Source organism: Gasterosteus aculeatus, chromosome 4 (assembly GCF_964276395.1).
Source record: "Gasterosteus aculeatus chromosome 4, fGasAcu3.hap1.1, whole genome shotgun sequence".
Lineage (NCBI taxonomy): Eukaryota > Metazoa > Chordata > Actinopteri > Perciformes > Gasterosteidae > Gasterosteus > Gasterosteus aculeatus.
Genome location: NC_135691.1, coordinates 34,742,610 through 34,847,065, shown reverse-complemented (window position 1 = coordinate 34,847,065; position 104,456 = coordinate 34,742,610). Strand labels below are relative to the sequence as shown.

Genomic DNA, 104,456 nt, shown 5'->3' with positions numbered 1-104,456 from the left:
CACAAAACTGTGTTTTTTATTTACTCCTCCGCTGACCCGTCTGCCCGATCGTCACCGCGGGCCGTCCTGTGACGCCGGGTCACCGGCGCCACTTCCTCCTGCGGCGGCGTGGAGGTCAAAGGGGAAAGTGAACAGCTGTCTGATGTTGTGTGTGTGTGTGTGTGTACATGCAGAGGCTGAGGACGAGGGGGTGAGTGGGAGTGTTTGTTAGGCCTTGAGGGACATCACTGGTTACGGGGGTGTCGGGGCCGAAGGTCGACTTCTTCCCTCAACAGTTCCTTGGGATCACTGGTGGATGAGAATCCTCACACGGTCCCCTACACACACACGTGTTTCCATTCACATACTATTATTATTACAGTATGTCGCCGTGGGAAACCTGTGTAGAAACGGACATGACCGACTATATATTGAGGAAAGTATAATATTTCCCTCTCAACGGAAATACACTATGGAATAAAAGTTTGCTTAATCAGTAAAAAAACAAAAAGGAGAAATTAAACCCTTTTCACTTTTCCTGTTCTGTGCTCCAAAGAAATCCATCACATTTCAAAATAAAATGCAGCGTTGGTGGAACGTCCGAACGTCTCCGGAGATTCGATTGGTTTGAGGTTAGTTACAGTCTTGTTATATGATTTTATATAAAATAAGAGCTTCTTTCATCTTGTAGATGTATTTTCCTCCACATTGAGTGACCTGTGCAGGTGTGTGAACCCCCCCCCCCTCTAATAATACCCCCGTGTCTCCAGCACCTTTGACTAACCTCCCCAGTGAAGTGGCTCCTCTCAGCCATCCCGCTCATTCGGCTTTAATGTGACCTACATTTGTCCGCTCGGCGCCATAATGAGACGTTTCGGCGCAGAAAGGACGGCGGTCGCGACACCGCGGTGAATGTCGCGTGCGTGCATTTCCTGTCCCGTCGCGCCTTCAGCGTAAAGCGCACCGCAATAAGACGTCGCACTCGGGAATTAAGCTCCGGGAACCGGACGCTTTGACCCACGGCGCGCGGCCCCCCCCCCCCCCCAAACATCTGCGTCGGAGGCCGGGTAAGTGTCGGCGAAGGCTCTGCTGTTTCATCCCGTTGTCCTCCCACGATGTCCCCTGTCCTCGGCCCGCTGCACGCGCGAGGCGGGTGCTCGCGCGTCCCCTCGGCGCAAGACGCGCAGCGCGCACCGGGCTCCGTTGGAACAGGCTGGCGGTTTAAAGCCGCCGTGCATTTTTCATGAAATACATCCGTTACAAATGCAAATTCGCAGAATATCTGATTTGATAGAAGGCACGTCTTTCGGCACGCATATAATCCACTATCAATAAAAGCACGAGGTTTGCTCTTTATCGAGGTGGCTACTTTTGGTGGAAGGGGGCTGAGGGGATTACAGGCGGGACAGTTGAAAAAGTTAAAGGTTTTATATAGATTCATCTTCCTAAACTGGTTTTATTTGTGCCGAATGTAAGTACACACGTCACTGCTCTGATCGAACACGTTACACTCCCCGTGTGCCTCATCAATATGCATCTATGCGTTCAAGCAATTCAAATTATTGAATTTCTGAATTAGATCTGGTTACCCTCTGCGCGGGCATGAGTGAAGTGGGTTATTTCGCACAATACTTGAAAGACACCAGATGTGGCGCGTGGTGGTGCACGCACGCACGCACGCACGAGGCGCATCGCGCTGCTTTTGCGTGGATTCCGCACATCACATGGATACGCGTCGTTACGTACGCTTTGTTCTGGCCGAGCGGCCTCATCTCTCTCCTGGAAATCATGACCACAGACCGTAAAGAATTCACATTCATTTCATTTATTTTCTGTAAAGTCACAAATCAGCCTCAGAAGGCCTTTACATTAGTAAAAATATCTCCCTCACATACTTAGTATCCCATATTTATGAATGACCATCCTACGACTTATCTCATAATTATGACTTGCGATGTCAGTGTTTAAGGTCTGTCGGAGTCCTTCGCTTCTCTGCTTACCTGGTGCTGTCTGGGGGGGCGTATAGTTGGGGGATGGGGGCTTTGTGTGCTGAAGGGCCTTGGACAATAACTGCAGTGTGCATGGAGGGTGGAGCGGAGCTGGATGTTGCGAGGAAGGTGGATGGAGGCGGGGCAATAAGGGGTGCAAGATGGGGGGGGTTGCAGCAGAAGGGAGGACCGAATAGGGGGGAGGGGAGGATGAAGAATAGACATTCACCCACTTCTTGGTGCCTTGGGATTTGGGTTTCCTCGTGGCTCCCGCGCATGTTCTTTGTTGTGTTCAAAAATGAAGAAACGCCGGACGGACATCGAGGTCATCGCTGATCTAAAGGTTAAAATCAAATGTGTTTAATAAAGGAGATGGCGTTGTGGTAAAAAGAACATCTCAGCTGAGGAGCCGCTGGTCTCAGCCACCAACAGGCCCCAGGTCAGTCCTTTGACCCCCCATAGTGCCCGTCTGTCGCCTCCACCAGCGAACTCCAGAACAATGGTTCCTACAGGTATTTATACCAATGCTTTAAGGCACATATGTCAGAGTCAAGGCCCGCGGGCCACATCCGGCCCGCGAGAAGGTTTTTTACGGCCCCTGGGATGATCTTGATTTATTATTAGAACCGGCCCGCAGACCGCAGCAAGCCGGCAGCCCGCAGATCTTTTACACGCACCAATACTACATTTCCCACAATGCAACGGTGACGCACCGAGCAGTAGGCTGCTTCATTTCAATATTTATTGGCACAGCAGTTGTCAGCATCACAGTAAAATTAACTTTCAGATACCCATCAAAAATGGCAAAACGGAAGGTGGACACTGAGAACCGGGGGTTTCAAACAAGGTGGGAGTCGGAGTATTTGTTCACGGAGGTAGCTGGAAAACCTGTGTGTCTTCTGTGTGGAGAAAGTGTGGCGGTACTGAAAGAGTATAATCTGAGACGACATTATGAAACGAAACACGCGGACAAAAACAAGAATATGGACATGGAACAAAGGCTACAAAAGGCAGAGGAATTAAAACGAGGCCTCAAATCTCGACAGGCTCTGTTCAAAAAAGCCAAATCACAAGGCCAGGCTGCTGTCAAGGCCAGTTTTATTTTGGCAGAAGAGATCGCTAAATCAGCCCGGCCATTTACGGAGGGGGATTTCATCAAAAACTGCATGATTAAAGTTTGTGACGAAGTTTGCCCAGAAAAAAGGCAACTCTTTTTAAATGTGAGTCTGAGCAGAAACACTATTGCCGAGAGAGTAGACCAGTTGTCCATCAATCTAAAAGAGCAGCTTGTGAAAAAGGGAAAAGATTTCATTGCATATTCCTTGGCTGTGGATGAGAGCACCGACATTTCTGACATTGCCCAGTTGTCAATTTTCATCCGCGGAGTGGACTCCAGCCTAAGCGTGACAGAGGAGTTTTTGGCTTTACGTCCTATGCATGGCACAACTACGGGGCATGATTTGTATGAAGAGGTGTCAAGATGTGTAAATGAGATGGAGCTGCCTTGGGAAAAACTCGTGGGTTTGACAACCGACGGAGCACCTGCGATGTGTGGACACAGGAGCGGACTGGTGGCGAAGATACGGGAAAAGATGCAAGAGGAAAACGCGACAGGTGAGCTGACAGCTTATCATTGTATCATACACCAGGAAGCGTTGTGCGGTAAAGCCTTGAAAATGGAGCATGTAATGAGCATCATCACGCGCACAGTTAACTTTATCAGAGCCAAAGGTTTGAATCACCGCCAGTTCAAGGCATTTCTGACGGAGTTAGAAACGGAGCATGGTGATTTGCCTTATCACACAGAGGTGCGATGGCTAAGCCAGGGAAAGGTGCTTCAAAGATGTTTCGAGCTTCGTGAGGAGATTTGTCTGTTCTTGGACAGCAAAGGGAAAGACACAACACAACTCCGAGACGAAATGTTTCTGTGTGAAATGGCTTTTCTGTGTGACATTACGAGTCATCTGAATGCAATGAACTTGCAGCTGCAGGGTCGGGATCGTGTCATCTCTGATATGTACAGTACAGTGAAGGCATTTAAAACCAAACTGACTCTGTGGGAGACGCAGATGCGGAAAAAAAATTTGAGCCACTTTCCCAGCTGCCAGACCATGAAAGAGAAGCTCTCTACCAGTGCGTTCCCGAGCGCACAGTTGGCTGATAAAATAGGTATGCTTGCCGCTGACTTTCGACGCCGATTTGCTGACTTTGAAGCACAAAAAAGCAGGTTGGAACTGCTCGGTAACCCATTTGCTGTTGACGTGGAAAGCTCACCACCAAACCTCCAAATGGAGTTGATTGACCTCCAATGCAATGATGCACTGAGGGCAAAATATGCGGCAGTGGGTGCTGCGGAGTTCGCCCGTTTCCTCCCCGACACAATGCCCCAGCTGCGCATCCAGGCTGCTCAAACGTTGTCTATGTTTGGCAGCACATACCTGTGTGAACAACTGTTTTCTTTGATGAACTTGAACAAAACATCACACAGAAGTCGACTTACTGCTGAACACCTCCACTCAATTCTGAGGATTTCCTCAGCTCAGGGCCTTACCCCGAACATTGATGAACTTGTGGAAAAGATGGGACACCACCAAGTATCACCCTCAACCTCAAACAAGTGAACATTACTGTGCAATCACATATTTAGAGTTTTTACTCAGTTCAAGTTTAAAAGTTAAAGTTTAATATTTGTTTTCACTGCATGTTACTTCTCCTTAAACAAAGTGTTGTTTTTGATTAATAGATTTTTGCACTTTATTTTATTGTATTTCAATCCAATTATATTTTAAAAATATTTCAGTTGAGTGGATGATAGAAAATTGCTATTATTGTTTTTTTCTTTGAAGTAAATTTAGCCCACTTTTGCTAAAATAGAAAATATAGGCTACTGATGGTGCCTTGAATACCGGTTTCTTTCATTTAATGTTCATGTTATGGGGATTTTTATATAAAGGAAATTTGTCTTTTGTGTCTGTTGAAAATTAAAGATTACTGACAGAGCCATAAGAAAATATTGCTTTATTTATCTGATCATATTGGAATATATTTGTTAGGTTTTCAGTAGGTTCAATTAGGTTCACTAGACTATATGCGTCATTTAAAATTTTTTCAATGAACATTCGAACAGTCCGGCCCTCGGCTTGTAGCTAAATTTTTTATTTGGCCCTCCGTCCATTTGACTTTGACACCCCTGCTTTAAGGTGTGAAAGTTAGTGTCCACACCTCTGGGAGTCTTCTGGTGAGTTCAATGTAACTCGGATTTCGAATGATCCTCAGTCAATATCAGTTGTTGTTCAAGTATTACATGCATGCATTCCAGTTGATTACATTACATCAAATACAATCATAACTGCATTGGTATTATTCTATTACAGTTGCAGAATTACAGTGGTTTTACAATATTGTCATTACTTTATGGATTACACAGTTTCAGAATCATGGCTGTATTCTGGTGTACACTATATGCATTTTTATTAATTTGATGAACCGGGTCGTCAATTTGTTTCTAACATCCTACATCTTCCACTGCAACTGTTCCTCTGTTTTCATTCCACATCTGGTTTAGGAAGTGTCCTAATTGGCCGCTACTCCACCTCCTCTCATTAACGGCTCCACCGTGAAAACAGCAGGGATTGTCGTTAATTTAAACCTCCGTGTTCCCCAAAAACATATAACGACGTTCTCTGTGACGACTGAGAGCAGAGGAGACGCGTTTGCTTGTGCAAGTGTTTTCACCCGGCAGAGAGAAACGGTTGTTCACACGTTGCCACGCGACGGTGACGCGTTCCGCCGGAGACACCTGCTCCACGGAGGGACGGCGGCTAGCCGGCTAACAGCAGAGGCGCTGCCGAGCCTCGGACCCCGCAGATCCCCGCGAAGCGAACGCACACGCGCTCCCCGCGTCAGCCGCGACCCCTCGAGCGAACTCCTGCGGAGGAGCGACTAAGACACGTGACACGCCGGGGAGGGAGGGAGAGAGAGAGAGAGAGAGAGAGAGGCGCGTGGATGGAGAGGCTAGCTGCTGAGCTAATGCGCGGCGGCTAAGGTTAGCACGGCGCAGAAACACGCGTCTCTGGAGGAGGGGAAAGAGACTCGTAGGTGTTTCCGTGCGTAGCTGCTGCAGATGGAGGAGGATACGCGGGAAAGTAACCCGGCCCGTCAAACGTTAGAGCTGAAGAAATGAACGTCACGGTATCAAGAAAACCGACGCGCTGCCAACCGGAAGTGCGAAAAGACGCTCAGCGTAGTGCGTCACCACGTAAAGCGTCGTCCGACGTACGTCATTTTGATACGAAATGGAAATATGTGCAAACATATTTTGTTGCTGAGATGCTGCGTTTTCTCTTGGGAATAATTACATTTTAAAAACAAGAGAAAATAAAACTAATTTCACACAACTTAGTAATGTTTTTGGATTTGGATTTTGTCATATGATATCTTAATGATTATACTACTAAAATAGTTTTCTGTTCGTGTAACCCAAAACTGAGACCAATTCTCCCTTCAGTATTGTCAAAATATCAGTTTTATTAAGATTCCAGATATGCAAATGATAAAAGACTCGCTTGACTCTTGTATGTAGTTTATAAACAGTGTGTAACTGACATGTCAGTTGGCTGTTCACGATGCCCATAATGAACCAGCTTCTCACCACTAAACTGGTTCAACTTAGGAAATCTGATCGGAGGTGAACGTTTTATTAAGTTCGCTGGATTTAGGAAAACTTGTACCGGATCCCTTAAAATCCATTCCTTCAAAATAAAAAATGGCTATTTTTTTATTGCGATGAGATATTAACCAATTTATCATCATAAAAGCGAAAAAGAGCTCAATCTAATGAATTATAAATCCAATGATAAAAAGCACCCGAGGTCCCTATAAACAGCTCAGGTACCTGGACCCTCGGCTCACTAACATGGTAATCAGTTAATGATTGTGTTGTTAACTTATAAACAAAATGGCTTAAAAGGGACTCTGAATCACTGCCTTGTAGAAGGGTTTCTGAGCAAAAGACTTTTAATGCCTCATTTTATTATATATTTTATTCGATACAATGCTTAAAGGGCTCATACAGTTTTTAAAAAACAACTTGTGTGTCTGCAACTCACTTCTTGTTTGCGATTGGGTTTATTTTGTTTGGGCATAATTTCTTCATCTTTTTAAAGTATTTCAAAAATCCCTAATATGTATTGTAAATTGTGTCTAATTTGTGAGGAAAAGTACATTTGTAGAAACCATTATACGTTGATATTTGATATATTTTATTTTGAAGGGAATCCCCGGAAGCCCCGTGTCTTACTCAGGGTAACTTGACTCCGCTGGCAGAGCCGGGCAGCAGTAACAAGCGGAGCAGCTGATGCTGCGCGCGGGCTAAAAATAATCAACGTTTTACACTTCGACTCTCACTGTATTCTCGGTCTTTTCTCTTTTTGTCTTCTTTCTTTCTTTTATATTTTTGAATCCAGACATCCGGAATGAAACGTTGTCATTAAGGATTATCACTTTTCTTTGAGGTAAGAGACATTTGACTTTCAATTACACTTAACGTTGGAATTTAACACTGCTTGATTTTTTTAAATGTTAGCTGGAGCTGTATTCAGTATTTTATTGTGGTGGAGTTTGTTAAACAGCATTGTAGTCTGACACAGGCTGGTTTTTGGTGGAAGCTGTAGATTTATATGAAGCAAAGCACAGAAATTGATATTTTTGAAACGTTGTGTTTACTCATTTTGGAGAACAGCATATTTATATAATCTAAATCATTTATAAACGGATTCCTATCGTACCATATTTTAAACTTTGACAAAAAGTATCACAGCTTTAATAGAAATATCTCTGCAGCATTTATCTATTTCCCCATTAAAAGTCTGTGTGTCCGAAACCGTGAAACAATTCTTCACAATTAACATCAAGATGTCTTAAACTCAGATGGCAACAAGGTGCAGCCATCTTTGTTTTGTTTTTGGAATTGAGACAAACTGTTAGTGGATAAATCCAAGGTGTTGTTTGACTGTGACAACAAATAAAGCCCATTGAAAAATAACGTTCCTAGATGTCTTAATTTTAGAATTAATTCTCTACATGCACCACGTAACCGTTATGCTACATGCACCAATTAGCCGTGCACGGCCACTGAAATAGCTCTCGCGCCGGACTTTGGGCCTGCAATTGTGTTTTGGTGTGTGTGGGTCTGAGTTTGCCTGTGTGTGCGCGCTCGAAGATGTCTGACCTCGTCCGCAAAGCTCAAGCCGACGGGCGACTGCCTGAAGACGATTGCAAGGCATGAGATTACGTAACACGCCATGCTGTGTTCACTCATTGTGTCGTTGTGTTGGTGTTCCCCCCCCAGGTCGACCCGAGGCTCGGGTGCAGCGGCCGGTCGGGGGCATGGCCTTGTCGTTTTGCGGCAACGACCGAAGCATCAACGACCGAAGCATCAACTCCTACAGCGTGGAGGAGGGCGTGCTCAACAATGGCTGCTTCGTGGACGCCCTCAACCTGGTCCCCCACGTCTTCCTGCTCTTCATCACCTTCCCCATCCTCTTCATTGGTAGGTTGTGGAGACAGACGCGCATACCGTTTGTATGTGCAAACACAAAACATACCCTGAAGCCCCAAATGTTGAACCATGCAAATCAAACAATAACCAGCGAGGTCGCAGACGTGAACGTTCTTCTCGGTTGGGAAGGTTCCAGGAGTCTTTGACTCCTGGAACCTGGAGTGTTTGACTCTCAGTGCGTTAATGAGAACTCGTCACGGTGGAACAATCTTCTTAATGCACGTTAGCGCTCTGATGGAGTACTCCCCCCCCCATGCGTAGCAAGCAGCTTTATGGATGGAGAAGGGGTGGAATTATCAGTAAAGTGGTCTTAAACGCGCCTCACCTTGCATCGCTCTGAGTCGAAAGCCCTTTGGCTCGTTCGCTTAAGTGCACGTGTGGGCGTCGACTTACTGACTGGATCCGCCCACTTAGACCAGAGGCCACCGCCTTGTCTCCGCAGAGACGTGTTGGGGTCGGTCAGTTTGGTGATCCAGGGGTTCAGAACCGCTGCTGCAGAAAGTCCTGAAACAGTCCGTAAACAAAAAAGGGCAACGACAGACCAGCTGGATGCAAACAGAAGATCCGTGTTGGACGTCTTCAGCTTCGTTGTGCAATAATCCAGAATATGACTCGGAAATAAGAACGTTCCCTGCTAATCGAATGGTTGGGACGCTCAATATGAAATAAGTGGACGCCACGCCTGTTCTACAGTTTCTAGTGAAACGATTAGCAGGAAACAGATTGTGTTCAGAAGAAAACTAATGCAAAGGAGGAAGAGGTGGCAAGGAAGGAGGGATGTGAGAGTAAGGAGAGGAGTGAAGGAAAGAAGAGAGGATACATCCTCCACTGTGCAACCCAGTGTAGTAAAGCGGCAAACAAGCCGCTCCTCCGGAGGGAGAGTATAGCATCTATGTTCTGTGTGAACACTCCTAGAAGCCTTCAGTCTGCTCCCGGAGGACTAATCATGCTTCCTGCTTCTGGTTTTTTATGGTCTCTGTCCCATGAGCAGAAACAGACCTCCAATACAATCCTGCGGTACCGAGGTCCCATAGTTAAACTAACCAGAACCTTCAGGGACTCGATCAGTGTTTGACCTCCAGATCCCTGAAGCATCCGGGCTTTGGCTTTAGATTCTACAGCTTCTGACAACATCTCATCCTTTAAGTCGGGTATCAGCTGCCTACCGCTTGTCTCCTTTTCCGTCTTGTCTCTTCCCCCGTCTGTCTCTCTCGCCCGTCCCGTCAGGTTGGGGCAGTCAGAGCTCCAAGGTCCAGATCCACCACAACACGTGGCTCCACTTCCCCGGACACAACATGCGATGGATTCTCACCTTCTCGCTGCTGTTCGTCCACGTCTGCGAGTTCGCGGAGGGCATCGTCTCCAACAAGTGGGACCCAGTTCTTTCATCTAAATGTCCGTTGTCGCGCGCAAAACAGTTGTCGCATTTTGGACACGGCGATCTTATCGTGTGTTTGGTTCACGCCGCAGGGAGATGTTGACCAACCACCTCCACCTCTTCATGCCGGCATTCATGGGCTTCGTAGCAGCCACGACGTCGGTGGTTTACTACCACAACATAGAGACGTCCAACTTCCCCAAACTGCTGCTGGGTGAGACTTACTCGCTCCGATTATCCTGTTTTTATCAGAGTCCAACCTGCGCACGATGTTGGATTCCATGCAGCTTCCTCCGGAGCTTCGATTGGACTCGTGAAATATTTATTCTTTAATGCAAATCATCTCCCACCACGATAAGTGAAGCCCTGCATCAATGTACGACGCTGTGCCACGTTTCTGTGTCCGCACAGTCCTGTTCATCTACTGGGTGTTGGCCTTCATCACCAAGTCCATTAAGCTGTGGAAGTTTGCAGAGCACCAAGTCGGCCCGCAGCACCTGAGGTTCTGCATCACGGCCCTGCTGGTGGTGCTGTACGGACTTCTGATGGCCGTGGAGGTCAACGTCATAAGAGTCAGGGTGAGTCCCTGCAACTCCTCCAACTGAACAAACGGAACAAAACACGTTTGGATTGAACTTTTTTGTCATTTGTTTGACCTCTCCTAAAATATTCATTCTGCTATTTTCATTCTATTTTCATCCCTTTCTCTCTCCGTAGAAATACGTGTTCTTTGCCAAGCCCCAAAAGGTGAAGCCTCCAGAAGACTTGCAGGATCTGGGGGTTCGTTTCCTGCAGCCGTTTGTCAACCTGCTGTCCAAGGTGGGCTGGATTGGATCCCTGCGATTATCCAAAATATGATATAAATAAGAGTTATTGATACAGAAGATCAGGAATGTCAGACAACGAGGCCACAAGTATCCAGTTAGAAAGTCTTTGTTCTTGTTTAGGTCTCATAATGAATATCAGAGGTCACTTGAGAATCAGTAAATGATGGATTGCATCTTTCTAGTCCACGTATTGGTGGATGAATCCTCTCATCATCGGAGCCCACAAGAGGCCCATCGAGCTGAAGAAGATCGGCAAGCTGCCCATCGCCATGCGAGCCCTCACCAACTACCTTCGGCTCAAAGACGCCTACGAGGACCAGAGGGTGAGTGGATGGACCCCCCCCCCCCCCCGCCTGCACCGCCAACGCCAGTGTGTTGGAAACCCCCCCCCTCCACCCCACTAATGTGATTTCTGGCTCCTCACAGACAGCCGAGGATCCCAACCGCGCGCCGTCCATCTGGCGCTCCATGCACCGGGCCTTCGGCCGCCCCATCCTGCTCAGCAGCACCTTCCGCTACCTGGCCGACCTGCTGGGCTTCGCCGGGCCGCTCTGCATCTCCGGCATCGTGAAGTACATGAACACCACGGACAGCTCCCCGCGGCCGGAGCACATCAAGAGCAACGTGAGTGCGAGGCTTTCATACTGTGTTTACCTCAGAGCGGCTACTCAATCAAGGTCCTCACATAAAACGTTTTCTGTGATATCCAAAGTAATGCTGCTAAAACACAGAAAATAAATATGTTTTGTCAAAAAATGTTTCATAAAAAAAAAAATTGTAAAAAAATGTTTCAAAATTAAAATTTAAACAGGCTAGGTCAGAAATTATAATTGAAAGAAATATGAGGTTGAAAAATAAATTGGAAAAAAAGTCCAAATATGTTAAGTCAAAAAATCTACATTTGAAAAAAATATTAAGACATTAGATATCATTTTTTTTCAAAGTCAAAATATGTTAAAAAATGTAATGAAAACATTTTTTTAAAAAAAAAAGTAAAAAATATTAGATCAGTGAATGTTTAAAAAAAAAGTCTTGAAAAAAAAGTAAAAAAATATTGGGTCATAAAATGTTTTAAAAAAATATTTTACGGAAATAAAAATCAAAATATGGTGGGGAAAAAAAAGTCATGAATAAAAAGTCCAAAAATATCAATACATTTTTGGATAAAAAATAAATAAATTATTAAACAAAAAATATTTAGAAAAAAGATAGGTGGAGAGGTAACACGCACGCGTGAACGCTCAACAGATGCACGCGCTGCTCATTAGATGTTCGGTGGTCCAGCCAGCCAATGAATGACTCACTCCTGGTGTGATGTCACCGAGGGCGCGGGCTGCAGCCATCATGTCACCACCAGGACGTGATGATATGTCTGTAATGCCATGATACGCCGATGCCAAAACATCATTGTGCGCATGATGCGTGCACACAATACTTTAAGGCGAGAGGAACAGCGTAACACACCCCGTCCCCATGGCGACTGCACATCCTAATCGAGTTTTAACCTCCTCAAAGCACGGAAGAAGGATGAGCCAGTAAATACTCAGTAAATAATCAAACATCGAAATCTTATACTTGCACTTTCACACAGTAGCTTTTAAATAACCAAATAATCTGGAAATAAAAGATTGTTGTTCTAATGATTAAACAAATCTTGTCATTATCAGAGCGAGTGGAAACCGCTCATAATTCTTCTGTATTTGTGTAGTTGTGTAAACAACTCCCTCAAACAACTGCATGTAATCAAACTGAAGCTCGGTCGAGTTCAAAGACTTTTGAACCTGACCAGCGGCGCTAACTGATGCGTGTTTTTATAGTGCGTCTCACGGGCAGCGCAGATAAAGAGCAGAACAGCGCTGCATGTCTGAGCGACGTGGAAAATTCCTCACTCCCTTCACACTTTAATGAGGGGGGGCCGTCAACAGTGTGTCTGTGTGTGTGTGATTTAAAATGATGGGGCCTTTTTAATCACAATAAATTAGGTCTATTGCCAAATAGCTTCTCACAAGCAAGATGTAGCTTTGGTTAAATGGTGCATAACACTAATATTAATAAATTATAAAAAACAAGTTGTTATTGCAATAAATAAAACAGGAAACATCCATACAGAGTATTGATTTTTATAAAAATTAAACAAAAATATGCAGAACATAATAAAAAATAATAATTGCAAGAGACATGAATACAAATACATTTATTTTTCCTCAGGCTGTAAATGTTTTTTTTTCTTCTATTGTTAAGTTTCCCTTTTCAACATAGAGGTTTATGGGGATTAAGCTTCCAGCTGACTGGTGACGTCCGATCACATTGGCACAGGTGGCTCGTGCACTTCATGTACCCCGTGTACTTTGTCGCAGGCGACGTCTTCAAGCGTGTACTTCCTGTGTACTCTGTGGTAGGCGACGCATTTAGGCGTGTACTTCATGTCCTCCACGGAGCTGCTGGAGAACACCTCGGTCCTGGCCGTGCTCCTCTTCCTGGCGTTGGTCCTACAGAGGACCTTCCTGCAGGCCTCCTACTACGTCGCCATAGAAACCGGCATCAACCTGCGGGGAGCCCTGCTGGTGAGCGCTTTGGGTCCACGGATGGAGGGAGAAGTGCAAAACATAAATGATGAAATAATGAAAAATATAAGAATAGCAACTAAGTGGGCGTACCGGCGGTTTGTGCTCGTATGAACTGCCTCTCCTCACTGCTTTTACTTTTTCCAACCAGGCAATGATCTACAACAAAATGCTGCGTCTGTCCACCTCCAACATGTCCATGGGGGAGATGACGCTGGGGCAGATCAACAACCTGGTTGCCATAGAGACCAACCAGCTGATGTGGTTCCTCTTCCTCTGCCCCAACCTGTGGGCCATGCCCGTACAGGTGGGCGGACCTCCTTTCTTTATCTCTTTCTTCTCACACCTCCGTATCCAACGTCCCGCCGGTGGTGACGGGCGAAGGTGATGCGGTTTCCCTCTTTTCCCCCCTGTCCCCGCAGATCGTGATGGGAGTGATCCTGCTCTACTACCTGTTGAACGTCAGCGCCTTGGTGGGGGCGGCGGTCATCGTCCTGCTGGCGCCGGTCCAGTACCTCATCGCCACCAAGCTGGCCGACACGCAGAAGAGCTCCCTGGTGAGCACCTGCCTCGGGAAACGCATGCGGAGGTCCGAGCTGTCGGGTGACGTTTCTCCTGTTCTTTCGGCCTCCCGCTCAGGAACACTCGACGGATCGTCTGAAGAAGACCACGGAGATCTTGAAGGGCATAAAGCTGCTGAAGCTGTACGCCTGGGAGAACATATTCTGCGACAGCGTGGAGGAGACCAGAGGCAAAGAGCTCACCAGCCTCAAGACCTTTGCTCTCTACACCTCCATGTCCAGTAAGGTCCAAAATAAATCTCTCAGGAAGCAGGTTGGTTGCTTAGTAACAGAAGACACGAGGTAGCGCTCGGATAACATCAAACACAGGTTTAATGGAACAAACGCACGAATGAAACTGTTCACTGATGAGCTCTGATGAGCACTTGGCAGGTGGTCTAGATTCTACCCCCTGGTGTGATGACCCCCCCCCATTTAAACCCGTCTTCTCTCCCTCTGCAGTTTTCATGAACGCCGCTATCCCCATCGCCGCCGTCCTCGCGGTAAGACAACGCCAACCTCCCCCGGACCAGGCGTCCTCCAAACGCTCTACGATGCACCGCTAACACCCGGGTTTACTGCCCCCCCCCCCCCCCCCCCTGTTCTCGTAGACGTTCGTGATGCACCACTTCCTGAACGGGAAGGGCCCCGCTCCGTCGGAGGCCTTCGCCGCCCTGGCGTTGTTCCACATCCTGGTCACGCCCCTCTTCCTGCTGTCCACCGTGGTGCGATTCGCCGTGAAGGCGCTGGTCAGGTGGGTGGCGGTGGGGTGGGGGGGGGTCTAATTAAAGGAACACGGAGGTAATCTGACAGCAGTGAAGAGAAACTAAACCCCTGAGAGATTACCGGTGTGTCGTTATCCTCACAATCACGCCCGTGTGCGTCTGCGTGTGTGTGTTTGTGTGTCTCCACAGCGTCCAGAAGCTCGGCGAGTTTCTCCAGAGTGACGAAATTGGAGACGACAGCTGGAGGAATGGAGACATGTCCGTTTTCATGGAAGCAGGGAAAAAGACCCCGGGGGGGGTGAGTGTCGCCGAAAACGGAAATCAACCGACGGGTTTTTCAACGTTAGGCCGGATTTGTCGTGTTTCACGATGACACGTGACCCTCGAGTTGTTAGGATTCTCTTTGGCTCCTCCTCGCGAACCCAAACGAACCTGTGAGGTCTAAAAAGTGTAAAAACGTGACACCGAATTGGAAGAAGGCGTCTTTTATGGCGGCTACTGGCAGACAGACAAAAGAGCACAGAACCACAGAGGGGCGCGTTTAGTCACATGAAAGGACTCGTGATTGATGAGGACCTCCAAACAGCCAAAAAGGATCCAAACATCTGTCCCGTGTTTCAAACAAAGCCCACTGAAGAGGTGCCAAGGCGTCGCTCAACATTCCTTCCGTCTTAGTCCAGGTAACGAGCGTCGTATGACATCATCACGCCGGTCCTCACCGGCAGGAGACATTAAGGAAGCATCACTCCCGATTATTAAGTTACTCTGCCGAGACTCCCTCCCTGTATCTCCTCTATCCTTCCCACCCCCCCGTCCCAAAAAGACAAGAGAAGGTCTTGAGTTTGTTTCGCTAACTTCAAATCCCATCTTTTTCACCCCCAAGACCAAAGCCATCAACAGGAAGCAGCCCATGCGCTACCAGATGGACAACTACGAGCAGCCGACCCGGCGTCAGATGAGACCCTCGGAGACGGAGGATGTGGCCGTGAAGGTCGGGGGTCGAAGTTCACGTGTTGGGGGAAATGGTTGATGGGGGAGGGAGGGCTATGGTGGCGGAACTTCCTGAGACACAGAGGACACAGCTCCCAGTGTCCAAGGCTCAGAAGACTTTGGGCCTTTTGGTCCCAGATGTTTTGTTAGGGACTAAGAGAAGAACTTCCTCATTAGCAGGAGGCGCCGCGATGCTACGGGGGGGAAATAGGAGAGCAAAATACTTTCATTTTAAAATTAATTTTTCCCAGATGGAAGATAAACAAACCTCCTGCTTCCTCTTCTTAAATGATTTTTTTAGTGACAGTAAAAAACTATAATAAGGAGTCAAGACGGAACTCTTTATAATAAAGATTGAGCTTCAGCTTGTGCAGGAAGCGTCGCTCTCACAGGATGACGTGTGTCACGCACACACACACACACAGACACACACACACACACACACACACACACATTTAGGAGCTGTTTCACATCTGCACTGTTGGTACATTCGAGGTTCATTTGTGCGTGGAATCATACATGTGACTAGCGTGTGTGCGTTTGTGTCCTCTCAGGAAGTGTGCGGTTCACACGAGAATCCGTTGCCCCTAAAGGGCCTCGTGACGCCGCCCCCCCGCCCCCCCCCCCCCCGTGGAGGCTGCTCCTCCAGTCTCGTCCCCGTGGTGACCAGACGGCCGTCCGATGTGCGACAGAGAGCTTTAGATAAAGTTTAGGACGCGCACGCTGACGGAGGTTAACGTTGATCCTGCAGGTGTCGGGCAGGTTTGGGGGCGGGGCTTATATATGATGATGCTTTTCTTCCCATGTGGTCCTTTTAGCGCACGGGACTATTTCCTGCAGATTCTTAATTGATTAATACAGCGGTGACCCGTCATGTGACCTGGCGTCTATGATGAATTACCCCCCCGCCGCCTGTCTGATAGCATCTGGCTCGCTTTCCCGTCCTCACAAACCTCAAGTAGGACTCAGAGAGCTTCTACATCTTCACGCAGTGTTTTGCTTGCACAGGAAAAAAGAGGTTTTTAAGCCCTTTGGATGCCACAGGGGGAAATGAGTTGTGGGGGCGGCTCGGAGGGGTTGTCCGTTAAAATAAACATGAAATAAACAAACAAATGCAACAGATGGGAGGAATGTAAACCAAAGTCGAGGCAGGAAGCAGGGTGATGGATCGCCGAGGTGGGGGCTTCCATACGATGGGGCATCGTGCTGGAGCCGGAATATTGAAACCATCCAATGAGTGGACTCTGACATTGACATGAGAGTATCTTATAATATATAAATATATGGGAAGACAAACAAAGCTTATTGCATTTTGAATTAAACGAGATATTTGACAAAAAGACATTTTAGTCCAACGCGAATGTCCATTCGAACATTTAACTCCTCCTGAATAAATATTCATTCGTACGATTTCCTTCTCTGCAGGTGAGCAACGGATCCTTCACCTGGGGAAGCAACCTGTCCACGCTGTCCGACATCAACATCCGCGTCCCCACCGGTGAGTCCGACCTGCGACCCGACGCCTCGCTGCGAGCGCGTTGTGGACGAGTCGCCCCCCCCCCCATTGGCCGATGGGGAGAACGCAGGATCGAGCATTAACGCCATTCGGCTGCGTTACGTTTTGGTCGTTACTCGACGGGGATGGAAGCTGATCTAAACAAACTGTATTTGTGGTTCGTTACACGTAGAGGTGACGGGGAAATGTTGACCTCCAGCGGGAGTGACGTTTTAAAACTGGCTCTATGGCTGTTAGAATGTGAATGGAACGTGCTTAGAGAGCCACTCCTCGAATAGCCGGCCCAACAGATGGTCCGTGAGGTGCGTCGCGCCTCCACCGTCCCCCGGGGAGTCGGCGGTAGCTCGCTCCCCCGTCGTGCACAGGATTGGTTGTTATGCAGAGCTCTGGTGTCACTTAAAGTGTGCGCGTGTTCTTCCTGAGATTTCAAAAGGAATGTCTCAGGGGGGCGGGGCTTGTGGGTTAAAGCTGCAGGGCTAACGCTTAGATTCATTGAAGGACAACGCCGACGACCTCGCTCTCGACCTCCCCTCTGTCTCCAGGTCAGCTGACCATGATCGTGGGCCAGGTGGGTTGTGGAAAGTCCTCCCTGCTGCTGGCGATGCTCGGCGAGATGCAGAGCATCGACGGAAGAGTCCACTGGAGCAAGTAAGACTTGATGGAAGAGCCAGATGTTGAGATGTGTGGACACTGTGGCTTCACGCAACACATTGTGTACTTGTTGACTCCTATTGTGTGTCTGTGGACACGGTGGAGGCGTCCAGGGCCAACCTTTCAACTGATCTTCCTTTTCATATTCCATCTTGCTCATTGTGTCTTTCTGTCTTCTTGCCTTCCTGTTTCTCACACAACAGAACAAACATGTTTTAAAGTCATGAGTAATTTAACCATCGTTATATAACTCAAGAATTCCTACGCTAATGATTACAGTTTAGTTTTCCCAGACCCGATGAGGCAGCGGTTCAAGCTGTTTTACGTTTTTTTGTGGTGTTTAAAACGTGCACCTCTGCTCCCTGTGGCCACAGCGGGTATTACAACAACAAACTGCGTGAGACGTTCATGGCCCCAGTTTCTCTTTGTACACTTTCAGGACTTCTTTCCTAGAGGACGTCTGAGTGTCAATCAGATGTCTCTGCTGCACACTAACATTTCCTGTGTGTGTGTGTGTGTGTGTGTGTGTGTTTGCACATCTGTGCCTCTAATTATGGGACTGTGTGTGTGTGTGTGTGTGTGTGTGTCTCTTTGCCTCCTGCCTTCTTGCCGTATCAGGCTGCCTGATAATGAGACGCTCCACGAGGAGAACATCAGGTACTTTCTCTCTGGTCCCTTTCTTCATAAAATATAATAATGTACACATTCTGTAAACTTCCATTTGTACTCTTCATCCATTTGTCTCATTAACTGGGCGTTTTTAACAACTTTTAAGTAGCTTCAAAGACACCACCCGTACAGTGTGATCAGCAGCCAGAGCGCGTTTGGTCCACAAAGCACCGTCTCCATGGCAACAGTATCTTGACAACATCATCGCCACTCCGACAGACGAGCGAGCTCCATTGTTTTTTATTACCTACTGGGGCTCCTTTCAGTTTGCTTTACAAAGTGTCGGAGGACCACTGCTTCGTACTGGGAACAGCTGAAGGGAGATTTATGGAGCACAAATATTATTTTAAGAGTTGTTCATTGATACACACAGGAGTTCACCTCCAGAGCTGCACAGCATGTCTGTCTTTTAACTCCAGGCTCAGATCTCCCGGTGGGATGTTACATAAATATCTGTGGAGGCCGTTTGGACAAATTCAACCCTTCAATCGTCTCACGCGTCTCGTGCTCGTGAAACACAAGACGTGGTGGAAGAAGCCACAGAACCTTATTTAGGGTCCATTGCCCTTACAGACAGTGACCTCATCACTTCCATGGCTGGTCTTCCTGCTGGGGGGGGCGTTATTCTATTATCGGTTATCGGGGAGACGCACTCATTATCTGCTGTTTTTGGCATTAAAGCAATTCTTGTTACGTTGTGTCTCCCTCTGTTCTCTCTGCCCACGTCTCCATTTCACCAGAAAACAAGTCCTCCGCCTTGTGCGTCCCTCTGTCTCTCTCTGTCCCTCTGTCTCTGTCTCTGTCTCTTTTATTGCATATGTCCACTCATAATCTCGAGCATGCACGCGGTTGATTGCCGCAGACTCGCTCTAACGCGGTGACGTGACTTTGACAGTTGGTCAGGGGCAGAGGAGTCTGACGAAGACATCAGGAGGTAGACGCCCCCCCCCCCCCCCCCCCCCTCCCCGTCTCCCGCTTCCTGTTTCAGACCTGGAGTGACCCTTGACCCTTGACCCCTCCCCCCCTCTTTGCTGTCATCTGATTTAACTCCATTTCCCGTCTCCACCCCTTCAGATGAAGTACTGTAGTATTTCATGCTCTGTTGTTCATGGACACACACAGGCTACATTTCATTATTAGGTGCTTTTTATTTTTTATATTATTAAGTGAATTTGGGTTCAAAATTATTTTGAGGAAAAGTTTAAGTCCTCTTTGAGTAATAAAAGATGACGGCTTGCTCTGAAAACTCAAGAGGAAAAACAATAAAATAAACAGGAAGTAAATCCAGGCCCTTCAGAATATAAGACCAAGTCACAAGTATTAATATTACGGTGGCTGATTCATTAAGACAAATGTTTTTAATATTTTAAGATTGTGTTGTAAAGAGGATTAAGTAGTCTGAAATATCTCTTATTCAAAGCCTTCTACAGCAGCGTTGTGTTAAAGTGTGTGTGTGTGTGTTCAGGAACAACCTTCTGCTCATCGCTCCTCTTCTTCTCCCCTTAAGATGGTTTGTGGTTTTTGGGTCGTGACCCCGGTGTGGTTCATGCTGTCAATGCTGGGAGTCACTTTGCTAACTCAAACAAACACTTATTGTCTGTAATATATTAACATTATGATCTGTTGACTGTAGTCGGCTCAAATGAAACATAGTTATTCAATAAAAAGGTTAATTAGTTGGAATTATAATTACGTTATAAAGGTTCTGTTAGAATTCCAGTCTTATTTTTCCCATTAGAACAATTTTAAGACCTAAAAACTGCATCTAAGGTCTCAACAGGTTCCCAGCAAAGTGCTGCAGTGGTTGTTGTTGTTGTTGTTCTATTGTTCGTTGTTGTTTGTGTTGTTGTTGACATTTCGGCTCATTAACCCCATCCATCATCCATTTTTCTCCTTCATCTGTGACAAAGTGTTGCTGGTGTTGTTTGATATCCTCTCTGTGATGAAGCAGCTGCTTAGAACAGGAGCGCTGATCTGAAGGCAGATTTGAGGGACTATTTAAACCTTCTTAAAGACTAAATAGTGTGTTTTAATTTATCCATGATAAAGGGTGCAGGAGGAATACTAATTATGTGATTATGGAGAGAAATAAATAAATACAAAAAATAAATACAAATACTTTCCATTTATCATTCAAATCTGCTGCTTAATGTATTATTGAAATGACATATATAACATATGTTTAATCCTAGAGAAAATAATTATTCTCAGTCTAATCTTGTTATTTTGTTTGACATTTATTTCATAAACTCATCTGGCAGACCAAAAATACATCCTTCTTATATAATGTAATATAATTACACCATGTGTACAGTAATATTCTGACAAAAAACAAATGTGATTTACTGAAATATTGATATAGAGAATATAAAAAGAGGGAATGCTCTTTCTCTTAAAAAGTTAAACCATCTTTGTGTAGAAATTATGAAATAAATGCTTCTATTACCTAAGACAAAAAATAAATAATTAAATAGTGGTTTGAAATGTGAATTCACCAAAGAAACGTGCAGTGAATGTCGATCAGTCCTCCTGCTCTCTCAGGATGTATGAAGACAGGACTTGTAGTTCTGATGCCTCTGTTTGCCTCCGTTTCCCATGATGCACTGCAGCAAGAACAGATACTCCGTGGCCTACGCTACCCAGAAGTCCTGGCTGCTCAATGCCACTGTGGAGGAGAACATCACCTTTGGAGGCCCTTTCAATAAACAGAGGTAAAACATCGCAACCCGATATATCGTGACGTATTGCGATTAATCGCAATGTATCGTTCGTCGTGATAAATGTCCGTGGGTACGGGTGACACTCGTAGAACAGGCGGAGATGCCTTCTCACAATGTCGTGCGTTTCAGGTACAAGACGGTGATCGACGCCTGCTCTCTGCAGCCCGACATCGACCTGCTGCCCTTCGGGGACCAGACGGAGATCGGAGAGAGGGTACGCCGTCCGATTACCTGATTCTGCGTTCCTCAGTGATGTGTTACTAACTAGGAATAGGACTTTGAATATAGTGGTCATGTTAACTTAGTAATATTTTTATTAAGTTAGCCTATAACTTGATCTCCAGCCTCTTTATATCTCAGTCTAACATCTAACACAGTAATTTTATGTCTAATTGATTTGATGTATTACTTATCTAGTAAGGAATACTAAAAGTACATCCAACCTATACATTTTAAATGCTAAAAATATGGATTCAAGCAGAATAGAGCTCATTTTTTATTGTGTGTCTATTGTGCGCCGCTTCAGGCTTTCACACATCAAGGCTGTTTCTCGTGTGATTATTTCACACCTCAATTCAGCTTTTTGCTATAAATGTTTTCACACCGAACATTGGTGTTGTCAGCAAATAAACGGCAAAGGGAACATTTTTCTGAGCTTTAGCTCTGCGGATAAAATAACTTTTATTCCACTTTGAGCAGCGCTTCTGTTGTCCCCTTCCACAATAAAAGCCCTGGACATAACATACTTGCATATTTAACATTTTTGTGTTAATCGCTGCGTCCCGGATGGCACTTTACTGGAATCTAACCCTACTCATGAAGCATGAACTACACGTGGTAACATATTTCTTTGTGATCCAGGGCATCAACCTGAGTGGAGGCCAGAGACAGAGAATCTGTGTGGCCCGAGCGCTCTACCAGAACACCAACATCGTCTTCCTGGTGAGCGTTGTCATCATCGTGTGTCGTGCACAGCTGGATGAGATTAATGGCCCCGCGTGGCCTCTGGGACGAGGAGGCGTCCGTCTCTCTCTCTCCGCTCTGCCGTCATGTGTTTGTCTCTCCGGCTCGTAATGGGCGAGCGAGCGGTGCGCTCCTCGCTAAAAGCCGCCGCTCGTTGATCCCTGTGATGTCCTCCGTGGTCATTTCTGTGCTAGCGAGGAGGGGATGTTTTCTTTAATAGAAGTAAAAGGGGGCGGCTGCTTGGGCTTCTCGTATCTGATCTGGGGATTGAATTATGCATCATGATGAATCACATCAAATTATCCCAACGCTCTATAGCGCAAACCCGCCCGGCGAGTGACCGCTCAACGTCCCATAATCCACCGAATGTAAACAGGACGCGGGACACTGTGCATTTGAGGCCGAGGGAATCGGGGGTCACGCCCGTTCTTGTTTGCCCCGCAGGACGATCCCTTCTCCGCGCTGGACATCCACCTCAGCGATCACCTGATGCAGGAGGGCATCCTCAAGTTCCTGCAGGACGACAAACGCACTGTCGTCCTGGTGACCCACAAACTGCAGTACCTCATTCACGCTGACTGGGTCAGAACCAATCGAATCCCTCTGATCTGCTCCCTGGAACACATGCAGAAGGTCTCACGCCTCAGGTTCTTTTTTGTGTGTGTGGCACCAGATCATAGCGATGAAGGACGGCTCGGTGCTGAGAGAGGGAACGCTGAAGGACATCCAGACGCACGACATCGAGCTTTACGACCACTGGAAGACGCTGATGAACCGGCAGGACCACGGCCTGGAGAAGGTAGCGGACACGAGCAACATCTGGGGACATCATGAGTAGCTTCAACAGTTGTGGTTCTGTTGTGTCTCCGCAGGACGTTCAGCAGGACAGTCAGACCACGCTGGAGAGGAAAACGCTGAGGAGAGCGTTCTACTCCAGAGAGGCCAAGAACCAGATGGACGACGAGGACGAAGGTGACGCATCCACCGCTAAAAAGGATTCATCGGCCCTCTTCCTCTTCAGAGAGGGATTTACGTTCTTGAGTACTTGATGTGTTGATTTCCTGTCCTATCAGAGGAAGAGGAGGAGGAGGAAGACGACGACAACATGTCAACGACCACTAACAGAAGGTCAAAGATCCCGTGGAGGGTAATCCGAGCCCGGCGCCGCTGATGAAGACGGATCAATGGTTTGCAGCGTCGGTGCGGCGGTGTCCTATGTTGAGATCCCTTCTGCTCCCCAGGTGTGCTGGTGCTACATGTCCTCTGGGGGCTTCTTCATGGTCTTCTTGATGGTGTCCTCCAAGCTCCTCAAGCACTCCGTCATTGTTGCCATTGACTACTGGCTGGCAATCTGGACTTCCGTTAAAACCACCGGGACTGTGGACAGCAGAACGGCCAACGCCACGGGTCCTCCCCCAGCGGCCGAGGTATGATGTCACCGACGAGGGATTTTTAGAGTTTAGAAAGATAGTTTTGTCTATATTTGCTTGAATGTTTTTATGATTTGGAATTTTAATCTCATAAAATCTTTAGTGTCAATACGATTATATCATTGCCCTTGTTGTTGAGTATCGTGTGTGTGTGTGTGTGTGTGTGTGTGTGTGTGCGACCCACAGGACGACTCCCACTACCTGCCGGTGTTCATCATCCTGTGTGCGGCGGGGATCACGCTGTGCCTCATCACCTCTCTCACCGTGGAGTTTCTGGGTCTTTCTGCAGCCACAAACCTGCACCACAACCTGCTCAACAAGATCATCCACGCTCCCATCAGGTGCGCACACACACACACACACACACACACACACACACACACACCTGTCCACACACACACCACGCCTGCAATGCAGCTTCCCACATGTGCATTTTGGTAAAATAAGTGTTTGTGGGGTGAAGTTGTTGACACAGGGAGCTTTAATGCCCCCGTCGCCATGGAAACGCTGTAAGCACCTGACCTGGTTCTCTGTGCTCGTCCAGACCAGCGTGTTTCCTTAGTGACCTCAGTGCAGAAGCTAATAAACGCTTGAAAAAAGAAGAAGAAAAGTATAGAAAGGCTTCTTCAATACAGCATGACGTTCATTTAGTGAATTTAGAAGCGTGTAAAATGCCATTCAGATGTTATTCCGCGCGTTTTACCGCCTCTCTCCTCAGGTTCTTTGACATCACTCCTCTGGGGCAGATCCTCAACAGGTTCTCCGCAGACACCAACATCATAGACCAGGTAAGCCGACGTCTTCAAGGTCAAGACGAGTCGCGCTGACGGTCACATTAAAGTAAGCAGAGGGAGAAGAAGCCGGCGTACGTGAATCGAATTGTCCTCCCTCAGCACATTCCTCCCACGCTGGAGTCCCTGACGAGGTCCACGCTGCTCTGCTTGTCGGCCATCGGGGTCATTTCCTCCATCACTCCGTTCTTCCTCTTCACCTTGGTTCCCCTGGCCGTGGCCTTCTACTTCATCCAGAAGTACTTCCGGGTGGCCTCCAAGTGCGTCCACGCTGTATTTGATGTGTTTATTTAACTGTTTAGGTTTCATGGTCACTTTGGTGTGAACCACAAATGAAGAGCCTCATCTGTGGGTTGTTCGTACTTGTACTATTACGTATTGAGAACCCTCTCCTTCTCTCTCAGGGACCTCCAGGATCTGGACGACTCCACCCAGCTTCCTCTGCTCTGCCACTTCTCTGAGACCGCTGAAGGTCTCACCACCATCCGAGCGTTCAGGTGCCACACACACACACATCCTGTCTTCACTGGACGTACCTCAGCTGCACTTCTTATTCCTCCCACCTTGTACCTGTAACTACGCGAGAGGTGGCATGACAAGAAGCTCGTGATCCATGACGCATCATGAAGCTGCAGCTCCGTGATGCAGATGTTGGCAGTACGTCTCCAGCTGTTGGAGCCTGCGTTGCACTCGGCCCTCACAATTTCTTTGTATTTCCGTCTTCAATCTCGTTCCCATCGTTGCTGTAATCCAACATTAAACAGCTCTCACGCTGTTCTCCCCCTCTCCTCCCCGAGGACTTCCTCTCTCACACAAACAGAAACACACACACACCGAGAGACTCACACACACACACACTGAGAGACTCGCACACACAGAAGCAGTGAATCTGGTGTTCAGGACAGATTCTTGGCGTCATCACAGGATCCTTCTGAAGGAGGTCTTGAACGTTCTCTTCTCAGACACGAGGCCCGGTTCAAACAGCGGATGCTGGAGCTGACGGACACCAACAACACCGCCTACCTGTTCCTGTCTGCCGCCAACCGCTGGCTGGAGGTCCGGACGGTGAGCGCCGCTTTCCCTTACGCGTCCTCTCACAGACATTATGAAGCGGTCTAGCATGCGCGTGAACGCCACGTTCCCCTGCAGGACTACCTGGGGGCGGTGATAGTGCTGTCGGCAGCGGGAACCTCCATATGGGCGAGCGGCTACGGCTTTTACTCTGGAGGCCTCGTGGGCCTCGGGCTCACGTACGCCCTCACGGTGAGCATCTCTCTCTCCAGCCGCGCTGGCGGCGACTACGTGTACCAGGGTGCATTCGCGCGCAGGCTTCTGAACGCCTTCAGGGTCCTCGTGCCGCTGACACCTCTTCTCCGACTAGGTCACCAACTACCTGAACTGGGTTGTGAGGAACCTGGCAGACCTGGAGGTCCAGATGGCCGCCGTGAAGAAGGTCAACAGCTTCCTGGGCACCGAGTCGGAGAACTACGAGGGAACTATGGGTAACTGAGTTCCTGTTCGTATCCCTCGCTTTAGCCCAGAAGCTGTATTTGGGGTTTATTTATGGGATTAGTTTACTGACAACTAACCGAGCCCAATCGAATCCAACCAAAGGGAAACTTTGTGGCGAATGGAGGGTCTTTTAATCGGGACAAAGCAGCTTCTGGAAACAACCAACGCAATTATTAAGTTTGAGGAAAATAACATTAGCAAAAGTCAAAGACAGACGTTATTTGGAGGAATGTGGATCTCTGCGTCCCACATGAGCCTCGTTGTGTCTCAATGACACAGACGGTTTCTTTCTCTCTGACGTCACGGAAGCTTCCGGCGAATTGATGGGAAAAAAAAAGGGAGGAATCCCCCGATCCCCTCAGCACTACTAAGAAGTCCTCCCCAGCATGGAGAGGTGAATAATGTGGCCCTCATGGAGAGACCCCCTGTGGAGTTTCGTACGTCGTACTTTAGTACTCTAAATAATCCACTTTAAACTTTCATGTTCACCGGATGGAATGTTTATATCAAATCATCAGTCAAATCAATCGAGCTGGATTCTTTAACCGGAGGAGAAATAGATGCTCTGATGAACAAATACAAACTGTAAACGTGTAAATGTAAATCAATGCTCACGCCGTTTGAACCGTGCAGCTCTGTGCTCGCTGTCAGGTGTCGATGCTTTGACTAAATGACAGTTAGCAGACAAAGCTATAAATGCACATAACTGTACGGCGTTAAGACTTCTTCCATAATGTCCATACGCCTCCCCCCCTCCCCCCCTTCCTCCCCTCCCCCCCTCAGACGCCTCTCAGGTGCCTGAGAACTGGCCTCAGGACGGCGAGATAAAGATCCAGGACCTGAGCGTGCGCTACGACCCCGTCCTCAAACCCGTCCTCAAGCACGTCAACATGTTCATCGAGCCGGGCCAGAAGGTAACGCCACGCGGCCGGGAGGCAGAGCTACGCCATTGAGCTACGCCATTGAGCTACGTCATTGAGCTGCGTCATTGAGCTGCGTCATTGAGCTACGTCTTTAATCCCGTCTACGAGTCACGAGTCTCCGTTTAACTGGGATCTGCCACTCGGCCGTGGGCCGTTACCACGCAGGTGTCTCGTGTCTCAGGGCGGTGTCACCCTGCAGCTTATTGCTTGTGCCCCCCCCCCCCCCTCCCTCCCCCACCCTAAGGTGGGGATCTGCGGTCGCACTGGCAGCGGGAAGTCCTCTCTGTCCTTGGCCTTCTTCAACATGGTGGACATTTATGAAGGTGGGTCTGTCCGCTTCTTCCATCTGTCTCATTAAAGAGGCAATTTTAGGATATTTCCCCTGAAGATCTACTTTACACCCCTAAAACAACCTCTGTGGTCTCAAAGCATCTTAGAGAAGATCGATTGATGGTTAAAAAAACCTTCAGACTTGTTTTTTAAAAGTTTCTAAAGTAGATAAATTCTCCAGCGTTTGGCCGGTGTTTTCCTCCATTGGTGAAATGACCTAATCTGTGATTAAAACAAGAGTGATATCCTCTTGTCTTCTTGTTTGGGTGATGTTGTTACTCTACAGACATCATGTAGGTGAATCTTTATAGTTTAAGGCGCAGACCTTCAGTCGGAGTCAATGGGAACACAGAAAGCGTTCACAACGTTGTTCAAAATGAAAGATTGACTCAGCGTACTCTTTAAAACGCTGCAGCAGATCGTCCTAAATGTGGATCATCAGACGTGAGATTCAAACAAAGCGGTTGAGGGGATTTGACAGCAGAAATGTTAATGGGAGTTTTGTTCTAGATGCACTTCAGAAGATGCGTGGGTGAATGCTTATGTTGGAACATGCTTCCCTTCCACCTCATTTTAAACACTCCTGCAGGTCCCTTTCCTTAGTTCTGTGTGTGTGTGTGTGTGTGTGGCTTCACTCTGGGATACCTGACGTGAAGGGGACTCTTGCGTCTGAGGAGTGAAATAAGGACAAAACAAATGACGTGCTCCTTCACGTGTCGCTCTAATTCCTTCAAGATGCCCGTCGCCGTCTCTTTAAACCCTCCCTCTCTTTTATTTATTGCATTTAAGAGCGGTGTCATCGGCTCATGAAGATGACTTCGCCCCGACAGATTATTCCACCACAGATTAGATTACAGTCACTTTTTCCATACGCACACTCAGCCGTGAATCCAGACGTCTCATCCAACAGTAAATCGTCAAGTGTGTAAAGTGTGTGTGTGTGTGTGTGTGTGCGTGCGCAGTGTTTCCTTATAAAGCAGTGAAGTAAAAGCAGAGCGGTGATCGCTCTGCTTTTCAACTGGACATTCTGGATTCAACCGACAGGACATAAATATTTAGTTTATCAGCGTGAGAGCGAGTAAAGGAGTTAAAAGGGGATTATTTCAGTCAGAAATAGAAATAAAGGAGCGGTGATACCGTGTAGGTTTGTCTTTTGGGGGTTTGGTTGTCAGGCAACACACACACACATACATCTATAAATCTATATATATATAGATGTATATATATGCAGCAATGGCAGTGAACGGTAAATCTAGAGGCCAGAAGTACTGAAGCCAAAGCAGTGTTACTGAAGTATTTAGCCTGGTGATGTATCGCGTTTGGTTTGGCTGCTTCCTCTATCAGCCCTCTGGAATCAGAGGCTTTGCTTTTATGTTTTCTGTTTAAATTACAACTAATGTCGGCACATTACGCACAGTGCAGAATAATAAGGAGATGGAGACACGGCCGTGCTTTAGGGTGTTTGTGTGGACGAGGGTCACCACAGGCGCTTTGAGGCGCTGTTGATGCGAGCGCACGTTTCCTGTCCGCAGGGAAGATCGTCATCGACGGGATCGACATCTGTAAGCTCCCCCTGCAGACGCTCCGGTCCCGCCTCTCCATCATCCTGCAGGATCCAGTGTTGTTCAGTGGATCCATCAGGTACACCAACCTGTGTGTGTGTGTGTGTGTGTGTGTGTGTGTGTGTGTGTGTGTGTGAGAGCTCTCTGCTAAAGAAATAAAACATCCCATTAGTCGTATTTAGAAAAGGCAAACTGCAGCCTGCGAGCTGAACTACTGAGCGACAGGAAAGTGAAGCGGCTTTTGGTCACATGACGACACCGAGTCCCAGCTGGGGGGTCAGCAGTTGAAACCACGGTGGGAACTCTGGTTGGGACTTCAGTCTCAGACGTCACCGACTGAGGAGGTCCTCCACCTCCCCTCTTTCTCCTCCACCTCCCCTCTGTCTCCTCCACCTCCCCTCTGTCTCCTCCACCTCCCCTCTTTCTCCTCCACCTCCCCTCTGTCTCCTCCACCTCCCCTCTTTCTCCTCCACCTCCTCCTCTTTCTCCTCCACCTCCCCTCTTTCTCCTCCACCTCCCCTCTTTCTCCTCCACCTCCCCTCTGTCTCCTCCACCTCCCCTCTGTCTCCTCCACCTCCCCTCTTTCTCCTCCACCTCCCCTCTGTCTCCTCCACCTCCCCTCTTTCTCCTCCACCTCCTCCTCTTTCTCCTCCACCTCCCCTCTTTCTCTTTCTCCTCCACCTCCCCTCTTTCTCTTTCTCCTCCACCTCCTCTCTTTCTCCTCCACCTCCCCTCTTTCTCCTCCTCCTCCCCTCTGTCTCCTCCACCTCCCCCTCTTTCTCCTCCACCTCCTCCTCTTTCTCCTCCTCCTCCCCTCTTTCTCCTCCACCTCCCCTCTTTCTCCTCCTCCTCCCCTCTGTCTCCTCCACCTCCCCCTCTTTCTCCTCCACCTCCTCCTCTTTCTCCTCCACCTCCCCTCTTTCTCTTTCTCCTCCACCTCCCCTCTTTCTCCTCCACCTCCCCTCTTTCTTCTCCACCTACCCCTCTTTCTCCTCCTCCTCCTCCCCTCTTTCTCCTCCACCTCCTCCTCTTTCTCTTTCTCCTCCACCACCTCCTCTTTCTCCTCCTCCTCCTGACACACTTGCAACCGCCGAGTGTTTGTGTTACCAGACGATTCAGAGACTCTGTGTTTGTTATAAAAGACAAAGAGCAAGTTGCTATTTGTTTGGACAGATAGTTCTGTGTGTGTGTGTGTGTGTGTGTGTGTGTGTGTGTGTGTGTGTGTGTGTGTGTGTGCCTTTGCTCTTGTTTATGTGAACTGAAGGCCGGGGTGAATGGTCGACAGTGACTTCACGCTTTTATCTCGGTGTGTCGCTCACTCTGACAGAATTAAGAGTTTAATGTGGAAAATAAACGACAGTAACCTTAATTTCCTCTTCGCATGAGGACCGAACTTTCTCTTTTCTTTCTTTATTATAGATATTTCATCCAGTTCTTTTTGGTCTATTTTAACGTAATTTGCAGCATTAATCAGGGTGTTTAATGTCTTTAAAGGGTCACAGGCGAATAAACAGCTTTATCTAGTCGGCGCCCTTTTTGTCTGTTTTACCAATAAATCCGCTCTGAATAAACATTTCCTGGCTCTCAAAGACCAAATCACGATCTTTCTCTTTGAGTTTCTCCAGGTTTGCAGATTGACAGTAGAAGCTATTTCTGTAACTCAAACCCGTTTCACACGTAACTCAAACATCGTTATCGGCTCCCGGAGGAAGCCTCCGCTCAGCCCGAACCTACGTCAGTTCAAGCTGCACCTCGTTGCAGGTTCAACCTCGACCCCGAGAGGACCTGCACCGACGACCGCCTGTGGGAGGCGCTGGAGATCGCTCAGCTGAAGAACATGGTGAAGGCGCTGCCCGGAGGACTAGGTACCCGAACGCCGCCTCAGGACGCCACGCGGTTCCCCCCCCGCCCGCGGCGAAAGCTCTCGTAGGGTGCGCTTGTTCTCGTGCACTGAACGTGTGTCCGGTTGGTGTCCAGATGCCGTGGTGACGGAGGGCGGGGAGAACTTCAGCGTGGGCCAGAGGCAGCTCTTCTGCCTGGCTCGAGCCTTCGTCAGGAAGAGCAGCATCCTCATCATGGACGAGGCCACGGCGTCCATAGACATGGCCACGGTGCGCGGTGGCGGGTCACGGCGGAAGCGTGACAACTGCATCTAAATGAAATATACTTCTGCGAGCGAATCGTTCTTTCTTTTCATGGCATTGGTTCCTTGCAGGAGAACATCCTCCAGAAGGTGGTGATGACAGCCTTCGCGGACAGAACGGTGGTGACCATCGCAGTAAGTCGCTCTGTCTGGGTTTTATTGTTTATCGAGGTTTATTTCCTCCACCTTCTCGCACTCAGCTGTTTGTTTGATGGACGTGTGGCTCGTTTTCCGTCCGAGCTTCTCGTGCATCCGTTGCTTTGTGTCTTTTCTTTTCCTTTCCTGCACCCTTTGGCCCCTTTTTCCACACAGTCTGTAATATAGTTCATATTACAAATGTCCTGGATGTGAAGTCGGCCCTTTTCTTCCACTTATCTTGCTTCCCCTCTCTGACTGTTTCTCTCTCTCTTTTGTCCTCCGGATACTCTTTTCTTCTGCCCTTTTCTACATCCCCCCCCCCCCCCCCCCTCCGCTGATGTTTCCCCGTCCTCCTCTTTGACCCTCCTCCCCCGCCGCCAGCACCGCGTGGCCTCCATCGTGGACGCCGAGCAGGTGCTGGTCTTCTCCTCGGGGATCCTGGTGGAGAGCGACTCAGGTCCCAACCTGCTAGCACAGGAGGAGAGCATCTTCAGTGTGCTAGTGAGGACTCACAAGTAGACCCGGATCGGCACAGACCGCTTTGGCTTGGCCCGGGAACCCCCCCCCCCTCCCCCTTCCTTCAGTTTTTTTCCACCTGTTTTTCCTGCTCCTTTCTTCCCGGCTGAGTCCGAGCCGGAATCCGGGTCTGCTGAATCCTGGTTGGTATCACGTTAAAATCCTCTGCATGATCTTCGTCAAACCCTGCGGGGGTGTGACGTCATTTACAGTGTTTAAATTCCACATTGTTTCAGTCTTATTTGGAGGAACACTGGGAGGTTCAGACCTGCAGGGTAACAAAGGTACTAGAGGGTACTACACAATCTGCTTGAGACATAATGTCCAATAATGGGACACTACGAATCGACCATAAAAACCTATTGTACATATTTATTGATGTTGTTTATGTTTGGAATTCTATGAACCAGCTTCCCTCTGGATGAGTAAAGTTAGATCGTTCAGTATTTAACTGCAATCAACTGTCAATAGTTCTAGTCCAGTCTATTTAAAACTATGATGGATTTTAAATGGGTGGGTCAGGCTTTAACCCCGTTTTGATATGTTAATACCCATGAAAACCTCTGTTAATTTAGTCAGTCATGTTTATATTTAGACAAACTAACTTCAACATAAGTAAGATACTCTAGTAAAGAAAGTTTAGCCCGAAATAGGACAACATCATCTGCAAAGAATCGAAGCCTCCATCCTCTTTTATCTTCTGTTTGGAACACGGATTAAACTATCTAAGCACTTATTCTTATTTTGTAGCTTTAATACACGTGGCCACACACATGAATCCATTTCCTGACTCCCGCTCTCGGTCCCCAGCACCGCGTCCACACCATCCTCACGGCCGACACCGTCATCGTGATGAAGCGAGGGAACATTCTGGAATACGACAAACCGGAGACTCTGCTGGAGCAGGAGGACGGGGTGTTCGCCTCCTTCGTCCGGGCCGACATGTAGACGCACGCGTCCGTCGGTCCTTTCTGTTTTCTTCTTTCACGTTGAGTTTGTTTTTTCTTAAGCGAGGCGGACGGACCTCTGTGACGAGAACGGACGAACCGATCCAGAAACATTATGAATCACCACTTTATATATTTGAACAGTACTTGAATCATTCAGTCAGCCGATTAAATTATGCCTTTTTGTTTTTTAGAAACAACACGTGTAGCCAAATATCACCTAAGGGGTAAACAGGTTAATGAGTTCCCCAATATAGTTTATCCAAAATACGCATATCAAGACAATAAAGAAATCATTGGATCACTGACTTTTAACAACCAGTATTAAAGAGTTAGTTACAAACATAGATCCCGCTTCACTAAAGAGAAGGTTGTGTTCTTTCAATGGGATTTGTTGAGAATAAGAAAGTGTGGAATTATATTCAGAATGTATTCGGGCATGAAGTGTGTTCAGGAAGCCATTTAGCTTTTATTTCAGGTGTTATACGCGGTATATAAACCTTTTCAACTTAAAGTGTTGAGACTGCACAGCGTTAGATTGAGATTTTGTCCTTTAAGGATAATTTATCAACCAACACTTCAAGCGTCGTTAAACATATCTTTTAATCCTTGGTACGTGTGTTATGATAAAAAATGTGAGAAACTACTTCAAGGCATCAAGCACAATCTCACTGCAAAGGATTTTGCATTTTTTTAGACTGACACTCAATACACAGCTTTTAAAAACCTTTTTGAAAAGATCAGCGAGACGGATCTCAACGAAGCGCGACGATGGAAACCAACATCCAAGGATTTACTGAGTCTGTTTTTAATAGAATTCTTGTGGGGCCTGAAAGGGAGACGCCAGAACTCAAAGTCCACTCACACTACTTGCAATGACCACCAGGAGGTCGACCGGTGCGTTTTCCAGCCCAGCTTTTCAGCTTTTATCTTTATTCCCCGACAGGTACAACTAGCTAGGTAGCTGACAAAGTGCCGCAAGGAGCAGCTTAAGAGCCAGAAATCTTCCTCTGGAGTTAGAGAACAATAACCGATCTAAAAGAAGAGATTTCAGAGCCCACAACAAAGTTTATGAGCGATAAAATGTCAGATGTTCTGCTGCCACCAAGTAGCCAAAATCCTCATTCTTATTCCAACGTAATGAACGATTTGTACAATCAACTTATCCAATAAGGGTTGTAAAGTCCAGAAGTCAACATTTAGAAAAAACAATTCTGCTTTTAAACCATATTTCTTAGTGCTTAGCCTTTAAAAATCCAAAGCTTCATTTCGAAAACCCTCAATTCGATACCGCGCTGTAGTCGACACAGGAGACTCTTAAAAACCTTTGACTTCTTCAGTTAACTGGACATTTGGCTGTACTTTTGTGCTACGAATCGTCTATGCAATCAGTCAACAGCGCGTTGACTTCATAACCCGTGAAGAAATAGCAGCTCGTTAGCTTAGCACAAAGACTCCATGCGGGTAGAAACCGTTAGCATGGCTCTAAAGCACCTCTGGAGCTGCTTCAACTTAATTTCTACAAAAGATGTGAAAATGACAATGCTGGTAATGTACCAGACTTTTATGCCTTTATGTTCCCAGTTAATGTTTATTTTGAGATATTAGTTTACGATCCTTTTTATTTAACATCATCAGCCAGTGGGCAGTTTTTAAAAAGAAACCTGAAATGAAAATAGCTCTAAACATTTTATGCCTGTTGATTCGCGCTGTCCCGCCTCTATTGCCCTTTGTTGTGTTATTCTCACTTTTCAAATGACTGAACTACAGACTAAAAGCCAAATAGATTCTTTGATATTTTTTAAAGATAAAATAAGATGTTTCATCTCAAGAAGTCATTATTTTTTCTCCACTTGTAAACGTCTGCCGCCACTTTGACTTTGAGCTTCATTTTTTACTGCGCGTGTGTTTCTGCTTCGTACATCTAAACACAATTAATCTATTCAATAATTTACAATTATGCCGTGTTTGCACTCGGTTCAATGAAAGGCAACACTTAGGTATCAATCTTCTCCCTTTTATAGATTTGTAACATATATATTAGTCTTTTACCCCATGTTTTGGATATTAAATACAAAACGCGTGGGTTACTTAAGGGTTGACATTGACTGTTAAATGCATGAAACATAGAGTGAACATCGCACGCACACACACACACACACACACACACACACACACACACACACACACACACACACACACACACACACACACATGATTAGACTGCTCACATGAATGCACATTTAAATGCAACTTAAATACCAGAAATAATTCTTCCACGTAAAGGGTGATTTGTTTTTTACTCTTAATGTATGTAAGTGTACATTCTGTATATCCAAGAATTTTTGAAAATATATAAACAATTGTTATGTGTGCCTAATTTTTTTACTCTTGAAATGACAATAAAATGTTTTATGAGTGAAATGAGTCGTTTTTTCTGCAGCACTTATACAGTTTGTTGCTAAAGAGCGCCACCTAGTGGCCAAGTGCAGTGGAGAAATCAAATAACCCCCAGGTTATTTCAATAAATGTCATAGAAAGAAACATAATTTTTTTTATTTTTAGTATATTCATGTGTATTTTTAAATCACAATGGAAATGGACTCAAACTACATGTTTTTATTTAATTATAAAACAAAGTAACATTAAGTGTGATGTTATTTAAACTACTTTGGGATTAACTGGAGTCTGCGTGTATTAATTATACAGAAAGCTCATAATTAGTTAACTGGTGTCACATTTGGTTGTGGGGTCTATAACAGAGACCAGAACTTCAAAAGTCCACCTGTAGTACATTCAGGGAATATAATCATTTTATTTTACACATTAAAACCCACTTAACGTGTTTAGCAGATTAATGTGATGTGTATAAAACGAGTCTCTAAATAGCAGGCATTTTATCATTCAACCTCATTGATGAAGGGGAGAGATCAATATTTGAGCTCAGGACACTTTATTTAAGACGATAGTAAAGAGCCACGGGAATTATTTTGGTCTGTGAATAAAGTTCGGTTCGGTTCGTCTGCGCAAAGCGCCGTGTTTTCCGACGGTCCCGAGCGGTCCTTGAAGGCAGCAGCCCCCTGGTCTGAGCGGGTCTGGACTCTGGAAGTCGTGGACTACGTCAACAGAGGGAGAGGAGACCTCCCCAGCCCCCCAGAGCTCCGAAACATCCTCCAAATGTCCACAGAAGGAAACGGGCCGGTGGACACGTCTCGTCCGTGCGCAAAGACTGCGCACTGAACTCGGGACTAAAATAAGTAGCTCTGAGCTTTTAAAAAAAACCCCAAACCACACAGATCTTTTTTTTTTATTCAAGCAGCAGGAAGATGTTGGCGAGGAAGAGCATCATCCCGGAGGAGTTCGGGCTGCCGGGCCTCGCCTCCCGGATGCCCCGCAAGCCGGTGTTCAGGGACCGCGTGAACAAGGCGCGCTTCATCGCCAAGAACGGCTCCTGCAACCTGGCGCACAAGAACATCCGCGAGCAGGGCCGCTTCCTGCAGGACGTCTTCACCACGCTGGTGGACCTCAAGTGGCGCTTCACGCTGGTCATCTTCACCACCACCTTCGTCAGCAGCTGGCTGCTGTTCGCCATGAGCTGGTGGCTGGTGGCCTTCGCGCACGGAGACCTGGACTCCGGGGACCCGGACTCGGCCTTCGCGCACGGAGACCTGGACTCCGGGGACCCGGACTCCGGAAACGTGACCCGCGGGGGGGACGCGGACCCGAGGTGGCAGAACAAGACCTACTGCGTCACGGATGTCAAGTGAGGAGAACAGGGGGGGTTAGAAGAGAAAAGTGTGTTTCATGAGACTTTTTCTTTCTTTCTTTCTTTCTCCATCCATGCTTAGTTGGTCAGAACCTCCCCTGCTCCTCCTCCTCCTCCTCCTCCTCCTCTCCTCCTCTCCTCCTCTCGTTTTCTAATTTAAGTAGAGGACGAGGATGAAAAGGAGAGAAGCAACAGTTACGACCGTATGTCAGGGAACCTTTGTCTCTGTCAGGGAAATAAAGCACAGATTGGAGGAGGGGGAGTTTGGCACCTCCCTCTCACTCACAGTCTCTCCTCCTTCCTTCCTTCCTTTCCTTTCCACTTGTTGTCAACCACCTCTCCTTCAGGTGGGGGCTACGTCCACTCGACTACTCCCTCAGTCTTCCCACATAATGCCATTTTGTACCTTTACCTTTAAGTGCCGCAGCAAAAGAATATAACGACAATAAATAAAACCATTTAAAGCCGAACTAGTTGTTTTTGTTCTTTTCTAGTAGTAATAAAACAGGTCGCCGAGGATCGACTGGTTAAAGGAAACTAAAAATGAAAAGTCTTAAATCATTTCTCTCCCTCCCTTCAGGTCGTTCACCTCGGCCTTCCTGTTCTCCATCGAGGTTCAGGTGACCATCGGCTTCGGGGGACGGATGATAACGGAGCACTGTCCGACCGCCATCACCGTCCTCATCATGCAGAACATCATCGGGCTCATCATCAACGCCGTCATGCTGGGTGAGACCAGCGGCAGAAAAAAGTCGTGCCCATTTAACTCTTCCACGGTGTCGCTGATCTGCCCCCGAGTTCTGGATCAATACAGTTTTATTTTATTTTATTTGACCCACGATGATCATTTGAATCATGCAAAGGGACGAAGTGGGTCAAAAATGCAGCTACTCAGTTCTGATACTTTGGAACTTGACAAATGTTGGAAATACAGCCTGTTAAAATAACTGAATAAAACTCCCACAATGCCTTGCTCTGTTTTTATTTAGTCCAATAACTCAGGCGTGGATTATTATCAACATCTGGTTCAATTAATCCAGGTTATTCCAGGATAAAGAACGACTCTGATTGGCCCGTAGTATAACGAGGTTTGTCCTTTGCCGCTGTGAGACGCGTCCTCGCTCCGTCCTCAGGGTGCATCTTCATGAAGACGGCTCAGTCCAACCGGCGGGCCGAGACGCTGATCTTCAGCCGCTACGCCGTGATCGCCGTGAGGAACAACTGCCTCTGCTTCATGATCCGCATCGGGGACCTGAGGAAGAGCATGATCATCGGAGCCACCGTCCGCCTGCAGGTGTCTGCCGCCCGCTTCCTCCTCCTGGCTCATGACTAATCTGTACTGCCGGGTTCCATTTCCCCTTATTGCAGATTATTGTTATAGATATTGGACTGAAGTCTGGTTTTGTCTGTTAATTAAGCCCTTAAATTCCCGTCCCGCAAAGTCGAAGTAATGTCCTCTGGAAGGAGCCGAGGTGAGATGGAAATGAACCTGCTGACGAGTCAGGCCGTCTGCAGGTGGTGAGGAAGACGACCACGCCGGAGGGGGAGGTGATCCCCATCCATCAGATCGACGTCGCCACGGAGACCGCCGTGGCCAGCAACAGCCTGTTCCTCCTCGCCCCGCTCATCATCTGCCACGTCATCGACAAGAACAGGTGCCGCCACCATTTCCTCCGCGTTATCACAATATTAACACAGAATTTGTCCCCCTCTCAACCTGGCGGCCATTGTTCTAATTATTAATCAGGGCTGTCAACAGATTCATCATCTATTAAATATCAACTATTATTATCATTTAATGTCTGTGCCATCAAACTCCCCACGTTTAGCAGCACGTTTTCTAACCACGTCTTTCAGGGACACGGTGGTCGTCCTCTGCAGACTGTGTGCCGCGCAGGGTAACGCTCCGTGTTGCGATGGAAGTAGCCTAGCAGCTAGCTTAGCCTAGCAGCTAGCTTAGCGGTGCTCTTTCTGTTTGCCACCCCCTTCTGTTTGACAGGTGGAGTAATTCCTCTCCACAGTTCTTCTGTTTGTTTTACTTCCAATGCAAAAAAGCTCTCTCCATCTCCAGCCAGCGTCTTGCTCTCTTGCGTCTGACTGACCGCCGTTTAACGCCGGTTAGCGACGGTTAGCGGCGGTTAGCGGCGGTCAGCGGAAGTAAACAAACTATGTTAAAATATTTTATTGCATTAATCTCGGCCACGTTAATTGCATAGATTGACGCATTAATGTTGATTGTTAATACATCTTCTGTCTCCTTCTCAGCCCGCTGTACGACCTGTCGGCCATGGAGCTCCAGTGCAGCGACCTGGAGGTCATCGTCATCCTGGAGGGCGTCGTGGAGACGACGGGGATCACCACGCAGGCCCGCACCTCCTACATCTCGGAGGAGATCCAGTGGGGTCACCGCTTCGTCCCCATAGTGACGGAGGAGGAGGGCGTGTACTCTGTGGACTACTCCAAGTTCGGTAACACAATCAAGGTGAAGGGACATAAGTATCACAACAAAGTCTGCGGCTTTTGTATTAAACATCACTAATAAGAGCATGTTCATTTACCCCTTTGTCGCCAATCCGCCGTGCAGGTGACGACGCCGCGCTGCAGCGCCCGGGAACTGGACGAGAAGCCCTCCATCCTGATCCAGACCCTCCAGAAGAGCGAGCTGTCGCACCAGAACTCGCTGAGGAAGCGCAACTCCATGCGGCGCAACAACTCCATGCGCAAGAGCGCGGGGGGCGGCGCGGGCCCGCGGCGGAACAACTCGGGGCTTGCCTTGCCTAAAGTGCAGTTCTTCACCCCGGCCGAGGGGGGCCAGAACATGAACGCGGTCACCTGACATGAGGCCTGCCCCCTGCTGGCCGCACTGCTCCTCCTGGCGGCGAAGAGGACGGCGGGCGCGGCGGTTTCTCCGGCTCTGATGGGACTCGCTCTTTTCCTGCCTCGTTTGGCACGTTTGTGCGCGCGGGGCGATCTAGTCGCCGCTTGTTATTGATACGCGCTTGTCTCTTCGTCGCCGTAAATACAAACATTCCTTCAAGTCACAGATTTACTTCTACTGGTGGCAACTAGTGGCAATCAATCAATCACGGAACTGTACGCGTGTGTTTATCACTTCATACCGAATAAATGCACTCACTTCATCACAATGTGGTTTCAATGTCTCAATTAGAAGAGTTAAGACAAGAGACAGGAAAAAACATGCGCCGACCAATTTCAAGATTTTGAAGAAAACATCAAAATACACATTCCGGGGTTACTTTTACTACTTTGTCTATTTGCGTCTGTAGATGTCTCCAAAATCAAACTGAAGCTTTATGTTTATATCCATTAGCACATTTTGTTCCCCTTTTCAACATGTTTGCAATATTACCAAACATCTCTTTAAAGGCCGTTTTCTCTAAATGAATGAATGAGAACAAAAAGAAATATTGAAATGTCCCCGACCATTTCTGTTCTGCTGAAAATCAGCATATTTAGTATGTAAGTAGTAAGTATGTGATATATTTAGTAACGTAATGCCTCATAACCGTTCAGAAGACACAAAAAAGTGTCTAAATGTCAAATCAACAGATATAAAACAATGCTACAGCAAAATAGGCCCATTTACCTCTAAACTAATAAAGAGGAGGTTTCCTGTGTGACTTAATGAATAATTATTTCCACCTGTTAATAACATCTGATAAACATTCTGATGTGGAATATTATTCAAGTAAATTAATTCCTAATATGAGGATCGTTATCTCTTCACATTTTGGAACAATGAAAAGCTAATTTGCTCATATGAAAGCACAAAAACTTTATAATGTCAACGTGAATGGGATAAATATTGAAATAATATCTTTAAAAAATAATAATAATTTAAATATACAATGACTCATTTTCAAAAATATTTTGTGAACAATTAAATCGCACATCTTTCTTTTTCCTTTCAACAACAAACACTTACATGATGAATGTCTGACCTGCTCGGACTGCGCTTGGTCTTACGCAGCGCTCACGTGTCTGTGACGTCGCCGCAACCCGGAAGTGAGAGCGGGAAGGTGAAGCCAGTGGGACAACAAACATGGCTCGTAGTTTACTTTGCAAAGCGGTCGGTGTGTTTCGGCTCAGCGGGACTCGTTTCTGCTCTCGGGCTGAACCGGAGCCGCTGACGGTGAGACAGCAGAACGACGGAATAAGGTGCAGTAAGGACGACGTGCCCGTCATACTCCGTACGAGATTTACTATATTCACGGCGGAAATACAGATTTATACTACAATAACGTGGAACGTTGGTACTCACTGTACTTTGTTGCACATGTTTAGGCCTTAAGAATAATTCGGCGTACATGTCATTCCTGTGAGAATAGTATTTCTGTAATAAAAAGTCATTATCAGTGTACTGTTAGCTCAACATTTTCCTTTTTCAAGGTCTTTTGGTTGTCTTATCAATTATTTAACACAAATTACTACAAAGAAACACATACCACATATAATATATTGTATGTAATGTCCACGATAGAAGTATATTAAGATTAATGCAATGCTGGAAAGAAATTAAGTATAATTACTCGAGTAACGTTAATACATTAAAATACAACTTCTAGCTACTTTAAGTTTCTTTACATATATTTTCCATTTTGTCATATGAAACATATATGTGTGATATATATATATATATATATGTGTATGTGTATGTGTATATATGTACTTTTCACTTTTTTTCCTTCCCTTTTTCCAGGAAAATAATATTGAACAACCCCAAGAAGAGGAACGCTCTGTCTCTGTCCATGCTGGAATCCCTCCGAGAAAACCTCCTCACCGATGTGGACAGCGATGATCTCAGAGTTGTGATCATTTCAGGTAGGTTGTTGTTGTGTGCGACAGAGGGACAAAGATGGGGTTCCAACCTTGTAATGTGTGTGTGTGTGTGTGTGTGTGTGTGTTGTTAGCCAGAGGTCCCGTGTTTTCCTCCGGACACGACCTGAAGGAGCTGACATCCGCTCAGGGCAGAGAATATCACACAAAGGTGTTTCACACCTGTGCAGAGGTGAGTCCCTCTTTTATTTTGTTTCTTCTCTCTGTGTCCCATCATCATCATCATCATCACAATATCAGCCTCTAATGTACGATTTATAAGAAACCAATATTTGTCATTACATTAATCTGCACCAGTTATTTTTAGTAAGGTCTCAGGAATCGAATGTCGGGATTTCAAAACATTTTTTTCTTTCTTCTGATCGTTTGTTTTGAAGTGATTACATAATCTCTATGAGCTTTGTCACTACATTTGTGTTTTCTTTTTATTGGTTATATTATATCGCTGTGTAACTCTTGTTCATCAGGTAATGACTCTGATACAAGACATACCGGTTCCGGTAATCGCCATGGTGGATGGCGTTGCCACGGCAGCCGGTTGCCAGCTTGTCGCCAGCTGTGACGTCGCCGTGGCGACGGAGAAGTCCACCTTTGCCACTCCGGGTGTCAACGTGGGCCTTTTCTGTTCGACGCCGGCGGTGGCCATCGGCAGAGCTGTGCCACGGAAGGTTAATTGAATTCATGTAATATACATATATATTAGGTTTGAATGGGTCTGAATAATGGGGCGGACACACACCTTATTTGACCTCATGGAAACAACCGTGGCGAAGGTCTTCTCTCTCTCTGAGTGCCTTTCTATTTAATAGCAACAGTCTACAAAACTCTAGTATCAAGCTGCTATTAAAAACACTTTTGGTCCCTTCTTTTTGACCAGGTTGCCATGGAGATGCTGCTGACAGGAACTCCCATCTCAGCCCGCGACGCCTTGCTGCACGGTTTGATCAGCAGAGTCGTGGCAGAGGAGCGACTCGAGGAGGAGACGTTGGCCATCGCCCGGCGGGTGTGTCAGGCCAGCCGGCCCGTCGTCGCCCTCGGCAAGGCCACTTTCCAGAGGTGGCCGTTTTTTTTTAACTTTCACTATTTTCATTTAAAGTTCCGGGATGCTTGAGATGGCTCAAGAGCGTTAGCGCAAAACAAGGAAAGACCATCACTGTAAATATTTTGTATTAACCATATTTGAATCAGTGAATTATTATCCTCATGAAATGCACATTTTTTCCAACATTTGAATCTCTAATTGGAGCCACTTATGTTCATAATTCTTCTGATGTTAAGACCCATCAGATAGTTCCTAAACGGTGGTGTTACGAAGGCAGTGGTTTAGTGTATTTCTTCTGCGTTCCTGCTTGTTTGCGTATCATCATATGTGGAACCTCCTCATAACAAATCTCTGCCTGCCGTTTGGTGGGTGGATTTTATTCAGCACTAATCAATTCACTCCTCCAGGAAAGTTGACCGTAAATGTTTTCATTTTGATTTTAGGTGTCACATTACTTTGTATCTGTGACATCATCACAGTTTGCCAAAGTGACCTTTCCCTTGTGCCCCTTTACGCTAAGAAACCATGACCAAATACTCAGTGACACTGAAAGTCCTAAAAAGAATTAGACGCCACGGGCGTGGTGTGTGGTTATCGTACCACGGCCATGATCCAATCAGCAGCTTGATATGAGCAACGTGTCCCGTGCATTTCCCCATTCACATGTTCCGTTCTCCTCCCATGTTTCCTCCAAAGACAAATGGCTCAAGGCCGAGACGCAGCGTACGCCACCGCCTCCAAGGTGATGGTGGACAACCTGGCCCTAAGAGACGGGCAAGAGGGGATCCGGGCCTTCATCGAGAAACGCAAGCCGGTGTGGAGCAATAAAGCAGAAAAGGCCCACGACTGACGGACTGTTGAGATCACCACGGTAGGTCGTGATTATCGTGACGGGCCAACGTGTTCGGCCGTCGCTGGTCCGAATTTATTTGCATCAGTCCCGAGTCATTTAATGGGCTATGCTACTTTTTAAATGTGGCTGTGTAATTCGCAAGATTACAATGATTGAGTTTTGAACTGTTGACTTCCTGCACATTGAGACTAAAGGCGATTAGCGGAACCAGATTGTGCCTTAAAGCTGCTGATGAGAAAAGACTCTCGCCGTTACCACTCAGAGGAATCGAGCTGTTTGATGACTTTACTGAGTCTTAAAGCTAAAGAATGCTGCTTCTTGTGTTTGTATAATTGTACGTGCAATACATATGGTTACTAATTGGTATTGGTGATTTTGTATGAGCGTGTTTCTGGAGGTTGAAGTTTACTTCATAGACTAAACTAATGTTTTCACACTGATCATTCAGCGGTATAACTCATGATGCTGTCACAGAAAGCCATAGCATCCTGGTATCGACCTCTAGAATCAATCATCATTAATTACAATTCAGTTATTAAAATATGACTTTGCCTCAATGTTTCTTAAGCACATACATTTCACTGTACACAAACAGAAGAACTGTATTCATGTTTCAAAACAAAGTTTGTACACTTTTGTATGTGTATAAGGATCACAACCAAAATAATAGTTTTCTTATGTCTCCTATCATACGTTTTAATTGTACTAGTTTTATTTGCTTTCGGTTTAAAAGTGCGTGTTTTTAACGCATTTTATTTGTCGATGAGGTCACTTCCGGCCGCCATCTTTGTTCGGTGATAGTCGAAAACGCGATCCAAACTATTCTTTCCTACGTGTATTTTTTTTAACATCCCATCCAAAAGAGCACGTGACTTCCCAGAAACAACGGTAAGTGTTGATTATTTACGTAACATATGCTTAAAGTTATGTTTCAGAAATAAGATGTGCGGTTTGTTACAACAGTGTTAGCTAACCTAGCTAGCTTTAGCTGTTGGCCTGAACGTTTTTAACTTAAACGTTCATTAAATCTGTCCCCGACGTGGTTGTCTTGCTAGCTGGTATATTTATGCCTTTTATTTCTGAGTTAGCTTCATAATGCTGCTTCTAATGGTTTAATGTAACGCCGTGCAAGTTTGTGGTGTTTCTACTATGACAACGTCATGTCAGCAGGAAAGCACGTGGTATCACAAGCCTTTTTAAAATTTAAATTCATTCATTGACCAAAAACAAAAATGACCTCAATAGATTGAACAATAACTCTAAAAAAATCATCTTGGCAGATTAATTGTTGAACGTGTGGAAATACTAAGGGACCTTCTTCATTTTCTGTACTACAACTCAAATCTTGCTTCTCTTGTATTGAAGGGAAATGTAATTATTTATTGCATAGTGATGTATTACATATTCATTTATTACCGATAGAGTGGCAACAGTTCATTGCTTTGGAAGCAACTTTTCTCTCGGGCGAAACTCTTTTATTTTGTTTAAACTCAACCTGTATAATTAGCTGAACATGAAACATGTTACTTTTGAAATACATAATAACACTCGTTACTTGATTGTTTCATCTGTGAAGTTATGGAAACCTGCAGTTGTGTATCAGCTTGTACTTCACGGATTGGCCATATGGTGGCGTGATTGAGTTTATCTGGTGACACCAGGAGGCAGAAAACTCTTTTAATTTCCAATTAGTTTTATTTCATTAAGTTTTTTTTAGATTATCCACATTTTCTTATTTTTGTCATTTAGTTTAAATTGTTGATTTGAAAAAGTAAAATATAATGCCCCAATTGATCAACTTACTATTTCATAAGACGGTTGTTTAGCTTGAACCAGGAAATATTTGGTAATAATATAATTAGCTTAGTAAATAAAGAATTACACGCGCTGAATACTAACTAGAAACATTAAATGGATATCCACGTTTGGATCCTCATGTCTCCACTTGGGGGTGGAGTTTCATTATTGGGCTCAAGATGAGGAGGAAGAAAAAGACGCAGATTCACTTCACCCACCTCGTTTTATTAAGCAAAGTATCAGGTCTGGAATTAGTTGTTCAACCAAAAACAAAGATAACTTGAATGGAATGGCCGATGCGGTTTGAGAACAATAAAACGGGAAAGTGACCGCGGTTAAATGTCGGGTGTGCGAAAGACTCAGTGGCCCAGTGGAAGTGCCAGCAGTCGATAGGAGAGAACGTTGAGAATAATCAGACATAAGGAAAGCAAACTAGTCCACATCAGTGTCTGGCTGCATGTGCTCGTAAAAAGACAAACATGTTACCTATGGTTACAAATCAGCTGGCTTATATACCAAATATATATTTATATATATATTATTTGCCCTCACAAATTAGCTCTCTATGCTTTTAGTCTCTAATCAGGTTTGAAATTTACCTCAATTGTGTTTAAATATCCAATGTATTCAGAGACACAAATTGCACATCAGGGAGGAATGAAATCACTGAAACTGGAAATGAAAGGTTCCAAAAATAAACCCGGCTTTCAACTGTGAAGAATGGAAATCTAAATGTACTGTTCTTCAATGCTCTCTACTTCTATCATTAGACATAGTATTAATTCTTCTCTTTAAAAAATAACATTCACAAGTATATAAAGTAAACCGATCTCTTAAACGTAAATATCTCCAAGTAACATAAAAAAATAAAGAACGAAGAAAAGAATCCACTGTACATGTCAAACTCTAAAAAGATATATACCGTCACTTCCTGTTAATGATTTACATCCAAAAATAAAATAAAATCTTCAGTCAGTTTTCAAAGTGATCGGTCAAAACTCCGGAGGCTGGTGCGTCCCGCGGCGGGACAGTCAGAAGGTCAGTACTTCACACACACATAGAACAACAGAGCTAAGACTACTGCTCGTCTCCACCACAGTGTCAGGGACTACGCCAGCTTACTTACATTTTTATTTTTATAAAGTGTCTTACAATTTCCTATCGTCCGGTCACAGCAGCATGGACTCCTGCATGGCGAACGCCTGCTGCGCGTGCCTGTAGTGTGGTCCTCCGAACAGCGGGGGGAGCTGTTGCTTCTGGAACTGAGTCCTGTAGCCGAGCAGGTCGTCCGGGTTCGGGGGGAAGGAGAACTCTGGGACCGGAGACATCTGGGCTTGCTGGAAGCTGGGCGAACGCGGCACCCCGCCCGGGGAGAGAAGGGGCGGCGCCGCCGCCTCCTCCGGCGCCCACGCGGACCGCCGGGACCCGCCGTCTGGCAGGTAGTGCGGGAGGGGCTCGCCCCTCTGATGCGCCTCGAACGCGTAGTCCGCCGGAGCGTAGGCCGGCTGCTGCAGGTAGATGGGGGCGGGCCTCCCCCGGGGGTCCGCCATCAGCGGGTGCTCCGGGGGGGGCCTGGCGTTTCGGTCGGAGCTCGGCAACGGCGGCTGCCTGCGGTAGGTGGCGTAGGAGTTGTTTGCGAGCGCCTTCTGCGGGGAGTGGCTCCGGCGCTGTGTGGTGGCGTACGCCCGCTCCCCGTACACCGCGCTGGAGGGGGGGGTGAAACGAGGGGGCGGGGCATAGAGTCTTTCCTCTCCTCTGTGGTCCAGGCTGACGCTGTAAGCGGGATGCAAGATGGGGACTTCGGTGGTGGCCCGGCCCGGGGAGTGCTGCTGGGGAGGGGTGTTGTACCGGCTCTGGCTGCCCTGGAAGCTGGCGTGGACCCCCCCTGGACTGTTGTGGGAAAACGCAGGAGGAAGCGGCTGTTGGTTTGCCACCCTGGGCCCCGACGCCGCATAGGCGACGCTCCCGTCCAGGGCGGGGCTTCCCTGATGGAGGGACGACGCGCCGAAGGGCGGCTCGCCGCGAGGGGGCCTCATTCTGGCCGGAGGTCCGTCGAGCTCCAGGATCTCAAACTCGGGCTCCGGCACGCCGGGGACGTTGTCGTACTGGGAGGCGTTGGAGCCGCGGTTGGAGTCGGCAACAAAGCCCTTGGAGGGGGGCCGGCTGTTGGGCAGCGCGGCGTCCTCTGGGCTGGAGGGGGCCGGTGACGCCGCTCTGCTCAGCTGGACATCCCGGCCCGCCGCCTTGACCGCTTCCAGCCTGGTCTCGGAGGGCTTGAACCACCGGGGGGTGATTTCTCTGCGGGAGCTGGAGGCCGCGGCGGCGTGGCTCTGAGGCTTCGGCCTATCGCCCACGATGAGCTGTGGGGTAGGGGTGGGGGCCAAGGGTGACGTTGCCGCCCTCTCAGGCGTGGCGGCGGCGGACTGCTTCCTCTGCTCGTCGGGGATCTCCCCGGACCCTCGGGAGCGCACGTCCCTCTTGTCGACCTTGTGGTGACGGATCGATTTATCCAGCGAGTCCCGGCGTGACCGGCTGGGGGGGCGACTCCCCCGCTGGCGCTCCGGTCTGGGACTCGGGTCCCTGGGAGGCTCGGCCTGGCTCTGACCGTTGGCCACGTGGTTCGCTGCCACCCGCTCGGGAGGAAGCTGCCCGAGGGGCTTCTTGGGAAGCTCGTCGTCTTTACCTGCGAGACGAGAGAGGGGAAACGCGTGAGAGCGCCATCGGGAGGCGGGACGAGCGGCGATGGTTCTGACACACTGTGGGGACATGGATTCATGCAACACCACTGCCACAGAGAGGTGACATAAATAAAGGAGCAAAGGACAGAAAAAAAACACCACAAGTGATGTTCGATAGTAACTCTGCGCCTGCTGGAGGGGCTCAATGAGGAAGTGACATTCAACGGACGGGTCTGAAGCTAAGAGAGTGTCTCCATGTCATTAAACGGTTCTTAGCTGCAGCAGCGGCCCCGGACCCCCGAAAGGTCACACACAAACAGTTCCTGATCAATGAACCGAGAGCGATGAGAACGAGCACCAAAGCCACATTAAGGTTTCTTTGCTCCTCGGCTGGGACCAAGCACACGTTACGAGAAGACGTCGGTGCTAATGCGTCGCGCCAAAAAGAAATAAAGAAAAGTACAGTTGACAGGAACGTATACAGGGTGCAGACACGGCGTTGTTGGGGACTGGAAAGGGGGGGGTCAGGAGAGGAAGTGCTGAGTGAGCGATGCAGGGAGGAACCTCGCGGGAACCAAACACCCCGACTGAAGGAAACCGACCTAAAGCGCGTTAATATACAGCTCCAGTCTGCTAAAAGGACTCATTTGGAACGTGTTCTTTCTCGCACCAAAATGAATACGGTTTTGTTTCGTCTTTCATCTCATCGCCCTCCTCTGTTTGTTGCTTTTCCTCCTGCAGGAGATTCAGAAGACGTTTATGGGGAAATCTCCCATGAGAGCTCATTAAGATTTTACATTTAAAGGCGGATAAACAACAGGTTTTGGCCAAAATTGAATGTTTAGAACCTGAATATATGCAGCATATTGTGACTTAAGAAATATGATCACTGATGCAATTAGTCTATTATATCATACGTCACATTTTAATGTCAAAAGGAGAAATGCAAATAACCTTTATTTTTTATTTTTTACAGGAAATCATTTCCAAACTCAAAGTTTGGAAATGATTTCCATGTTTATGAAACTAAATGAACTATGTATATTTAATATTTATTTAAAAAGCTAGCTATATAAATGCAGCGTCAATATAGCCTATATAGTGTATCTCAGTTAACTATTTTAAAAAATAGGAAGATAATTGGTTTAGATGAACTTCCTCGGAAGTACATTACAACATTATTTGATTAGTTTGTCACTTTATGAGCGAGCTGAGCTACCAGGTATCACTATTGTCCTCATTCTGCTCCGCTGCAAACAGGAAGTTGTTTCCGTGGAGTGAAACAATGGAGACCTCAACCGAGTCCTCCCGCGAGTACAGAGGAGGCTCCAACAGAAGGTTGGAGGGAAATCAAATCGCAGCAGATAAAAGATGCAGTTAATCCTTGTGTGAGAGTATTTTTTCCTATTTTTTTTTTATCTTGAACACATTTAATATGTTTACTGACACTGTAAGGACACACATGAGCTTTTGCTGACAGAAAAGAACAAAATCCAGCCAGCGAAAATCAGGAAGCCATCTCAAACATTCGCCTGGAGAAGTTCAAAACCAGAAAACCGCCGTTGTTTGTTCCACTTCAGCCGATTCAGATAAAGAGAAGCTGGTTTTAAAGTGTCTGTGGAACAGAAGCCTCCAGTGTTTGAGGAGAGGCTCATTGTGCCGTCAGCGCAACGAACAGACAGCTACTGTAAGAGACGCGTGGGCGCCGCAAGAAAGGAACATTCCGCTTCCTTTCTTCACAGGACGGGAGAACATCTCACAGACAGCGACATCTGTATCGGCCGCCTCAAACGGGGAGGATCTATATTTAGTTTGCTGAAGCGCTCTTCAACTGCAACTCCTGCCTGTACCTCATGCACAAACAACAATACACCGTGATGAGCTGTCACACACACACACACACACACACACACACACACACACACACACACACACACACACACACACTTGACTATTAATACGATGACGTCCCGGTGTCGCGCGGTACCTTTAGTTGGCCACCAGGGGGCACACGGTCATATGCACTTGAATTGAAGGGTTCAAAACAAAACCAGAACTTAGTCAAAAATATTAAGTGGGGGGGGGGGGATAAAAACAGCTGGAAGTTTGTGAAGGACCCCCCTCCCTTCCTCCCCTGTTGGACAGACAGGCGACAGACAGGACTGACTGAGGGACAGATGGGACAGAGACATGGAGAGGGGAAGACCCGTCAGCATAGCCCACCGGTTACTGTCGTAGGAGCGAATGTGGCCCGCACTCACGGCCACACTCTTGCTGTGGTTGGCTAACATGGTTTGTGAGAAGAGGGGAGAGAAGGAAGATTAATGAGGAGACAGAGCAAGAATTAGGAAACACACTGTTATTAGAGAGGACACAGCCGGAGGACAGCAGGGAGCCACAAGCAGAGAGACGGGCCTCTTCAGGTGGGAACGTTTCTCACTAGAAACGTGTCGACAAATGGCCGGCACGCGCTAAAGGCCTTAAACAATACGCACTTATATACCAAAACGTATTTTAATCTTGCTTTTATGAATAATGGAGGTCAAAGGCTTGGGGAAGGGAGTCACTTCTGCATTGAATAGATCTCCGGCTCTACCTGCTACGGGCAGCTCCAGCTTCGCCCTCCTCAGCTCCGCCATGGACGCCTGCAGCTGCTCCACCACAAAGTCGTCCTCGAAGAAGAAGTTTTTGGACAACGTCACCTGCAGAAACTCCACCAGCTCCTCCATGGAGAGCTTCATCAGGTGCTCTGTGGACGAAAAAAGGCACCCGTCAAGACGTCCGGACCGTTGACGCGGCACGGAAGCAGCGGCGCTCCTCTTACTCTTGTGCAGCTTGAGGATGGTGTAGGACATGGTGGGCAGCACTCGCTCCCCCTCCAGGATGTAGATGTCCCAGATCCTGAGGGTGAGAGTGAAGGGAGTCTGGGGAGGTGGACGCAACAAGATGTTAGGAGGAAAGCACACCACACTTCTTGCTTAACATCAGCATTTGGTGCAGTTTTGATGCAGAAATGCCTGAATCACGTTGCATTAAAAAAACTCAAGGGACTTAAATGAGGAGCGAGAATGCACTCACTCTGTCCAGGAAGCACTGGAAGAACCACTTCATGGTGTAGAGGCTGGTTAACACCTCCTGGTTGTCCTGCAGCAGCACAGAGACACTTACTGCGACACGCTGTACATCGTAGCGATGTGGTGCAACGAGAGACAACGCGGACGCCGTGCGCGTTACTGGTGTAACGGGCTGCTGCTCACCAGGTGCTGCTTCAGTTTGGGCATCATCTTCCTGAGGAGGCGGTCGTGGTGCTCCTGGAAGCGCATCAGCTTTGGGAAGCCGGGGATGAAGAAGCCTAGGGGACCCCGTGAGGGACGCTTGAGTTTAGTCGGTGGTCCGCCCTCATGGCGTAAGCGGCGTTTTGCTCACGCGCAGGTCCGTTCTTACCGTGCATGGCGTGCTTCGGCCCAGACAGCAGCTTGACCAGAGCCCAGAAGGCGTCCTCCTCGTTCATGTAGATGAGCAGCAGAGCCGTGATCTGACTCATGCCCTGGCAGTAGCCCACCTCCTGCCAACGCACACACACGCGCCGCGGTTACAACTTGCAACCGGCCCGTGGTTTAGGGCAAAGGGCAGAAGGCCAAACGGGGCGAGAAGGAGCCTCACCGTGTTGTACATGGAGTAGGCTGTGAGGACGTGGAACAGCGCCTGCTGCCTGAGACACACACACACACACACACGTATATCATACGCACATCTGGCATTCACTCCACCTCGGATATTCATCTTTACCTTCCAGTCCATTATTTTTGCGTCATGCTAAACCACCGCCTGGTTTTCAACAACTATTTTACGTCTACTCGGGTCTGCGGAGGGGGGCCGCGTACTTGACGTCGTAGCGGTGCATGAACATCACGTGGTCTCTGTAGGTGCGGTTCACATCCAAGTCGATCTGACGGATGTCGGGGGAGACGCCCCTGGCCCGGGCCTTCAGTTTCTGCGAACAGGGACATTAGCGCACCGGTCAGCTGCGTGGAACACGTTTAAACCCCCTGCTTCAAAGCATCGGCGTGAGCGCGCTTCGTTCGATGGCGGCTCTCCCCACCTCGTAGAAGTCTTTCTTTTCCTCCTTTATTTTGGGAACGTCGAGCAGCAGACACCACACCTCCCCGCGGAGCTGCAGCGGAATTCCCTTGTAGACGCGCCGGACCAGCTGGAGGAAACAAACGCGTTCAGCTTTTATTTCAGGTCCTACGACATGACGTCGTCCACGGCAACGCTTCCCTCAGCTCGTAGAGCTTCACCCGGGCCGACATTTCATTTGATTATATTTCGCAGTAGATCAGCAGATCACCTTTTCGCTGTTCTTGTACTTGTCCCAGCTCTTCAGCATCTTCAGCCACTTGGAGGTCCTCTCCACCTCCACGTGCTTTTGCTGCGTGGAAGGAAAAAGCGACACATGAACAACTTCCTCCGTTCTGCATCACCACGTATCATCATCATCATCACAGGTGCATGTTGGGTTGAAATGCGTAATGGAGCAACTCACCTTCTCCTCCACCGAGTCGTAGGACGGGAGGTCGTTCTTCCTGAGGGGAGAAGAACAGAACAGATCTCATCTCTGGAGCATCGGGCAGGAAATAACAAATGAAGTTCCCGAAGCTCAGAGCTTCTCTGTACCTCCACATGGCGCCGTATGAAAGCCCGGAGGGGACTTTATTACCATAATAGAAGCTCAATGACATCTAATTAGGTCCCTAATTAGGACATTATTCAGAAAACCTTAAAAATAAAGTGTCACTTAATGTTCGTGTCCTACATTTGATGAATTAAGCCGTTACACAAAGGAGGCTCGTCACCCAGTGACCTTTCACCTCACGCTAAAACCCAGATGTGCTTTTCTTTCTCTCTCCATCGTCCAGCGCTGTGAGCAGATGATGGAGATGATGACACACTGTGTCTGAGCAGGCGGCTTCCTGCTGCTCGTATAAATGGATATAAATATATACATTTATATAAAAGCCTTCACAGCCTCTCTTTCGCTCCGCGTTCCCTTTGAAGTTGCTCAGTGGGCTCGGGGGGGGGTTTCATTCATTCATTCAGCGATCGGGATGATTGACAGCTGGTGACGGGGCGGGTTCTTACTGGACGAAGCCGAAGCGGTCCACGACCTTGTACAGGTGATAGTTGGTGTCCTCCCAGGGCTCCACGGTGGCCTCTTTGCCCTGAACGGGGGACAAATGAAAGCAGACGATTGATTAAACATCAGTCAAACTGGAGCGCTTATATAAATAGTTTTGTCTCAAACTTTTCTGACATCCTCCTAAACGTTCCTCCACAGACGTTTGCGTTCTTCATAACTATAAATCAGCGTTTCTTTTGTGCTTCTGAGCCCTGAAACCAACTTTCCCTCAGAGGCTGAATGTGTCTCACGTTGTTTTATTAAATCATTTTCAGAAGCCTCTGTGTGAAACACAACAATTCAGTTCAGGGTCTGAAACCACTGCAGTAAATCAAGACGTTTCTTCAGCTTTTATCAGTTTGAAGGCTCAGCCGGGTTCATCCTCTGAGGATCATGAATATCGTATAAATATGTTTCATGACACTTCATCTGGTTAAGGAAAACATTTCAAGACTAAACAAATCATTTTTAATATCCACAGACGAGCAGCGTGAGGTCGCCGTGAGAACACACACACGCACACACACACACACACACAGACGCACACGCGCGCACCTCCTCCCTCGTAATGAGGCCGCGCGCCGGGCCGGTTCCACCGGTAGCGCCGGCCTGTGAAGTGGAGGTGTCACTCACACGCTCCTTCGTGAAGTCACGTTTCCACCACTAGGGGAGCCGTTTGGGGGATAAAACACACCTTGTCATATTTGGCGACGATCTCCGCCCGTTCCTGGTCGAGCTTCACCGCCGCCTCCTGATCAGACGCTGCAGAGCAAAGAAATGAGAGGAGGAAGATTAAACCGGTGTCGAGTTTTCGCTTTAAGTTTTTAAAGGGACGACGGTACGACCGACATCTGCTAACGTCAGCATGGCTAAAAACAACTGAACAAACTACTTTGTAGTTTGTAGTAGGTCGACAAACTAGACGACCACCTCGACCTAAAAGCAACACATCAAGTATCAAGATGTACAGAATAAAACCAATAAGCTCCTTCAAAGGACTGTTTGTAGGCTTTACATTATTCTCTCATCACGCCTCCAACTCTCCCTCACACACACACACACACACACACACACACACACACACACACACACACACACACGCACACACAGGAGGCCTGAATAAAGTGTGTTTGCATGAAGCTTTTTCTTGTGCGATGAGTATTTGCCACACTAGTGGGGCATGTTGTGTTTGCGTATCAGAGGCACGTTATGAATCACACACCCGAAGAGGACGACGCATTTAAAACGCACTGAAGCCGCGACGCTTCCTGTGCGGCTCGCTGATAACCTTTAAAGGTGGACGCGTGCGATTTTAAAACGTTTTCATTTTAGCCATCAAGTTTGGGAAATGTTTAAATGCGAAAATGAAAATTGAACGTGTGAAACTGGAACGTTGGACTGATGTTTCCTCTCAATCGTCCAACTGTCATCCCCGTTTTTTATACTTTTCTTCGTCCACTCACAGGACGCACTTGACTCCGCTCGTCCTCCGGCTTCCTGTCGGGGCCCCCGGGGGCCGACAAACACGCCCCTTATTGAGCCGGCCGGACGTTTTATGACAGGATGGTGTGTGTGTGTCTGTGTGTGTGTGTGTTGGTCAGTGTGTGTCGCTGCAGTCTGCCAAGAGCCCACAGCGGGACTCAGCGCTATTGGTGGGGGTCCCATAGACAACAGTTGGGGGCAAATAAACAAATACAGTAAAGCCCCTTCTTTTGGCTGAGAACCCCCCCCCCCCCGGGGGCCAAGTGGTTCCCATAGTGAGAGCGAGGGGCATTGAGGGATATTAGTATCCCCAGTGGACTCAGGCTGATGCCATCCGGCCCCTTTCATGCCAGGAGGGTCTGCTGGGGGCCGTGACGAGGGGGGGGGGGGTACTGGTCCACCCCTTTGTGAAGGAAACTTTATCCGGTGTTTATTTAAGTGGCTCTGAAGTGTTTATCTGTTTAAGAAAACTGGCCAAGAACAAAACAAACAGAAGTGTTTTTATTGGCTGGTTTAAAATATGTAAACAGATTTATTTCATATTTCTATGTGACACTGATTTCAATGGAGATTTGGCGGATTTAAAGCCTCTGCAGATGCCTAAATCTCTAATATCTTCTGTTCAAATAAATTAAAAGGAGGTTTTTATAGAAGAGTTGAAACAAGCTGGAACCCGACAGAACAAATGAAGCCCGACAAACACCTGATGACGCAACACGGCGTGTGTGTGTCATCACGCCGCTTCCAAGACAACCATCTGCCCCCCGCCTGCGTGTCCAACCCCACCTCCACCGCACGTAGCACCCTCGACTCAGAAAGGCTCGAACCCCCCCCCCGAAGGCATTTCACATGAGCATACGTTAGCACGCCACATTAGCATTCCAAGGGGAAGGCCTCATGTTGTGTTAGCATCGCGTGCTACACACATGAACTGAGGTTAGCATCAATCTGCAGGGGGGGGCGACGACATTTGACAGGAATACAAACCAGTTAAAACAAAAAGTCACGTGGACCTCGAGTGTGAAATCACAAGCCAACAAACGCTCATTAAAAACGTCCTCAAGCAAAAGGACGACGCGTCGTTTCCTCTTTTACCTTTTTTCAAGCCGAGCAGCGGATCCTCACGGCGAGCCACAGCTTTAGTCCGCATCGCTCAGCCGGGCCCGGACAAACCCCACGGACGGCCTGAACTACCAACCGCGTCTCCGTCCCTCCCCACTGCCCATGAGGGGGGGGGGACGGGTGGGGGACGGGTGGGGGACGAGGTGAGGTCAGCGAGCTCACAATGCGTCCGTTTGTCGCCTGCAGCCGCAGAGACATGAGCCGACTTCAGGAGCGCGCCGGTCCCACTCGCTGCATTCCCACCCGGACACACCGCGGGACAACAAGCGCCATTCAGCACATGGGGGGGGGGGGGGGGGGGGCTTCTCCAAATGTCACAAACGTCCAAACACGACTGTTGCTTTTTATGTAACGATTTCCAAACTGCACAGAAGAGATCAAACAAACTTAGTCGATGAACAGTTCCTATTAAAACATGACGAGATGGACGTGATGTACCATGAAGGGGGGGGGGGGGGGGCTCTCTCTTCTATCTCTGAGCTCCATCGCTACAGGAAATATCTGTTTGTAGGAGGAGGAGGGGGGGGGGGGGGGGGACTCAAGTACTGTTATCACTTCTGAGGCTCCAGGGTCAAAGATAAGGGGGGGTTGGGGGGGTCAGACGTCAGACGTCACTCTAAATAACTGTAGTAATATTGTAAATAAGCAGCTACAATCAGAATACCAACAAAGACACACCTCTTCAGACTCTACCTCCAATAAGACTAACAAATTGTAGCCCTTAAATTGTACTTGTAACGTCACTCATCTACAGCAAATTGTAAATTGGCTTATTTGAGGAAATTGCACTTTCTTGTTTCTTGTTCTCCTGAGTTTGTACCCTATGGTTGAATGCACTTATTGTACGTCGCTTTGGATAAATGACATGTAATGTAATGTAACATCTACCGTACGAGCTTCCGTTTGAATGTGGTGTCTCGATCGGATGGTGGACCGCTCGTTGGCTTCTTGTTCCCATCCTGGGGGGCTTACAACATGCACACACGCCGTCCCGTGGCGTCCTCGCCGCCGAATCAAACCAGCGACGGACTAAAGAGCGGAACCCGTCTGAGATGCAGACGCGTTTGTGGCGAGAGCTGACTGCAGCTACGTCAACTCCTTCCTCCGCCGCTCGGAAGCGGAGCTGCGTTCCTTTTATCTGGGGACAGAACAAGTCACGGCACGCCGCCGAGGGGAAAAGATACCGGTTCCTCATTGGTTCCTGGTTCCTCGCTGGTTAAGGTCAAAGCCTGGGAGGTTGTTTCCTCATTTTCTACGGATTGCAAACAACACTTACTGCCATAACAATGTGAAGTTCTCTTAAGCTGCATCCTCTGCTCCCATAGACGTCTATGAGAAAATCAGTCTACTTACAGTCTCTAGTTTAAAGTCTTCTTCAACACAGCGTGATGTTCATTTAGTGGATTAGGGTCCATTTAGAGTCAAACAGACCATAAAGCAGGGGACGCTTTAGGGCGGGGCTACACGCGGATTGACAGGCCTCTCATGGATCATAAAGCAGGTGATGCTTTAGGTAAACAGGAAGTGAGAGCTAATCACGAGTTGTTAGCGTTTCATTGACATCCTCTAACACAAACTCAGCTGATACTAATGTTGTTCTTGACTTTAGAAGTCGATTTTCACCATTAAAAGCTGCATTTAAAGCACCCGTTTCATTTCCTCCTGTCAGATGCTTTTCCCCGAGGACCCTGGAACATAAGAACAGGCGCCTTTTGTGTCCTGGAGAAAGAAAGATAAGAGGTTTAAGGGGCGAGACTCCGGCGAGCGGAAATGACTCACCGCGTGCAAGAACAACATGTAACGTATTTGTGTTTGGAGCAACCAAGTGGAAACACGCACGCACACGCACACACAGAAACTGGTGCCAACAACATCACGGCCGACGCGGTTTGTCATTAACAAGACGGAGCGAGTCGTCGGCCCCCTCGGGCGCACAGGGATCCGACCTGGGGGGGGGTTTCCTCGCTCCAGTTGACATTTCATTAAAGAGTAACAACTCAAATTGGTGCATCCTGTCTTTTTTACATAGAAAATGTCCACATTGTTCTTATTTTGGTGAACGTTGTCATGATTGTAGAGGCGGGACGGTTTGTGGATCGGTTGAACGTCCTGCTTTTGGCAGCTCGCTCTTCTTCTTTGTTGGTGCCAAACTATTGAGTACGTGAAAGATATAAAAAGGTACAGAACAGCTGGCCGTCAAGCTGAAGGTCGGCGTGAGCCTTCATGAAAAACGTTCTCACTTTCACTGACTGCTGAAGGCCAAACGTGTCCGAGCGCTCGCTTTGCTGGAGGCCGAACCGACACGAGGATCTGAAACCAGACGAGCGTCTGCGTTGGTTTACACAGGAGGAGATGTAGGGAGCCCAGGTGGGTGGAGCGCCTCCATCAGGTCGCCTCCAGCACGCGAGTTTCATCTCTGTAATTCAATGACGTGAGAAGCAGCAGGTGGGGGCAGAGGGGAGGGGGGGCGACCCCTCCTCAGCATGACGAGCAGAGAGACGCCAGATGATGGCATCAGATTAGGGCGGGGCTACACACTGATTGACAGCGTGGAGCTCAGCTTCTGCCCCCCCGACACCCGCTGGGCCCCCTCCTCAACTCATCAGCATGGACGCACACACACATTCACACACACACACACACACACACACACACACACACACACACACACACACACACACACACACACACACACACACACACACCCTGCAGATGGTTCACACGTCTGAATTCATGACACTAGAAAATAAAAGTGTCGTCGTTTGAAGCTTCTGGCAGCATTTGAATATCTGAGAGAAACTTTTTCTGGTTTTACTCCATCGAGTGTTGAGATGCCACAGGGGGGGAGGTGGGGGGGAGAGGAGGGGAGGGGGGGGGGGGGGTGTTTATAATCCAGTGAGTGAAAGGATGACTTCTTTCATTTTTAAGTGTATTTTAATTCAACTCATTGGGCAGTGATGGGGTTCCAGTCACTAACAACATGATGTAAATAACCCCACGGGGGGGTTAATGGTTTAAATGAGGGTCCACGCCTCGGGGCTCCTGCTGGCTACGAGCTGAAACGTTATTTTATTATTTCTTCAAAAATATGAGTCATGTCAACTCCTCCATCAACTCCTCACACCATCATCAACAACGACACCTGGCCTCCACCCGCCGGTCATCACACCGCAGCACCTTCAAGCCTGCACAGCACTGCGGTCAGAGTGACCATCTGTGTGTGTGTGTGTGTGTGTGTGTGTGTGTGTGTGTGTGTGTGTGGAGCCCTGCATCGATCCGAGGCGCTAGAAGAGCCAAGATGAATTCCTGCGAGATAAAGACGGCCGCCAAATGAAAAAAATCATTTTCCCGGCCGGTCGATAAAGCCGCAGAAATCTCCCCAAGCCCTTTACACACACACACGCACACACACACACACTCCATCTACCTGCCCCACAACGACTGCGGTCATCACCGGCCCTTTAAGACACAGGTGACCTCGTTCGCCGCCTCAAAATGAAACATCTGCATGCCCGTAACATCTGCCTCCATGCATCATTTAAAGGCATCGACTCCGTGTGGTTTAATTGCTCCTCCACGAGTCCACCGGGTGGGGGGGGGGGGGTTATCGAAGCCAGCTGGCAGGAGACAAACGCGCGCTTTCTACCTCTGAAGGTGAAGACCTGCTTTAGTGTCTCCATCACCTTCAGAGAGCTGGAAGCAGATGTCATTATTTCCATAATCAACCCTTTATGGCGCAACCAGCTAAAGCCGAGAAACAATGTATCAATCGATCAAGTCATAGAAATCATCATGTGAGATTTACAATATCTTACAATACTAATATGCATAAGTATCGTCTATTACTGGTTTTAAAAGGCTGCATTTCAGTCAAATTATGGAATTATTCATTATTAATAAACAAGGAAAAAAAATCAATCAATAGCTAAGTACACATCGACGCCCGCACAGATCAGAGTGGCTCCAGTAAAATGATCAGAAAATGTAAAAGAATATCCAGATTACAACCCATTTAGTCTGCAAGAAGCACATCGGCCCCTCGTCGAATCGGAGCCCCCTTTTCTACCCGAGGAGCTCGAAAGTCAACAAGTTGCGGCTTTCTAGTACGCACACATCATGTGAGCAACGCACAACACAGCCCATCCAGACAGGGCGACGGGTCGGGGGGGTCACACAGTGTTCCATTACCCCGAGCAGCACGCTTCATTATTCATCGCACACCAGAGAAGCTGCAGGACACACACACACACACACACACACACACATTTTATATATATATATATATATTATATATATCACAAAAGGGAAGATCAGTCTTCTCACTATAATTATGTGCTACATGTCAAAAATAAGGACTTAAAGGATTTAAAGAATTAATTGGACACCGCTAACGTTAGCCGTAGCCAAGAAACTGGCTACATGTATTGTGTGTTCTGACCCACTTCAGTGCGTTCAGAGCGGTTATTAGAAAACGTGACACATCTTTGTGAACGTGCCCCCGGGTTGGGTGGTATCAGCCCGGGACGCAGCATCTTCTGAGTTCTCCACCCGGCTTGTGAAGACGCCACGAGGCGCTTAAGTGCCCCAGACAGCGAGTGGGGGGGGAGTGGACACCGGGTTCACCTGGGGGGCACCAATAGCGGCTCTGGAGGCCGTCACATGCACAAACGCGGTACGTGCGCACGCACACAGACACACAGACACACACACACACACACACACACACCTCCGAACCTGGTGGCTGCCCTGCGTCTGGAAGGCGACACCAGCTCCTTGACGATCTGTAGGACCTGCATGCTCACGGAGAGGCAGCCGGACCTGGCGCCTCCACACCCTCATGCCTCCCCGGCTCCCCCACCAGGACTCACCCCCTGATCCACACCGCGACTCTCAGGGCGATCTCAGATTGTCTCGTCTTGCTTCTCCGGGAGTTTTTCTTGAAATCTCCTTGATTCCTTTTTCTCCTCCACCTTCCAGATTTCATTAAAGTCTGCGGCATTCAAATATCCTGAGATCCTCTTTGCTGTGCGTTTCTCTATTCCACAAACTGCCGGTCTCCAGCGCAGATGTGCAGCGAGCAAACACCTGAAAGTGCCTCAGCCGCTGCCTCGGGTCTGCATCCAGCATCGGGCATCCAGCATCCGGCATCCAGCATCCGGCATCCAGCATCCGGCATCCAGGATCCAGCTTCCAGCATCCGGCATCCGGCGGATCGCAACTCAACAACTGGCAGCCGCTAAGTGGCAGGAGGAGGATTCGCTGGCCAGCTGAAGGTGTTCATCTTGTGTGTGTGCGTGTTGTGTAGCTCAGCTGGAGTGCTCTCACACACAGACCCCCCCCACCCACACACACAGACACACACGCTTTCGTTTGGCAGAAGCAGAACACAGCAATCCGCTTTGATCTTCTGTCTTTCTTCTTCCTTATTTGTCCTTGCGCGGCTGCCAGCGGACCCCCCCCCCCCACCCTCCTCCATCAATGCATCAAAGTTGACCGCCGTCGATGCTCCTCCACCAGCTCCCTCCCTCCCTCCGCCTTGCAGAGAGCGCTGCCTCGCTCGCGGTCCTCTCATCACATCCTTTAAACCCTTATTAATGAGCGCTTCCACTCTCCTCCTCTCTGCTTTCCGGACCTCCTCCTCCTCCTCCTCGTTATCGTGTCACTGGCTGTCTCAGCCCTCAAGCCCCTTTGTTCCCTCTGGTGTACATTTACAGTGAAGCGGAGAACGCGAGCTGAATACAAAGCGCTTGAAAGCGATGCATGACACGTGTGTCATCATCGCATCAGGTGATTTATATCCAGCAGCAACGCTGTGGACATCAGGTCATAGCGAGACATCGGGTCATAGCGAGACCTCGGGGTCATAGCGAGACCTCGGGGTCATAGCGAGACCTCGGGGTCATAGCGAGACCTCGGGGTCATAGCGAGACATCAGGTCACGCCTGCTCACATCTTTGTTAGTTGAAAAATTCAAGGTTGTTGTTTTGTTTATTTATGTAGGTTTGTTGGGAGACACGGAAATGATTTACTCGTGACGGTGGAGGAAGGCGCCATCTTACTTCTTCTGGACGTCTTAACACTTAAATGGCCTCCAAGTCGTGGTCAGTTATTATTTCCTCCATCATTGATGATTGTTGCGTCATGTGGGGTTCCTCAGGGATCCATCCTGGGCCCTGCTAGCTTCCTCCTATACACAACGCTAGATAGCAGCTTTTATTTATATATATTATTATATATTCTTGTCCTGCTATCACTTTCAAGTTATTTTTTTTATAGCTGGTGATGGTTCATTCAGATCGTGGAGTCAGAAGTTGAAATGCTGGCTGCTATTTCTTTGGCGCACGTGGCCGGTTATGACATTTCATCCCTGCCGAGACTCTTTTTAAGAAACAAATAATGAAACAACTTCATCCACTTAATGTTCCTCTTTGCAGATTTCCATTCTCTTGTTTTTATAAATGAAGACTTTCAGGCCTCAATTAGGGATGGAAATGATTGTTTGCAGTGCACTTAAGACTCGCGTCCTCTCATCACAGCAGATTACAGTGTGTCTCATTGGTCATCACCCTAATGCCTCCATTGGTGATCCATCACGCCAATGTGAGTCCGTCCAAACTCATCATGCCGGCGTCGACTTTGTTTTAAAATGACCTTCAGCTGGTCGTCAATGAATTCTGACCAGATGGTGCTTGATGGTTACGGTTCTGAGGACGAAGATGAAGACGAAGTGACCTTCAGCAGCCACTCGTCTCACACACACACTATATCACCATCACACACACACACACACATGAGGGCTGAGCTCGAGCGTTACACAAAATGACTTCCCCCTTCCTCTAACGACACACGTGTTCTCTCGCTCTGGAAACACTGCTGTGCACCACACGCACACGCACCCCTGTGCTGATGTGCGTTGGCCCTCCGGCGCCGAGTCAAGAAGGTCCAATTACCGCATTGCTGGGCCGGCTCTGCTGTTGCTATGCTGAGACACACTGTTGCTATGCAGTGACCCCCCCCCGCTGGATGAGGCGAAAGTGAGGCCTTTCACACAAAGCCTTTCTGGCGTCCACCTTTCAGCGAGAACACGGCCCCCTGACTCACATCGGCACGTTACATCACAACCCCCCCGCTGGTCCTCCATGAACACCGAACGCCGTTCAGCCTCTGGTTGTTTGGTCATTTTATCATTTACAGTACATTGTTTTATTGTCGTATTTGCTTCGCAATTTGGGCAGCAGCGAAAATAATCATGGCGGCCCGGCGGTGTGTCATAAACGAGCGTCTTAATCAGAAGAGAACTTATGACCATTTCTTCTAATCGGACGATCCTGCCTTAGTTGGTTTTCTTGATGGACTGTATATAAGAAGTGGGCGTAGTCATCATGACACCAGGATGTGACCATATTTGGAGTGAGGAAGGGTGACGTAGAGACCTGTCAATCACAGTCAGCATCCCCTGGCTTTATGGAGGGTTTGACTAAGTGGACAAGGAGACGCCTAGGAGACGCCTAGGAGACACCTAGGAGACACCCAGAGGGAACGGAAGCCTTTAAAGGACCTCGGTTAGTCTCCAGTCATCACAACGTGAATAAATGAACGAGTCCGCCGCCTGCGGGGAAAACGCACCGCGCGAGTCTCAAGTCCTTCGTTTTCCACTTCAACTCCGCGCCACAGGAAACACAAGCCTGCACCTCCTCCACCACCACCTCCTCCACCACAACCTCCTCCACCACCTCCACGCTCTGGATCCCCTCCGTCGTCCCACCATCAGCCAGTGAGTATCAGTACAGAGTTGTGTGTGTACGACCAAAACAACGGGACAAAAGACAGTGAAACGCTCCATGGAGTAGTGGGCGGGGGGGAGGGGGGGGCGCAATCCCCAGAATGCCCTCCTCTCCCTGACTCGCTCATCCTGGCGCCGGGCCGAGGCGAGCGAGGGAAAGAAAAACACGCCAGAGCACCAAGTCGCCGCTCTGCCTCACACTTCCTGCTGCCCCCCCCTCCCCACACATGTTGTTGGTGTGCAGCTTTTTGACCAATCAGACTTCAGCCAGCGATCACATGTCCTTCAGGGCCGGAAACGAAAAGGTTGTGAACCTTTCCGAACGCCGCCCGTCATCTTTCAACAAAAGAAGAACTGGTGTTTAAATCGGCTGCGTTTGTGCGTGTGGTTGGTTTGCGATGCAAACCCACATCTGTACACATCACTCGTCGGCGGTTTCCTCACGCGGTTACAGATGTGCGATTTCCTTCCCACAGCCAAATTGACTCGTTTCACAACACTTGTCCTCTGTTGAACGAACTGTGCGTTACCTTCGTGCAGCACGGACATTGTGTGTTCAGATGAGGGGACTTAATTTAAGGCCCGGTGCAACGCAGCTGCTCCCGCCTCCCGCTGGTGATTGATGTGCCCGGTGACCAGGTTGTGTCTTTGTGCGTCTGTGTGTGTGTCACGACCATTGGACTCCTCATTAAATCTCTGCAGGAGGCTGAAGAGGACGAGGACGAGGGACCCGCTTCCTGCCGCAGCCCCGTTTACTGGGGGGTGTAATCATACTCCAGCAGGTCTTCCTTCCTGTATCCCCCCCCCCCCCGTGACACGACCACACACCTTCGTCACCAGGAACATGACAGCAGCACATCAATCACCACCGGGAGGCGGGAGCAGCACACTCATAAAACACACCTCACGCTCATGGTAATAAAAACACAGTGGAGGAAAACGAAAGTGAAAGAGACGACATACAGATATTAGAGAGCATGACGTAAACGTAGTTAAAAAAACGTGGCGAGCAAAGTTGCACGAGGGCGAGTTGTCAAGAGAGCAACAGGAAACTACCTCCGACGCTGTGGATGGGACACATTAACGGAACGGCATGACATTAAAACAATGAGACTAATCCGAATCCTTAACCTCTAAAGTCTAAATGTCCTTTTCAACGTAACGTCCGCGCCGCCACCAAAAGACGCATCGGCAGATTTATTCAAACGTTCACATGTATGTCAGGTACCAAGAGGCTAAGAGAGCGTTCGTTTCTCATCATTGAATCTGATGTTAATGTGATGAAAGCGGGACAGCGGCGTGCGTCTGTGGCTGCCATTAAGCTCGACCGTCTCCGGGAGGCGAGAGAGTCCATCAAAGGTTGGGATGAATAATCAAACGCGTGAAAAGCCTTTTTCTCCCCGAGCTGCTTACGAAGCACATTCAGGTCCCAGTAAGACCACGACCCCCCACCCCCTCCACCCCCCACAGGCCTCCATCTTGTTGTGTGCTCGTTCCTCCACCAGAGCGCTTCACGGGGACGAATAGACGGAGACGTTATCAAAAGCGCCACAGTGAGACGAGCTGGTTCGCTGTGATTTATTCCACATTTGATGTGTGACGCACTTCTCTATAAAAAAAGCCCTTTTTATTTCATTCCTGCATTTTTTTTTTACTCCGGCGTATCGATTGCACGCAGAAAGAGAGCAGCGGCCCACAGCCGCCACGTTACATAAGCTCATCAATCAAACTTTCCTCGGTTTCATGGCTCCCAATCAATCAGATCACCACCCCCCCCCCCCCTCAGGTGTGTGTGTGTGTGTGTGTGTGTGTGCGCGCACTCGGCAGTAATCAGGTTGAACCTCTGAGCTCTCCCCTTCAGCAGCGTCTGCTTAATCCGATCGCCTTCCACTCAGCGCCTCACATGCGGCGGCTGGGTTGCCGCGGTAACCCCAGTCGCAATAAAGCCAGAAACCGCACGAATGAGCCAGAATGAAGTCGTTCTTAAGTCAGATCACCTGGTCGATTCAGTTCTTTTTGTGATGATTTTACGTGGATTTCTTCACCTCGCAAAGCGGGCGGTCCGGACTCCGTCCCCCCCCCCCCCCCCCCTCACACCCTGAAGCATTGTGCTGACCAGCTGTCTCCGGTGTTCACTGACATCTTCAATACCTCTTTGGAGACCACGTACCAGCCTGATTCAAGGCCTCCACCATCATCCCTGTCCCCAAGAAGCCCAGGATCACAGGACTCAATGACTACAGGCCCGTCGCCCTGACCTCTGCAGTCATGAAGTCTATTGAACGGCTCGTCCTGTCCCACCTGAAGTCCCTCACCGACCCCCTCCTGGACCCCCTGCTGTCAACATGGCCCTCCACTACATCCAGCATCTGGACTCCCCAGGAACCTACGCCAGGATCCTGTTTGTGGACATGAACTCTGCCTTCAACACCATCATCCCGTCTCTGCTGCAGGACAAACTCCACCTGTCTGACAGGAAGCAGCACGTGAAGCTGGGAAACATGTCTCAGCCTCTCGGACCATCAGCACCGCTGTGGATTCCTTCCGTTTCCTGGGCTCCATCATCACCCAGGACCTCAAGTGGGAGCAGAACATCAGCTCCATCACCAAGAAGGCTCAGCAGAGGTTGTTCTTCCTGAGGCAGCTGAAGAACTTCAACCTGCCAAAGACGATGATGGTCCACTTCTACACGGCCATCATGGAGTCCGTCCTCTGCTCCTCCATCAGCGTCTGGTACGCTGCAGCCACAGCCAAGGACAAGGGCAGGCTGCAGCGTGTCCTCCGCTCTGCAGAGAGGGTGATCGGCTGCAATCTGCCGTCCCTGCAGGGCTTGTTCGCTTGTAGGTCTCTGAAGCAGCTAAAAAGATGGTAGCCGACCCTTCTCACCCCGGACAAAACCTGTTTGTGCCCCTTCCATCTGGCAGGAGGCTGAGGTCCATCAGGACTAAGACCTCCTGCCACACCAACAGCTTCTTCCCGTCGGCAGTCGGACTCATCAACAGAGGTGTCTGTTTGCTGGTGCACTTTATCTTTCCTTTTGATTTAAATTGCTTCTTATCCTTTACCTTTAGATTGTCTATTCTACCTCCCGCCCATAGTCTCATATATTATACCGTGAAGTCACATTGTAAATTGAACATGCCGTGCACTATGTTGTCTTATCCGTCTTGTTGTCCATTGACTTACTGTGATGTCACGCACCAACCGTCAAGTCACATTCCTTGTATGTTGGACATATTTAGCTAATAACGGCTCCTGATTATTATTAATGAGGCCTGTTAGGAAAATACTCAATAGACACGTCACCCTGGTCTCATATTCAGCACAGGAATCACCCGTCATGGGGGGAATGATGTCGTGGTGCAGAGTGTGTGTGTGTGTGAGAGAGAGACGTCACACACACACACACACGGCGCTGGTATCCGTCCCATGATGCTCTGCGGTGTGATTGATGAGTAACGAGGCAGGTGGGAGTTGCGGGACTCTGCTCCTCTGTGCTATTTGTTGAGGGGGGGTGGGTGGTGCAAATGGCGGCAGATCAAGTGTATCGTTATGAGAATGCACCAGTGTTAATGTGTGGACGTGTCCGTCCCCCCGGCTGCCGCCCACTGCGTGTCTTCAGCGAAAGGTTAAAGGTCGACTGCCACTGAAAGCGCCTGAAGCTGCAGCTCCTCCGAGAAGGAATCAAGACAAAGCAGCCAAAGTGGAAAAGTAGTAGAAACTTACTCATGGTGGGAGTCCACTGGTGGGGGGCAGGTAGAGGCCCGGGCGGGGCGGGGCTTTGGACAGGTGAGGTTATTGTCCACTGGGTCTTTCCTAGAGGCACTCATGACCTGCCAGAAATAAAACAAAGATTCAATATTAAAACCTCATCTCAAATGGAAACATTTACATCTTCTAAAACGTTTTTTTCAGACATTTCACAGACAAAATAAAATAATAGTAAAAAAAAATCCTCATTGCTTCTAAATTACACAAATGCATCCGCATGTCACTGACAATGACGTCTGAATGCATCACACACGTGTGTGTGTGTGTGTGTGTGTATCCACCCTTCCAAATCCCCGGTCTTTGGACTAAATAACAGTAATCTGATGATACTCTGCAGTAATTGTGGGTAATTTGATCACTCTGCAGATGCTTGCTGGACCAGAATGAGCAGGGAGGGGCGGGCAGGAAGGGAGGATGGGGGGGTGGGGGTGTTTATGCCGCCATGAACACGACTAGTGCAGATGTTGGTGGAGCCAACATCCTCCAGGGCTGCGTGTGATGAAGCCACAGGTCAGCAGAAAGCTTCAGCGGGACAGGAAGTGACAAACAATCCGCCGATTCGTTCATCTGACAGGTGGAGTGGGGGGGACGTTTGAAGCAGAAGGTCCAGAGGAGATGTTTGAAGCAGAAGGTCCAGAGGAGACGTTTGAAGCAGAAGGTCCAGAGGAGACGTTTGAAGCAGAAGGTCCAGAGGAGACGTTTGAAGCAGAAGGTCCAGAGGAGACGTTTGAAGCAGAAGGTCCAGACGAGACGTTTAAAGCAGAAGGTCCAGTGGAGACGTTTAAAGCAGAAGGTCCAGTGGAGACGTTTAAAGCAGAAGGTCCAGTGGAGACGTTTAAAGCAGAAGGTCCAGTGGAGACGTTTAAAGCAGAAGGTCCAGAGGAGAGGTTTAAAGCAGAAGGTCCAGAGGAGAGGTTTAAAGCAGAAGGTCCAGTGGAGACGTTTGAAGCAGAAGGTCCAGTGGAGACGTTTAAAGCAGAAGGTCCAGTGGAGACGTTTAAAGCAGAAGGTCCAGTGGAGACGTTTAAAGCAGAAGGTCCAGTGGAGACGTTTAAAGCAGAAGGTCCAGTGGAGACGTTTAAAGCAGAAGGTCCAGTGGAGACGTTTGAAGCAGAAGGTCCAGAGGAGACGTTTAAAGCAGAATGTCCAGAGGAGACGTTTAAAGCAGAAGGTCCAGAGGAGACGTTTAAAGCAGAAAGTCCAGTGGAGACGTTTAAAGCAGAAGGTCCAGAAGAGACGTTTAAAGCAGAAGGTCCAGTGGAGACGTTTAAAGCAGAAGGTCCAGAGGAGACGTTTAAAGCAGAAGGTCCAGAAGAGACGTTTAAAGCAGAAGGTCCAGAGGAGACGTTTAAAGCAGAAGGTCCAGGCAATGAGCGTCGAGCCGATGTTACATCACCAGTCGGCAATCCGGAACAACGTGAAATCAATAAAATGAAAAAAAGGGAGCAAATGTCATTTAACATTAAGAAACAAGCCTTCTTTTGTTGCCATGTGAACTCAGCGGGCCGGTGGCTCCGTCGCCACGGTAACGGCGTGTTAAAGAGTAACCGTGTGGACCTCACACCATAAGCGTCCTCTGTAAACTGGGTTGGTGACACACACACACACACACACACACACACACACACACACACAGCGCTGATGCTATAAAAGAGAGAGTGGTGGACTGAGCCAATAAAGACTCTGTGCCAAGGCCTCAGTGATGGAATGCAGTGTGTGTGTGTGTGTGTGTGTGTGTGTGTGTGGGTGTGTGTGTGTGTGTGTGTGTGTGTGTGTGCGCACTACATCTGGTGCATGGGTGGGCTGCCTGCCTTCTGTAGGGAGTCGAATGCCTGAGAGACGTCATCCGACCTGCTGCAGGAAACATGCAGGTTTCACACATCCGCATTCATAACTTCTGCTTTTCCCAAACCAAAAGGTAATAAAATACAAATAAAAAAACACTAGCATCACCTTCAAAGAGACAGAAACTAGAAGAAAAAGTCAAGAGGAAGAAGTCCTGTTCGCTTAAAACAGTTTCTGTCTTATTTAAGGAAAGCGGGAACCGTCGAGGACTCACATTTACGGTACGAAATGACAAATACCAGCTGAAAGCGCGGCGCACAAAGCTGCGGGATGCAGATGAAACCCAGTCAGGACTCTGTTGCTACGTTACAGACAAAACACACACACACCAGCTGACGGAGGGAGCAGGTGAAGGAGTAAACTCATTCGTGGTTGTAGATCAAAGTCATTGTTCTACTTTAACTCAGAGGAGATGTATTGCAGGAGCAGCTCAGCTGGAATTAATTGTAATGAACCTTTGTGAACAAATCTGTCACAAATATCTCTGCAACAGTTTGTGGATTCATTGATCAAATCGGAGGGCTGATCAGTTTGTTCTTGCTGTTTGGCGAAGTACTAAAAGGAATAATATATATATATATATATAACATCATGAGTTAGGACTACATACATAGTACACGGTGCCTCATATATAGTACACAGTACTACAAGGGCCATGTGTTTACAGACTGTAAAGCCCCTGATGCGTTAAGCCGCATTATCCTGAAGCGGGACAGGAAGGATTGGAAGACGCACCATTGTCAAGTCAACACTAATAGAATAGATCACTTCCTGGTGCAGCTTTCAAAACAACATGACAATTTTCCTGGGTGAGCCCTGTACCTCTGCTACGAGGGGACTCAAATCAACAACAGTCGGTAGGAGTGATGGCGTTTAGCAATGGTGAGTTGTTAAATTTTAAGACGCTAATAATAGCATTTCGACTTTATTGTGTAAATGGGCACGGCATGCTTGATCATCTATATTTGAAGATATAGAAGATAAATGTTTGTGTTCGTATTTAAATATTTTTCACTTTTTATAATGCTGAAAGCTTTTTGGTGATAACATTAATTATTTGCTGTATATTGATCCCTTTTATCCCTACAGCGATGGGTTTCAACGCTTTTATTTTGAAACGAGTACACCGCATATCCGCTTCTCTCTTAGTTCTGCGCAAATTAACTCGCGCGAGGGAGAAAATAACACAAAGTGCTCAACTTTCTCCAACACGAACGCTGAAACGAGCCTCGATCCACGCGACAACATTTACATCCGCTTAGTTCCGTATTTTATGAACAAACGCGAGCTCCTGAATACCTTTTAACGCCACAAAATGAAGCCGCAGCGGCTCCGGGGCTCATCAGGGTGAGTGACAGGTGGCCACAGCCAATCGGTAGCCTCGGGGCTCACGGCTACAGCCAATGGGAGGCCGTGAAGGGTGCTCGGCCGCATAGACGCCGCTGCGGGAGGCCCCCTCGGGGGTTTTGGGCTTGTGAAGATGTAAACATTAAGCAAAAACACAACCGGAAGTAAAGAGACCAGGTAGTCAAAATAAAACACCCGACAGGTACTTTAAGTTTATACAAGCGAAACATTTGTTTTAATTTAAAATGCGAGCTCATTTGCATACAACAAGGCATGAGAGTTAATATTTTTGTTAAAATATAAATGAAAATTACATTATTAAAAAAAATCGTGAATTATTCTTTTTTTCAAACTACGTTTTAACTAAATGTCTTGATGTTCTTTCCTTTGCTTGGAGCTGAACACTTTTATGTGAAACCTAATTCAATTCAAATGTCGATAATGCATTTGTGTAGTTTTGGGGCAAATAACAGTGGTGCAGCTATATATATATATATATATATATATATATATATATATATATATATATATTAATACAGAGGGGGCATACATAATATTTAAGCCACTTTTTTGAAGGTGAATTGATTTGAAATGCCCCTGTACGCTATTTTCACCCGAAAAACCTCTTTCACAACTGGCTTGTAACCGGGAGCTTTATTTTGCAGGACGATACCGGAAGCCTGCCTGCTGCCCTCATCGCCGGGTCGGTGAAGGCCTCGGTGAATGCAGATCAGCACAAAGTTTGCAATAATAAAAACACCGTGTATCCTGCTCCGTGAACGCGAAACAACGCCAATAATCCAAAACAAAAGACGCGCGATATAGTCCCCGATTATCCCTCCGCACGCCGCGCTCCCCTGTGAGGAGCTCCCGTTAACCGGCGGCCGTCATTCGGCTCCCCCCGCAGCGAACGACCCCACTGACCAGATGCATTTCAGGGGCTCGACAAGTTCCCCGATCCGCAGCCCCCCCTCCGGCCCCCCGCTCCCCTCCTCCCTCCTCTCTGCCCCCCCCCGCAGTGGAGCACCGGAGGCTCACCTTCGCTGTGGACTCGTGCGGCTCCTCTTCGCTCGCTCACATCCCTGCAGGTAGTTCCGCGTGCAGAGCGCAGCACGGAGCGCCCGTGGTCCCGAACCAGGAAGTCCGGAGCACTTCTCAAACTACCCACCCCCCCCACCACACACACACGTCTCCCCCTCCCTCTCTCTCCCAGAGTGAGCGTGCGCGTCAGGCACAGGCCAGGTAGCGAGGAGGAGGAGGAGGAGGCGGCTCAGTCCGGCCTGCGACATTCCTCACGCACCCGAGACGCTTGTGCGTGTTCTCTCTTTTATTTTTGCAAATAATAAATAAAAACGAAGGTGCCTGACCGCCCCAAAGGCGTGTGTGATCCACACAGTACCAGTTTGTATGATGGGATTGTCTCAGAATTATATAATATATCCCTGGATTATAATCACACATCAAACGTTACCTTTCTTTTATGCTTTTAAGAAATTCACAACCTAAACAAACTATAACACTTTCATTTTAATTATTTTTTTATATACTTCATTCAACCGTGAGGTGTCTTCATATTCGCTACAGAGTGAAAAGTAAATAACAATAGCACTTTATCCCTCTAGTGATCAATAAAGTTGTTATTATGACATCATGATGTGTTTGTTGATTACATACTCATAGACTACACCCTTCACAGTGAGGCCTAAACGTTATGAGCGTGTTCTCCAATGAATGAGGTGAATTGATAATAGATGGAATTAGTGGGGCTTGGTTGCACTAATCCTCAAAAATCACTAGAATTTATTTTACTGCAATAGTGACAAAACTAAACGTCCAATGGTGGACAACAAATTCAAATTATTTTTTTAAAGACTTTTCATGACTTTGATCCCCCCCTCATTGCACGTCCTATCCTTCAGGCTCACACTGACCTCTGCAGGCCGGAGATGTGCGTGAACATCCATCTGCTGCTCTATATTGTAAATAATTAAGAATAATGATAAAGATGTTTTTTTATTCTTATTGTCCTTCAAGGTGGACACAAACAGGAAATAAAGAACCAGGGAAAGTGGGAGAGAGACTTTTAACGTGTCTTTTGATCACAAGCTATTGAAGGTATTAAAAAAGGTTTCAAAAGTCTTAAAAACGTGATGAAAAGGAAAGAGGAGAAAGGAAATAAGGAAAAGAGAACTGAACTGCGATCAATAGAAACTCCACCAGGGTCACTGTTGGATTCTTTGGAAAAGACATTGTCTCACCTTACATATATATATATATATATATATATATATCCGTGAACGGATAATATATTTAATAGATTTTATATGAATATATTTATATTGTAATATATTTATTATAATATATTTATATTTGATATTTATAATAGTTACGATATGGTAGTTATATCATATTCTGAATATTGTTTTATATATATATTTATATATGTGTTCATTAATATACTGAATTGTTCGAATAAGATGTCCCTATCAATGTTAAATATTTAACTGCAATGTAATATTGTGTGTTTGATACCCTTTTTTTGCATTGAATCATACTGGGATGTTTACTAAAACTGTCCACTGTCACCTGACCATGTTATAAGGGGGTGGGTGGGGCTACAACCAGAAGGGACGTGGCAAGTGCTGACTTCACAGCCTACTAGGCCCCTGATTGTGGCGCCGCCGTCCGCTGCAAATTCTGCACTGGTTCCACCTCGACGCCGCGTGACATTTAGAGAGACAACACAGCCAGGAGATCAGGGTGCTACCAGGGACACGGAGCCATGATGCCGTGCACGATGGGGACTGGGAACCCCACTGAGAAGTTCCATGAAGTGCTTAAAGGACCTTTGTGCAGAGAGTCTGGAGGAGATCAGCAGGGGTCAGACTGCTGGTGGTGCTAGGCTAATATACAGCTAACATACAACTAATGTACAGCTAACGTGCAGATAGAGTACAGCTAACGTACAGCTAACGTACAGATAACGTACAGCTAACGTACAAATAGCGTACAACTAATGTACAGCTAAAGTACAGATAACGTACAGCTAACGTACAGATAACGTACAGATAATGTACAGCTAACGTACAGCTAACGTACAGCTAATGTACAAATAACGTACAGATAACGTACAGCTTACGTACAGATAACGTACAGATAATGTACAGATAACGTACAGCTAACGTACAGCTAATGTACAGATAATGTACAGCTAACGTACAGCTAATGTACAAATAACGTACAGCTAACGTACAACTAATGTACAAATAACGTACAGATAACGTACAGCTTACGTACAGATAACGTACAGATAATGTACAGCTAATGTACAACTAATGTACAGCTAATGTACAAATAACGTAGAGCTTACGTACAGATATCGTACAGATAACGTACAGCTAACGTACAGCTAATGTACACATAATGTACAGCTAACGTACAGCTAATGTACAAATAACGTACAGCTAACGTACAACTAATGTACAGATAAAGTACAGATAATGTACAGCTAACATACAGCTAACATACAGCTAACGTACAACTAATGTACAGATAATGTACAGATAATGTACAGCTAACGTACAGATAACGTACAGCTAACGTACAGATAATGTACAGCTAACGTACAGCTAACGTACAGCTAACGTACAACTAATGTACAGCTAACGTACAGATAACGTACAGCTAACGTACAGATAATGTACAGCTAACGTACAGATAATGTACAGCTAACGTACAGATAACGTACAGCTAACGTACAGATAATGTACAGCTAACGTACAGATAACGTACAGCTAACGTACAGATAATGTACAGCTAACGTACAGCTAACGTACAACTAATGTACAGATAATGTACAGATAATGTACAGCTAACGTACAGATAATGTACAGCTAACGTACAGCTAACGTACAGCTAACGTACAAATAACGTACAACTAACGTACAGATAACGTACAGATAACGTACAGTTTCGATTCGTTTGCTTCTAAATGTTTACTTTTTAAAAAAAACAGAAGTTTTTAAATCGCTTCACAAGAGGGAGAAACAAGACGAACCGCAGGGGGTTGAGCACGCACACACACACACACACACACACACACACACACACACGTTACTTAGCACAGATCAAAGGTCAAAGAGACTGATCTCAGATCAGACGGCTCCTCAGTGTGAGGTTCTTGCTGGTTACGGCACGAGGTGGCGCCATTGCATCACGTTGCCGTGGCAACGTCGAGCCACGCACGGACACACAAGGGCGCCTTGGTCACTCCGCTTCACAACAACTGAGTGCAACAAAAGGGAATAAGTTCCTGTAGTTCTTCAAAGGAATGCATAAGAAGGACAACCCCCCCCCGAAGGCCTTTCTTTGATCAACACTATCATTTCTTTACCTGCAGAGAGCCTTCATTTAGAATCCTGGCCTTGTTTGCTCCCCGGCTCAGTGAATTCTGACAGGAGAAAAGGGAAAAGTACCGTTGTTGTTGTTGTTGTTGTTGTTGTTGCTGAGCTTCTTTTACGGTGGAAATGGGTGTTAATGACAGCATGTGTGTGTGTGTGTGGGGGGGGGTAATGATAGTGCAGGTCGATGCCAAAAGTAAAAGAAACTGATGCGATCGCAGTACTCTAATATTGTGGCTCTTCAATTCTCAGACTGTTGATTTAAAATGCTGCAGATTATATGTCATCTTAACGTTTGCTTTCATAACATGAATCAGTGAAACGCGAGTGGCGCCTTTCGTTAAAGTTACGTAATAAATATCAATTTCACAGACATTTTGACTTTGTTGATGTAAAACGGAGCAAATTAAATGAAAATCTTTTGTACTGTATAAACTTTTGCTCTTCTTCCTGTTCAAAATTCTGAATGAATTCTTATTTATCACATTTTTGTAATATTTAGAGTGTGTGTTTGTGTAAAATGCTGCCTTCAAGTGACACAACAACATGCTACAAGTCTTCTCCAATGGAGCCAAACCCGGTACCACAGTTTTTGTCTCACTCACCTTCCTTTGTTGTCTAGAAACCATGTCTATATCCTATATTCCTCCAAAATAAGAGCATACTTAGTCATTTCTTCCTCGGCCCTGAATGAACCGCCCGGCTCCTCGGTTGTGGTTGCAGTCCTGACGATGTTGTGACCAGGAAATATTTTAAATAAAACACACATATGCAGCAGAAACCTCCCCTGACCTTTGACCCCTCGCTGAGGCGATTCCATCAAGGGGATCTGCCTTCAGCCTCCAAGTCACCAACGGATTGAAGACCTGTGTGTGTGTGTGTGTGTGTGTGCGCCCCTGCGGTTCGTCTTGTTTCTCCCTCTTGTGAAGCGATTTAAAACCTTCTGGTTTCTTTAAAAAAGGAAACATTTAGAAGGGAACGAATCAAGTGCAACATGCGTTCACCTGCTTTGTTTTACACGCGTGACCTGAAGAAACATCAGCATTCCTGTGATGTGTCATTGAGCGTGCCTCCTCTGTGTGCGGCCTATTGATCCGGTAGCCCAGCTGTCAATACTCAGTATAAACAGACTGATTGTGGGACTCATTCACGGGTTATTCATCCGGCTTCATGGCGGCAGCGTGGACGCTTCTTAGACCTCGACGGCATCCGCGTGGACTTACCTAGGATCTCTGCAGGCTGATGAGGCGGTGGTCTTCAGAGGCGTATAAGCCATCCGCGCGTACAGCCCCCCCGTCCACAAACCAGCGCGTCGGCAATAACAGGCAAGAACCTCACGATCAATATTTAATAACGGACCGGTGGAAGGAAGAGATGCCCCAATGTGCCCCAGCGCTCATAATGTAGAGGAACGAGGGTATTTGTGGTGTGATGTCGTGAAGATAAAATATTGCAGGGAGAGGGCGGGATGGGGGGGGGGGGGGGTTATTGGACCCACACTGAGCAAGAGAACCGACACCCTCCTCTATCTCCCTGACCTTTGACCTCTCTTTCCTCTCTCTCTACAGGGAGGATGCAGTTGTGACGGGGACACAGGACGGGAGTGGTTCGGACACAAAGTGGACAAACAGTGGAGAGGCGTCGCCCAGGACAGCGGACAGACCGGGGGGGGGGGATACAAGATGAAAATACAAAACCAGTCAAAAGAATGGACACATTTTCTCATTTAATTCAATGAGAATGTGTGTCCAAACTTCTGACTGATGCTGTAGATTTAAGGATAAATTTGACATTTTGGAATGTCGAAGGGCTTGTTTTTGATAAATGTTATGCAACGGTTAGCATAGCTTAGCATAAAGACTAACAGTATCTAAATGGAACCTGGGTCACGCTGCCATTCACAATTGTCCATATTTGAAGGCAAAACAAATGTCGTCCAATGGTTACTGCTACGATTTTAACCCATAAACAACAACCTACTTTATCACCTACGTTAGATCGTTTTTAAATAACCTCCTCTGCTAAGGTAACAACTGCTCCTCCGGAGGTTAGCAGGTACACAGATAGATGTGACCAACCACATCATCCACCTTCCAGGTCATTTTATACGTCCAAGACAGGACGGGAGAGAAAAAAGCAATTACACGTCTGTGTGCCACTTCAGCACCACGGAGAGCGCCGTGGATTCATCGATACCCAGCAAGCCTCTGCACACACGTGAGAAGTAAAGCTAACGAAAGCTATTTCCTATGGATACGTATACAATACGTGTACCGCCCCACTTATAGTGCGTTTTCAAACTGAATAGTATTTTCAAAATAAACGTCTTCACAGGAATCCACTTATTTAGTTTCGGGCAATGAAACAAATGAGGTCCATGAAGATATTGCATATATAAGTTGATAACTGGTCCTTCGTGCTAAGAGCTAAGCTAATGTCTAAGCTAATGTGCGTCTCTTTCTGGGTCAAACTTTGGCCCGACTGTCCGCGGCGACTTGGGCTCCACAGTAATATACATACAAACACTTGATGTATATTTACTATGACACTATGTCACTCGGGGGGGGGGGGGCAACTTTACTATGTTGTAAAAAATAAACAAAAACAAACGTGAAAACGAGGAGGGGAAGATAGAAATGAGAGAGAGACTCCGGGGGGGAGAATGGAGAGGTGGAGAAACAGAACAACGTCAGACAGCCACTGGAACATAACAACACAGAGAGAGACAAGTATTAGGAAAAATGGTTTAATATAGGAGACAGAAGCAAAAAACTGCATCACACAAGAACATACATTTACAAAAATAATTCTGACTGCTTCAGCTACACAGTTAGTTTACAGAGAAGGACAGAGAAACCGGAAAAATCTAAACAGCTAAAAGCAAAAAGTTTCTAATTAGTTGATCTCTTTATTAAACTAACACATTAATCCACTGAAGGTGACTAAATATTTCTATTCCTTCTTTTGCTATAATTGTCTTATCGTGTAGACGGCACAATACAGAAGTCAAATGAAACTTACCGCTTATGTAAAGACAAACTCGCTAGAACTATTTTAAAAGCAAAATTGAAAAGATCTGACACTCACCTACCCTCTGTGTTATTGTGGGGGGGGGGGAGAAAGAAAGGAAGGAAGAAACAAAGAACGACGCTCACAGGGGAAAAAAGAAGTGAATGAAATAAAGATCTTCTAGAAATCTTCTAGGAGGGGGGGGCCACACCACAAGGCCAGACAGCTATTTGCTAAGATTCTTTTTTGTTGTTGTTGTATCCTTTAATCTCCAGTATAAAAAGTTGCACTGGTACAAAATGCATAAGTACAATCAGTCGTAGAAATAGGAAAGCCTGCATTTGTTGTACTTTTGAAATCCCACCTGGTGACAAACAAACACACATCACGCTCACAGGATCCACTGAAATGCATCGACAAGAACCCGCTTTCTGTTTGGAGAATTAAAAGAAACAGAAAACAAACAATTTGGATCATTTCTACAGACAACAAGCTATTTTGCGTATTTTCTTTTTTTTACGGCACGGAAAAAACACACACAACATTTTTTCCCCAAAAAACTCGACAGAAGCCAAAATGCAAAGAAACAACACGTTTTTTTTTCCTTTCAGATTTCATCGTTTGATAAATAGTGCTTAAGATAATTAAGAAAGAAAAGAGAACAGAGAAGTGAACACGTGACAAGTTAAAAGAGATTACGACGATTGAGGCTTTGACCCCCCCACAGACCTCAACCCCCCCCCCCACCCCGCCCCCCCCACGCCCCTCTCTTGTGCTTCCGAAACCAAGGCAGGCTGCTTCACGTCAGGCCGGGTGTCACTTGGGAATGTAGTTCTTTTGGGGCGGGGGGGGGGGGGGCAGACTACGAAACCTCTGCGCGCTACACAGATGGGGAGTCGAGGTGTGAAGATTCGCACAGGTAGTTGTGGCTGTTTTTGTGTGTGTGGCACTGCACATGTTGTGTAAAGTTACTGCATTTAGACCAACAAAAAGTCTGCCCCCCCGTGGGAACACATGGAGACGCATCGTTTAGTTTTTTTTCAAGGTGAAGCCAGTAAAAGCTGTTTTTTTCCCCAATGTGGTGGACCTGCAGACGTGCACCACCTCAACACGCGCTTTCTATCTTATTTCCCCCAGCGCCATTGCAATAAGACGCCTCTCCCCGTTTCTAATGACCACGACCAGACCGTCACAATAAGACGCCTCTCCCCAAATCCAAAGACCACGACCAGACCTTCACAATAAGACGCCTCTCCCCGTTTCTAATGACCACGACCAGACCGTCACAATAAGACGCCTCTCCCCAAATCCAAAGACCACGACCAGACCTTCACAATAAGACGCCTCTCCCCGTTTCTAATGACCACGACCAAACCGTCACAATAAGACGCCTCTCCCCGTTTCTAATGACCACGACCAAACTTTCACAATAAGACGCCTCTCCCCGTTTCTAATGACCACGACCAAACTTTCACAATAAGACGCCTCTCCCCAATTCCAAAGACCACGACCAGACCTTCACAATAAGACGCCTCTCCCCGTTTCTAATGACCACGACCAAACCTTCACAATAAGACGCCTCTCCCCGTTTCCAAAGACCACGACCAAACCGTCACAATAAAACACCCTTCTCCGCTTTGTGCAAATCGGAACAGGAGAATGAATACAAATCGAAGCCCGACTGTGGGAAACTGACCACGGACGTGAAGCTCGGCTGACACGTCACTAAGCGACTGACGACATCTTGGACTCTTTGTAATACTGGTACAACGCTCCCTGGTTAAGGCCACTGGTGAGCTTCTGTAGAAAATAATGCTGCTTTTTTTCCCACAGACCGTAAACTGGGCTTTTGAGGGGGGGGGGGGGGCAGTTGAACAAACTCAACAACACTTTGCCTTGTAAACGGCTCGACTACGAGAATGTCAATGACACACTTTGGCATCTCTACGTGATTGTTTTGCCCGTTAAAAACAGAAAAAAGAGCGTGTTGTGAAATAATAAAAAGGAGTAAATAGAGTGTGCTTTTCTTCCTCCTCCTCCTCCTCCTCCTCCTCCTCAGGAGGCGGGGCCGTCTGTGAGCCCTGACCTGTGCTTACGTCATCAAAAGCCACGCGCTCCTCTGGGTGGAGGACACAAAATTACTGATCCTCAGGTTTTGGACACACGTGGAGCCGAGAGAGAAAGCGCGGGAGTGCAAAGGTCGGCGGTGAGGCTTCACGAGGAGAAGCGGCGCACAAATGGCTGAAAAGTTTCCGTGCGCGAGTCCCGTTTCTGTGTGCGCGCGTGTTGTAAGTGTGTGTGTGTGTGTGTGTGTGTGTGTGTGTGTGTGTGTGTGCGGGCGCTGTGGAGGCGTTCACACTCGGGGGGGCTCTCATGCACAAGAAAGTAAAACTGTGAGTTCTGCACGAGAACGTGTATGCGCGCGCGTGTGCGCGTGTATAGATATAGATATATACATATATGACACATGGGCACTTTTTTTCCTTGTTTTTCTTCTTTTTTTTTTTTACATCTTTACAAAGAAAAAAAAAAGCAAACATGACAATTTTCAGGCAACAAGACCACAGAATAGCAAGTTAACAAACTCTTTTTTAAATCTATATTTTTAAATATGAGGGATCCATACAAAACACTTATAATAAAATACCCATGTTATCAAATCATTTCACAAGAAGTACACTGACGCGCTAGGCAGGAAGTACCTTCAGAATTTGGCACTGAACTCCACTGATGTTGTCTTTTTTCTTTATAAGACATTTTGCCGAACAACAAAACACATCTAAATATTTGTTTCCCACGAGAGAAATAAAATAATAATGACATTGATGCTTCACAAGCTGACATTATATATATATATATATATTTATATTTATATTTATATATATTTTTAGGAATTTTATATAGCTAATAAACCAACAAGAAATTTAGCAAATAGGGACTCCTTAAAAAACAAGAAACAAAAAGTAAAGACACAACAAAGTAACTGTTATAGTAATATGAAAGGCTTTGTCTATTGTTCAAGTAAACTGATTTTTTAGTCTTGAAAAACATGAGACATTTAAGACCGTTAGACTTGTGATGAAACCACAACTAAACTCACGAGAAGCACCGACGTTAACGCAGGTTACAGGTATCTTAGTATTTTTTTTTCCTCTATACATTTAAACAGTAGAAAATATAGGTCATTTCATCATGTGCATTTAAACCACGGATTGTCTATCTGTGAGTCAGTTCAGCAAAAGGTGACACAAGTAGGTAGCATTTCTCCCACCCAAACAGGGCAAATGTCTTTTTTTATTTTTTACCTTTAAACTACTCTAGAAAAAGTGGTTCTATATATAGACTTTGAATGAGAAACAGAGCCACTTAAAATGGCCTTATCAAAAAACTTTACACTGCCTGAAAAATGTAAAAACCATTGGAGAGCTCGGAGAGAGTCTAATATTGATCAGACAGTTTTTATTCAAAACTGTTTGGAAGTAGTCTTATTTTTCAGAGGAACTGGCGTGGACTGCTTCTGGGCCGGAACGCGCGGGTTTTCTTTTTTATAGTCGTCGGCGCCAGAAGCAAGATGGCGCGCCAATTCCCGTAGTGAACTTTCAAGTTTACTTTAAATGAAGAAGAAAAGAAAAAAAGGAGACATAAAGAAGAAGGAGAAGAAACCAAAAAAAAGAAAACTGCAGGAAAACATACAGTATGGAAATAATTTTTTTCTCCAAAAAGAACATTAGTTTTTCCATAAAAATCTCAGTCTTTTTTTAGTTTTTCATACGAATGCAGCTTTAGATCTTTTTCACATTGATTCATTTTCTTCTCACCCGCCCCTCCCCTGATGTCGCCTCCCTCCCCTCCCTGAAACCCTCCCGGAAAACAAGTCTAAATGAGGTCACATGCAAGGAAAAAATACAACGACGAAAAAACCCAACATCAAAAAAAAAAAATCCAAAAAAGTTCAAAGTTCAAAAGGTCAGTAGGCGGCGAAGAAGAACCCGGTTATGATCAGGTGAGCTCGGGAAAGACATCAGAAAAAACAACGACGGGGGGAGGACGCTGACGCTTTTTTGTTTTGGTGGGGGGCATTTTGTTTGTTTTCGTTTAGGAGTTTTTGTTTTTTTTGGACGCCACGGAGACATGCTAGGCAAACGATGAGCTAACAGGCATGGAGATGGGTTGTTCTAAAAGGGGGAAAGAAAAAACAGGGGAGAGGAGAGAGTTACACACAGAGAGCCAGAGCACCACACCACCACAGCATTTTGTTTCTGTAAAAAATCAGGAGAAACAACAACAAACAACAACAACAACAACAAACAAACAACAACAATGCAAACCGGCAGAACAGCAACGCCACTCACTGGTTTCATCGGAACATTTTTTAGGCTTAGATTTTTAATTTTTTTTTAAATGATATCATGTTATAGGTCTATACTAACAGGCAACGACAAAAACAACAAACGCACACACATTCTCACACACACACACACACACACACACACACACACACACACACACACACACACACACACACACACACACACACACACACACACAACAAAGAGCACCCAAAGCTTTATCCATCAGGTCCAAGATGGATGCTGTCATTTGGGAGAAAATAGTCATATTTCTTTGGGAGACGGGGAGGTGGGTCTTATCTTTCTTTCTCTATCTCTTTTAAAAAAAATTCAATATCTTTGGAGGGGGGGCGGGGGGGGCAGGGGGGGGGTACGAACAAACAAAAAACGCTCAACACTCAGAAAAATAAACAAATCAAATTGGAAAGGAAGAATTGACGAGTGAAGAAGTCTCACTACGGATGGAGCGAGCGAGGAGGGAGGGAGGAGCGGGTGGAGGAGAGGTGGGGGATGGATGGATGAACAGCACAGAATGGATGAATGAATGATCCAGGGAGGGGGGGGGGGGGGGGGGGGGGGGGTTGAATGCCGGCGTGTTGTGATTGTGGTTTTTCTGCACTGAAGAAAAGATGGAAAACACCGGAGAACCCGAATCCACCAGACTTCTCCACGAGGGTCTACTTTAACGACGCTGAATATTTTATAGGAGTCCAATAACTTAACGATAGGCAATAAATAAAACCTTTTTTTTCATCTGAGGCAGTAAAAATGTTGTATAAAAATAGAACAGTTTCTTTTACAAATAAAATTTACAGGCCTGTGGCTTTCTGTACTTTGACTTATTCACTTTTTTAAATCTTTCAACAAACATCAAGTATTTTCAGTTACCACCTCGAACCCATAAACTCTTTTATTATTAGAATTATCTTTATAGCCTTCATCAAATTCTGGATGTTATTTTTGACAATGTTCTACATGCGGTAAATATCCTTTTCACAACAAAGACCAATGTGATCTGACCCGGAAATATAGTTACTAATCTTATTTTTTTCACCATCTGAGAAATAAAAACACTGTTTTTTATCTTCACATAAATAATAAGACGTAGCTGGAGTGTGTGTTGTGTTTCTTCTTCTGGTGGTGGTGGAGTGTAACGGACTAGAATGTAAAGAGGCCACTATCGTTTCTGCAGCCTTTGCTCCCGGGTGGCCAGCAGGCATAGAAGGGTTTTTTTTTTCGTTGAAGCAGCGGCGGCCTGCAACCAACACCGCGGAGGTCAAAGGTCGGATGTGCATATCGGCATGCGCGTCAAAAAAATTATATTAAACCCTTCGCCAGGTCTCAGGGTTCACAACGAGAGAGAGAAGAAAAAAAAACGTTTAAAATCATCATGGCTCCTTGGTCTTTACCTCGTGGCTGTAACTAGTCCTCAGAAATGTGAGAATAATCTCTGAGAAATAAAAAAAACAACAACAACTTCTAAACAAACGTTTTTAAAAAGCTACCCAAGATAGCTCCTTCCTTCCATTGTTTAAAAAAAGAAAGAAAAAAAGAAAATTGCACAAAGAAATGGCGGTAATGGAAGCGTTCATGTGTGTAAAAAAGAAAAAAATCATAACTGTAATAAATAATAATAAGCTAACGTAAAAATCTTCAAAAAAGCAAGAAAAAGAAAGAAAAGAACAAGGCGTGTGCGTCTCCCTCAGGGTGGTTGTAGGTCGTCTCCCCCCCCCTCCCCCCCTCCCCAGTCACTGCGTAACGAGGTCTTGGCTCGGTTTGTTTTTTTCGTTTTCACCTGGCGGTGGGGGGACTTACCCTAGCAGTGCTAACGGGGGGGGCAGACAGACCCTAGTGCTAAGCTCAGTACGGTTTGCTGTCGTTCTTGGAGCGCTTCAGCTGCACCTTCAGCCGCTTCATGCCGATCTGGAAGCCGTTCATGGCCTGGATGGCTGCCTGCGCCGACACCGGATTGTCGTAGCTGACGAAGCCTGCGGGGTGGGGGAGGAGGGTGGAGGGGTGGAGAACAAGGATGTGATGATGTGGCATAACGGTCATTTTCCCACTTTGCATTAAACTTGCAGCTAGCTTAAAGTAATGAAGATTGGTGTATTTGTTGAGTGTCGTTCAATCTGACTCAAACGATCCCCCAAAGCTGCATTCTGTGTCGTGACCAGCAGGGGGCGACTCCTCTGCTCCCATAGACGTCTATGAGGAAATGACTCTACTTCTCTGTAGTGACCAGCAGGGGGCGACTCCTCTGCTCCCATAGACGTCTATGAGGAAATGACTCTACTTCTCTGTAGTGACCAGCAGGGGGCGACTCCTCTGCTCCCATAGACGTCTATGAGGAAATGACTCTACTTCTCTGTAGTGACCAGCAGGGGGCGACTCCTCTGCTCCCATAGACGTCTATGAGGAAATGACTCTACTTCTCTGTAGTGACCAGCAGGGGGCGACTCCTCTGCTCCCATAGACGTCTATGAGGAAATGACTCTACTTCTCTGTCGTGACCAGCAGGGGGCGACTCCTCTGCTCCCATAGACGTCTATGAGGAAACGAGTCTACTTCTCTGTAGTGACCAGCAGGGGGCGACTCCTCTGCTCCCATAGACGTCTATGAGGAAATGACTCTACTTCTCTGTAGTGACCAGCAGGGGGCGACTCCTCTGCTCCCATAGACGTCTATGAGGAAATGACTCTACTTCTCTGTAGTGACCAGCAGGGGGCGACTCCTCTGCTCCCATAGACGTCTATGAGGAAATGACTCTACTTCTCTGTAGTGACCAGCAGGGGGCGACTCCTCTGCTCCCATAGACGTCTATGAGGAAATGACTCTACTTCTCTGTCGTGACCAGCAGGGGGCGACTCCTCTGCTCCCATAGACGTCTATGAGGAAATGACTCTACTTCTCTGTAGTGACCAGCAGGGGGCGACTCCTCTGCTCCCATAGACGTCTATGAGGAAATGACTCTACTTCTCTGTAGTGACCAGCAGGGGGCGACTCCTCTGCTCCCATAGACGTCTATGAGGAAATGACTCTACTTCTCTGTAGTGACCAGCAGGGGGCGACTCCTCTGCTCCCATAGACGTCTATGAGGAAATGACTCTACTTCTCTGTCGTGACCAGCAGGGGGCGACTCCTCTGCTCCCATAGACGTCTATGAGGAAATGACTCTACTTCTCTGTAGTGACCAGCAGGGGGCGACTCCTCTGCTCCCATAGACGTCTATGAGGAAATGACTCTACTTCTCTGTAGTGACCAGCAGGGGGCGACTCCTCTGCTCCCATAGACGTCTATGAGGAAATGACTCTACTTCTCTCTGGATTTATTCCCTCAGTAAACATTGTAAACATGAGTTCATGGTCTCGGTCTCTAGTTTCAAGTCTTCTTCAACACAGCATGATGTTCATTTAGCGACTTATGGTCCATTTAGTGTCTCTACGTCACTCCTCCTCATTACAAATATGGTCACTTCTCTTCATTGATTTTCAAAATATCAACTAGTTACATTTGTGGACATTTCTGTAGAGTTCTGTGAATTAAATTCAGAGATATCCCTCAGACTAAAGGAGTTACTTAAGCCAAATGCTACCAAGCAATCATCTCCTGCGCATCAATATTAAAATGATTTAACTTGATGAAAAGGAGCCTTATGCTCTTTACTGAACTGCTACGACTTTACACAACGTACATTTAATTCTGGCTACGTTTTCACTTAGCTGTTGTCCAAAAGACTTTGAGATTATTATGCAAGTTGCTAGCATGTTGGCTAACATAGCTGATGATAAGGTGAATAAGAACATATTTTACCTGGAAACAGCGCAGTGAGCTACAATGTTGTAATAAAACATAATGAGGCCACGATTGAGATGATTGCTCGCCTCCTTATCGCCACTTTTATTGACTTTACAATAATCTTCAATGTTTCCTGTCTAACTTTAGAATGTTAAGTGCTGTAATCTGTTTTATCTCTTTCTTCTCGGCAAGCTTCTCCTTTATTGCTCTCGTTTATTTACAGGAACTGCACCATTTCAAAATCAATGTGTAATAATAAACTGCTTAAATTAGGAGGCTCTCCGCCGCGTTTCTGTTTCTTTGGATATCTGATTGGTCTGGTTTACGTCTACATTGAAAACACACCCCAGGTACACCGGGGGGGGGGAAATATTAAAATGTAACGACTCCCAAAGGGCTTGTTGAATCAACAAAATAATGAAAGAAGGAAGCCGAGTAAAGCGGAATAGACACATAACAGTAAAGCAAACAGAGGAGTGGAGTGGCACTTCCATCTGGAGCATCGTGAGCACAGCAACACTCTAGAGACAAGTACCAACAAAAACACAGCAAAATATGTACCACCAATACCGAATATGATTCTCAGAGGAAACAGAGATAAACGTTTGCGGACAAAGACGCAAAAAAAAAGGCCAAAAGCGGCGGAGTCGGCTGCTGCCGTACCGAAGCACTTGCTCAGGTTCGTCTGTTTGTCGATGAAGACTTTGGCAGAGACCACGTTTCCGAAAGGCATGAACATCTGCAGGATGTCCTGGTCCCCGAACTCCTGGGGCAGGTGGTAGATGAACAGGTTGGCGCCCTCGGGACCTGGCGGGGGAGACGAGAGGGTCACGCAAGAAGTGCAACGAAGGAAGGAATGATCTAAAGGGCCGCCGCGCGCGCCGTCGCCATGGGAACGGAGCGGGAGCGCACGGGCCGCGTGACCTCGGCCTCCGATGAGCGCTTTTAAAGCAAGTCCTCCGATGGTGTTGAACATCAAAACCAACGGGAATGCGCTTCCCTCTCCGGCTGATGACAAAGCCTCCGCGCTACGCTTTTCTTCCTCTCGACTTCGCGTGGGCTCTCTTGAGAGGGGTCAAAGGTCGGCCACCCACTCGTCACATTCTAATCTCAGAAGGTCAGATCTCTCAGCGTCATCGAGCGTGCTCTTCACTGCTAGACAAAGGCCGATACGTCACGTCTTTGTCCCCCCCCCCCCCCCCGAAGCAAAGCGTCTTCATACAAAAGGCGGCAGAGACGAGATGTGAAAAAACGCTCAGACCGACTGAACATTTATCACATCCGCTTTGCATCCAACGCTCTGGTTGAAAGCTTCAACCGACCATTAAATCGTTTGAGAAATATTGCGAGAAACAGGAATCTATAAGAAAGATTCCTCAGTAATTACTGATTCCTTCACAATAAGACACATTATTAAAAATGGAGTCCGTAAGTTCAGTTCAGCAAAAATGTTGAGCACGATTACCAAACAAAAAGTGATAAAAAAAAAGATTTTATAGCTGAAAATTGGCTTTGTTAGGAATTCTGTGATAATAAATGATTACAGAAGTGTTTTAAACACTAATTCAAAAAAAAAGATGGTTAAAGGGTTCTGTGCATTCTAAGAGCCTCTCGTTTAGCAGCTCTCTCCTGCTACTGACCCTCTTTCTGGCTGCCGGCGGCCCCCTGCTGCTGCAGCAGGGACTGGCTGTAGAGGGTGGGCAGCGCGGCGGCGGCGTACTGCTGGATCCCTGAGTAGGCCTGCGTCAGCGCGTCCATGGTGCCCGCCGTCCCGTTGGTGAGCCCCGCGCCCCCCAGGCCTCCGTTCAGAGCCGCCATACCTGAGAGCATTTGAGCAACTTTACACAAAACCCACCAATGAAGAAGAAAAAGAGTTGCACTTACTCGTTAGCGCTCCCAGTGAAGGTCGTGTGTTAACACACGCACCACAGACACGCACCACAGACACGCACCACAGACACGGGACACGCGGTGACACGTCACGGGATGGGAGCAGCTGATGGGAGCCGGAAGACGCACACGTTTACGACACGCACACAGACACACACACACACAGACGCGACGTTAACGAGCTAACAGCTAGCGCTGCTGAAGGCACAGCGGGATGGACTCCCCAGGCGGGGGGGAGCCGGTTCAGTCTGCGACGTCTCCCTTTAGAGGTGAAGACAGGCCGGTAGGGGCGGGGGAGGGACGGGGGGAGGGATGGGGGGAGGGTGTGTGTGTGTGTCTGGTTTGATAAGTGTAGGAACACAGCAGTAACACTCATTAGTCGCTTGTAACGGCTTAATATCGCGGCGGCGGGCGGCTTGTCCGGGGAGTGGGGGGGGTCGGACATCGACGCGGCGTCCTGTCTCCTCGCCCTCAGACACGGCGAAATAAATTATCACCGGATTATAGGTCACTCATTTATTCAGGAATAATTGCACCGGTGACCTTTGCAATTCAATTAAGGCATAGATGTGTTTAAATGAGGGCGGTTGGCGGTGGGGTGGGGGGGGGGAGGGGGGGGGGGGCTGGATGGATGGAGGGGCGGGGGGGCATTGACCAGGATGCAAACACGTGTGTGTGTGTGTGTGTGTGTGTGTGTGCGTCCCGCGTCGGGGATGATTCACACAGCGGATACAGCAGCAGTAAAGGTCAGAGGAGAATAATGTGGGAGACGGGATCTCTGCTGTAATAACATCTCTGATCAAGATCCCGGCTCGCGCCCCCCCGGGGGGTCAAAGGCAGGACACGGAGGAGGGAGGGGGGGGGCGATACGAGGAAGCGTGCGTCGGCTCCGACTGGAACTTATTCTCCACTTATTCAGACGCTGAAGCTCTTTTGTTTTGACATCATGAATCGAAGTATATTTAGATCTTTGCGCGTTTCTTTGGTGGACATTCACATGTTCAGCCCCCAACACACACACACACACACACACACACACACACACACACGCGCGCACAACCAGGAAGCGGATGGAGGGATGGGATGGATGGAAAATCTTCTGCCAGATGAACCAGTGAAACTCGGACGCAGGGAGACGACAGGAAACACGAATCTCTATCTTTTTATTTCTAGCACCAAATACTGAACACGACTCGATGGCGCTCGACAAACGCACACTGATGCGTTCAGTGCAGCTCCTGCACGTCAGAGCTGCACCACCGCGTGTGCCTTTAAATAAACAGCCTTAGTTTAGCGATATCACATATTGCATCTTTTAATCTTTTGAAAGTTTGAACTGGTCTTAAAGTTAAATATCAAACCGAAATTAAAGCTTTAATGACTAATAATAAAACTCTCCGTTTTAACCGAACAAATCAAACACAACGGCCTCCAATAAGCCGCTGCAGTGAAGCGTCTCTCTGCGTGGCGGTGGGCGGAGGTAAAGCGTGGGGAGGGTGGGGTGGGGGTGGGGGTGGGCTGGCTGATGGCAGAATGAATACTCACTATTGACGCTACCTGCTAGTGCATTAATGTTGTTGAGGCCCACGGTGGCGCCCGCCAGGCCCTGCAGGGTGCCCAGAGAGGTCAGAGAGTTCATGGCGCCGGCGTTGGAGCTGGCTGTGGAGGGAACAGTGGAGTAGAGGCGGGGATGGGGATGGGGGAGGGGGAGGGGGAGGAGGGGGTGGACAAAAGAAACAAACTTGTTCAGGAAGGTTCCTTAAAGGAGCTCTTTACACATCTGCATTATGAAATGAAACATCTGCAAACAGCTGGCACCACTGCTGAGAAGACTGGCGGCCTCCGTTTCACCTCCACGAGGGCGTCGATGAAGATGAAGCGAACACCGTCGTTAGCGGACGTAGTTGGAAAGTTTGTTGCAGGTTCAAAAGCCGCAAAGTTTTGCTCGTGCAAACGTTGCTGTGCAGCCGCTGAGCTCCGGCTCCGCCGCTTTATGAGGGTTGAATGGAGATTAAAGACTTCGGTCGCCGTGGCAACACGTCGCCGCGCGTTTCGTTTGCCGTCCTGCCATTCCATCTCGCCCCCCCCCCCCCGGCTCAGAATTATTTATTTTCTCTACATTGAAGACGGATTTCTTAATTACAGTCGGGAATATTTTCCCTCGTTTGTTTTGGAAAACTTTCTTCTTCGCATCCAACTTCAAATATTGCAAAAAGATTCATTTGGGATTTTATCTTCTAATTAGTTTCTAAATCTCACAAACTGTCGTACTAGACAAACAGTAGACGTCGCATCAGTAAACCACAGCCTCAGCAGAGTTTGTGTCTCCCGGTTTCCACCAAAGAGGAAGAGCGCGAGGAGAAGCTGGAGGGAAACGTGGAGGCGACCAACGGTCTCCGCAGTGATTCGTTTAAAATAATGTGAATTAAACGTGATACTTTTCAAACGTCAATGTACCAGTAAAAAGCAGCAGCACTTTGATGGAACACACAAAACCCCTCATGTACAAAAGCATATGGAGATGAAAAGAGGAGAGACACTACAGGACAAACGAGGTTCAGTAGACGTAATTATCTCCTTATTTTACAACTTTGGATCTAAAGTTACCATTACATAAGGCCTCATTTGCATATTTCAACACAACATTTCAGAAAACTTGAATAAAAACAATTGTCTCATTTTAAGGAATAAAGTGGTGAAACTTCTCGGTGATGTTTGTAAGTTTCTGCACCAAAGTTTCAATCCTCGTTATCTTCTTATAACTTCTTCTACGGTCGGGTTTGTTCACACATCACTCAGAGATTCATTTAAACCACATTATGTTAGTAAAACCAATTTTTTCTCAGACCGTTGAAATTGTTTTCTGATTTATGGAGCAATAAAAAGTAACCCATTATCCAACGTTTATTACTATCTTATTTTGAAAACCTGTAGTGTCTCTCGGTGCACCGAAGCTCTCAAACCCCCGTCCTCCTCTTCTTCTGCTCGTTTGTACCCTTGATCTCATCAAAGCGACGCCAGCGAAGCAGCGGGAGGAAGATGATGCCGTGACAACGGCAGCGTTTGTGCGGAGACACGAAAACAAAATGCCGACCCGTCTCCATGCAGAAGGTCCCCATCAAACCGCCGGGACGTTCTCCACGTTCATCGACACATGCAGCTCAGCACCACTCGTCCACGAGCCGAGTGAGAATCACTCGAGGTTGGACTGACATTCAGTCACAGAGCGAGAGGCGAGGGGGGGGAGGAGGCAGGGGGGAGGCAGGGGGGAGCAGAAACAGGGAGCTTGTCAGAAGGAGGACGAGGCCACCGTGGAGGGGGAGGGGGGAGGGATTGAGGGGGGGGCTGAAGGTGCCGATGTTCAACCTGAGTCGAGTTCAGACAACAACCTGCTACTAGACAAAACGCACACACACACACACACACACACACACACATGGTGCAAACAACACATCTCTCTGTAAATGCAAAGCCGGCGAGGTTTTCCACACAAATCGCCCCCCCCCCCCCCCCCTCCTCCTCCACCCTCCTCCACCCCCGACCCCCTCGCAAAAAAGAACACTTAAGCACAGAACGCACAGACATGCACAGACGCACACACGGACGCGCACACGTACACAGTGCGTGTATCACGGGATGGGCGTGGTGTGTTGTGGTGGGCGGCGCCAACACGACAGCATGGTTTCTCTCCTGTGATGGAGGAGGGTGGAGCGCACACACACAATCACACACACACACACACACGCACACACACACACTGGCCAGACGGAGGTCTGAACGGATGAATCGGCAGCGATGGTTTGGTTGGATGTTTCATGGGGGGGGGGTGTTGGTGTGTGGGCGACAACACTGGTGATGGTGGCGAGCGGAGGACGTAGGCAGGCGATTGAAGGGAGGGGTGTGTGTGGGGGGGGTAGGGGCGGTGCGGCCCACACCCTGACCCCCGACCCCCCCCCCCCCCCCCCCCGGCGTCCCGAGGGGGCTGCGGTGTTACCTGGGCTGGCCAGCGCTCCCAGGGAGGCGGCGCTGGTGGACAGGGGGTTTGCGGAGGAGGGACTGGCTGAGTTTTGGGCCGCCGCCGCCGCCGCTGCTAAAGTGGCCAGGTTCTGCAACTGCAGAGCACTCATACCTGGAGAGAGGAGCCAGAGGGGGGAGGGAGGGGGGGGGGGGTCAAACCTTGAGGGAGGCTGGCTGGACCGGGACGGTTTCACCAGAAAGGACAGAAGAAGCGAACACGGGGACGCTGTGCTGGACCTCCGAAGCCCAGCAGGAATAACAGAGGGTGTGTGTGTGTCTGTGTGCGTCTGTGTGCGTCTGTGTGCGTCTGTGTGTATAGTCTGCAGTGTGTGAAGATGATTTTCACTAATAAATCCCAGATGTTTGTGAATCAGCTGCTGTCGGAGGCAGAAATCTTTGGTTAAATCTACGTGCAGGAGGCTCCTCGTCAAGTTACCCAGGGGCTCTTTAACCGTGATTATTGTATCTTCTGGGATTCGACTAGAGACTAAACAAAAGCATGAAATAGGGCCTCTTCAGTCAGCGGATGCAAGCGTTTTTTCTTTCAGCTAACCGGTTAATTACGCTTCATTCCTTCTGGCAATGAACACAATCCCTGTCAAATAAATACAGCAATACGATAATTCCTCTTCCTTTCTTTATTTCCTGCGCTCTAATTCTGCATTCACTTCTGACAATATTTTACTCTTAAGCGCTGACCTTTGCCCTTGAAATACAAAGGAGACAGTACATTCCGTACAGCAAATATTACCCTCAAACATTACCAGCTTTAATAGAACAAAGCGTTCTCTCAGCCGCTGACGCCGTCGTGGGGAGGGGGTGTGGCTTAAAACCTGCTTTGTTTGATCTTAAATGACTTCACCACTGTCGCCGTGGTAACGTAGCCTATTTATATTTGCACTAGATTTCCCCTTAACCGCGCTAACACTGCTAACATGCACTAAATGTCCAGAAAAGAAGGAGGCTACACGACACCTTCTGTTCAGTACAACTACACCGTCACCTCGTCTCCGTGACAACGTGTGTGTGTGTGTGTGTGTGTGTGTGCGTGGACTCGTTCTTACCACCGGAGAAGCGTCTTCCTCGCACTCATGGGCTCGTGAGAGGTTAACAGGGTCAATGTCAGGTGTATGTGTCGTATATACAGCCTGGGTGTATATACAGAACCATGGGAGTACGCACACACTCTCACACACACACACACACACAGATAGACACACACAAACAAGACACCACGAAGAAGATCCGTCTCGCGTGACGCCGTGTCGAGAAACAGAGATATCGTGAACTCGGACAAGCAATCGGATCGCAGCAGACGCTGGATTCACTCCTCTGATTGGTTAATTGAGGAGAGAAAAAATGGCCGCCCTCCAGCAGGAAGTGCGCGGGCGAACGCGCGCGTGGTAACGAGCCCGCCGACACCTTTCCCTCTTCTACTCACGAGCGCATCGGAGACCAAAACAAAATCTCGTCCTCAGAGATTTTCCCCCAAATGCTGAAATGTGTTTTTTCCTGTTTTCCAGCCCAGCGCGGTGAATAAACACTGCGTCTGATCCGAGGTCGCACTAATGCCGCGGTTCTCCCTTAAAGAAGAGTTTGTCTCACCGACCTTTTCCCGCCTTTCTGTCGTCTTCCCATCGTCCATTTCTTCTGCTCTTCTTCACTTTGCTTTGCATTGTTCTTTTCTGTTTCCTCTCCTATTGCTCTTCCATCCTTCCTGCCTCCCACTTCCCCTTGTTTACCTCTTTTGCCGTTTTCCTTCTCTACTTTTGATGCCTCTGCTGTCGTTTTCTTCCTTTCCTTTCCTTCCTTCCTTCATAAACATCCTGCACTAATTATCCTCATTTCCTTTTCCATTTCCTCCTCGTTGCTTCCTGGCGTTTAGGACCCGTTCTCCTCCTCTCCAATTTACCGCTCGTCTTTCCCCTCCCCTATTTCCTCGTTTCCTTTACTTTACACTCTTTGTTGTGTCCACCGCACCCGCTTGTCTTGTCTGTCTTTTCTCATCTCCCGTCCGTCTCCGTCTTCACGCTACCCCCCTTTGTCAAAGTTCCCTCGCTGAGCGCGGCCATAAGGAGGACGATCTGCGTCGGAAGCCGCGAAGAAGAGAGTACAATGTGCCCCTCGCGCCGCACTCAGAGAATCTGCGCCGTGCAGATGGTACGCGAGTGTGTGAATGCATGCGTGTGTGTGTGCGTGTGCGTGTGTGTGTGTGTGTGTGCGTGCGGCCTGCACCAGGCCGGCGCTGCCTGTGTCTAATTGAATGCTCATTGGTGTAATTGAAGCCTCTCAGCGCTGCAGCTCCTCGTGTTAAAGACTGGGACCAGATGTCATTCAGCTGTGTCACATCTCCTGCCAATCACTAAAGCCCCCCCTCCTCCTCCCCCCCTCCCTCTCTCCCCCCCTCGCAGATGGAGGACCAACAGATCTCCAGATTCAGACGCCGTTACTCACTTCCAGAAATCACAGAGCCTGTTTATCTGCGTGAAAGTGTGTGTTTGTGAGCAAATGTGCGTTTTGAGCCTACAAAAAAAAAAAAATAGAATAATACAATGAAATCATCCGCAGGGAAGAAGTTGCAAAGGAGCTTTAACTCCTCAGAAATGCTGGAGGATACCAGAAAAGAAACTCCCATCGTGCTCAGAGAGCCCCATTGTTTCTCTCCTTCGCCGCCCGACTAAACGGCGTGCAATTACGAGCTCGCTGAGGAGAATAAAACGGGAGAGAGAGAGAGAGAGAGAGGAGGAAGGTCGGCGTGAAGTTGAGATGAAGAAGCTGTGATTAGGGAGGGCGGGAGGTGCGAGAGCTTCTGCAGAAAGAGGCTTAAAATAAACGGGTTTAATGGAAAGAGAGAAGGAGTCAGAGATGATGATGATGATGATGATGATGATGATGATGATGATGATGATGATGAGAGCGAGTATCCACGGCTCCCGCAAAGTCTTAAAGAAATCCAAATTTGAAGCTTATTTCTTAAGGACAGACACATTATCTCGTTCAACATTTAATGGGAGGCTTCTTGGCTCACGTTACTACAGAACTGGGTTAATACAATATGCATTTTTTATTGCTGCAGCTTCCCTTCACTGTCCCTTCTCCCTTTACATTTCCTATTTCCTCGCTAGTGTGGTTTTAACGGGCCGTGTCCTCAGATTCCACCGGCTTTATTTCCCGACGCCTCCGATTTGACAGCAGATGCTCCGGAGAGAGCGGCGGGGAGGACGGAGGGCGGAGGGCCGGGTGGAGGCACTAGATGGCGCCAGCCGGCAGAGCAAAAGATCCGCCGGCTGCCTCCTCCCGCTTTCAGCCCGCTTTTCCTCCGCTCCCTTCGTCCCCTTTTCTCTTTCTCCCGACTCGTCCAATCGGCTCCTCCGCTCCGGCCTCATTAAAAGATCAAGACGATTCTCTGCAACGGGTTAATAAACCTTTCAGGGCGAAGATCTCTCTTAACTCCCGACACGCGAGCTCATCCGCCGTGCTCCCCCGGTTCCTTCTTTCAGAAGTCCGACCCAACAAAGAGAAGAAAAACAACAAGAGAGGCGCAACAAAGAGCGCCGTCTCCGCCGGGTGAAAGGGAAGGAAGAGAGAGGAGGAAGCCTCTCCGGGGATTCGTGCGGACTCACCGGCCATCTGCTGGATCCCGCTGAAGGCTCCCAAGTTACTGGAGGAGGTGGCCTGCTGCAGCAGCTGATGGAGAAAAGAGGAGAGAGGAGAGGAGATTAGAGGAGGAGAGAGGGAGAAACAGGGCGGGAGCAGTGAGCTCAACGCGGAGGCCAAACTGGTCATTCAGGGTTTCACTCGATGGGCAAACGAGCGGCTAATGCGGCTTGATCTCCCTTCTGAGGAGACGCTGCTCTCCCCGTTCTCCCCGACACGTTGGAGCACGAAGGCTCCAATCTAGCCGACATATTCGATTCCCAAAAAAACAAAAGTGGGAATACTGATGCCGTCGGAAAATCATTTAAAACCGTCCTTCAAAGAGTTGAATTAACAGCAAATTAACATCTTGTTTCTATTGTTGGTTCAGAACGTGGAGCTTAATCTTCTCAGAGGAGCGAAAAACAGGAATGAAAGAGCAGGAAAAAAAAGGAAGCTGGGAGCCAAATTTGCAAAAAAACTTTTAGAAATAAATCAGCCCCGTTTGAGGTGTTGATTCAAACACACCGAGGATCAGAAGGCTGTCGGCATTGTGGGTCTTAAGGAGGATTTGGGATGTTTCATTTAGACATCAGGAGCAAAGAGAGCGAGGCGACTGGCTGAGGAGACGCACACAAATCCCCGATGGAACCAACCAACCAACCGCTGGCGGACTCGAGTGTCGCCGCCGCACCTCAAGTTACCGCGATTAGTCTGGAATATCTCGAGATTAGATAATTGTTCCACAAACGATCGTCTTACCAATGAGGTTTGTGAAACTGCAAAATAAAGTCGGTCTGATATAAATGATCATATAGAGAGATGATTCTCCTCAGTTGTGCAGTCTACATGCCTTGGGCTTTTATTGTGAAAGGTGTGAGCTTCCTGCCTGCGTCATTTAAAGCGCTTTGATTTAACGCCCTGTCCCGCGTTGCCGTTGACTCGTCCAGCGTTGTAATAACAACATAGTAATAATATAATAACCTTTAGATACTGCGGGGAAATGACTGAAGACGCGCTCTGCATTCGGCAACTTTGACGGTTTTTGGGGAGTAAAAAACATTTTCAAATCTGCGTCCTTGGATTGAGAATCTCACAAAAAACTAATTCCAAAGAAATCTCCTCCCATTGAAAATCCTTCTTTCTCTCTTTGCGATACAGAACAAATGTTGCGGCTCCCAGCAGCTCAGAGAGCTCGCGCCCTCGCCGAGGAGCGACAGGATGAAAGGGAGGAGGAGAAGGGGGAGTGTTTGTGGGGGGAGGGGAGGGAAGGGGGTGTTGAGACTGCGGGGGGCACTGACTGCGGCGGCGTTGGCCACGGGGCTGTAGTAAGGGGCGGAGGAGGTGGTGATGGTGGTGGGCGACGCGGCGGCTCTCCTTACAGCCAGGTACTGCGGGGTGAGGCCCCCCAGGCCCGTCAGGCTCCCCCAGGTGGTCGCACTGTTGAGCTGCTGCATCTGCTGCGCCAGCTGCTGCTGCAGACGCCGCTGCTCCTTGTCCTTCTGCGTGTCGGCGAACTTCACCACGATGGGGGACGAGCAGCCCTGCGGGGGGGGGGGGGGGGGGGGAGGACGGAGAGGCGAGGGAAGAGGGAGAGGAGAGGAGAGTGAAACGGGTAAAAGAGGAGGCGAGGAGGCAAGAGGAGAAGGGGGAGATATGGACGGGAGGGGAGAAAAGATGGAGGACGGGGGGGGGGGGGGGGGGGGGGGGGGCGTGGGAAGCAGGGAGGAGCAGGAAGGAGGAGACCAGAGACACGAACGGAGACGCAGAAGTAAAACAGGAGAGGAAAATAGTAAAAAGAAAAGGGGAAGAGGAAAGGAGACAAGAGGAGGAAACAAGAGAGGAGGAAAGGAGAAAGTAAAAAGGAGTGAGATTTGAAAAGGAAGGAGGGTGCAAGAGAGGACATGTAGGACAGAGGAGACGAGAGAAGATGAAGGAATCAGGTCAGATCATAGCAGAATACGGATGATCACAGATGCTAATCGCCATGGTTACATCAAGGGCTTCGTGATGGCGGGGAGGAGGACACACACAGAGGGACTCCAAAAAGAACCAACTACACAAGACCAGTGACCACACACACGCACACACACACGCACACACACACACGCACACACACACACACACACACAGCAATTAGAAACACTACTGCTCGTCCAAATCTCCACCTGGTCCTCAACGTGTCCTTCTGGTCATTCATCTTGGCTTTTCTACACAAACACTCTGCTCCTCACACAACCCCCCCCCCCACACCCACACACACACACACGCAAGCACAGTAACACAAACGCACACAGGAGTCTCTCTTCACATGAGATGATGAAATAGTTGTAGAACTCTGGAAATCTGTCTCTGGTGGAAGCGTTCTGGACCCACAGATAACCAAGCCCCTTGTGGGGGGGGGGGCGGCGGCGGGGGGGCGGCGGCTTTAGACTCAAGGTTCCTGTGTGACTCGTGTGCGCGTGTGCACGTGTGCACGTCACTGCACTGTCACACCCGGAGAAGAACAAAAAAAACAAAAAACAAAAAAAACCACGTCGCAATCCATCACGCCGCGCCGATACTCGCACGCCCGCAATCAAAGCCCAACTAGGGGGCAAATCCGTCAGAAACAAAGGCAATCTGCCCCGGGGGGGGCAGAAGCCTTTTGATTGAAACATTTAGTTGGAGGCAGTAGGGGTGTGGGGGTGTGGGGGTGTGTTGGGGGGGCAAAGTGTGGAAGCAGCGTCTTCTTCTCACGCGGGCAAATCTACACGGATGAGCCAACTTCCCACAATGCACTGCAATTGTCCAGAAGGGACTTGGTCTCGTAGTCGGAAGATGTCGGCTGATGTGTCTTTATTTTCACTTTAACGCTCTTTCAGGTGCTTGATGCTGGTCGCTGTCTGTATATATATATAATTACACATCTATATTTATCCAAAGACCACAGCCTGTTCTGCACTTAGAGCCTCCAACTGCTGAAGGAGGTTGTTCAAGAGTCCAACTCCAGAAATGTGACTGTTACGCAATGGATGCGTTTGGATCCACTGGTTCTTTTCAGGTTCAGGACCCTAAAAGCTCCGAGCCCACCCAGCATCCCGCCAGCAGCTCGTTTCATCCTTTTAAAAGTTATTTTTCCTCCTGGTGCTTAACCAGAAGACAGGAGGAGGACGACAGTAAGACATGCAGAGACAAACACACGGACGTCCATTGTGTTGCTCAACCGTCATCGACTTTTTTTAACTGTCGGGCCTTTTTAAATAATTCGTCTTGAACTTTCGTACATCAACCGCTGTGTGACTGTTGAGCCAATCAGAGATTAGCGGGATGGAACTCGTTATCTTATCGAAGCCCAACTTCTTAAAACCACAGCGGTTAACATTTTAATTTTAACCCGTGCGTATTGAGGCCGTCCTCATTAGTATTCTCACAGCGCGCCGCCGGTATTTCTTCCGCTGCTGATTAAAGCAGCGGTTTGTTTGGCTCGCCAGAGAGTTTGTGTAGTATTTAAATTAGTTTGAAGTGTCGCCAAATGAAGCCGGACTGAAACCTTTAGGATTATGACTTTATTAAGCAAAGGGGAAGAGATAATAAATAAATCCCCCAAAACCTAAAAAGCCATTTAAAATAAGCTTGAATTAAGACGGACTTTATGAAACTTGCATAACTCTAAATGAGCGGAATATTGAGACTATTAAAGCAGCTCCACAGCATTCGGGGGGGCAGCTAATATTTTATGGGTATTTGTTGCTTTGAAAAAGAAAACATGCTGCTGATTGAAACTAAACGCTGCAAAGCGTCCGATGTGTCACGAGTTCGCTTCCCGTCCTCCGTCCCCCGTTACCACAAAGTCCCACAGGGGACGTTATTTTTCTCTCGTTTCTCAAACACGGTCACGCCGCGGCGTCCGAACCGAACCTCGCGGGGGGGGGGGGCGGATGCATCCGTACTGTCAGGGGCGGCCGCGGGTGAGCTCACCTGAGACACGACATCGCCCGTCTGGGCGTGTGCCTCAGCGGCGTGCGTGTGCGGATGACGTGCGGATTGGGCCCTCGCGGGTCGTGAGGGTGAAAAACGGGCCGGCGTTCGGGGAGCGCGCACCTGAATGTCACGGCGTAATGAGGCGGACACGGCGGCGACAATGCCAAGTCAAGTCCTTTTAACCCCTTTTACCCCCCACTTCTCGCCATCTTCCATCTTTTGGCAAAATGAAGGTGTTTCGGCTGCGTCGTGTTGTGCTTTCTCTCTGCATGCAGCCCCCCCCCCCCCCCCCCCACACCACCATGTCAGGGTTGCGGCACATCAATGGCGGCTGTGATTACCGTGATCAGCTCTAATGAGGGGGGCCTGGGGGGGGTGGGGGGGGGGGCGCCACTCGTCTCTTCAACGCGGCCTGTTATTACCGCTGTTCTTCCTCTCTGGCGTTACTCCCCGTAATTCTCTTCCCAAATCACGGGCCTGTCACCTCCCGCACAAAGACGGGTCGGGGGGGGGGCTCATGGCCCTGCAGCCGACGACGAGCGAAACCCGCACACTGACGCCGAAAGGTGCCGCTTCTTTTCATTTCCACCCACTCGCGGCTTTTGTTCTGGTCGTGGGATCAGTTCCGTTACGCGGTGAATTTAACGGTGTGAAACGCGTCGACGGAGTGAAATGCGGTCGCTGCTTTTCAAAAGGGGTGAAAGATGAGAGTGGAAGGAAGGGCAGAGTACAGTACCTCCATAGTCTGAGACTGGTGCATGGCTTTGATTGCATTCTGTGCCATAGCTCTGGTGGAAAACGTGACAAACGCACATCCTGTAGGGGGGGGGAGAGCAGGGGGGGGGGGGGCAGCGGAAGGGAGGGGGAGGAGGGGGGGGGAGGAGGAGGCGGGGAGACAAGAAAGAACAAAAACAAGACAAAAGGGTTGGACACGTCGTTGTTATTAAAAAAATAAAACAACAAACCCAACAGAGATCGGTACAGAGAACACAGGCGGACGACGGCGTCGTCGGTCGCCGTGGAAACAACAGCCCGAAAAAACATGGCCCGCTACACCCAACCCGCCTTCATCACCTCCCCACCCACAGGACACCGGGACACTGGATTGGCTGTTTGACAGCTTTCCCCGCCTCCCTCCTCCTCCTCCTCCTCGTCTTCCTCACGTCGCTGCCTTTTATGGTCCTCATTAGTCACACCTGCATTCACAGCCATGTGACTGTGTCGCGTACGTCCACTGTCATTTGGGGCCTGCTGGAGCGCGTGCGATTGGTCGCCCTCTTTCCCGCTCTTTTATCAAAGAGGGAAGACACGTGACGGTGAGGTGGAAGAAAAAATCCGCAGAGGATCACGTGTAGAGAGTCACATGGGTTTAATCCACGGAAAGACGAAGAGGAGGGAGGAGGCGGGGTCGACCTCCTCTGAGGCTGCTTTAAGCCAATCAAGACTCAGCTGGGAGGGTTCCTTTGTATTCTTTCCAGGGGAGGCTGTTATTGGCTGGCTGATTTTTTTGGGGGCGGGGTTAGTTGGTTGTGTTAGTCTGGCTGGTTAGGGAGCGATTAGAGGAGATAATGTGAGAAGTGCTTCGAAACCCCCCCAGACTAATAAAACGCTAACAAACTCACCAAGCCATGTTAGTGCAGCCAGGCCTGAACAGATTACACACAGACACACACACGGACACACACACAGACACACACACGTTCAGGTGCGGCTAGCTGACTCGTGGTTTAGTAGTAAAGAGGAGCGTCCTGGGTCACGTCCCCCTGGGTGAGTGGACGGGAGGAGAAGGGAGTAAAGGGGGGCGGGGGGTGATAATGCGTCACAGAGCGAGAGGACAGATGTGCAGGAAATAGATGCGATCGTTGCCCTCCTCCGCCTCCATCAGACGCCGCCTGGCGCTCTGATGGAGCGGGGCGGAGAGTGACGGATGGTCGGTTACGTCGGATTCCACGCCGAGAACGAGGAGGCCGCAGGAATAATCAGCAGTCAGTCTCGTAGATCAGTCTGTCCGACAACCTCGCCGTGTCCATTCAACTAAACGGAGTAACAGAGCATAAGGGCGGGGCAACCTTGTGATTGACAGGTCGCTACCACTGCGTGGTGGTCGTTGCCAGCTGGAAGTGCTTCGTTTCCTCACCTCTCGGCTCAACTCGGGAGGGGAGGCGAGAATGCAACCAAAAAAAAGCGGGGCGGGAGGTTGTCGGACGCCGCGGCGCCCACCCAGCGAACCCCGCGGCGTTTGCCAAAAAGGGGGCCAACTCCTCGACGGATTCAGTGGCTGTGTTAGAGCGGCCACAATCTGTCATTTAACCACTTATGTTGCAGGGGGCTGACCCGGGCCGGGGGGCCAAACTGGCCCTGAATGGTTCCATCCGTTTACGGTTTGAAGATTGAAAACCCATTTCTATCTTTAGCCGGCTCCCGCGGGCCGAAGCTTCTAAATAAAGAATTCCTCCGCGCCAGAGACGTCGATTCGCTGAAGTCGAGTTGACTCGTGCGCGTCTTGTTTTTCGCGGCTCGAGCGCTAAAAATACCTCGCGGGCCGCGTCCCGCCGTCAGCGGCGAGCCGAGCGGCCCTTTAATGGAAGTAGGGCAGCTCCCCAGGCCCGGCCGTCCACCGGTGGCGTGATCCATATTTTATTAATAGTGATGCGGCGGCGTGACGGGGGCTCGGTGGGACCGGGGGGGCCCCTCTGGGATGAGCGCGCTCATTGGACCTCGTTTTCAACTCTGTTTACTGCCCAGAACCGCGACGGACGGACGGCTCGGATCGCTTTTGGAGAAAAACGCCTCCGAGGTATTCATGAGGAAGGAGAGAGGAGCCGAGGGAGGGAAGGAGGAAGGAAACGGCGACGGGAGGCCGAATGGAAAGAGGACAAATTGCTGCAAGAGAGGATTCTAGGACAGCGAGGGGGAATAGATGGGGGGGGGGGGCTAAGTGACCATGGGGGTTTGAGTGGTTTAGTTCTGATTAGACAACCTTGAGGAGAAAAAAGAGAGAGGACACATTTAGAAAGTAACGTCAAAACATCCAAAACGTCCGACAACCACAGGAAAAAAAAAAGATACACGTGACCGACAGATTCACACGGAAACCCCGTGACGTGACAGCGACAGCTCGAGTGACAGGAAGGGGAGAGTGGGAGGGGGATGGACTGATGGATGAGAGGCGGTCACATGACGACCTCGCGACCCCCTCAGACATCGACTGCTGTCAGCTGCTGATTTTTCTTTTTATTCGCGGCGGTTATTTTCAGCCGCGTCCCTCGGTGAGTCGGGGAACAATCCGCCGGCTTTGACAGCTTGTAAAACAGCCACATCAACAGAAGATGATTCGTTTACTGCTTCACGGCAGCGGCTTCCTCCCTGACCCGAAGAAGGACGCCGAACGACTCTTAGCCTCTTTCCAAAAAACAAAAATGAGGAGAGAAAATAACACTTTCACTCAGAATTAAAAATTTGAATTCACAGTGTAAATGAACAAGCAGCACGAAAGAGCTGCGGGCAGGTGAATGAATGGAGGTCGGGAGGAGGTGGTGAAGGTTTGGGGGGGGGGGGGGGGTCTGAGAGAGCAGGAGGGGGAGAAAAGAGAGAGAGGGGGAGGGAGGGAGAGAGAGAGAGAGGTATATAGGGCGAAAAGGAGATGCATGCGTTCACAGTGGCACACCGCGGCCTCCAGACGTCGCTCCGGCTCACTTGGTCCTTTCGTCTCGAAAAAAGGGGGAAAACGAGACACCTTCTCGCCGTCGGCGGTGAACGCCGTCGACGGAAGCGACAGAATGCACGAGGTGTGGTTTCCCCCCCTCGCCAGAAACGCCGGCGGAGGAACGCCGCGGTTTCAACATCGAATCTTATCGCTTCAGTCGAGTTTGTTCCCCGTCGACGACGACCAGCGGGACTCAACAGAATGTTCCAGGAAGCAGCTGGTTGAAAGCAGGACATGGATCCATTGATTATTATTATTATTATTATTATTATTATTATTATTATTATTATTATTATTATCTGCTCCACCTTTAGCTGCTCTGCTCTTTCTCACTGATTTAAATTCTCCTGCAGTTTTTGTTGTTTTGTTTCCATCTGCAGCTCGACACTAATCACCAAACAAACAAACAAACAAACAAACACTGACGGCTCGGGAGGAGCTTCATCTTCAACGCCATCGTTAGACAGCAGCAAAGTGCTTCTAAGCAAAAAGGCGGAGTAAAGGTGGAGCGATTGCTTTTTTTCTTTTTTTTAAGATGCTTAAATAACTGGCATGAACTCCTGGAGTTGTGTGTTTTTTGTCGTCTCGTGCGTTCGTTTTGGGTGCGGGCGGACGCCACGAACGGGAGCGGGCGCCGGAGGCCTCCGGCGGTAATAAATAAAATCACATGGAGCAGCATTACGTGTGGATGGACGTGAGTCGGAGTGACACACACCTCTGCTCAGTCCGTCCGGCCCCCGCAGGATCCGGCACTCCTCGATCTGCCCGAACGCAGAGAACATGACCCGGATGTCGTTCTCGTTGCACTTCTTCGACACCATGCCGATAAACAGCTTCCTGTCCTCCACCGCTGCAGACAGAGAAGAAGAAGAAACGCAACTTAGTGAGATCTGGGGGGGTGCCGGTCGGTGGATGATGTAACTAGGCTAGCTGTTTCCATGCGTTTCCAGTCATTGTGCTAAGCTAAGCTAGCCAGCTGCAGGGGCTTGGCGCGCGCCGCTTGTGCGTTAGTTTGCGTTTTGTTTTTCTGTTGCGCCGGAACTCACGACACACAACGTCTCCTCTCCTGCTTCCTCCTCCCTCATCGATTCCTCCCCCCTTCCTCCCTCCCTCCCTCGGTGGGCCGATCCCGGGGAGTGTGATCCGGCTGCAGGTTCGTCAACGCCAAGAGTCAAATGCTCGTCGCTCGCAGGAACAATAAGTGTGTGTGTGTGTCTGTGTGTGTTCAATGCAATGCTAATCCAATTCATTTTTAATGAGGAAACTGTCAGCGCTCACCGCGAGGCGAAAGAGATAAGCGGTCTGTTGCACTCTGGGAAATCAATAGCGCACTTGTTTATTCTGCTGTTTGAATTGTTTGTGTGTTTAAAAGACAAACCGTCGGGATACGCTGCCAAGATAAGTGTTGTTTCCAAAAGCTGTAAGTCCTTTGTACACAGTGTGTGTGTGTGTGTGTGTGTGTGTGTGTGTGTGTGTGCGCTTCACTCCAGAGGAAGATTACCACGAGTCTAACAGCGATCTAATTAATTTACTCAGTGTCGATAGAAAAGACAGACGAGATATCGTTACAATTGACTGTTTGTGTTTCACGGACGAGGAGGACGAGAGGGGGGAGGACGAGGGGGGGAGGACGAGGGGGGGAGGACGAGAGGGGGAGGGGGGGAGATAAGACTCACAACGCCGACTCTGGGACGATCTGGAACCAGCTTTGCATTTTGGGAGCAGAACCGCCGTCCTGCTCGGACACATCGGAGGGAGCGAGTGTTGAAAACGAACAAGTACAGTGCA

At 48.1% G+C, this 104,456-nt stretch overlaps 5 protein-coding genes, 1 long non-coding RNA gene and 1 pseudogene across 72 annotated transcripts in view; 4 read left to right on the top strand and 3 right to left on the bottom strand.

Moving 5' to 3' along the window:
- The first annotated feature begins 769 nt into the window (after positions 1–769).
- Positions 770–34,805, top strand: abcc9 (ATP-binding cassette, sub-family C (CFTR/MRP), member 9). Of its 10 annotated transcripts, none has more exons than XM_078101372.1 (44): positions 770–1,046; positions 7,433–7,480; positions 8,317–8,517; positions 9,754–9,895; positions 9,997–10,118; positions 10,316–10,482; positions 10,622–10,723; positions 10,914–11,054; positions 11,158–11,355; positions 13,131–13,295; positions 13,447–13,602; positions 13,718–13,852; positions 13,935–14,097; positions 14,318–14,358; positions 14,467–14,609; positions 14,770–14,878; positions 15,464–15,571; positions 16,996–17,068; positions 17,629–17,734; positions 18,356–18,394; positions 19,302–19,340; positions 21,016–21,117; positions 21,256–21,340; positions 21,988–22,068; positions 22,534–22,671; positions 22,763–22,888; positions 22,962–23,061; positions 23,163–23,236; positions 23,331–23,516; positions 23,706–23,860; positions 24,238–24,307; positions 24,413–24,570; positions 24,715–24,807; positions 25,273–25,375; positions 25,460–25,573; positions 25,692–25,812; positions 26,606–26,736; positions 26,990–27,068; positions 28,608–28,716; positions 30,399–30,502; positions 30,615–30,748; positions 30,853–30,915; positions 31,300–31,419; positions 32,245–34,805. In XM_078101372.1, the coding sequence occupies exons 3-44, from the start codon at positions 8,355–8,357 to the stop codon at positions 32,380–32,382; spliced, it is 4,896 nt and encodes a 1,631-aa protein (XP_077957498.1). In that variant the 5' UTR covers positions 770–1,046; positions 7,433–7,480; positions 8,317–8,354; the 3' UTR covers positions 32,383–34,805. The 10 variants fall into 10 exon arrangements, 8 of the variants coding, with proteins under 8 accessions (XP_077957498.1, XP_077957499.1, XP_077957497.1 ...); XM_078101371.1 differs by lacking the exon at positions 770–1,046 and adding an exon at positions 2,154–2,479; XM_078101370.1 differs by lacking the exon at positions 770–1,046 and adding an exon at positions 5,168–6,242.
- Positions 2,501–4,978, top strand: LOC144406208 (general transcription factor II-I repeat domain-containing protein 2 pseudogene; annotated as a pseudogene). Its single transcript, XR_013467405.1, has one exon. The product of XR_013467405.1 is annotated as a general transcription factor II-I repeat domain-containing protein 2 pseudogene (transcript).
- Positions 34,806–35,463: 658 nt separating the features above from the next.
- Positions 35,464–39,293, top strand: kcnj8 (potassium inwardly rectifying channel subfamily J member 8). The gene is made up of 6 exons (XM_040173444.2): positions 35,464–36,144; positions 36,728–36,876; positions 37,281–37,441; positions 37,663–37,802; positions 38,413–38,629; positions 38,732–39,293. The coding sequence occupies exons 1-6, from the start codon at positions 35,708–35,710 to the stop codon at positions 38,981–38,983; spliced, it is 1,356 nt and encodes a 451-aa protein (XP_040029378.2). The 5' UTR covers positions 35,464–35,707; the 3' UTR covers positions 38,984–39,293.
- An 851-nt stretch (positions 39,294–40,144) lies between these two features.
- Positions 40,145–43,456, top strand: echdc3 (enoyl CoA hydratase domain containing 3). Of its 2 annotated transcripts, none has more exons than XM_040173446.2 (6): positions 40,145–40,326; positions 40,868–40,989; positions 41,079–41,176; positions 41,472–41,672; positions 41,882–42,060; positions 42,743–43,456. In XM_040173446.2, the coding sequence occupies exons 1-6, from the start codon at positions 40,211–40,213 to the stop codon at positions 42,894–42,896; spliced, it is 870 nt and encodes a 289-aa protein (XP_040029380.2). In that variant the 5' UTR covers positions 40,145–40,210; the 3' UTR covers positions 42,897–43,456. The 2 variants fall into 2 exon arrangements, with proteins under 2 accessions (XP_040029380.2, XP_077957495.1); XM_078101369.1 differs by lacking the exon at positions 40,145–40,326 and adding an exon at positions 40,671–40,791 and having other exon boundaries at positions 40,835–40,989.
- A 1,444-nt stretch (positions 43,457–44,900) lies between these two features.
- usp6nl (USP6 N-terminal like) lies at positions 44,901–71,201 on the bottom strand. Of its 7 annotated transcripts, none has more exons than XM_040173440.2 (15): positions 70,942–71,201; positions 66,667–66,773; positions 53,248–53,315; positions 52,517–52,596; positions 51,921–51,960; positions 51,726–51,806; positions 51,477–51,584; positions 51,259–51,368; positions 51,038–51,086; positions 50,819–50,939; positions 50,632–50,726; positions 50,453–50,518; positions 50,199–50,298; positions 49,971–50,123; positions 44,901–47,379 (listed from the first exon to the last, which is right to left on the bottom strand). In XM_040173440.2, the coding sequence occupies exons 2-15, from the start codon at positions 66,668–66,670 to the stop codon at positions 45,866–45,868; spliced, it is 2,589 nt and encodes an 862-aa protein (XP_040029374.2). In that variant the 5' UTR covers positions 66,671–66,773; positions 70,942–71,201; the 3' UTR covers positions 44,901–45,865. The 7 variants fall into 7 exon arrangements, with proteins under 7 accessions (XP_040029374.2, XP_077957494.1, XP_040029376.2 ...); XM_078101368.1 differs by lacking the exon at positions 70,942–71,201 and adding an exon at positions 69,856–70,829; XM_040173442.2 differs by lacking the exons at positions 66,667–66,773; positions 70,942–71,201 and adding an exon at positions 60,026–60,447.
- Positions 71,202–77,035: 5,834 nt separating this feature from the next.
- On the bottom strand, positions 77,036–78,692 carry LOC144406207 (uncharacterized). Its single transcript, XR_013467402.1, has 2 exons — positions 78,594–78,692; positions 77,036–78,546 (listed from the first exon to the last, which is right to left on the bottom strand). It is a non-coding gene; the product is annotated as an uncharacterized LOC144406207 (long non-coding RNA).
- A 1,205-nt stretch (positions 78,693–79,897) lies between these two features.
- Positions 79,898–104,456, bottom strand: part of celf2 (cugbp, Elav-like family member 2) — a 115,918-nt gene continuing 91,359 nt past the window's right edge. For 2 of the 50 annotated variants that reach the window (XM_078101323.1, XM_078101327.1), the window contains 10 exons: positions 103,351–103,518; positions 99,699–99,778; positions 96,382–96,543; positions 94,987–95,050; positions 91,341–91,475; positions 88,892–89,005; positions 87,097–87,276; positions 86,120–86,263; positions 83,477–83,649; positions 79,898–81,487 (listed from right to left, as the gene is read on the bottom strand). In XM_078101323.1, coding sequence (XP_077957449.1) covers positions 83,522–83,649; positions 86,120–86,263; positions 87,097–87,276; positions 88,892–89,005; positions 91,341–91,475; positions 94,987–95,050; positions 96,382–96,543; positions 99,699–99,778; positions 103,351–103,518 — 1,175 coding nt within the window. In that variant the 3' untranslated portion in view covers positions 79,898–81,487; positions 83,477–83,521. Of the gene's footprint in view, positions 83,650–86,119; positions 86,264–87,096; positions 87,295–88,891; positions 89,006–91,340; positions 91,476–94,986; positions 95,051–96,300; positions 96,544–99,698; positions 99,779–103,350; positions 103,519–104,456 lie in introns of all 50 variants that reach the window. The other 48 variants (XM_078101330.1, XM_078101333.1, XM_078101332.1 and 45 more) reach the window with 40 other exon arrangements.

Bases quoted from the DNA above. Each gene is read 5' to 3' on its own strand.
- abcc9 (XM_078101372.1), top strand. From the start codon at position 8,355: ATGGCCTTGTCGTTTTGCGGCAACGACCGAAGCATCAACGACCGAAGC. The intron at 9,896-9,996 runs GTGGGACCCAGT...TTCACGCCGCAG, and splicing joins GAGGGCATCGTCTCCAACAA to GGAGATGTTGACCAACCACC. The intron at 23,237-23,330 runs GTAATCCGAGCC...TCTGCTCCCCAG, and splicing joins GGTCAAAGATCCCGTGGAGG to GTGTGCTGGTGCTACATGTC.
- kcnj8 (XM_040173444.2), top strand. From the start codon at position 35,708: ATGTTGGCGAGGAAGAGCATCATCCCGGAGGAGTTCGGGCTGCCGGGC. The intron at 36,877-37,280 runs GTGAGACCAGCG...CTCCGTCCTCAG, and splicing joins CATCAACGCCGTCATGCTGG to GGTGCATCTTCATGAAGACG. The intron at 37,442-37,662 runs GTGTCTGCCGCC...GGCCGTCTGCAG, and splicing joins GAGCCACCGTCCGCCTGCAG to GTGGTGAGGAAGACGACCAC.
- echdc3 (XM_040173446.2), top strand. From the start codon at position 40,211: ATGGCTCGTAGTTTACTTTGCAAAGCGGTCGGTGTGTTTCGGCTCAGC. The intron at 40,327-40,867 runs GTGCAGTAAGGA...CCCTTTTTCCAG, and splicing joins CAGCAGAACGACGGAATAAG to GAAAATAATATTGAACAACC. The intron at 41,177-41,471 runs GTGAGTCCCTCT...CTTGTTCATCAG, and splicing joins TGTTTCACACCTGTGCAGAG to GTAATGACTCTGATACAAGA.
- usp6nl (XM_078101367.1), bottom strand. From the start codon at position 56,352: ATGAGGAACCGGTATCTTTTCCCCTCGGCGGCGTGCCGTGACTTGTTC. The intron at 52,597-53,247 runs GTGTGTTTTATC...TCCCCCGTTCAG, and splicing joins TCGTCGCCAAATATGACAAG to GGCAAAGAGGCCACCGTGGA. The intron at 51,961-52,516 runs GTAAGAACCCGC...TTCTCCCCTCAG, and splicing joins GACCGCTTCGGCTTCGTCCA to GAAGAACGACCTCCCGTCCT.